Consider the following 130,893-nt stretch of genomic DNA (forward strand, 5'->3'; position numbering starts at 1 on the left):
GCACAAACTGCTACTATATTGAGAGGGCCACATGGAGTAGGCCTGAGGTGAAGAGTTTGTTGTACCCAAGGCAGGAGGAGTGGGGGTTTAGTGACACTGTTTTCCACTTGGACGTGTGCCAGCGTAGATCACACTCCCCTGGGTCTAACCCTGGAGCAGACAAGGCAATCAGCAGCACCTCATCAGAGCGAGACACAAATCAGCAGGTAAAGAGAAAGACTCCTGCACAATTAGTTGAGCAGATTAAGCACAAACATTTAGAAAAAATCAGCCATGTGCTCTTAAAAATAAAGATTCCTTGATCTTGCCTTAGATATATAGGAATGTGGACAAATGTTTGAGATTTCAATCTCTCTATAGCTTCTTTAAGCTATTTTCATTTACAGAAATCATTCCCTACAGAATTCCCAACTGAAAAGGAACCAAAAGAGGCTCTTCTACACCCCTGCACTAAGTGTTTCAGGCATCTGTATTTGTACTGAAATCAAGCTAGTGAAGTTCATTTCATTTAGTACACATTATTAAAAACATTACAAGGCCACAATGTCAAAACACAGCAAGAAGCCATCTATGAACAGGTGTAGACATGAATGAAATGGGAAATTTCTCAACCATGGTGACCCAAAGTAACCTGTCCAATCCCATTCATCCACCCACCTATACACCCACTCTGCTTATAGCTTTCCATTGGACTGGATGAGTTACCACCATGGCAACTAAAAGTAATTAAATTCATATCTTATGACCTTCCTATCCAGATATCCACCCACACACTGGATTTAACCCCTTATCCCAATATCCAAGTTTAAGCCCTGAGAAATGACAGATCATATAAATCTTTTCTCATGAAAATACAGAAAAAAATTCCATGCTCATTATGATGGTTTTAAGATTGTATAATACATTACCACTGGTAATAACTTTTTTATGTAATAATGATTTAATTTATGAATTGATTCTTACCAATCTACTCCAACAAAAACCGAATAAACACCTAGTTAGACATTAGTGCTGACCCATGTCACTTAACACACACTCGGGGAGAATCCCATTTATTCATTTTACCCCTTCCCCTGGTTTGAGTGTTATTTTGCACATAGGAACTGAGTTGCAAGGTGTTGTGTTTAAAATCTTCCCCTACAAAATGGGATTCAAAGGGCCTGATACGTCATCAGAACACAAAAAGCAGCACTTCAGCGACACTCTGCAGCGATAGCAGCCTTTTGCACTTTAACGCAGATATATTTAGGGCTTGATGCCTTCGAAAGCATTCCACAATCACTATCACCCACCCTAACTCCAATATGAAGTCAGCTGCTTATACGCTGTCTATTTGTTGGAAACTTCCAGTTCCAACTTCAATTTTGCTGTAGCCATCAGTGCTAGAAATTAATCACTTTGGCATTTAAGGTGGAACTGAAAATTCTGAGGCATACAGGGATGGGCGGTATCTACATATTTCGTACCTTCATAATATATCAAAATATTATCGTGGTATACGGTATTACTGTGGGGAGGTAGTGCTCTGTCAGGCTGCATTGTCTGTGAACACAAAGCCGAGTGAGTTTAGCTAAACACGGCCCAACAGTGAACACAGACAAGTGTTGACGATAAAACACTGTTTCTGAGAGAGAGCAAATTTTAGTCTGGTGCTGAAAAAACAAGAAAGGTCAAAAATAAGCTAAATGAGATGGTTCTACACCGTTTTGAAGCACAGCTGGTGCTAATAAGCGCTTGTGTTTTAGCACACCACAGCAGATTTTTCAGCAAAGTGAGGCTCAAAACACACATATTTTAGAGGGTAAAGCCATATACCTGTAAGCAACAATGAAGTCAAGTGAAGGATTTTCTGAGAATTTTGTCTGTTTATTGCTTTCTTCCTCTCTTTTAACCCAAATTCAGCGCTAAACTTACAGCTGCAGTGGGCTACGGGGCTTGTGTTTTTCTCCACCTGTTTTCATACCTTGACATTAGCAGTTATTGAGCTCTCACTGCGCCCCCTCCCTATGACTCTCTTGAAAATTTTAGTCGACTTTTAAAGACACAGAACAGAAATTTGACACACCACACACGTCATAAATACTGCCCTCATTTTGAGATACTGTCCAACGTGGTGATATACGGCATTATCGTTATACCGCCCAAACCTAGAGACATCAGTAAAATATTAGCACATTTTTATGTTTGTTATGAAGAAAAGCGGTGGAATGCACAAAACTACATTAAACTAAGATAATATAATGATTATTGTAGTTTTTAAAGGAGAAAATACTGACATTTGTGGCACTCTTTGACTGCATAAGCCACCAGCTTGCCGCTGATTCACAAGGCAATTATAGCCTTTGTTTGCCCCTGATATTTGCCCCTGAAAATTCTCAGTTGTTTGACTGAGGTCTATCCACTGTGCTAATGATCCCCTGTGGTAACACCCTCATTTATCTACTAGTACCAGAGTTCAATAGACATTTCCCCCAATTTCCAGAGCACTTGTCTGAATGCAGACAGACATCACTGGCCAAAACGAAAAGTTAGCCACCAAGTCTGTACTAGGTAAAAGCTGATATAATGAGCATTTTCAAACTTTATCAATAGAATCCAAATGGAAGAAAAACAAAGTGTGCTGTATTGGTGCAAACAACTTCCCAGCCCCCTTCTACAACCCTGCACAATTAACTAATATTATTCCTCTTACATTGCAGGAAAAAGTCAAGCGAAAAACAAATATGAGCATAAAACATAACCTTCGGCCAGCGGAAGCTTATTAGCGTACATCTTGCTTTCCCTCTCTGCATTCATTAACTCCCACCATTTAGTGGGAAGACAGCAAAAGTCATTAAAAATGAATCCATCTCAATTAGGTAATGCATTAACAACATTCCAGATGAGGTATTTCTGAAGCGCACTTTCTATCCTAGCCTCTGACACAGAAAAACCTGGCATAGCAACCTAATGATGCGCTCATTCCACAGATGGCAAATATGTAGGTTCTTTGAACTGATGGAATAATTAAAGAATGAAAACAATGTCGTTTCTCTTCCAATTTCCTCTTTAACAAAGTGCAAGGGGCATGAGCAAAGGCTCGCAGACGAATAACCTTTGGGCCGTTACAGCCGCTGATGTGTTCTCAAAACATTACAGTTGGATATCTAATTGCAAAGGAAACAGACAGAAGGTTATATGCTGAGGCTTGAGCTGAACCACACAGTCCATTTGGGTCATGCTGGCAGCAACATGGGCAAGGCTCATTACCAGCCTGCTGTCTACAGGGTCACTCATCTGGGAAGCCATCAAGCGGGAGAAAAAGCCACACTGTCAGCAGTTACTTTCCCCTCTTCATAAATGAAATTTCTGTGATGCGAGCCACAAGAAATGTGACAGGTCATACAGAGAAAAAAAAATAAAACAGGACCAACTCCTAGCCTGGCGATCTCATACACATTGATTTTGAACTTCATCCACTCCTGTGCATTTTTCAACCACATCTGAAAGCTTGCCCTCTCTCTAGACAGCTGCTCCCCATCTTTTTGTACCTGATAGACCCATCAGTCAAGTCTTCACTGCCATCTCAGAGGCAGAAGACTGATGCCTCTTTTTTGGACAAAGGATGCCCACCCTGTTCCCCCACAATCAAACATCAAAAGGTAGTCGCATTGCAATCAGCTCATGACCACCATCAATTTTCAGCATCCACTATGGTACTGTGTCCCTAATAAGAAATTGTGCTGGGCAAAAACATTACTTGCACAGTATATGGGTATGAAAAACAAGACCTCCATAAAAGGGGAAGGTTTTTTATTTTATGAGCAGATAGCTGTGTGATTGATTTGATTGCTTTTGTTAACCTTGATAAGGACAGACTCATGACTCCAGCAGAGAACTGACTTGTCATATGGTTACACTTCTGCTGCTCAGATGCCAGCTTTTTCACAGAAAACAGAATGCTATTATTAGAGTTCATTACATAAGCAGAACACTTATATCTAGCAATTATTATGTGATTAAATTACCTGCCCCACCCTCCATTATCAAATCTACTGTGAAAGAGCTCATTTATTACTCTTCAGGTATAGACAAATATAGAGCACAATTTTTCTTACCTTATCATATTTCATAATTAGACAGCTCTGTAGACTTTCTCCGTAAGGTGCCAAAATAGTGGCCATCATATATTCAAGTGTGTGACACTAGAAGCACAAGAAAGCTAATAACCTACTGTGCACCCAAAGAATGCCTGAGTTTAGATAACCAGATACCATACCACTTGGTTCATGTAAGCACCTTGATTTTGGCATGGCCTAACATAATTTGGAATAAATAATAATTGAAGTCCATTCCATTCTACCCTTTCCTGGTAGGCTAGCTCAGTCACCTGGTAGGCTAGCTCAGTCTGCAGAGCCTACACAGTCATTTTACACAGGCTATCACAGATTTATTTTGCTGACACATCCCAACGTTAACCATCATCTCACTAACTACAAGATCTCATTGTACCCATTTCAAGTCAGAAAAGGGCTGGCATATTTCTCTGTAAATTGAGCCTATTTGGCCTGTCTAGTAGACCATATTATTTTGACTGCTTTTCCAACAGCTTGGCAGTACAAGCAGCTTCTCAGTGGCAATGTGTTTCCCAATTAAAAATTAAGTGAGCAAAAATGTCTTTCATAAAATGCATGGCCTCCACCATTTAATCCTCTGTGCCTTACTAAATGTCAGCCGAAAGAGATTAGCCAGGGGTCTTTTAAACGAATGAGTAAAATGCTCGATAAAATGTTACTTTGCCCATGAAATCATCTCTTAATTGTCAGTGCAATCAATTTGCCAATGTGTGGTTTATTCCCCACCTAATTATAAATATCATATCAAATACAATTATAAAACAACACTGAATAAAGCAGATAAAGCAACTACTAATAAAGTACACAGTGCTATGGAGAAGCACAGAAACTCTCATGTGATAGTTGCAGTTTTAAAATCATTGTAACCATTGCTCACTACAATAATAATTAAAAGCTGGGACATATTGTAAAATGCACAAAAATATAAATCTGTGATTTATTAAAGGTGCAATCTGTAATAATGGCAGAAAGCGTTTAAAATGGGAACTACAAAAGAGATTCAAAACAGTCGAAAGAATTGTTTGCCCCCTCCTCCACAGGCGTGAAGCTTAACCATGCTGCCAGATTGAGGAAAACCGAAACTACAAACATGTGCAAGGCAAGTTTAAAAACTGTGGGAATCAATAGCTAAAAATGTTTCATAATCAACATATTTACAAAGAATTGTGTATGTCATTTCAGTAAAACATTTACGCTATGCTAACAAAAGACACGTGGATGAGCCGCTGTTTTTTTATATACATTAACAAGCTTTTAATTACAATTTCAAACTTATATGCTTCCTTTAGGCAAGGCTGTTATATTCCACCATAAATGTAATTTGAGGACAGATTTTTGCTTCTTATTTACAATTCAGTCAGTTTAGGAGGCTAACATTGCTGTTATTCACCAGCTTCTGACTTGAACTCTTAAGTAGAAGACTATGTGAGTCTGAAGAAATCTTTTGAAATACAACCATTATTCCTCACATTCTGCCAATAAAACACAAATCAGGGAGTCTACTTTTAACAGTTTTTTTCAGAAAATCACTTGCCATTACCATTTCAAGAGAAAATTAGCCAACTCTGGATCTGTCTTGTTGTCTTGCTCGGCTCTAAGCTGCCTGCATATTTCAAACACACCAACACTTACTCTCGGTTTTACTCTCTCTCTGATCCTGGAGATTTTTAGAGGACAGTGAGGCTTATTTAGATCTGGTAGAACCTAATGTTTGTAATGATAGATGTAATAAGTTAATATATAGGATGTTAAGATAACTGTATTCAACCACCCGTACGAAGCAGCAATGGTAAAACATTGCAGAGAGATAGGATTGAGCAAGTACTAGAACGGGAGAATAAAAGCCATGTGCATCTGTATGTTTATCAAGTTTACAAATAAATAGTTTAGTACGCAACAATCACTCTCTTGTTAATGTAGTAACATTACAATGTTATCTCTGTTAAATTGCTTTCTTCCATGGCTGAAACACGCTGTTTGTGTCTGCCATGGTGTCATACCTTGTAACCAGTATTTGACAATGCAAGATTGTTTTGTTAAAACAAAGGCAGCTACATCACACCATCACATCTGCTTTGGACTTTATCTTCAAACACACCTGTTGAGTTTGGTGTTGGCTACTCTGCCATACAGCAGCTAGTCTATCAAACAATACTTTGCTGCACTACTGTGGTATTTGTGTATTTGGATATAGGAATATGTTGTGCTCTGGATTGGAGTTTGACAAATAGCAAAATATGCTATTTTTTGTACATTTATAACTGCATTGACATTAAATGTGGTGGGTGGGGTGGTTAAGGGCATTTACCATTGACCTTTGAGTGATCAGAAGACATTACATGAGAAAGCATCAAGGTATTGTGATAAATGGCATCAGGAAATTATTACTTAAACACTGTCACTTAACAGGCTGCTTCTTCTAGAAATGCAAAATGAATCTCTTATGCAAGGAGAGGGACATACATCAACCTGCCATGTATGTGACCAAGCTCGTCTGAGATGGTCCAAATGTCAGTAGAAATGTGGGCTGCGGTCACAATGAATTTCAGGTTGTTTTTGTGACAAAATGGACTTTGTGCTGTCTGAGCAATAGACAAAAAGGGACCATCCAGACCATTTCAGCCAGCATCTGTCATGGGTGACCCGATCACATCTTATAAGGTTTCACTGATGTGGAGTAATATAATGGGTTTTTAGAAAGACATACACTGCTGTTAATGTGATGTTTTGCTGAAATAATCATGTACTTCCCAGGAGAAGACAATACCAGGCCTCATTCTATATGGGATAAAAGAGTGTGGCTTTGTAGACAGAGTACATATGTTTAACTGGCCTTCCTGCACTCCAGAGCTCTCCTATGGCACATCATAAAGTAGAGTTAGAGCACTGTTACATGCACTGATGAGTGGTCTAAAAGCAAGAATGGGCAATAAATAAATAAATAAAACTAAAATTCTACTCAGGCGGCACGGTGGCGCAGCAGGTAGTGTCGCAGTCCCACAGCTCCAGGGGCCTGGGGGTTGTGGGTTCGATTCCAGCTCCGGGTGACTGTCTGTGAGGAGTTGGTGTGTTCTCCCCGTGTCCGCGTGGGTTTCCTCCGGGTGCTCCGGTTTCCTCCCACAGTCCAAAAACACACGTTGCAGGTGGATTGGCGACTCGAAAGTGTCCGTAGGTGTGAGTGAATGTGTGTGTGTCTGTGTTGCCCTGTGAAGGACTGGCGTCCCCTCCAGGGTGTATTCCTGCCTTGTGCCCGATGATTCCAGGTAGGCTCTGGACCCCCCGCGACCCTAAATTGGATAAGCGGTTACAGATAATGGATGGATGGATAAAAATTCTACTCATAAAAATGCAACCTTGTAACCTCATTTCCAGTAATTAAAGAGAAAGGTGATGTAACAGTGGTATACATGCCTCTGTCCCAACATTTTTAAACATTAAATGTTTATAAAATATAGCCAAATCAGTCCATAAAAACACTGGAAACCTTTTCTTTAGTTTTGACAGGTAAAAGTTTCACAGGTCACTGATTCCTGTTTTTATTGCATTTGACAAAAAAAAAAAACAAACAAAAAAAACAAAACAAAGAAAAAGTAAAAAAAAAAAAAAAAAAAGAATTTGGAAATGGGGCCGTAATTAACAAAAAAAGAATAAAAAAAAGCTCACGTTAAATGCACTACACTTAATTTTTCAGTTTGACTGCACACTATTCACCATCTAGTAAATCCACACATTCTCTTTATATTTCACTGCTGCAGGAGCAGATGCTAATGTGAAGCCTCCAGAGCTCTGTGGTCTTTAAACGACTGTTAACCCGCTCCTCCAATCTCACTGTGCAGACATCGGGCATAAAAATCCAGACGTGTGCAACCCAGAGAGTAAATCATAAGAGCTATCAATAAATAATTACATTCAAATGTCTCTTAATGACCAAACTTTGCTGACGGAGCTGGAGTTTATGGGCACTGATTAGGGCTTGCGCTGGACGCTTTTACAACATGCCGGTCGTAAAGAGAGGCCTTTGGCTCACTAATGACACATTGGTTTAAAGATAAAAGCCCTCTCCAATGCGAAAAAGCACAATAACAGCACAACAGCTACTGTAGTGTGGTGTAATATTACAGCTGGGCCTCCATTAGACAATGCCTATATCAACTAAGCTGTGATGCCTATTTCACCAAAGGAGGAGGAGAAGCTACATATCATTCAAAACATGAAAAAACATTCGACTCCAATATTTCATTTTAGAAAATGACGCATTATTCGTTTTTACCAGAAAAGCAGCATGGCAGCAGGGATTATGTGGTTTGTGCCACCAATATAGGTACTTAATTATTAATTATGGACTTCACTTACAACAGCCCTATAACTTTGAGGTTAAGTCTTCACTGGCTCTGTGGTGAATGCTTTAAGACACCTGAACCTACTGAATTTGACACTTAAAACAAGTTACACACAATTAGGTTTTATAACATTAGCATACATTTACAAGATCAAGTTGGGAACAAAAAAAAAACAAATAGTATTTTACACATTCTCAAGCATGGGTATTACTAATGAACATCTATCAGATCAGCTTTGCAAAGTCTATCCTGCAATCCTGCAAAGTTGCAGCTTTGCTTTGCCTTGAAACAGTTGCTTTGAGATTGGGATGTTAGCTGGCAGTGTAAATGAAATAAGCCTTTACTGATGAAAATGAATTATTTTCCTGAAAAAAATGGCTTCACCAAATGCATCATCTATCTTGTAGAATTAGCAAAATGACTCTTCAATGTACACCTGCAGAGTGTCAATGACTGCTTCTCCCCTGGGTTTACCTGATATGCAAACCCATATCACAAATAAGTGGGAAAATTTGATTGTCTTCTACATGGCAGACATTTTTTTATTTTTCATTAGAATGGTACCACACAATCAGCCAATGAATATTCACCATTCATCACTGAATATCACATCAATTGTCCACACTCTAGAATTGTTTTAAGCCACTCGAACTTTGATTTCTTCTGTTAAGGTGTAAAAGCTAGTTTTTGGCATCCTAATTCCATTTTATTCCACCAATTTCTTAAAGTTCTGTCACAAATATTGACACCTGTTTCCACTAAATTGTCTTTGCCTTTTTGTTTATATTTGCTCTATATTTTAGACCCAACTGACTGGGATCAACAAAACCATCTAGCCAATTTTCATATAGGATTTCCTTCATAAAAGGTGTTTTTTAACTGTGGAACAAGTTAGCTTTCTCTATAACATACTGGCACAAGTACTTCGTAATTTTCCTTAAGGTTATCTAGAAAAAAAGTGTCATTAATTCAAAGAATTACGGTAAGTGTATGCCCAGCAAAATCTGTTTGCAAGCATATTAAATATATTTTGACCTGATTTATTATGGATCTCTTTAGAAAATACAAGATTAATCGCTCATTTAAAAAATGCATGCATTAGTTCGTGTAACTTTTAGAAAATAACATTTAATGCAATATTTTAGTAATCAAACCCAAAGTTTGACATGGGTTTAATTTGGTATCGTTGCATCATTCAAGCCCATGTGTGCTCCAAATAAGCCCACATTATGATTTATTGACAAAACACAAACATTTTTTCCAAATAAACAATCACAAAAAATATATTAATTCTGTAACATGTTAATTATTCAAAACATTTTTAAAAAAGCAGTCATCATTAATGCATGTTTGCTCTCTCATCACCTGTACCATCAGAAATGTGATTTAATCAAGGTTTTTTTTTTTCTTTTTTTTTTTGCAGAAAAGCTCATAAACATTAATTGCAATTTCTTTTAATGCAGCCATTTTATTAGTTACCCATTTTCATTGCTTTTAGTTTGTTTTTGTAGAGGGTCTATATAAATGTGACCAGATCCCGCCCTTTTTTCTCACCTCTCAATATTTCTCACCTGAAATATGAAAATATTGTCCGGCAAATGACTAGGATTTCTAAATTGCCAAAAATATTTGAAATTTGCTGTCTGCAGGTTTTCTTTCATTCCATTTCTGCCATAAGCCCTAAACTCTTTCTAGAAGTATGCACTTGAGGTACGCTTGATGATGATAATGTAGGTGAGTAAAAGAGGCATGAGGGTGCAAGGGTGGCAGAGAACTTAGAACAGAGACCTCTCAACGCTTTGAAAGTTGTTAAGGTAATTTATGATAGTCTCTCCATGTTTGGAAGAGTTTCTGTGACCCAGGAGAGTTTATCTGCTCTATAATTTATAAAACTGAAAGTCATCTCTGTCCCAATAATGACATAAACACACAGACACATCTGACCATTACTGACTTTGAAGGGTTCATCTGCACAGGATTATATAAACTTTAACTTTACACAAAAACAGGTGAAATTTCTTTTTTAAAAAACCAAAATATGGTCACCCCAACATACTTGCAGTTGTAAATGAGGTCAATAAGCTAAGAAAAAAGGTAAGAAAGAATTGTTGTCAAAGAGAGGAGTGCCGTGAAATTATGAATCCATTTATGAAAATTATGAATCCCAGGCTATAATTAGAGGAACTCCTTACTGAAACAGAGGTGGGCTTTAATGGAGCACTCTGGGCTTAAATGGTTTCATATCGACTAATGTTTATATACACACACACACATATATATATATACACACATACTAAGCATTATAATTATTTTCCCTGCCTACAGAAATATTAAGATTTACTTTCAATTCAAAATGGTCCAGAACAATTTATAATGCTTTTAGTTGTAGGCTAATTTAAAATGAATCTGAAAGCCTTCAGTGTACATATTCGACCAGCTTAATTATTTAGCAGTGTATCTCTAAGCTAATGTTTACCTTCAGATTAGCTTTGTGCGCTACCCCTCATAAAACTCATCCCACAAATCAAAGTATCACTTCTTAATACACAAATCAAAATATTAATCTCATTTTACATAAGGTAAATTTGCTTACCATATAATTGACTGAAAATACCAAATATGTAACTATCTGAGAGGTCCCAAAGTACCAAAACTTTTTTCATTACTTTGTGTGAGGTCACCTGACACTGCCTGCACATAAATGAGGCTAACATTGGCAATTGTCATTGGTGTTTAATAAAATGGGCATGAAAATAAATTTCTGTATTGGTTAAAATAAGGAGTAGCACAAAATGAATCTCTGATAAGACAATTTATTTTATTTATTATTTATATTTGTGCCACATCAGTGGGAAAAACATTCACTAATTAGCTCACAGGGGCTAGTCACAATAAATTTGATGAGTTATGCTCACCAGTTAAGTTAAGTAAAAAAAAAAAAAAAAAAACACCCACAAATTATATTTAAAGCATTTAACAGATGCTCTTATCCAAAGCGACTCACAAAACTGCTTAGTGTTCGGCCAATGTGTATAGTAGCGAGTACATAATAGGACTAAAAATGTACTATTGGCTTTCCACTACATGACATCATCCATTACCAATAACAGATTTCTCCGAAAGATGTATTCAGAAATTGAAAAACATATTATAATGAAGTCTTTAAAATGCACTCTCCTATCTGACCATTTTAATGTGTGTGATACACACATGCATATACACACATTTATATTATATGTGCTTTCCAGAAAAATACGATTTATTTGGCTAACAAACGCAGGACATTCTATAAATATAAAGTTAATGTTTGAGCAACTAGAATAAAAAAAAATGCTTCTGCCAATTGTACAGCAGCATGTCTGTCTGGCTGCTGTACAGAATAGCAGTTTTTCCTGGATGCTATAGCTGTCCTTGTCATTGTAGTGGCTTGAAGCCCCTGTTAGGGTGGTGGATTATTCTCAGCACAGCAGTGACACCAACATGGTAGTGGCAGGTTAGTGTGTGTGGTGCTCATATGAGTGTATCAGGCACAGCAGTGCTGCTGCAGTCTTTACACACCTCACTGCCAGTAATGCTTTAAGAATAGTCCACCAACCAAAAATATCTAGCCAACAGAACCTGACCACTGATAGAGCTAGAGGATGGCTCATTAACTGCACGGAAAATTTCCTATAAAGCTTAAGTGTGATGCATTAACTTTTACAGCAATATTTCTGTATCTGATGCACTTGCACCAACACAAAAAACATCCCACTGCTATGTTACTGCTGTGCTGAGAAAGATTCACCTCCTGAAAGAGGTGATCATCTGCTCAGTAGTGGCTCTGTGGTAAATAGAGAAGAATGTGGATAAATTTTTCATGTAACTAGGCCACGCCTCAAATTTTTTAAACTTCTGGTTTTAGACAACAACGTAATCTTCTACTAATAAAAGGTGCAATTCCATAACAGAAGGGACCAGAGAAATTTGGAGTAGATTTTTAGAGTCTGGGCTATTAATAATAAGTAAATTAATAAAATAATAAAAGTGAACCAAGCTTGTCAAAGAAACATTATCATTAGCTACCACAGCTCCAAATATAATGATTCTTTTCATATCCTTAATTACTCAAACATGGTGATAATTTTAAGTAATTTTTTCTTAGGTGGATTTGTACATACATGGGTTAATGGCATTCCTGCTGCATATTTGACAAATGCTGATGAGCACAAGTGCATCACTTAGTTTGAGCTCAATTTCTTGGTTAAGAAATTACAAACTCAGTTTGAAAATCTTTGTTCCCAATCTCCAAATCACATTTGAGATCAAAATTTCTCATGGATTCTTGAAGATGTCATTAAGCTATCAAACATAGCAGTGAGAGACTATTAGACTGTATACACATGGCCTACATTTATTAACCATGACCTATAAAAGTCAACTATGGGACAAGTACTTCTAATGAAACTTTAAGAGACTGTCAGTAGAAAGTAGTTGTAGAAGAAAGCGAGGCAAAAGCTAATGTCAGTTTAATATTAGTGTTATTTCACATACACAAACATTATTTGTGTTTTGACTGACAGCCCTGTTTGGTTTCTCAAGTTTATTTATTATTATTATTTAGCTTCTTAGACCATTTACCTATTGTTACTAGTCCCTCAGTCTGCTATAATGAGTAAGAGTGTTTGGTGCTAAAACAGCACGCTAAGATCAATGTTATTTTTCTTCTCAATGGCAACCCATTACCTAAAAATCTACAAATCTCAAAATGATAATTGAACACTAGATGAATCATTAGACGGCTTAAGTGAGTTGAGAGGGTGGAATCCTGTCATTCCAGAGAGAGTTATCCACAGAAATACTCTATAAATAAATTCTGTTTTGATTTAATGCAGCAAGGTACTATTGAATAAATCTAAACAAGACACAGCTGTATTTTACAGAATTTTACAAACAAACACAGGGGCAGTACTCATTTATATGCAGAAGTAGGGTATGCATGACAGCTTGAACAAGACCACACTGTTTCTGGATAACACACACACACACACACACACACACACACACCAACATTCATCTGCCAGACGGCTACCTGTGGAGCGTCGCGCTGTTACACCCATCACCTGCCTGGCTGGACCCCCAGAGATCCCTTTTTCTCCAGCAAATCCACACAGACCCCTCCACCTCGTATCTCACCAACTTCAACTGAAAGCAGCCCACACTTACTACTTCTTGTCACCCAAAGAACATAAAGGCCATCTCTCACTCCCCCTGGCCTCCTGTGGCTATAGTATGAATTATGTAAAAGCTGTATGAGAAAGAATAAAGGAAACAGAAGTACATTCTCATATTTTGGCACGACTTCAAAAACAGCAGGCTGTCATCAAATGTTACGCACACCACCACCACAAAAAAAATCCCAGATTGGAGAGAAACCCAGAAAGATTTTGAGCCAGACAAAGACTGAGGGTACTGGGATTGGGGGGGGGGGGGGGGGGGGGGGGGCTGACTGACAAAGAACAACAGCAAGAAATGGCATGAGCCATGCAGGGATAGAGGTGAGAAAAAAATAGACAGAGGGAGAAGAAAGAAAAGAAAGCACGGAAGTTCCATTGCGTTTTCCCGCCCACTCGTTTCTGCCCAGTGTAGCTTAAGGCCGCAGATGAGGCTCAGTCTCCTGATAGTCTCTTCTGATTGCAGATCAGAAATATTCAGAGCGTGAACACTAAAAAGATTAACGTCTCCTATCATCACCAAGGGCTAAGAACTCTAATGTAGATGCAGCAAGAGTTTAAAGACTTGCTTTAAAAATAACTAATTACCACTTGGTGCTACTAAGTGGGTCAGTATTTTCCAGCTCTTACACGTAAGCCATTCAGGTTCCGTCAGCTGTTACGCAATCCATGGGTAACACTGAAAGTTCTTATGTTTTAATGGAGACTATAAGCTATGTATAAACTGCTCTATGATGAGAGAACAAAGAAAACTGAGGCACCATTTATTTTTTCAAACATGTTGCTTAGTGTCAACAAATGCCCTTTGTGTATGAATTGTCAGAAACAGCTCACATCTATCAAAGGAATAAGCTGCCTTCTATCTACTGTCCTCAGTTTTAGAGGACAGCTATTAACTTCTCACACAACACTCCTTAGGCCAAACAAACCAGATCAACAAGTGAGCTTCATTAGTGAAGCCAAGAAACAAAACATAGGAGGACAGCTTTATTTATGTGGACAGAGACTAAACTGCAGCACAATTTGTAGAATACAACAGGAAGATCTGTGTAACCCTGGTGTTCAAGACAGACACCATTTGTTATAGAGGCCCATTTTAAGAACAATTCCTGTCAGAAAAAAAATTTAAAAAATAAATAAATAAATAAACCCTGCATGCATAAGCATCTCAAGGAGGGAATGAAGGTTGCAAGATTGTTGGTTAAATGTGCATCACAAATATTATGCACAGAACAGAATTCAAATGTAAACCTTTCCTTCCCTTCCCCCTTTCACCCTGTTCCTCAAATGGTCAGGACCTCCACAGAGTAGATATGATCAGGGTAGTCCCAGCATTGACACTGACCTGGTTGTGAGTGTGTATTGCTTTGATATGAAAGGGTTTTACAGGGCAGTGCTGCTGGAGTTTTTAAAACACTGTATCCTTCCACTGTCCACTTTCTTAGACAAAGCTACCTCATTGATCCAACTTTCATTCATTCATTATCTGTAACCCTTATCCAGTTCAGGGTCGCGGTGGGTCCAGAGCCTACTTGGAATCATTGGGCGCAAGGCTGGATTACACCCTGGAGGGGGCGCCAGTCCTTCACAGGGCAACACAGACACACACACATTCACACCTACAGACACTTTTGAGTCGCTAATCCACCTACCAACGTGTGTTTTCTGACTGTGGGAGGAAACCGGAGCACCCGGAGGAAACCCACACAGACACGGGGAGAACACACCAACTCCTCACAGACAGTCACCCGGAGCGGGAATCGAACCCGCAATCTCCAGGCCCCTGGAGCTGTGTGACTGCGACACTACCTGCTGCACAACCGTGCTGCCCCGTTGGTCCAACTTGTAGATGTAAAGTCAGAGACAGTAGCTCATCTGTTGCTGCTCAGTTTGTGTGGATCATTCTGCACACAGGACACAGCTGGCTGGATATTTTTGACAGGTGGAATATGCCCAGTGTTATAGTGACACTAGGGGTTTTTAAAACCCCAGCAGCCCTGCTGTGTCTGATCAAGTTGTACCAACACAACACACCATGAGTAAAATCATACTTGACTTGTGGTCCAGTGGGGGCCCTGATAGTTGAACATGGTGAGAAGGTGCTGTATTCCACTTTGAACATAACTCCAAAGAGGCTCTCTCAGTTTCAATTAAACATACTTAAACTTTCTCTCTAACACACATGCAAACACTCAAAGAAATACAAGCTAATAGCTGCTCTTATAGATTAAGTGCATTTTTAAACAAGGCACTACAATCATTTCATACTTCTGCATCAGAGCCACAAAGCCTTAGTACTTAGACTAGAAAAGAGTATGCTTGAGTTTACCATTGAACATGAACAGCTCCACATCTCTAGATTTTTTTCCATTACACACTGACAGATTCATACCTTTTCTCCTCATCACTGTCATAATTGCATCTTTCCCATCATTGGTTGCAGCTCCAGTGATTTAACAAATCTGAAAATATGGCTCTAACAGAAGGCGTTGTTAATTGTTCTAAAGCTAAATAGCTCCATCTGCTGCTCCACCTGCAGCAGTACACAGTCCCTGCATTTTCATTAACGTTGAGTAAATACCACAGCTGTGCCATAGCTTCATGAGTAAAAAAATATAAAAATAGCCCAATATACTGTGTGCCTCTCATAAAAGCATGCGTATATGCATTATGCAGACTGAATTTTTTTAAAGAAATCCCCAGAGGCAACAGTGATTGACAAACAATCCTCTTAGGCAAAGCATCCCATCCAGCTGAAGATAATGAGAATGAAAACAGCATGCTCAGAACTCAACACCTGAACAGTAATATTAATATGGAATGGAGAGAATTCAGCAGAACTCAGCGGGATGTTTACTATCAATCAATCACTTTAACACACTGCACTGCACACACTCCTGCTGACTGGCAGAATGGACAGAAGTAGTGTTATTTCTAGCTCTAACAGTACAGGAAAAGTGGTCCCTTTGGCTTATAATATTATGGTATAAAAAGCTTTTGTTTTCAAAAGGATGATATTTGTTCATTATCTTCAATTAACAACTTCATTCGGTTCCTGATCTCGTTTGGTCCGGAGCCTACCAGGAATCACTGGACGCAAGACAGAAACACACCGCGGACGGGGCGCCACTCCATCACAGGGTATCACACTCTTATATGCACACATCAACAATTTCTAATAACCAACCCACATAAAAACTTGTTTTTCTGGACTGTGCTCCAGGAATCAGGAGCAGTCAGAGAAAAGCCAAGCAAACACTGGGAGAACACACCAAACTGCTCACAGGCACTAACCGGAGGCAGTGACTGAACCCAGGACCTCCGGATCTTGGAGGTGCATGACTGCAACGATGTATATACACACACACACACACTGTCAACGTTCCGTCAACAATGGTGATATAAAAAGTGTCAAGTTCCGATTAAAACTGTGGGTTTATACAGACCCTTATCTTTGCTGTAGAATTAAAGAGAAACATGTATGCATGAAGGGTGGCACGGTGACGCAGCAGGTAGTGTCGCAGTCACACAGCTCCAGGGACCTGGAGGTTGTGGCTTCGATTCCCACTTCAGGTGACTGTCTGTGAGGAGTTGGTGTCCGCGTGGGTTTCTTTTGGGTTCTCCGGGTTCCTCCCACGGTCCAAAAACACACATTGGTAGGTGGATTGGCGACTCAAAAGTGTCCGTAGGTTTGAGTGAATGTGTGAGTGTGTGTCTGTGTTGCCCTGTGAAGGACTGGCACCGCCTCCAGGGTGTATTCCCCCCTTGCGCCCAATGATTCCAGGTAGGCTCTGCATCCACCGTGACCCCCTACTGGATAAGTAGTTACAGATAATGAATGAATGAATGAATGTATGCATGAACGAATACTTAAATAAATCTCATTCATTATTGAGGTTCATACATCATTAGACAATATTGATTATCAAACTTTATAAGTCTGTTAGAAAAAGCTAGCATTCTTATGAATAAAAGTAAATGACTTCCTTAAGCTGTTATAGTGATGAAGCCTATGGTTACAAAACCACTGGGATGAGAAAGCCGCTACAGATTTATGATCTAAAACAACAGATTTTCACACTGGTCCTAAACACAGATGAAAAGTATCCTAATTAAACTAACAAAACAAAAATATTTGCCCATTCCTCTACACAGAACAGCTTCACCTTCGGGATGTTTGAAGGTCTCCTTGGGTGGAACGGAATATTAAAGTAAAAAAGCAGGTGAATAACACCAATAAGACTTGTAAACTGACCCATTTAAGGTGGAAGTAAATGTTTGAATACGAAAATTCAAACAGCGTCTAGATCCATCTCCTAAACATGACATTTATGGTGGAAGTGGGGGAGGGGAAAAAAAATAAAAAAATTCATCGAGTGACACCAGTTGAAATATTTAAGATGGATTTAGACAATAAAGGTAAATACAGGGAGAATGTCCCTCATATGGTACAATGGTAAATTATATTTTCTGTGTAAATATGAGACTATGGCACATACATTTTTGTCCAGTTTCCCTCAAACTGGCCACCTGGTCGAGTTTTGTATCAGGGGAGGTTTTGAGGAAGTAGACTGCTCTCTCTCCACTATTATGAACATGTGTTGCAGTTCCAATTCTAATCGCTTGGTGTCAGTACTACAGGATGCTCCTTTATATATCTTCATAAAAACAGCATTTTTATAGACAGTTTAAAACAGGGCCCTTCTCTAGGGCTAGAGAGGGCTAACTCATATGCTCTATATATCTAGGGGAAAGTCTAAATGGATTTTTTTCTTAAATAACCACTTTTAATAACTTTTAATAATACACCAAAAATAAGATTTCTCATTCTATTTCAACTAATTTTAAAAAACACACAGAATAAGCACTAGAGACTAAAGATTTTATTAACAAAGCAGTGGAACTGGGACAACAAATCTAATATAACAAATCTGTCTCATGATGCATATTTACACAGCCAGTTATAGCTCGTATTTAAGAATCCTCCTGGCTGAAGACATGAACTCCTGCCAAATACACATTCGGCCTCCATGCCGTCACATGCACTCTCTGCCACAGTGACAGAAATGGTACAGGGGAACGGCTCATTTTAATTGTTTCTATATATATATATATATATATATATATATATGATGACGACAATATCATTACTACGACAACTATCATTACTATCATTAATTAGAGATTTCTGGCCCTATATATGATGACAGCTAATTCCATTACATGTGCTTCATGCAGCAGAGAAGTAGCTTGCTGTTTCTGCTAATAAACCAGACATATAACCACATTTTAACCATATATAATCACTATTTCATTCCATTATCAGTGTAGAGTAACTGTGTAGAGCAGTGGCGATTGCTCTAAGACTGCAAGGGAAGCTCAGCTTCCCCTAAAATGTCAAAAAATAAGTGATCAAATATATACTGTTGTGTGTACATGTCATTGAATAAATATGCACTACAACGCGCTCAACTTTTGTTCAGAATCAGCTTCTTATCACTGGTAAAGACGCGGCTTTCCCGCAGATTCACAGTGATTTAAACAGCGAGGACGCTGAGCGTCCACAGAGTTCAATAGTGAAGCAGCGAAATGCAGCGAAACGAGACGAGCCATTGGATAAATGCTGGCCTTTGTCCCGCCCATCGGACGCTCAGCGTCTCTGGGGGTCTATGGGGCAGTGGGCTGTCCTCGGCTGGCCCGGACGCTCGGCTTCTGCATGATGATTGGATGATCTGTCTGAGGCGGAATCCCTTTTTGATTGACAGCGAAATGAGCGAATCAGCGATCCTATGGTGTAAAGATCCGTGGGAGCATTACATTTTCATTCTGTTCTGCCTTGAACCAGAGTTTCTTAAACCTCTTAGCGGCATTTTCTTTGTTAAAAACAACTAGTGACAAATCGAGCTTCTATTTCTGGTGGTTTTTTTGTAGCGGCTTGTGACTGGAGACTGACTTCTATCACTCTTTCTGACTTCTATCGCAGTTTCTAGCGGGTGCTGCTGAGCCCCTCCACTGTCACAAAGCACTCACAGGCGACACACTTCACATGGGCCAAGGCCGTTTAAGCATCCTAGCTCTGCTGGCCATTGAGAGGACACTAGTCAAGTCCCTGGAAAAGACGCCTTGTTGGTACGACAGGGGCACAGATCATTTTCTTGAAAAGGAACGGAGGGTAGAATTTACGTATAAATAAACCCACACATTTTATGACGTAGGCCGAAACTGAGCTTCCCCTCTTTGAAAGACCAGCATCCGCCACTGGTGTAGAGTGTAAGTATATGATGCATTCATTAAACATGCACACTTTGCAGTGTGTAGCCTGCTCCCTTTCTCTCTGTAGGTTGGAACGCACCTAGTTGATGTGTTTGCTGTGTGTCATTTACAAGCCAAAGCCGTTAGCAATAAAGCACTCGAGTCTTTTTTGAGCTCCTACACTCAACAATCGTTATGACAGTCGTTATAACGTCCATTCAGTTTCATGTCCTTATACCAAATTGTGATTATATGTTCATTCATTCATTGTCTGTAACCGTTATCCAGTTCAGAGTCGCGGTGGGTCCAGAGCCTACCTGGAATCATTGGGTGCAAGGTGGGAATACACACTGGAGGGGGCGCCAGTCCTTCACAGGGCAACACACTCACTCACACCTACGAACACTTGAGTCACCAATCCACCTACCAACGTGTGATTTTGGACCATGGGAGGAAAATAGAGCACCCGGAGGAAACCCACGCGGACACGGGGAGAACACACCAACTCCTCACAGACAGTCACCTGGAGCAGGAATCGAACCCACAACCTCCAGGTCCCTGGAGCTGTGTGACTGCGACACTACCTGCTGCACCACCATGCAGCCCTGTGATTATATGTGATTTATTTAAATTTTGTTGTACAAATATGTAAAACAAATAATAACAGAATACAATGCAAAAAATTAAATACATTACTAAGACAATGTCTGCAGCCAGCCCCTTTTCAAAACCTTAAACTGGGCCCTGGGGGGGGGGGGGGGACTTTTTGTTTAAAGGCATTTATTTGAAATAACTCATTAAACAGAGCCCTAACTGCAAATGCACAGTGTTACTTGATGTTCCAGCTTTTGAGTTTTCATATAATTTTCATGCCATTTTTCATTATATGTCAGTTATTACTGTGCATGCTTTTATCAATGGTCTTGCAGTGGAAATGAATGTTTCCTCTCTTATAGGTCTATATATAAGATCTCTCTGGTACAGATAATTCTTAGTTATTTGCTGCAATTTGATAAATGCTGGAATCAAGAGTGCAAGTGCTGAGTGCTAGTAAATGCAGGTGTGTGTGTGTGTGCGTGCCAGCACAATATATTTGTGTGTGGTCACATTTTAATCTGCATACCTAAAGTCAATTAGCTCCAAATCAAGCACGGAGACACTAATGCACAACAGATAAGCTAAAAACAGAAATCCTAATACCAACGGCAGTGCACACACACACACACACACACACACACACATAACAGGAAACATTACACTTGTGCACAAGATTACCTACACCAAAAACAGATTTCCGATCCCTGAATCTTTAAATACAGAAATGTAAACATAGCAAGCGTGAGCATTACATAAAGTTGCAGTAACAATCACTAAAACTTTCATGTGCTACACATTCCTACATGCAATGTACATTTAAATATATCATATTTCTGCTGCTAGGTTAATTGCCAGATTTACCAGTGAAGCCTAAATTATATGCATTTGCATTACTCTCACATAGACACATCATCCCCAAATAAACTGCGAACTGCAGTGATGAAACCTTTTCTAAATAGATCCCACCCAGTAGGTCTTGGAAACATCCCACACCATGTCTTAGGCCCAAAGCATTCAGCAGAGCAGAAATAATTCTGACAAAGAGAGCAAACACAGACTCTCTTCGAGGCCTACACTCGGTACTCACACTTTCAAAACATTGATGCAGGCTGACTGCTGAATGCTTTGTAATGGGATGTCTCAATATAAAAGCTTAGCTGTATTTGGCCTGCTGAACTTGGCAAAGCTACAGAGACAGGATCACAATCCCACAAAATTCTCCAAACACCTGCTCAGCACAGTCTTCAGTCTTCATCACCTGCACATATAGCCCACCAATTATGACCCTCCCATTACAAGCTGAATCAGGCCAAGCTACTGTAAGCCAACATATCTTCGGAAGTTACTTCCATTTCAGACATTTAGGTTTAGAAATAGAGGAGTTAACCCAAGTCTGGGCAAAATTTTACACAATATGGTCACAATCAACAGACCACAATGTGGTAGATAATTAATATGATCAGGACTTAAAGATCACAAATCAAATGCACATCATTACAAATACAGCTTTTGATACATTTAACAGGATTTTATGTAATAAATACTGTGAAATATTGAATATAAATAATTCTGTAATTTTTAGCATTTAACAAATCAGACAGTACTGATACATTTGTGTTTCAAAATACATGCCAAATCTTAACATTTTGCAATAAATCTTTTTCCTTTTGGAGTAATGTCACTGAATTAATTGTGTTCGTCTCTCCAGTCTTCAAGTTTACTGCTCAAACTAAAGGGCACTTTATAGTTGCATAATTAATCATAGTATGTACTGAAGCCAGTCGCTGTGGGTTTATTTGCCGGTTCATCTAGATAAATGGTCATAGGTATTATGAAAATATATCCTGCCCTTTCTAATTGCTGACCACAAATGTCCTTACAGCCGTAAAAAGAAAGAAAAGCCACAGATCCAATTTTAGCCATGCAACAGGCATGGTGGCATGCTGGATTTTAGCAGACCATTTCCAGCTTCCTGTCTAAAACAGCATGCTCCTGAACATGTGGGCAGAGGGCAGGGCAGGGAGTAGGGAAGGGTATGGGGGAATAAAAAAAAATATATAATAATAATAATCCATTCGACAGAATCAACAGCACACCTGCCAAGAATAACCTCTCCAACTCCTGTGCCTATAGCTTTAATCTCCCTCAGAGACCTCTCAATTATACCTTCAAGGGTGACCCCATGTTCCGTGAAAATAATGCCCTGTTTAATACTGAACTGATGTTGTAATAATGTAATGAGGTGGGGACCACACAGCTTAAGACATTAGGAGAAACATTAAACTGCATTTCTGGAATGTGAGGTGCTTTCCCTCAAGTCTGTATTTAAAAAGTAAAACATCTCAAACTGGTGTTGTGTTAACATTCTTGTTTATATAAGAATTGAATTTGCATAGTGTACCAATACGCTTAACTCAGAGTGTTCTAGTGATGCGGAGTCTTATGTTGGTATTTTGGAGAGACATATGCTGCTATCCATTTGTATGCCAAGCCTCATTCTGGCCTGTATGCCAAGTGACTGGCCTGGACCTGCTTGCCATCAAGACATGTCTTCTATTGAAAATGTATGGCACATCATGAGGAGAATCAGATACAGACTGTTGAGCAGATCAAGTCTTGAATTCAGCATAAATGAGCAAAAATTTCATTTGCAGAACTGTAACAATAAGTATCTTTAATTCCCAAACCACTATCATTAACAGAGAAGTTGCTGTGACTTAGCGGTAAATATGCCTCTGTTCCCATGTTCCATGAAATGGTATCCATGATTGTGACAGGTCTAATTGTGTTTTATTGACTAAATATACACAATGTAGAAAGTACATAAGTGTAAGTGTACTTTCTAATTTTAGCTCTCTGATAATGAAACTCATTAACCTTTCTCTTGGAGATGGCACTTCTCACCTGTCGTTCAAAGCGTAAAGCTATTTTTATGCTCCTGATTAGCTGAGAGCACAAGAAAAATGAAAAAAGTAATTTCTAAAATGCTCCATTAGCGTTAAATCCGTAATATATCTGTGACCTAACATAAGACCAGAACTCAATAACTTTCATCAAAGAAATGCTTTCTCATTTGTGTTTGATAAAAATTGTGAAAGCAGAAAATCTGCTTGAAAACAGGCAGCAACTTGATGAAAATGAAAACGACAGCCTTCATTTGATAGCCGACAAAATCCACTGCGTGGAAAACCAGACCCTGATTTAACAGCAATAATCTTTTTGTTTTCTCTCCTGCTTCTGAAATCAAATAACCCTGCCAGAAATCTAGGGTCATAAATCTTGATTTTTTTTCTGTCACTGCACAATCTTCTCGTCACATTTTGTGTTATGAGCTGAAAACAAGGTAGCTCTGCAGTCTCAAGAGTATAAATTATATACTGTGACAGCACAGCTCAAAAACTCATTCCATGTTGAATGGCACATCACAAATGAAGAGCGAGAAGCTCTATGCAGGAGATCTGTGATGAGAAGTAATGTTTGTTTGGCTAGTGTCAATTTTAAAAATTCATGTCTGTGCACTCACATAAAATGTATAAAGTCATACAGCATAGATCTAAACATGCAGGTGTACAGCGAGATTACACAGTTAAAATAATCAGCATCTTCTGTAACCACTTTGTCCTGATCAGGGTTTTGGTGTGTCATGAGCCTACCTAAAATCACTGGGCACAACGCAAGAACACAGGGCACTACACTCACCCAGTCTCACTGTTTTCACATAGCCAATCCATCTACCAACGTGTGATTTTGGACTGTGTGAAGAAACCACAGCAAACCTGAGGAAACCCAAGCAGACACTGAGAGAACACTCTGAACTCTTCTCACACAGAAAACCAAGATAAGGACTGACCCCATGCCCCCAAAATCCTAATCTGTGTGGCAGCATGACTACTTGCAATCCCACCGTGCCCCCCACCAAAGTAACTATTTCATTTTAAAATTACAGGTGATATTTAAACAAAACTAACTCTATAATTATTGGCCCAATTGCACTTTCCAGACACAGGAATCACAGTGTATTGTATACAAGTTAAATATTACCATTTACCTATTAGCATTTTTTTTTAAATTACCATTCACTATGCTGTGAGATGTACAAATGTGAAAGCAAGAGTGAGGATATGTGTGGTTTAAAAAAGGAAAACACATCCTAAATGCACACATTTAGGTCTCTTGTTGTTGTTTTTTTTTAATGCTTCAAGCAGTTTACAGGCCGATATATCTGGTGTCACAAGAGGTGGCAGTGACATAGTGTTTGTCCATGGATCAGAGTGTGTGTATCTTTAGGTTTAATGACAATTCCTATCTTGTTTCTTATCATGACTCCAACTCAAAGTGTTCACCAAAGTGGCTAAGAGAGAAAATCTGGTCCTTTTTATGTTATTTATGTTATTAATGTGTAATTAATTAATGTGTTATTAATATGTAATGTATGTTATTCTTAAGTGCTGGCAGAGAATCAGCTTTGTCTTTACAAAGAACAAAATCATCACCAATCAAAATGAAGTATAGCAATTAAATGTAAAACAAAAACCTGTTGATCGGCTAAAGCATAATACACACTTTTTGTAAATGTCAGCTATGCAAGAAGTCAATTTCACATCCTGTTAACCCTTGAAACACAGCTCAGTCACTGGCAAATACCCTATGAAAACAAATGCAAAAAAAAACCCATATCTTGTCTAGTGTTCCTATAATATCAAGTACACCGTACTACAGTGTGGTCTCTCATTAGAATGAAAAAGTACAGAAACATGGACATTCACAGAAGTAACATTCTGAATAATCATTATCAACATATGATCTTACCTTCATGGGCCAGTAATTAAGCAACATCCCAGAATAAAAGAACTTCTAGTAATGATTCGCCATTTATTTTGGACAGTACTTAGAAAAAAGGAGTTTACACTCATGTAACCATTTCCAAAGCTTTCACAGAACAAATACAGTTCTCCAGTAAGCATCCAACATATAACATATCCACCCAATCTGCTTATGTACTGCTTTAACAACTCCATGCTGGAATACAGTGGGAAAATCAGATCCAGTTCTCTAATCAACAAATTAACAGCTGGAGGTGAGGAAGCAGTTGGAGACATTTATGTATAGGCTTAACACACAAATATTTTCTTGACATTTTTTCCAACATACAACAAGAAAGAACACTGTTTCTTTAAATGTGTCAATGTTTTTTTTTTAAATCTCTCTATCTAAACACTAATGTCGCAAACAACTAGATCCCTCAGGGGTCAACAAGCCACTGTTTATGCACCTGCCTATTTTTCCTGGTGTTGACACAGTTTCAGATCTGAGAACAGTGTCAGACAAGACGACTTACCTCCATTATTCTGTCCTGAATCTGAAGCCCATCCACTCTGTCTGCTGCTCCTCCTACAGTAACATCAGACACAAATATACCTGTGGCTCCTGAGCACGTCTGCAGACAAAACAATCAAAATAAATGTAAAAAGTTAGTTATGGACATTTAAATACAATGGTATGTGGAAAAAATGCCAATGCTCCTTCATGAGTAAATGCTTATAGTTATGGGAAAATGTCTGGATCCAAATATGGCACTCTGCATAATTTGCATAAGGCTACAATATTTTATAATAAAGACATCCCATGAAAATTGTTTTTAACTATCTAGTTTTTTTAAAGACCTTCTCAAACTGAAAAGTTAAATCCTAATAAGCATATTTAGTTATATAATAAATCTAAAAATCCAATTCTATCACCTTACACACACAACTTTCAGGCTGCAGGCCACTGGTGTGGGGTTAAGGAAAATTAGAGAGGACTCATCGCATATTTACACAGGCACATAATGAATGAAGGTAAAAGTGTTGTAACATCAGACTCACTTAAGGCAACAGGGGATTTTTCACAGGAAAATAATTTTTAAATGTGTATATTTGTTGAACAAATTATGAGATTTGTAGGTGTTTAACAGTAATTGTAGAGAATATGCATTTATTTAGGATGATGTTTACTTCCTCTTTTCACTTAGTAAATTAAGTAAACATGTTATTTGACCTGAGGTGTCAACAACATTTTCAGATTATACATAACACACACATCTCATTCCCACATACCTGCTCATACACTCCTCCTATTATTTTAAATCCAAGCAGGTTGCTTTCTCTGTGGAGAGTAACCTTAAAGAGCAGTGGTTCTTCAACCTGCGTGGAAACATGAGAGCTATAACTGCTGCAGTAAAACAGGCCTAAACCTTTATAGTCATCAGAAAACTTAAAGCAATTTATTCACGCCATGTTCCTGTAGTTTCCTGGGGCTGGAGAAGGAGGACCTACCTGACAAGAGTCCAGTAAGCGTTTCCTCGGCGTCTGCTCCTGTGGTTTTTGTTGTTGTTGATGATCAGTGGAGGTAAACTGACCCGCAATAACTCGCTCGTTATAATCTCCATGTTTACGAACTTGGGAGTGAGTTGTGGGCCACATATTCGTCCGGGTGAGCTTGCTCGTTCTTAGTAAGTTGTCTCAGCAACTTAAGTCCGTGTATTTCAGTCCTTTCCCTTCAGCCTCTCCTCTTGCAGTTGGAGGGCGGTGGGAGGAGGATATAAGCTCAGAGTCTACCGTTATGACTGTTAGAAATAACTTTAGTTAGGGTGATTATATATCATCTTTCCCTGGAGATGTTAGAAATGTCTGGATTGTGAGAAATGTCCGTTATTGTGCACCTGTTTTTTGCCAGAACTTACTTATCACTATACAGTCGACACATTCAGTGAGAGAATTTAAACGGCTTTTAAGTCCCGCCTTTTCACCGCAGCTATTGGTCTATACACCTGCATCTACATCAACCATTGGTTAAACGGCCTCCCACCACAGCCGACTAGCTTTATTAGCTATCTATATGGCAACCTTATGTAAAATGTGACAAAATCATTATTATTCATTTTTTTTATTTGGTTTCCACATAAGACATAGTATAAATATAATCGCTCACAAACTGTCATCCAACTTAAGCCTATTTGAAGACTCCAGTCCCCTATATTTATATTAATAGACAACTTAGACATACAGCTCATTTTATCCAGTGCGCAGTCGCAGGAACTAGGCCTTTTCCTCAGTCAGGAGTTCAGTTAAACACATACACCAGGCCTGTACCTGTTACCCAGGTAAATTGTTCTTATACACTTTATTTATATTAAATATGTACTGTAAAACAAAACCTACCGAGTCTAAAGAGTTAAACATTTTATGAAGGTCAGTCTATATTGAGAACGTGTAGTTTACAAATGGTTCTAGTCCCGAGGAACACGTTTTTACGGTATTTTCACCCTGGGGATTAAGTCTTCTGGTCCACGTCGATTTTTTCCTCGAAATACTTTATTCTTTAAATAATTAATCTATAAAAAGTGGCTCTACAACACGAAGCCAATGTTAGCAGTACCACCCATTATCAGACACAACAGTCCAATGGTAGCGCGTCTATTTCAGGTCTTTCCCGCCAGGCGACGTTAACGAGGAGTGCAGCCTGAAGACGGAGTGGAGTATGGACTGGAGTCAGCAGAACAGGAAGACACGGACTGGATTAGAACTTAGGTTTGGGATTGGTTTATAGACTAGAACAATCAGGTATCAATCAAAACAAAAAACAAATACACACAGAGTGGGGCCATGTACCTACTTTGTCTTAATTATTTTAAAATATATAGTGTTTATATAAATTGGGTGAGCTCAATTTGGCATCACTGAATGTTTTTTTTTATACTTTTCATAAATTATTAAGCATTTTTAAAGTAGTTTTAACAGTTTTGGGTGTTCAAGTATATTTGTAGATCTGTTGATTAGATTCTATCTAGATCTCTTGGCTCAGGCTATTATCTCATTTTGCTGGGTAACTGATCTTCCACATTTAACCCATCTGTGGCAATGAGCATACACACACATACACACACACAGTGGAACGCTGCCATCCTCATTGCCCTGGAGGTGGTTGGATTTAAGTGTCTTGCTCAAGGGCATCTCAGCCATGGATTGAGGGAGATATTTGCTGTTCCTTCTCTCCCAACACCCCTAATTCTCCTGCTGGTCATGGGAATCAAACCAGTGATCTTCCATTAGGCCACTACTGCTCACCCGTTTGTGCCCACCTCACAAACTTAAACAAGACAACAGTCTGTTTTTGCCTAAACACTCTAGTTAAATATTCCTTTTAGGGACTCTAAGACCTCCAGAAACATCTAGAAAGCAAAGCATTGCAGCAATCCAAACAACATTTAATTTATCCATATCATGCCATGCTGAACTTGCCTGTAGTTTGTAGGTGGTACAGGGGTGTTCAGGTAACTTTGCCCATATAAGCATTGTCACATGCATTAAACAATGGTAGTAAAATGGTTGATACAAATGTAAAGAAGACACAAACATTTTAATAAGTTGTTTTTAAATGTGTACTCAGCAAGTAGGGGAATATCATTGTTGGTTAATGAATCAATTTATGCTACAGAGTGGCCCCCCTGTATAAAAAATGCCTAGTACAAAATCTCTGATAAATTTAGGCCACTAGGTATGAGTATAATGGCTGATTACATCCATCCATCCATCCATTATCTGTAAGCGTTGTTCCAGTTCAGTGTCACGGTGGGTCCAGAGCCTACCTGGAATCATTGGGCGCAAGGCGGGGAATACACCCTGGAGGGGGCACCAGTCCATCACAGGGCAACACACACTCACACATTCACTCACACAGACGGACACTTTCGAGTCACCAATCCACCTGCAACGTGTGTTTTTGGACTGTGGGAGGAAACCGGAGCACCCGGAGGAAACCCACGCGGACACGGGGAGAACACACCAACTCCTGACAGACAGTCACCCGGAGCGGGACTCAAACCCACAACCTCCAGGTCCCTGGAGCACCTTGCCGCCATGCTGTGTATATCATGAAGGAAAATTTGCTGCAGTAAATGAGATCCAATGATAACACATTCAAGTCAAGTTGGTTTTGTCTCTATAAACTTTAATTGAGAAGAATGGCTTGAATGACTCATGGGTTAGGCTTTATCTACATCGTCTCTGACCAAGAGAGCTTGCCATTCAGGCTGAACAGACATTTTATTGACTGACAGAGGCAGATCAGAAGAAGCTGAGTTACATGAGTCACCTTGATCGCAAATGAGTAGCTATGGTGTGCTAATGCAACTGGAACGAACCATCCATTTCCAGATCATGCATCTCAGGGTGTACCATTTCACTTCCAAGTAATTGTAGATTGCAAAAGTTAAAGGCATTCATGCATTTGGCAATTTTTTTTCCTTTTTTTTTATGTTCGCATTGATGATCCTGTTGCCTGAAGGAGACTGGGAAAGAGAAAGCACTTTGTGGTGGTCGCTGAATATTTCTCACAAAATGTTGAAGCAATGGCTACAATTCACACATATTTAAGGAGGCCGTGACCATCTGAGGGGTCAAAATGCTATAATAGTAATAAAGCAATTAAAAATATAAAATATAAAAATTATACTCTTCATTTAGCTGTTAGAACAGAGATGCACTTTGCTCAATATTGTGCATTCTTACGTACTCCTTAGTAGACATTTTGATCTTCAGATGGGAGGATTCCTTGAATATGCGTGTATAAATATCAAAACGCAGCATTTTTTTAATAAACAAAAATATTGTCAAATAAGTAACATATTAAACAAAATAATAAAACAAGACGTCTGGTCATATCTGTGGACAGATGTGAGAAAAAGGTGAACCTTTGAGATTAGGTGTAGGTTTGCAACAAACAAATATAAGTGTTCCAACAATGATCAGATCTTCATTTAATTTATAACGAATAAAATCAGATTGTTCACATCATCATTCCATATCTTAATGAAGCTGAAACCCTAACACAATATGGGAATTGATGGAATTTTATGAAAACCTCTAGGATTTCATAATGCCCTTCACACCAGAATTTGTTTGGTTTAGTCTGCTCCAGACAGAGCTATAGATAAATGTGGAACGAGATGTCCTGAAAGAGCAGTGAAAGGGTTTGCAATAGACTGACTAATCTGGAAAAAAAGAAAAAAGTCCACTTTGAAAAAACTGCACTGCTGTTGAACACAACTGAATGTCTTAAGTTCCAGTGAAGGAAACCACTGCTTTCAAAATATCACTGCTTCCTGCTTCAGGTTTACTAAAACACATTAAGAGGATAGATTTCTTTTATTCCAGAATATACCTGGCATTATGTCTGTAGAAACAAATCACTGAATATGTGGTTCCTGAGTGGACATACCATCAAAATACTTCACCAGCTTGATTGCTGTTAGTGTGGCTGAGAGGCAAAAAATATCTATGGGCCTTGCTCTCTCTGGGTGGGTAAGATGAACCTCCCTCTCCATGTCTCACTCAGCAAGATGCTAGCTCATGTGAATATCTGTCAGTGAACAGAATTGGGCAGTATGTGTTCTACTCTCCAAGTGCATTGACCAACAATGGTGTTGCATTCACAGCAGGTCAAAAAGAATCATTGGCACTTTCCAAATCTCAGAGGAGGTGTTAGCTGGTGTTCACCTCCCTGATGTTTTATCATTGTCTGCCTGAGGGGGACATAACTAGTTGCTGAACTGAGAGAGTTAACAAAAATATGAGAGAAAATAATCACACTAAAGAAGAAATACTGATCACCAACACCACAGCTACAGCTGTGAAACATGGTGGAGGACGTAGAATGATGTTAGGACACTTTCAATTAAACACTTTATGAATTGTAACTACTGTTTATTAAAGATATGGAACAATAACATTTTGTGCATTTTTTTGTTAAATACAAATGCATTTATTTATTGTTATTATTATTATTTAAATGAAGATCATTTTACGTCTTAGCGTGTTGACTTTAAGTCATGGAGAACCAGCGTCCAGCACAGTCTAATGATCCCCAGGCTCTAGCCAACCACCTGAGCCTGAAATAAAATTGAGGATGGGTCATGAGTGTTAAAGCAATGACACCGACAAACCCTGCTCGCTCCAAGACCAAACTGAACTATTCAAGATGATATCTAGATCATTTCAAAGGGTTCACAAACATTTTCCCACAGCTGTATCTTCCAGCTCTTTGTGGCATCTATAGCAATACATTTGTGAGCTCGTTCTGTATTATCACAATCATACCAGACAACAAAATGCTTCCATTCATGGCTCATAATCTCATTCTTCACTCTTCAACAAACAAGCCATTATAAAAAACCCTTAAGCGTGAAGGACACTGTATAAATAATTCTATCTAGATCTCTTGGCTCAGGCTATTATCTCATTTTGCTGGGTAACTGATCTTCCACATTTAACCCATCTGTGGCAATGAGCATACACACACATACACACACACAGTGGAACGCTGCCATCCTCATTGCCCTGGAGGTGGTTGGATTTAAGTGTCTTGCTCAAGGGCATCTCAGCCATGGATTGAGGGAGATATTTGCTGTTCCTTCTCTCCCAACACCCCTAATTCTCCTGCTGGTCATGGGAATCAAACCAGTGATCTTCCATTAGGCCACTACTGCTCACCCGTTTGTGCCCACCTCACAAACTTAAACAAGACAACAGTCTGTTTTTGCCTAAACACTCTAGTTAAATATTCCTTTTAGGGACTCTAAGACCTCCAGAAACATCTAGAAAGCAAAGCATTGCAGCAATCCAAACAACATTTAATTTATCCATATCATGCCATGCTGAACTTGCCTGTAGTTTGTAGGTGGTACAGGGGTGTTCAGGTAACTTTGCCCATATAAGCATTGTCACATGCATTAAACAATGGTAGTAAAATGGTTGATACAAATGTAAAGAAGACACAAACATTTTAATAAGTTGTTTTTAAATGTGTACTCAGCAAGTAGGGGAATATCATTGTTGGTTAATGAATCAATTTATGCTACAGAGTGGCCCCCCTGTATAAAAAATGCCTAGTACAAAATCTCTGATAAATTTAGGCCACTAGGTATGAGTATAATGGCTGATTACATCCATCCATCCATCCATTATCTGTAAGCGTTGTTCCAGTTCAGTGTCACGGTGGGTCCAGAGCCTACCTGGAATCATTGGGCGCAAGGCGGGGAATACACCCTGGAGGGGGCACCAGTCCATCACAGGGCAACACACACTCACACATTCACTCACACAGACGGACACTTTCGAGTCACCAATCCACCTGCAACGTGTGTTTTTGGACTGTGGGAGGAAACCGGAGCACCCGGAGGAAACCCACGCGGACACGGGGAGAACACACCAACTCCTGACAGACAGTCACCCGGAGCGGGACTCAAACCCACAACCTCCAGGTCCCTGGAGCACCTTGCCGCCATGCTGTGTATATCATGAAGGAAAATTTGCTGCAGTAAATGAGATCCAATGATAACACATTCAAGTCAAGTTGGTTTTGTCTCTATAAACTTTAATTGAGAAGAATGGCTTGAATGACTCATGGGTTAGGCTTTATCTACATCGTCTCTGACCAAGAGAGCTTGCCATTCAGGCTGAACAGACATTTTATTGACTGACAGAGGCAGATCAGAAGAAGCTGAGTTACATGAGTCACCTTGATCGCAAATGAGTAGCTATGGTGTGCTAATGCAACTGGAACGAACCATCCATTTCCAGATCATGCATCTCAGGGTGTACCATTTCACTTCCAAGTAATTGTAGATTGCAAAAGTTAAAGGCATTCATGCATTTGGCAATTTTTTTTCCTTTTTTTTTATGTTCGCATTGATGATCCTGTTGCCTGAAGGAGACTGGGAAAGAGAAAGCACTTTGTGGTGGTCGCTGAATATTTCTCACAAAATGTTGAAGCAATGGCTACAATTCACACATATTTAAGGAGGCCGTGACCATCTGAGGGGTCAAAATGCTATAATAGTAATAAAGCAATTAAAAATATAAAATATAAAAATTATACTCTTCATTTAGCTGTTAGAACAGAGATGCACTTTGCTCAATATTGTGCATTCTTACGTACTCCTTAGTAGACATTTTGATCTTCAGATGGGAGGATTCCTTGAATATGCGTGTATAAATATCAAAACGCAGCATTTTTTTAATAAACAAAAATATTGTCAAATAAGTAACATATTAAACAAAATAATAAAACAAGACGTCTGGTCATATCTGTGGACAGATGTGAGAAAAAGGTGAACCTTTGAGATTAGGTGTAGGTTTGCAACAAACAAATATAAGTGTTCCAACAATGATCAGATCTTCATTTAATTTATAACGAATAAAATCAGATTGTTCACATCATCATTCCATATCTTAATGAAGCTGAAACCCTAACACAATATGGGAATTGATGGAATTTTATGAAAACCTCTAGGATTTCATAATGCCCTTCACACCAGAATTTGTTTGGTTTAGTCTGCTCCAGACAGAGCTATAGATAAATGTGGAACGAGATGTCCTGAAAGAGCAGTGAAAGGGTTTGCAATAGACTGACTAATCTGGAAAAAAAGAAAAAAGTCCACTTTGAAAAAACTGCACTGCTGTTGAACACAACTGAATGTCTTAAGTTCCAGTGAAGGAAACCACTGCTTTCAAAATATCACTGCTTCCTGCTTCAGGTTTACTAAAACACATTAAGAGGATAGATTTCTTTTATTCCAGAATATACCTGGCATTATGTCTGTAGAAACAAATCACTGAATATGTGGTTCCTGAGTGGACATACCATCAAAATACTTCACCAGCTTGATTGCTGTTAGTGTGGCTGAGAGGCAAAAAATATCTATGGGCCTTGCTCTCTCTGGGTGGGTAAGATGAACCTCCCTCTCCATGTCTCACTCAGCAAGATGCTAGCTCATGTGAATATCTGTCAGTGAACAGAATTGGGCAGTATGTGTTCTACTCTCCAAGTGCATTGACCAACAATGGTGTTGCATTCACAGCAGGTCAAAAAGAATCATTGGCACTTTCCAAATCTCAGAGGAGGTGTTAGCTGGTGTTCACCTCCCTGATGTTTTATCATTGTCTGCCTGAGGGGGACATAACTAGTTGCTGAACTGAGAGAGTTAACAAAAATATGAGAGAAAATAATCACACTAAAGAAGAAATACTGATCACCAACACCACAGCTACAGCTGTGAAACATGGTGGAGGACGTAGAATGATGTTAGGACACTTTCAATTAAACACTTTATGAATTGTAACTACTGTTTATTAAAGATATGGAACAATAACATTTTGTGCATTTTTTTGTTAAATACAAATGCATTTATTTATTGTTATTATTATTATTTAAATGAAGATCATTTTACGTCTTAGCGTGTTGACTTTAAGTCATGGAGAACCAGCGTCCAGCACAGTCTAATGATCCCCAGGCTCTAGCCAACCACCTGAGCCTGAAATAAAATTGAGGATGGGTCATGAGTGTTAAAGCAATGACACCGACAAACCCTGCTCGCTCCAAGACCAAACTGAACTATTCAAGATGATATCTAGATCATTTCAAAGGGTTCACAAACATTTTCCCACAGCTGTATCTTCCAGCTCTTTGTGGCATCTATAGCAATACATTTGTGAGCTCGTTCTGTATTATCACAATCATACCAGACAACAAAATGCTTCCATTCATGGCTCATAATCTCATTCTTCACTCTTCAACAAACAAGCCATTATAAAAAACCCTTAAGCGTGAAGGACACTGTATAAATAATTCTATCTAGATCTCTTGGCTCAGGCTATTATCTCATTTTGCTGGGTAACTGATCTTCCACATTTAACCCATCTGTGGCAATGAGCATACACACACATACACACACACAGTGGAACGCTGCCATCCTCATTGCCCTGGAGGTGGTTGGATTTAAGTGTCTTGCTCAAGGGCATCTCAGCCATGGATTGAGGGAGATATTTGCTGTTCCTTCTCTCCCAACACCCCTAATTCTCCTGCTGGTCATGGGAATCAAACCAGTGATCTTCCATTAGGCCACTACTGCTCACCCGTTTGTGCCCACCTCACAAACTTAAACAAGACAACAGTCTGTTTTTGCCTAAACACTCTAGTTAAATATTCCTTTTAGGGACTCTAAGACCTCCAGAAACATCTAGAAAGCAAAGCATTGCAGCAATCCAAACAACATTTAATTTATCCATATCATGCCATGCTGAACTTGCCTGTAGTTTGTAGGTGGTACAGGGGTGTTCAGGTAACTTTGCCCATATAAGCATTGTCACATGCATTAAACAATGGTAGTAAAATGGTTGATACAAATGTAAAGAAGACACAAACATTTTAATAAGTTGTTTTTAAATGTGTACTCAGCAAGTAGGGGAATATCATTGTTGGTTAATGAATCAATTTATGCTACAGAGTGGCCCCCCTGTATAAAAAATGCCTAGTACAAAATCTCTGATAAATTTAGGCCACTAGGTATGAGTATAATGGCTGATTACATCCATCCATCCATCCATTATCTGTAAGCGTTGTTCCAGTTCAGTGTCACGGTGGGTCCAGAGCCTACCTGGAATCATTGGGCGCAAGGCGGGGAATACACCCTGGAGGGGGCACCAGTCCATCACAGGGCAACACACACTCACACATTCACTCACACAGACGGACACTTTCGAGTCACCAATCCACCTGCAACGTGTGTTTTTGGACTGTGGGAGGAAACCGGAGCACCCGGAGGAAACCCACGCGGACACGGGGAGAACACACCAACTCCTGACAGACAGTCACCCGGAGCGGGACTCAAACCCACAACCTCCAGGTCCCTGGAGCACCTTGCCGCCATGCTGTGTATATCATGAAGGAAAATTTGCTGCAGTAAATGAGATCCAATGATAACACATTCAAGTCAAGTTGGTTTTGTCTCTATAAACTTTAATTGAGAAGAATGGCTTGAATGACTCATGGGTTAGGCTTTATCTACATCGTCTCTGACCAAGAGAGCTTGCCATTCAGGCTGAACAGACATTTTATTGACTGACAGAGGCAGATCAGAAGAAGCTGAGTTACATGAGTCACCTTGATCGCAAATGAGTAGCTATGGTGTGCTAATGCAACTGGAACGAACCATCCATTTCCAGATCATGCATCTCAGGGTGTACCATTTCACTTCCAAGTAATTGTAGATTGCAAAAGTTAAAGGCATTCATGCATTTGGCAATTTTTTTTCCTTTTTTTTTATGTTCGCATTGATGATCCTGTTGCCTGAAGGAGACTGGGAAAGAGAAAGCACTTTGTGGTGGTCGCTGAATATTTCTCACAAAATGTTGAAGCAATGGCTACAATTCACACATATTTAAGGAGGCCGTGACCATCTGAGGGGTCAAAATGCTATAATAGTAATAAAGCAATTAAAAATATAAAATATAAAAATTATACTCTTCATTTAGCTGTTAGAACAGAGATGCACTTTGCTCAATATTGTGCATTCTTACGTACTCCTTAGTAGACATTTTGATCTTCAGATGGGAGGATTCCTTGAATATGCGTGTATAAATATCAAAACGCAGCATTTTTTTAATAAACAAAAATATTGTCAAATAAGTAACATATTAAACAAAATAATAAAACAAGACGTCTGGTCATATCTGTGGACAGATGTGAGAAAAAGGTGAACCTTTGAGATTAGGTGTAGGTTTGCAACAAACAAATATAAGTGTTCCAACAATGATCAGATCTTCATTTAATTTATAACGAATAAAATCAGATTGTTCACATCATCATTCCATATCTTAATGAAGCTGAAACCCTAACACAATATGGGAATTGATGGAATTTTATGAAAACCTCTAGGATTTCATAATGCCCTTCACACCAGAATTTGTTTGGTTTAGTCTGCTCCAGACAGAGCTATAGATAAATGTGGAACGAGATGTCCTGAAAGAGCAGTGAAAGGGTTTGCAATAGACTGACTAATCTGGAAAAAAAGAAAAAAGTCCACTTTGAAAAAACTGCACTGCTGTTGAACACAACTGAATGTCTTAAGTTCCAGTGAAGGAAACCACTGCTTTCAAAATATCACTGCTTCCTGCTTCAGGTTTACTAAAACACATTAAGAGGATAGATTTCTTTTATTCCAGAATATACCTGGCATTATGTCTGTAGAAACAAATCACTGAATATGTGGTTCCTGAGTGGACATACCATCAAAATACTTCACCAGCTTGATTGCTGTTAGTGTGGCTGAGAGGCAAAAAATATCTATGGGCCTTGCTCTCTCTGGGTGGGTAAGATGAACCTCCCTCTCCATGTCTCACTCAGCAAGATGCTAGCTCATGTGAATATCTGTCAGTGAACAGAATTGGGCAGTATGTGTTCTACTCTCCAAGTGCATTGACCAACAATGGTGTTGCATTCACAGCAGGTCAAAAAGAATCATTGGCACTTTCCAAATCTCAGAGGAGGTGTTAGCTGGTGTTCACCTCCCTGATGTTTTATCATTGTCTGCCTGAGGGGGACATAACTAGTTGCTGAACTGAGAGAGTTAACAAAAATATGAGAGAAAATAATCACACTAAAGAAGAAATACTGATCACCAACACCACAGCTACAGCTGTGAAACATGGTGGAGGACGTAGAATGATGTTAGGACACTTTCAATTAAACACTTTATGAATTGTAACTACTGTTTATTAAAGATATGGAACAATAACATTTTGTGCATTTTTTTGTTAAATACAAATGCATTTATTTATTGTTATTATTATTATTTAAATGAAGATCATTTTACGTCTTAGCGTGTTGACTTTAAGTCATGGAGAACCAGCGTCCAGCACAGTCTAATGATCCCCAGGCTCTAGCCAACCACCTGAGCCTGAAATAAAATTGAGGATGGGTCATGAGTGTTAAAGCAATGACACCGACAAACCCTGCTCGCTCCAAGACCAAACTGAACTATTCAAGATGATATCTAGATCATTTCAAAGGGTTCACAAACATTTTCCCACAGCTGTATCTTCCAGCTCTTTGTGGCATCTATAGCAATACATTTGTGAGCTCGTTCTGTATTATCACAATCATACCAGACAACAAAATGCTTCCATTCATGGCTCATAATCTCATTCTTCACTCTTCAACAAACAAGCCATTATAAAAAACCCTTAAGCGTGAAGGACACTGTATAAATAAACAAACGGTAAATGACTAATGAAACTATTTTTACATTTTAAAATGTAATGCTTGTATTTCTTTCGTTTTTGCACCTCACTGATGATATTGTTAGGATAAAAGCTCGAAGCAAATGAGGTAAAGAAATGGGTCAGAAAATGAAATGTCAACATTCTTTACAAAGCACCTGTAACAGACAGAGCTTCCAATGATACAGTCAAAACAAAGGCTTTTCCTTTGTGAGCCAATTCAGCCTCGGTTTGGCTCATGGTTAGAGGATGAGTATGAAGGACATTGGTTGAAATTTTAAAGCACTACAGTAACACTGCCTGGACCTGAATTCACAGAGCTTCTCATGACAAGAGTGAAGGTTGAGCTTCAGCTTTCACCAGAACTCCTCACTCTTATTCAGAAATACTTTGAGAATATAGCCCCTGGCCTGCCACAGTGGATATTGCCATAGTCTACACACATACATATACACACATATACACGTGTGTTTGTGTGTGTGTGTGAGTCATGTTTGTGTTCAAAACCATGGATAAGATATGTTTACTACACATATATTACACATACAAACACAATATTACTCCTCGGTACAGAATTTCAGAAATGGTGATGATAAATTTACAAATTTATTTGACCCCGGATGATCCCTCATTTAGATCCCAGAGGCTACATGCACACATCTCATTTCCAGCTGTTCATTTACTCTTGTTTAAGGGCTCTGAAATCTCTTTATGTAAAATAATCTTTTATTAGAGATATGTTAATATAAGCAAAGAAATAATATATTGAAATATATTAAGAGATTATAAATTATTGCATATACATATTCTAGCTTGAAATAAATTGCTATATCATCTGTTATCTGTCACCTTAATTAGAGCATTGAGTCCACGTAGTAGGATAGGAGTTTGCTTTGACTGTATCCATTAAAGGAGGGATGTGCTTTAGTTTGAAATGAAAAAAAAAGAAAAAAAAAAAAAAAACGGGAGTGCCACTGATTTGCAAACTACATATAAAACAATTATCAAATTCTCTTGCACCAATCTTTCATCAAGTCACTTGCAGGAAAGAGATGTAACTTCCAACATCCCACTGATTTATTAGCCTTTATGATTGGTGCCTCAGATTGAGTATCCAATCAGATCCAGACAGAAACTAAACCCACCCTTAAACATTTGTCTCAAACTGTGAAATGCAGACATCACTCTTTCTTCACCACAAGAAGCGCAAGAGTAAAAGATCAGGGTAAGAGATATTGTAAGGCATACTGAACAAGAGAGAACTCCTTTGATGCATTTCCATGTTTATAATCTCAATTCTGAAAGCAGGGTATCCTCCATGTCCTTGTACTTTACTGATTTCTATAGTGTCTTTTCTTCCCACGAAGCTTATTCCTGGCTGGGAATAATCATGGGTGTGCTTCAGCGTTTGTGGAGTAAGAGTCCTGTAAGGCGTCATCCTGTCAGAGTCCTCTTCACTGTAGGAGTGAAGGCAGAGGAAGGATGGCGCTACATTCAGAGTGCTACACTGAGCACTGCAACCAGGAGCAGGACACAGACGCTGAGAGACTGAGCCACCGAAGCACCTCCACCTATACACGTGCACACACACACACACAAACACACACACAAAAGCAAGAGGACAGTAGCGAAGTTAGTACATGCAAGTCATCATTACAGGACTAAGGACCTGATTCAATTAGGAATTATCTCCCACAAACATCAAAATAGCACTGATAGCCTACAGTAATGTGCAAAAGTGGAAAACTGATCTAAATTCAATTAGACTCCTGACTAACACCTCATAGAGCATAAACCTCTTGTCTTAATTAAAATGTGCAGCTTTGAGAAACAAAGACAGGAAACACTCAAGTTCAACTCAATTCTCTCGATACCACTTTGAGAAGACAATATGACACTATGGATCTGAAAGGTTTGTAGCTGTCAAGAAGCCATAACAGAAAAAATGAAACATAAAAAAAGAATAAAATCAAACCAGGTACAATAAACATAAAAAAAATACAAAAGCATGTCTCCATTATTTTACTAAAAGTTTTTATATTTTAATTTTATTTTCTCCTGTTTTTTCCAAAAACTGAAAAAAATAATGACTATTTAGAATTTAAATTAAATTAAATGAAATTAAACAAATGTAAAATGATCCCTAAGTATCGCATGGTTCTGTCTATAACTGTGTGAAACCACATACTACACAAGACTAGCCATAGCACAGATGTCACAGGTTTGCCGTTTCATGTTTTCCTGCTTTGGTTTTGTTTTGTCCTGGTCTCTGTCTTAGTCCCACCTTGTTATCAGTGTCTCCTTTGTGGTCCTGCCCTCTCGTCATTCTTCCCAGTTGTTTCTTGTCTGTGTTCTTGTATTAAGCCCCTTGTTTCAGTGTAGTCTTTGGTGGGCATTTCATATCCTTGCTTTTTGTTCTTCTGGTTGTTCATGTGTTTCAAGTTCCTGGTGTTTTCAGTGTGTATTCTGTTTATCTTTCCTCTCTCTGCTCTTGTTGCTCCTATCCCAGTTCCCAGGTCTTTGTATACATTCTGTGTGTTAGCCTTAGCTCTCTGTTAGCCCTGGCTCTTTATCTTAGTCCTAGCTCTGTGTGTTTAGTGTCCTTTGCTCCTTCTGAGTTTAGTGTCAGTTTTCTGTTTATCCTTGTAGCTCTGTGTAGCTCTGTTTTACTCTTTTGTTCATTCCGGTGTTTGTTTGTTTGTTAGCATTTACCCCTGTCCTAGTTTCGTCCTGCTTGGTCATTCCCTTGTTCGTCTCAGTTATTCTTTGTGTAATTCTACTGTTTCTTCTTGTTTCAGTCTAGTTATTACTCTATATATTTAACGTAGTTATCTTTCTCTAGCTGTGTTAATATCTCTTTCCAGTCTAATCCCTTGTAACTGTTCTTTGCTTTGGTCATTCCTTGTTTTTCTCAGTTTGCATTTGCGTCCGCCTCCATACCATCCACTCATTGTTAGTACGTACGCTATTGTAAAAGGGGAAAAACTGCACTCAAGATGAGGCTCATCTATCATTATAATGTATTCTCTGGCCTTTCTTTCTCCTTTAGCCTGTCTCCACCTGTTCGTGGCCACAGGTTTCTGACACTGACTAATGACTGCACATCCACCTCACTATGGATGTGAGCCACATAAATGCTCACATGAAAGAAAGGGGGGAAAATGCCTCTTTACACATCTAGCCCTGGTCTGGAGTCTTCAGCATTACATTGTATTCAGTTTCATCCTTGTGAAAACATGCAACACCATCAGTGTCATATTTTCATCTTCACCTTAATGGTCAGAAATAATAAAATGTATTGGTGACATCAAAGCCAGACGTTTCAGTCTGATGCACATTGGAGCTCTGGTCATCCCAGGAAGGAAAGAAAAACCTGGAGCTTATTTCTTAAAAAAAACTGCATGTAAAAGAAATTAAAATCGTACCTGAGATGCGCACTTGTGCCACAGCTCCATCTCCACCCTCACTGTGTGCTCTCACCTCCACCAGGTAATCGCCGTCCTTGGGCATGGGCACATCTATAAAGAGCTTGCTTGTGGTGTAAAGTGTCCCAGTACTTTGACCCTCTTGCCTGTAAAGAACCTGAAATTGCATGTAGGAATACACTTAAATGTTTAGTTACATGAAGGCCATGTGGCTTCCACAGTGATCAAAATGTGAATCAGCAAGTTTAGCCGCATGTTGAATTTTAAGATTACAGTAAATAATATAGTGATATATATCATAGCAATGCCTATATAAGGAATTTATAATATTCTTATGCAATACTACATAAGATGAAGTGCTACACAATAATACACTGAGCACTGAGTGTAATATTGTGGTTAAACCACACATTAATTTTGATAATTATTATTGGTGGCAACGGTTACAACAGTGAAATGATGAAAATTGAAAATTTTGCTGTATATAAAATCTCATCAAGATGGGAACAATAGGGCCTCATTATAGATTAAAATATGGCAATGACATATCCAAATGAAAAAACATTTTTTTTGAAAAAACTGTTTTTACAAAAAAGCAATGTGTTAACATACAATATTTAATGTGGAAAGGAATTATCTAATCTCTGTTTTAAATAAGAGGGAATATTTCAGTTCTTTCATCTTTCTCATGATGTTAGGACAACTTTGATTGTGGCTGTTATTTTTTTCACAGCTGGTAAGCATTACTAACTAAAACATGAATAAGAATGATTCTCACATATGTACTAGCTCTCTCAGAATGACTCTCAGCCAAACACATTGTGAATCTGTATTTAACTGTTGTATGATAAATGATAATGGACCACGCTACAAGATTCTCACATCACAGATGCACTTTTTTATTTTAATTTCTCTCTCTCATCACATTAAACATTAAGAGAGTATCATGGTGAAACAGCAGCACTGTTTTGTAGAAAATCTATTTATTTGCAGTAAAGTGCCCTGACTGTGTTGAAACACACCTTATAACACTGCACTTTTGACTCATTGGCTAAAGATTCCACCTGCTCCCAGGCGATGTTGAGTAATGTCCCACTGGTATTCTTCTTGGTGCTGATAATTTTTGGACGCTGACTTGGAGCTGAGTGAAAAGGAAAGTCATAAGAACAAAATGTGAATGTGGTCAGAAAAAGAAACTGAAAGTTGATTTTAGCAAGTGTGGTTATATTCCCAGTTTAATCTCTGATATGTGTGTTGTACGTCACATGTCTGTTGTCTCTATATGCAAATACCAGAAACAACACTGACAGGTTCTGTGAGTTTGTATCACATGTATCATAATAATTGAAACAAAATAATGTCTTATGTATTGAATATTAATGGTTATACACAATTTAATATACAGTGTGACTGCATAAATACATTTTTCAGTGTGTCCTTTAAGCTAACACACAGCTGGCATGGTTTAATAAATGTGTAGTGCTTACGAGACTTCTTTGTGTGGATCTCATGTTGTTTGCTGAATTGTCCATAACCTGCACCATTGAATGCACGCACTTCAATGATGTAATGCGAGTTAGGCTTCATGTTGTCAAGGCGTATGTGGTCCTCTTTGCTGGAGACACGCTGTGCTGATTCCTCAGTCTCCATCGACTTCCTCCAGTACCTTACCTGCCACCAGTCAGATACAAGACACTAAATATTAAACAGTTATTGTGACTTAAAAACATGGGTTATTTTGTGTAATGTGAAGGTTCAATGACATGGCTATTCCCAGCTAATGTCACTAGTAGCTCATCACACACGGAGTATTTTTGCATCAGAAAGCCTGCCATGATAAACCAACACATGACGTAAAAATAAAATATGTTCAGTGCAGGCACCATGAACAAGTTTATGTTATTGATTTATATTTCACAACTACTTCATCATGACCTCACACACACACACACACACACACACACACACACACACACACACACACTCATATTCTAGTGCACTAGAGGCAGTGAACACGCACCCAGAGACAGTGGGCAGCAATCTCCAGAGCCCAGGGAACAGATGGGGTTTGGGTGCCTTGCTCAAGGGCCCCTCAGATGTGGATTAGAGGGAGGAGGACAGTGCTGTTCCTTCACTCCCATCACCCCCAATTTTTTTGAGGAGATCAAAGCAACAACCTTACAGTCCTAGGCCTGCTTCTCTAACCATTAGGCCATGGCTGCCCTGAGATTAAAAACTGACCATATCATCTGATATTATAGAGTTGGTTATTTTCTGTTAAAAATTGTACTAATAATGGACATTTAATCTTGTAAATAAAAAACGCACAGTAATGTTCACGCAATACTCACCTGATAGCCCTCTACTGTCTGCTGTGAGGCTAATTTCCATGATACAAAAGCCTCTGTCGATGATAAAGTTCGAGCCTCTGTAATAGTGGGAGCTTCTGAGGGCACTGAATAAAAACAAACAACAAACATCAAAATGTCCAACATGTTCAAACACTCATCTACTGGTGCTTTAGTAGGATCAGGTGCTGATGCTGGATGATAAATTTGGAATTACAAAAGCAACTCTAAATCATCCTAAAGCCTCTGGATACTGATCCATCACTGACCCATATCCTGCCCTACATCTGCAGTACATGGCCACCTCTCTTCTTGTGCTCACACTTTGGGCTCAGCCCCAAGGAAGTGTCAGTATTCAGCTGCCCTCCCACTAACATCGCAGTGGGTTACCAGGGCGACAGTGCTTTGAGATGCAGGAGAGAATGTCAGGCAGAATGGTGTCCTGGCTGTCTTTCAGTGTATGTTAATAAGTGGGTTAAAAGTCTGGAATATCCGCAGCTGGAATTATCAGCTTAATGTCAGCGTTACAGTGATCTGAGTAAATGCCAAGACTAGACAAGAGGGGAGCCTCCTAATCACAGGGACTTAGGATTTGGGAGAGACGAGAATGTTGAATACAAGGATGAATGATTACACTGCTCTGAGTGCAGCTGTGGTGGAGGTTTAAAAATCAAAGAAGGAATGAACAGAAATTAGCATCCCTTCATACAGAGGCTTTTCAAATACTTCAACTCTCAAATATACTTATTAATGTGACAAGAACTGAAAGGAAATTCAACACACCACCCTATATTCTGGGACCACCAGACAATCCACGCTTTTGATATGTCACGGTGCAAAGACCTGAGTTAGAGTGAAATTATAAACAGTCTTGGAGCTGTAAGGAAAGATTTAAGAACCACTCATCTACACTACTCCATTTAGAGTTGCAAATGTGGCAATCTGGTTTGACTGATAACTCATCATAATTAGTCAGCCGTTAATCCTAAAGCAACACTAGGTAGGATTTTGTATTTTTGCTCCTAGGCCCCCTGCAGCTGCAGAGTGAAATTCACTTTCACAGCAATGTCCTGAAATCAAGGGGGAATGGGATGGAGCAGAGTGGCTTCCTAACCTCCTCCAAATTACACAGTGCATTTTCTGCAGTTCTGAGCCCAGATTAGCAACAACAGGGGCTATTACAGGTTAATGGGGCATCAAAATGATTTTGAAGCTGTATTTTTAAGGCAAAATACTACCTAGGATTCCTTTAACCAACCAGCCTAAGGATGTGCCCCATCAAAATATCAATTCTAAAATGGGCAGTTCTGAAATCTGACTGTAAAATAGTTTATATTCATTCATACGTGTAACACACCCTGGAGGGGGCGCCAGTCCGTCACAGGGTGACACACACTCACATTCAGTCACACACTCGCTCCTATTGACACTTTTGAGTCGCCAATCCACCTACCAACTTGTGTTTTTTGAATGTGGGAGGAAACCGGAGCAACCAGAGTAAAGCCACACGGACACGGGGAGAACACACCAACTCCTCACAGACAGTCACCCGGAGCGGGACTTGAACCCATAACCTCCGGGTCCCTGGAGCTGTGTGACTGCAACACTACCTGCTGCACCACCGTACAGCCTTTTATATAAACAAACATATTTAATTAAAAAAAGACCCTATTATGGACAGTGATTGTGTTTGGCACAAATGTGCAAATACATTACATTTCCTAAAGCTGTATTAAACACACCCTACAATCCATTTTTTTTTGAGGAACTTAAAACTGTTCATGTATACATGACTAAAAACTAAAAAGGGCAACCAAATGAATGAAATATAAAATATGGGCGACTTAAATTTCTACATTCCAAAATTCCAAACTGTGTATCTACTTCTCAGTACAAACCTAGGATAAGAACAAGACAATCCCAAGTCTTGCTCTAGTTTTGACCCAATGTACCTCAGTGGACCTTAACTGTCATTGTCATCCTTTTTGTCCTTTGGTGAAACACCTGTGTGTGCTGCCTTCACACCGCCATGTGGTCAGAGACCACAGCCAAATTAGTTATCATCCTCTTGAAATGTGCATCTGAACACCACTCTTTTTAAATTTGAACTGCATTTATTTTAATTTTCTGTTGTGCCTTCATATAATATAGAGAGTGTTGTTTTATGTGAAAATGAACTGATATATCAAACTGAATTTACACTTTTTTTTGGTAGGGCAATGATATGAGATAATGATATATATTCCCCATTGGTATGCATCATTAATTCAGCTCTGTTAGAAAGTTTGCAGAAAAATCATAACACTGGTTTGAACATATCGTTACATAAGGAATGACAGCCTTTTCCCTTTGAATCACAAAACGAGATACCCACCATCCTGAGCAGAGTATATGGTAGCAACGAGGCTGAAGGGTCCCTCTCCTTTACTGTTGAAGGCTTTTACTTTCACTTCAAACTTCGTGGCAGGAGGGATGGAGGAGTCTTTGTGAACGTATTGTTTGGCCTTGGGGTCAGCCACCGTCACTTTACGCCACTCTGTTCCATTCTCAGGCTTAAATGCAATGATGTAACCAAAGTTGCTGCCATAGAAGTACTGCGGCTGCACAGGCTGAGGACACAGCATAAATCACTTCAAAAATAATATATATTCAACAAAAGCAAAAAAGAAAAGAAAGCAATACCTACCTTCCATGTGATGGTCAGCTCTCTACTCGTTCCCCCACCCCCGCCTACATCTGAGGGTGCCACCACAGGATCTAAAAAAGAGAGGAATGTGAGACTTTGCATTTCTAAAAAGCTTCTATAAACTGCAGGGAACACGAAGAGTGCCAAACAATATAAACCTTTGTCTAGTTTTACAGCAGCAGATACATTTCATCAAGCCAGCATCCAAGCCAGTTCAATCCCTCAGATATTTAAAGTGAAAATATTAACTAAACTCTTTAGGGTTTCTCCAAACAGAATGTTAAATATGGACGTTTCTTATTGTTCTCATTATCAATTTAGCACATCTCGAAATATAAAATAATGTAAGCAAACAAGAAGTACCAATTCAAATCTGAGCTGGATTTAAACCAAAAATGAAGGGAAAAAAATAGTAACACATAATAAACATTCAGCCACCTAAGCTTTTTTAAAACTACAGTACATTCAACCTTAACTTGTACAGTTCTGCCTCCCAAGCTTCTCACAGTCATTTTCTGTCCCACATTAAATGGCACAGCAGTTATGTTCTGGCATTCAAACATCGTATTTTAATGTTCTGAGCTCCCATAATTGGCGCAGCAGTTACATTCAAGTGCATATGCACAAGGATTTAACTGCTGTACCTTTTAATGTTGAGCAGATTTTAAATTTGAATGAAAACAAAAGGAATTACAAAGCCTTGTATTTTCTTAGTTATACTTTGCACTTTTATTTCTGCCTTTGTTTTTCCATGTTCTGGGTATCAATCAGAATATTGATTATCAGGTTATTCTTGATAATCCATATAAGAATTATTCTGAAGGTCTTGGTAAAAACGGTGCAACATGTTGTACATGGCGACTATGCTGCTGCTACCTGCATCTCTGCTGAGTGCCATACGAGGGCGCCAGAAACAAACATTGTTTATTATCACTATTTATTCATTCACCTTCTGTAACCACTTCATCCTTATCAGGGTCCAGAGACAAACAGGAATATTCTGAGCCCATCCAGGAACTAACACTGGACAGGGCACCAGTGAATTAACGTAATCACTATTCAAGCCGGTTACAGAGAATGAATGAATGAATGGATGAATGAATGAACAAATGAATCTGCATAGTTTTTATGGTCAGACTGACCTAAATTGAAAACCTTTGAACATTAATGGTTGTAGAAGTTTCTGCATATTTCTAACAATAAAGGATAACATTGATAAAATGAGATTCAGGAACACACTTGCGTCTTCGGTTCTGGTTTTGGGTGAGGGGTCACTAGGCTCTCCTGTACCCAGAGTGTTTGTGGCAATGACCCGAAACTCGTATTCAGTCCAGGGGATCAGGTTCACTACTGTGGCCTTCTCTGCATTGCCTTCGACATTAGGAGGTGCTGGGAACATAAGAATGAAAGCACTGAGCATACACTTCATACACTTTACACTGAGCTCAAGAACAAATTCCAAACGTTTAGTGGTATTAAGAACTACAGTTAAGATTTTATGACCTCAAAAGTATACAGTATAAGAATTCAGACACACAAACTGACATGTTTGCCAGTGAATTCAGCTACTTTATGCTGTTGTGTAGTTATGCTCAATGCAAGCCAAGGGCTGTGGAGCAGTGGAACTGTGTTCTCTGGATAGGTGTCTTCAGGATGATTTGGAGTAATGTTTGTAATCCGGATATAATAATCCAGCATCAGAACTGACCACATTAAGGCTTTTTGTGGCTGAATTAGGGCTGGACAATAATTCAGTACCAATATATATCGTAATATAAAGTGTTTCAATAACAATAATATGATTTTTAAACACGTTCAATATTATTTACAACATCTGTCACTGACTGACGGATTTTATGCTGTTCGTATCGACCAAAATGAAGCATTCCGACATCTGATGTAAGGCCCGCTCTGGAGAGTGGAGGCTGTTACTGCAGCAATGGCGGAACATAGTCCTTAAACTACCCTTGTTTCCAGAAATGTTGTAAAAGTAGGTGTCTAAAATCCTTTGGACAAACAATGTATAATAAACAGGGCACAAAGTAGATCACAGTGCCCTTCTTTGGCCTTTGCAGAAAAAGTTAGCCAGGTCAGCTTTATTCTTATATTACTACTGGAAAGAAAAATACTTTATCTACATAAAAAACCTTCCTGTAAAAAAAATTTCCAAGGTCTTAAGATTCTCTCAATATACAAAACTAAAAACAGTAAATAAACAGGAAATGGTGAAAAACCAATTGGGATTTTCAAAACTGGTCTCAGTTATAATGCTGTACTCACAGGTAACGGCATCTTTCCAGTCCTCCTCTGGAGATCTGGTCTCTCTGTACTGGATGGTGTATTTGGAGATGGGGCTAAGGTTATCTGACCCCTGACTCCAGAGCAACTTCACAGACTTCGGTCCATACTCCTCCACCCGCACCCCTCCAGGAGGTCCAGGAGGCCCTTAGAATAGTAAGAAAGAGAAACTGCTGACCACATCTGGCTTTCTGCTGCACTGCCTTCACTGATTAGTTAAATGGTCTGGATTTGGGTATTTCCCATTTCACTCAATACCTCTACTTCCTGAAAAAAAATTACAGTTTGAGAATATGTCTGCTCTGTACTCTCCACTTCAAATCCTACTCTTTAGCACAAGCAATTAAATAATGACAGGTAGTGAGGACTTTATGCTTGAGGTTCCAAGTATATTACCCACTTCCTATAAATATTTTCCTTATATTATATCTGAGCAAGCCATTGGTTTTGGCCTCAACCATTCTTAAATCCCTGTAAATCCACCCTGAGCATTTCGTGGAAAGTTTCGCCGTCTATTAGTTCTCTGTTTATTTTCTTTGGTGCAGTTTCAGTCTCTCTATCCACAGAAGTGAAAATAAATAAAATGGTAGAAAAGGTTGACTGTGAGCACTCGCTCAGGAACCTAAACTCAGAGAAAGAAAGAGAGAACAGCCAGCAAGAACAGCAGTGTTAGTCAGGGTCAGTGGATGTAACATAGTCATGGGTTATAACATTTAATGTAAAAAGCAACATTATAATGTTATTTTAATTACAAGTATTAGGTTTTTGGTGAATAAGGCCACCATCTAATATGAAACATATAATTTAGGGAAATGGCATTGTACTAAAATACACTTAGTACCATACTACTTGTTTGGAGAAAGTATATTGAGAGATCTACAAGTCTTTAAGCACAAATAAATCAGCATCTTTCAGCACTGAGACCTGCTGGGAATTAGCTGTTTTATGATATTCTGACAATCTCCCCAGGCTTCAGGAAATAACAGCATGTGCCCCATTGAATTAACAAGGGAATGAGAAGCTGAAATGCCATCATCGATCCTCCATTCAACATAATTTCCTCAGCAAACAAACCGTGCATTTTCATCAGTCGCCACAATCACAGACTCAAACAGAACACACCTCAAATGATTTTTGTCCATTTTCCTCTGTCTTTCCAATAAACATGCACCCTATTCTGAACAGTGAGTGAAAATGTCCTGAGCTGCCTATTATAACAGTGACGGAGATAAAACATGAGGAAAAGGAGGGCTGAGAATAGTTCCTGTCATAAGCAGCGAATCCTGTGAGTCATGCTTTTGCGAGCTAAATCCATCCCAAAATATGCCAAAACCTCCACCCCAAACACATTAACCGTAGCTGTGTTTACTGCAGTTTATTTTGCAAATGGTTTCTAACTCAAAATTACATTACAGTCCTTGGCATGTCCCATTAACAATCACTAACATCCATGGAATACTGCCTGGCAACACCAAACATCTGTAAGCAAAAGTGGTCAAGAAAATGCTTACAATTGTCCTGTAATCATTGGAGAATAAAGAGAAGAACAGAGATCTGGCCCAATTCTATCATTCATTACTGTTCTGACGCCAGAAATAACGTTGGTCACTAGCAGTAATTTGCCATCTCTGTCTCTATAGTCCATATCACTCCCAGAGAAATTTTACATTTCCCACTAAAACCCCTTCCTCTGCTGAAAATGACTGACCATAATTCTGGACCTCTCTGCAGCTGGCCTCCATCCAAACCAGAAGGTTTTCATGCCAGTGTGTGTGTGTGTGTGTGTTTGTGTGTGTGTGTGTGTGTGTGTGTGTGTGTATGTGTTTATGAGTGTTTTGACAGTGGCAGTACGGGGTGTCTAGGCTGGCAAACCTGTCCAAGCTAAAACAGCACAGTCTGCTTACTCTTACTTGATATACACCTCATTATCCAGCTCTCCCCTACAGCCTCACAGCCACTGAGCCTGAGGAAGAACATTACTCTCAGCTCCACTGCGTCCTACAGCAGACAGAATGTCAGCCAGTCCAGTTTATTAGAAAGTTTCCAGTGCTGTTTAATAAAGAAATGGCACTGGCTGTCATAACACTTCTTTAAATTCCACAGATAAAGCTAATTAGTTTATTAGGACTCCACCATGGCCAAGTCTCTTGTCATGCTTATAGTTTCATTTAACTCCTGAGTGCAATCCAGATTAATTTAAACACGAAGAGACAGAAAATAAGTAGCTTCTTTCCTCTAATGTGATATCTCCCTATAGCAACAGATACCATACTATGATACATATATAATACATTTCACCTCCCACTGCCAATAATGAGCTTACATAAAGAGGCCCTATGAAGGCCAAGGGTATTTTTACATGTTAGCCTATTACAAAATACGACTGACATACATTCACTGGCTTCTTTACACTACTGTACACTTACTGCCTGATCTAATGCTGTGTTTATACTAGTAGTAGTGTGGTATATAACTTAATAAAAAAGGATATATGATGCATATCCGAGGTATGCCTGTCATTAAATGGACTACTTATATACTTGCTGGTATTTTCACCAACTGGAAATACAGCAAGAGGTGGTGAAATGGATAGAGAAGCCAAAACAGTGCCAAACATTCCTCTGCTACACAAATCAAAAAAGCTTCTCTACTGTTTTCAACATACATACATGGCGTATTTAGTCCTGTGCTGGGTCTCTTTTGTTGCCTTAGGTTCATATTTGTTTCATACTTGAATACCAGTGTTTGTTTTAATCAAACAAAGTTGAAAAGTATAAACACATCTAACAGACACAGATACTGTTGGCCCACGCTGTTGACATATCATTTATACTGAATCTTTGTATTTGCATTAGTTATACACATTAGTTATACACTGTTTGCCAATAAAAAAAATTTAATATAACCTGTGCACCAGGGGGCAGTGGCCAAACCAGTCATAGGCTTCAGAAACAATGGAAAATAGTTTCCATTACTTTTCATAAATTATGAACCTATCTATTTCTCTTAAAAGGCAAATTAAAGTCTGGTGTGCTAGGCTTTCTCTCAGTGCTCATGGCCTAAAAACTGCCTTTTGGAGGTTTTTAGACAACAAATAGACCTCCAAACTTTGGAGATGAGTAGGTGAGTAATTTTGAGACATTTTTCCTGTAGATGGAACTGGGGAGAGCGCTAACTGTATGAAAGTAGACAATTCAAAAATGCTACAAAACTAAATAATAAATGAGTTTCTGTGGTAATTCATACAGTGAATATAAACATATTCAGCTATCTACAAACACTCTCTTTTTTCCCCCTCAAACACATCATTCTACCTTAAAACACACTGAGCTTCTGAACGTAAACAAACCAGACGATCATAGACGTTGTCTTTAAGTGAGTACTTTTGGAAATGAGCACAATTATGAAAAAAGTAAAAAAAAAAAAAAAAGACAATATATTAAATAATTCTTTTGAAATAGTCGTTAGAGAATTTTCCTTATGTTTCCACCAGAGAAATGCTAACCTGCTGCTGTCTTGTTCAAGACTGCCTGTGTGTTTGTGTGAGTGTGTGTGTTTCTGAGGTGTGTCATACCTCTCACCACCAGGTCAGCAGAGGCGGTGATGTTGTCCACAGGTGTCTGGGCAGTGCAGGTGTAGCGGCCTGCATGCCTTAGCTGAGTGTCTTTAATCAGCAGCTCACAGCTTGACATGCCAGACTGACCATCCTAGACAAACACACACACACACACACAATTGAGTATATTTGAACTTTTATTCATTTAAAATTAAATCATAGTGTCACTGCTAAACTTTTATGACACAAATGTTCACGCACAACACATACTCTTAGTTTCTCATTGGGACACACCCCCCATTCAATCAGACAGAAATTTTATTCCATTTACTCTAATCCAAGTGAGATTTTTACCTAAATATTCACAGTCCAGATTTATTTCTTTTTTAAAAGTTTATTAATGGATTGTTAGACTGTATGTAAACATAATAATTAATAATAAGTGTCACGCCTGCTTCTCAGGACTCCATATCCCAGAATGCACCAGATGATCACATGACTCTACACTGGTCCCATTCACCTGAATTCTAATCGTGCACACCTGTTTGTCCCCTTATATAAACCCCAGTCATTTCCCAGTCTCTGCTGAGTATTGTTGTGGTTCATCCCAGCACACAAAGTGGTCTCTAGATTCCTGTCTATCTTGTTGCCTACTCCTTGTATGTCTTTTCGGTTTACGTCTTTTGCCTCGTCCCTTCAGTATTGTTTATCCTCTCCGGTTCTGGACTCTGCCTGTTTTCGACTGCGCTTATTGTTACATCCCAGAGGTACTGTTTGCTCCCCGTGTTTGACCCTTGTTGTTTTTTCACTTCTCTTTTGGACTCGTGTTAATAAAGTCTTTTTGTGATCCACAAGTGTCGGCTCTCTGTCTGGTCCTGACTATAAGCAGGTTCTCGTCTAAACTGAGGACATGTTACTGTGACAGGTTTCATAACACAGAGTATATTAAAAACTTTCATTAGCTTGACAACCACAGAGTCTGTAACAATAATGAGTGGTGACACAATGTCCAAAATACATCACTTCATTATTTATTCAAATCACATAGTGTTCATCAGTCACATCCTTTACTGAAATTTTGCATCCCTGAGAGGCAATGCTGTTTAGTGAAATAACTCATGGAGAACTGCAACATTAAGGGCATAAAATGAAACATCCACTAAGTGCCTGAGTGCCTAAATGGCAAAAGAAAGAGGCCGTGACGCATGAACACTGCAGCCACAGGCCATCATCCATCATTAGGCTATTACAGGTCCCTCTCTTTCACTGGGAGGAGATGAGAGAGGTGGACTATTTTAGAGTCTATGCCAAGCTGGCTTATTGAGAATGGATGAGTGAGGAAATCACTGCTCACGGCTAAATGGCCAACAGCATCAGTCAAGCCTCTCAGAAGCCTACATTGCCTAGTTTTAAACAGGTTTCAGAAAAATGCCTGTCATTTTTTTACTTGGTTAAACAAGAAATTGTGAGCACCAGTGAAAATGTTATGATTTTCAGACAAAGCCAAATCGTCTGCTGTGAGAATGTATTATGGCCTGCAGTGGACAATTAATACAAGTAAAAATGTCCTTTGCATAACCGTGCTTTTACAAGAAATGGTAATGTTAAAGGGAGAGTGTGAACAAAAGCCTAAGTCAAAATCCCAGTGATACTGCCATTCAGCTTACCTGCATGAGACCAAGCACAATTGCTGTTAAAATACCAAAAGGGCTCTTGTGAGAAGTAGCAGATATATTACAGCAAGAAAACTTCTTGTCTGGACTACACAGGAACATTGTGCTGCTTAAGTAGGTACTGCTGAAATTCCAGATTTATTCATTCATTCATTATCTGTAAGCACTTATCCAGTTCAGGGTCGCAGTGGGTCCAGAGCCTACCTGGAATCATTGGGCGCAAGGCGGGAATACAGCCTGGAGGGGCAACACAGACACACACCTACGGACACTTTTGAGTCACCAATCCACCTACCAATGTGTGTTTTTGGACTGTGGGAGGAAACCCACGCGGACACAGGGAGAACAAACCAACTCCTCACAGACAGTCACCCGGAGCGGGAATCGAACCCACAACCTCCAGGTCCCTGGAGCTGTGTGACTGCGACACTACCTGCTGCACCACCGTGCCGCCTCAATTCCAGATTTCGTGTGTGAAAAATAACATTGTATGGGACTAGAATGGGAAAGGTAAACTCTTTCATCCTGATAAAAGTCATTTTAATCTCCTCTTTTTCAATCATGGGATTTCTCAGAGCTGCTGCTTCATTTAAAAAATGTAAATGAATCATGATGGATGTATAGATAGGTAGCAATTAACAGGACACTACAGCATACAATACACACCAAGCACCAAACACAAAGACATACCCAGTGTGAAGTGACACAACTTAGGATTGAATAAGTTGCAATAATGAACTAATTAAAGTGACTATGATACACTGTAATATAAAATGCTACTGTCGTGTAAGATTTTAAACTGCTACATTAAGTCCACAGCCAAGTACTGTCCGGCTAATCCTATGTGAAAATAAACTGCTTGTGTGTACAACAATCCAAATGTGTGCGTTCTTACCATTACATATTGGTAAGATTCTTCTTCCTTGTCGAGGTCGATCACATGACCATTGAGGGACCAGATGAAGGTGAGGTCAAGGCTCGTGTCATGTGACGCAGCGCACTGCATCCTGGCATTTTCTCCCACACTCACATCTGCATTCGAGGGGGCCAGTGTGATCTTAGTGGCATCTGAGCGACACAGTGGGAAAAATAACATGACTCTTGGACTGCAATCTTCAGAATGTTTTGATCCTATTAAACCACCTACAGACATCTATGAGACATCTGCGTTTTACATTCAGTGAACAAAGTATGTATGTAGGAGCAGCACTGATACAAATACATTTTGATTACCCTTTCTCCAAGATTTCTTATATATTCTTATGGATTTCATTCATTCATTCATTCATTCATTCATTCATTCTGTCACTACTTTGCCCTGATCAGAGTTGCTGTGGGTCCAGAGCCTGGAATCACTGGCAGGAACACACTCTGGAGAGCATGCCATTCCATCACAAGACATCCCACACTCAACCAGTCACTCATACACCAGGGGGTAATTTCACACAGTAAATTCACCTACCAACATGTGTTTTTGGGATGTGTAACGAAAACAGCACCACGTAGACAGGAGGAGGTCATGTAACACTCTTGACTCTAGACAAGAATCGAACCAAGGGCCCTCAAGTTATCTACAGAAGCTGAGGCTACGTAAAGCGCCATCATGGCATGCTCTTGTGTTTAATGTTTGTTTTATTTTCTGTTACTTTATTGCTTTTTATTCCTACTTTGTAAATTATTTTACATATTTTACTAACACTAGTCCCTAATATGTGTAACATACTGGATAAATAAAGTGAATATGATGCTGAGGATTATGTATTGTAAGGTTTTGACCAGCAGAGGGCAGGGCTAAGTCTAATATCAATAACAGTGGGGTGCCTTCACTGAACAGCAAGATTACTCACAGCTAAGATTTAAAATCTGTCTCTCTCTCTCTCTCTGCTGCTACAGGCTGCTATAAACAGATGCAACTCAGGATGGAAACACTTATTTTCTCTCTCTCTCACTCTCTTTCTTTCTCTGTCACACAAATGCATTCACAAACTCAGATTTATCTCTTACTTAAAAATATATACAATTATTCCAAATTAATCTGATGCCTTACCTGCTGCACACACTTCCATTACACTGATAAGAACACAGGAGTCAGATGTATACTAATCTTTCTCTGCAAACATTAATTAAATCCTGAGTCTCTGTTTGAGTCCAGATAGTTAGCAGATATCTTATATTACACATAATCTAATCTAATCTAGCCAGTCTTCAAATCTCAGCATTAACATGTATGTATGTGTACAGCCCTCAATATAAGCATTATGTTTTTAACTGTGCATTTATGACACAAACAGCCTGACACAGCGTTAGTGTTCAGCCCCCTACCTGTCACTGAGAGGGCTCCAGTGCTGTTGGCTTTCCCTCTGTCATTCTCAGCAAAGCAGGTGTATTTTCCCTCATCTGACTTGGTAACGTTGCGGATCTCCAGACTTCCGTCCTCCCAGATGAAAATCCTGCCATAATTCGTTCAACAGGTGAATTTCCAGTTTCTTTTCACTGGCTTAATTTTACCATGCACAGACACTGCAATGCAATTAACACACCAAGCATTCCCTGTATCTCTGATAAAGAAGAAGTTGTCTGACAACATAAAACACAAAATTAATTTAGCTCAAATTAATTAATTTATTGTCTGTAACGGCTTATCCAGTGCAGGGTGTTGGTGGGTCCAGAGCCTACCCGGAATAACTGGGGAAAAGGTGGGAACACACCCTTGAGGGTGTGGCAGTCCTTCGCAGGGTGCCTCACACTTCTGGATCACCAGTCCACCTACCAACACGTGTTTTTGGACTGTGGGAGGAAGCACCCAGAGGAAATCCATGCGGACACAGGGAGAATGCACCAAACTCCTCACAGAGAGCCACCCGGAGCGGGACTTGAACCCACAACCTACAGGTCCCTGGAGCTGTGTGACTGCGATACTAGCTGCTGCACCATCGTGCAGCCCTCAAATGTAATCAATTAAACACGATATGTTCAGTGCTTCCACTTTAATTCTGTACTAAAAAATTACCAAGCAATAGAAGATTATATTTCAGTAATTAAGGAAACTGCATACTTAATCATGCATACTTACACATTTACAGCAAAACCACCTTTAGTATTCTCAAACAAAGCTGGTGTACAAATTTCCATAACTACATGAGCTACATTTTACAGTTACAGTTAGAGTTGTAATTTCACTGCTAAAGAAACTGGACAACAAACCTCTCTTAGCTGATGAATCCCATTTGCCATACCATTCCTTTAAACATGATTTTTAAAAAGTGATTTCTATACCTCTGTAGAGAAAGCTGGGTCAGTAAGCTTTTTATTTATTCATTTATTTATTTTTTATTTACAATTTTACACTTCAAATCACACTGTCTATATCTAAACTTTACACTCTCATAAAACAAACTGCAAACTCTGATCCACTTCGATCAGCACAACACACCACACACACTGCAGTGCTGAAAATGATCCACCACCCAAATCATATCTGATCTCACTTGTCCTTACCATTGAAGAACATTATGACAGGGGATTAACAAAGTATGCAGCACAACAGATTTTAGGACTACTTTCTGTAATTGTAGAACGACAAAGTGTAGATAAATGTTAAGTGCAGCTGATGACAATGAGTGTTGAAACGAGGTCATTTTATTGTTTTGGCAGATCAGTGTTTATGCTTCCATACGGTAATATTACTCATGGCCTTTAACTTGTTTTTTTAACACATACCACAAACTGATTCTAATACGTGTCCCTCTGAATTCTAGGAAATCACCTTTGAGTAATTAAGTCTGCTTCGTGCCCTGACTTCACCTGGGAATTTACTGAGGGTATCAGGATTACCCAGCCTTGTCCAGAGCATATGTTTGGGTAGAGTAAGCATGGGTCACTGGAGGATCATTTTAGGGCTTGTGTTTTCACAGTGAGATGAACTCTCACTCAGCAAGTGTCTGTCCTGCTTCAGGAGCTTAAGACCTTAGCACCAGTGCTCTTAGGGAAGATATCAAACTGGAGAGAGACACTTTCAAACCGGACACTAACTCGCACTTAGTGAATCAACAAGTGACACGGCTTGTGTCAAAGTGCTCACAGGCCCTTATTTTTTTATCACAAAAATAGATCAAAATATGTAGGAAAATTATTTTTAAATATATGTATATACATTTTTTTCTGTAAAGTGCAACTCACAACAAATGAATGAACCAGTTCATGCTCCATATAGTGGGCCATCCCACATGGGAGTGGCCATGTTTAAATTAGGTTTAGTACAGAACCTCTGACACATCCCAGCTGATAGGAGTCCATTTAATTTCTGTATTATAAGGCTGATAGGGATCATGGGATAAATCACTATTGCTCCTTTAACTAAAAAAAAAAAAACATTTTGACATAACCCGAACTTAGCCTGATGTTTTTCTGAATACTTTTCAATACTGTCTCCTACCTGCTGGTGTTGGAGAGCAGTTCTGTGCCTTTGCTCCAAGAGATTGTAGGTTTGGGAGCTGCTCTGGGTTTACACTCAATCACCACACGACCATTCTTTGCTCCCAGTATCATCTGCTTCACTGGGTTCAACTCAAATGTTGGAGCAGACACTAAAAACACAAAAAAACCCTATTATTCACATTTCTTAATCATATATCCATTAGCTAATGTCTAAATCTAGAAATATTTTTATGTATTTAACTTTTGATTTTTATATTTTATAGCATTTAAGTTTTGAGCCGTGTGGAGAATAATCTCACTAACATACTATTTACTTTAAATAATCTGATTTCATTACTTCCCATTGTGCTAAACCAGGATTAACATGAACTTCAACAATTAAATAGAGACAGAAAAAAATTATCACATGAACTAAAGGTAAACACGTCATTACTAAGTTGTGTCTTGATTCTGATTTCCACTTCGCTAGTTATATATCACTGATATATCAATTTAACAATATTACTTCAATAAGCACTGATATTACTGATGTTGCCACATGAAGAGTGAGTAAATATTGTACATGATACTTCAGATCCTATGAACCTGTGACTAAAATTTATACCATGGCTGTAGCTGAAAATAATAAAGTATAGGACAGCAGCAACAAGACATTACAGCAGCAACTAGACATTATCTTTGAATTATTCACCTTGGAAGAGCAAAATCAGGCAATCATGGGTGGTCTTAATACTGAGTAATTTGGAAAGAACACAGTAATTTAGCAAATGGCTCATGTTAACTAACACGGACTGGCTTGCTGCCATATTATATTAATGGTGGGCTAGAAAATGCTGCATGTCATTTTCTCCCTTTCAGAAAGAAGCAAGTACAACAACACACTCTGGTTTTGTACTAGCTCAGTCGTCAGTGGGAAGAAAAATGGCTTGCTAGTAGAAATGAATAGGATAACTAAAGTTTCCCAGGTTTGACTTGTGCAACAGTTACATTCTGTACAGGCAACCCAACCTAACAGCTGCACCATTTAAGGGAGAAAAGTCAAACCTGAATAAGAAGTCTTCTATTTTGTGGAACTAGACTACTGAAGTATTTTTTGAACAAAATAACTATTGGCATGTTAATAACATCCAATTTGACACCAGTTGTTCTATCACAGACAAATTCTATGAACCTGGCTAGACTTCTTTTGCTAAACACTAATGGGTGAACGCAAATCCTACACAGGCAAGAAGAGTGCAGACATATCAGCACTGAAGGAAGGAGATTATCTTGATATTTTGTTTGCTTTGCAAAGTAATGTGTGTCGTCATGTTGATTTCTATCTGAATAAGAGCACTGAATCAGCAGGACTCAAAGATCATGAAGCAGCTCACCAAACACTCGCAGTTCAGCGTTGGCGTAGATCACTCCATGTCGGTTCTCAGCAATGCACTGGTACATCCCAGAGTCATCAAACGTCAGATCTGTGAAGCGTAGCTCGTGCTTGCCGTACTGTCAGGAGGGGGATGAGCAACCAATGTTATGTTTCACTTGAAGGAGAACATTTTTTTGTTCTTTAATGGCTGAGGACACATCACTCCACGTACAACTACACCTACTACCACATACAATTCTTTATGAGAGGTAGCAGCAGACAAGTCCAGAACATGACAAAATGCTGGTTCAGTAAATATTAAAATAGTTCACAAAAGCTTAAACATTTTGAGAACTATATTAGTCTTGGATATAGGAAAATTTGTTTGGTTTAGCTGCAAGGTTGCTAATATTTTAGCAAATCTGAGCCTCGTGTGAAATTGTACTGAGATCTCACCTACAACTCAAGAGATCTGTGAAAATCCTGGGCTTTTTCCCTCAGCAGAAACATCTGAGCACAGGAGATGAAGTTTTCTTCATCTTTTCATCTGATCTCATTACTGTCTAAGAAAGCTTTTCTCAGCCACCAAGGCTTCAACATCCAGTGGGCCATAAACACACACTGATGATCCACAGGGCTACACTAAACAAGCTTTATTATATAGGAGGGATAAGTGAAAAATAACTAGCTTCACAGTAATAACAAGCATATATAAAATGGTTTCAAAATATAAACCCCATTTCCATAAACATTTTTGTTAAATGCAACATTTATTACTCATAATAAATATAAATACATTTATGACCCCATTCCATTTATTTACATGTTAAACTGTTAGGATACAGAGGATACTAACTGCTGAAGTTTTGCAAGTGGAATTTTTGTGCATTTGTGCGTCATACGTGACAGCTGCTCAAAAGTCTATACAGTAAAACCTTGACTTATGAGTGAACCAACTTCCGAATTTTCAGAGATACAAACCATCGCTTGGTGGATTTTTTGCTTTATGATGCGAGCTGAGATCTGAGTTAAGAGTGAGCTTACGCCACCCACCACTAGACAGCCCAGCAAGCGTTCAGTTCACTTGTCGTGCAAGCATCTATGTTGTATCGCTGTTTTTTGTAACATTGTAGTATTAAGTGTGTAGCGAGTAAGTTATAGATAAGCTAAGCAATAGAGCATGAAAAGAAAAACTCCCCCAACCTCCTCCGCAAATCTCCTCCACCTCCGCTAGCATCTTTGTCTGATCTTCAAGGTAAATACACTTAATAAAACTAGTTTATTTCTTTACATTCTCTTTTATTATGTATTTTTTTCATATATACATTATTTGTGGGTGTGGGTGTGTGGGTTAATGTGTGAGTGTGTGTGTGTCGCCCTGTGAAGGACTGGCACCCCCCTCCAGGGTGTATTCCTGCCTTTCGCCCAGTGGGTAGGCTCCGGACCCACCATGACCCTGAATTGGATAAGCTGTTACAGACAATGGATGAATGGATTATTTGTTATTTATAAAGTACATTTAAAGTACATTTGTTGTATTTTTTGGGGAGGGCTGGAATGAATTAATAGCATTTCAATTCATTTCAATGGTAAAAGTAAATTTTATATACGAGCAAATTGGATTAAACTCATAAGTCAAGATTCTCCTCGTCATGGAGCACCATTGCAGAAAGATCTGGCCTGCAGTCAGGTCAGTCAAGCACAGACACTTTGCATCTATGAAGCCATGCTATTGTACAGAATGAGGTCAGACGTGATCTTGCCAAAATAACCATGGGCTTTCCTGCAAAAGACATCACATTGATACGTCTTTCTAAAATCCCTGTATAAGCCTCCACATCAATGGTATTTTCACATATACGCAAGTCACCCATTCTTTGGGCACTGATGCACCACACATAGCATGACAGATGTAGGCCTTTGCAAATTTTACTGATACCAGTCTTTGGCCGTGTCCGTCTTTGGCACAGAGAAATTGACATCCATTTTTTACTGAAAACAAGCTGAATCATATGAACGCAACACACATTTTCTGTGTTTCTGACCATCTGAAATTAGCTTAGGTCCAGAGACCTCAGCAGCATTTCTGCATTCAAATATGATGAATGACATTCTCCATTTCCAGTATGCATTATTTGATGCAGTGGTGGACCGTTTTTAATGACAGCAGTTTTCTAAAGTACCCCAAGGCCATGGGGCTATATTAATCACACTAGCATGACTAATTATCATGCAATGCCATCTGAAGTCTAGAAGGTCATATTCATTCAATAGCGTTTTTTATAGGTTTTTATTGAATTTTGCATAATATCCTCAACTTTTCTGTAAATGTGGTTTCCCAATATGGAAATCCCTCTTTGCAAAGTGAATACCATATGACTGCATTTGTAAAACAAGCAATATTTGTTTAATTTTCTATTAAAACTGCTGTTGAACAATACAGGTATATTGTTCACAATTCAGTGTTAGTAGAAAGAGATAATGAGGATTTGATTTGCATGCAGTGTGCGCTCAGAGGGCTGCCCCCGCTGTGCTGTGCCCTCTGCATACACTCCCAGCCTTCTGGAACACAACTGCCTGTTGCCAGTGCTGTTATGCAATGGTGTCAGTACCCACTCAGAATGGAGATGTAGTCTGGAGTTTGCCTCATAGCTCTCTCAAGAAGGCCATAGAGTCAAAGTGCCAACAAAGTGGCATGCCGAAAGCTGCTATACATAATTCACTTAAAGATGCAAATCAAGTCTGAGAAATTAGGTTTTACACAAATTTCTCCTCAGATTTCAGTCATCAGCATTCCACCTGTGAGCTAGAACTTCCCAAATCACAAAATGCAACCAAAGTTGAAGGGTCAAAGCTAGCACATGCTTAAACTAAGACACATGAAGACTGCCACCAATTCTTTACAAACTACCACTAACATCACAAAAAACATCAGTGGGCAGCTCAACACTCTTGGAGGAGGACACCAACTGCTTAGATCTATTATGTTGGCTTATATATGCCTGTAGTGCAGAGTGATGGGAGGTGGGAGAGCCAGAGAGACTGGTCAGTTGTACTCTCTTGGACTACTGGCAACTTTAGATCACTAAGATGTCAGTGTTGCATTTCTTTTGTGGCCATTTACAAGGCTAGTGATTTAGATTTAGTTATAGGTTTCTGTGATTGTCAGCAAATTTGACTTCTCCACCTTTCTCAACCAACATAAGACCTGTTATGTACTAAGCAAAGTTGGAGAAGCTTTGGTGACCTGTTGTCGTGATTCAACAAGGTCAGTTCCAACACTAAGCCACTCTGAGCTTCAGTAATAACAATCTGAGAATGGAGAGGGGTTTAAGGCATGTACCATTTGGCCATTCTTCAGGAAGCGCACATGTGGTTTTGGTTTTCCACTGGCCAGGCAGGACATGGTGTAGTCACTGCCGATGTCCCTCTCGCTGCTATTAATGTGCTCCACCCACTCTGGAGAAGCTGTAACAGAGAAACTGTAGATCAGCACACATAGTTCTGAAAGAAGAAATAAAAATATCATTAAAGAATAGATATGAACAAAACAAAGACATTTTATCATGAAAAATTCTATTATTATAACCAACAATATGCTCTTCTGAGCTAATTGTTTGTCATTAGTGTGTTAAGATCACACAACAGTAGGATGTTTCATTACAAAGAGAGAATATTTTAGTCTCTTGACAAAGAGAGGGTAATTAGTGCTCTTTAACTGGACTGCAGCACTGTGTGAAATGCTTAATATATTTATAGTTAAACAAAATTTTTAAATGTGGCATTACTACTGGAGTTTGTTTTTATTAAACTATTGTCATAGGTGTTATGTGTCATGAACGTTTCTTTAAATATCATGTATAGTGTATTTTGCCATACTGCCCACCTCTATTAAAATGGTATTGCATTTTAGAGGCTGCTTTAGGAACTTTAGGAACATAATCACAACAAGGACAGCAAACCCACAGTAGGGTCTGGAGCCTACCCAGAATAACTGGGCACAAGGTAGGAACACACCCTGGAGGACGCACCAGTCCTTTACAGGGTGACATACACACTCACACACTCTGGACTCTTTTGAGTCACCAGTCACCCGGAGCGGGAATCGAACCCACAACCTCCAGGTCCCTGGAGCTGTGTGACTGCGACACTACCTGCTGCACCACTTTTATATAAACAAACATATTCAATGAAAAAAAGACCCTATTATGGACAGTGATTGTGTTTGACTACATAACAATCCACTTTTGTTTGAGGAACTTAAAACTATTGATGTATACATGACTAAAAAATAAAAAAAGGCAACAGAATGACTGAAATATAAAATTATGGAGGGAAGAAAACACGGGTAGAAAACACAAACTCCTCACAGACAGTCACCCAGAGCGGGACTTGTGTGAATACGACACTACCTGCTGCGCCACCGTGCCACCCCAAATCAAAAACTTGTATCTCCAAAATAGCAACTTTACAGGATAAAGTAAATACCTTCCTAAATTTCAATGGAAATCAATGTAAAAAGATTTAATCCCAGGTAATTTTGGAGCACTTCATTTGGCCCATTCATCATGAGTTTTTACATAATATGAAAGACAGCTACTGTGAAGTAAAAATTGACCAAAATGGAGATGTATGTTTTTGATTGGACAGCAACAATGTGTACAAATACTGGGTGATTATCAGCTTACTATGCTAAAGAATATGTAGTCAGTGTTAGTAGTAGTAGTAGTGTTAGTAGATATGTAGTCAGTGTTAAAAATATAAAACAAACCCAAAAAGCCTTGATAAGACAGTGACGGTATACTATTTATTTTTCTTCACAAATCTTTATACCATATTGCTTCCACTATCCCTGCTACCAGGAAACCTGATAAAGCGCCACTAAATGTTACCATAAAATGGTCTTGGCTTTGGCATTGCATTTTAACACTGAATCTATACTGGTTCAGGAAACTTTCTCTTAGTAAAAGGCTTACCTTCCACATAAAGTTGTGCTTTGTGCCAGTCCTTGCCTTTGGAGTTTAGTGCCTCACACTCATACATGCCCTCGTCCTCATACTGCACGTTATAGAGATGAAGCAGTCCTCCTGCCATGCTGATCTCATGATGAGCTGGCAGTTCTCCATCCAGTTTCCTCCATCTGATCTGTGGGATGGGACTGGGGATCAAACAGTTACACAGAAGGGATTCATTTAAACAGATACACTGATAACTGATAAACTGATACGTGTGGTCAATACATTTAAAATGAATGACTTCTTGCCTGGACAAAAAAAAAAAAAAAAAAAAACACAAGCAAAAGCACTCACTTTCCCAATGCGAAACACTCCAGGGTGATGTTCTGTCCAAGCAGCGCGTACGTGTCGGGAAACTTGACTTTGATATCAGCTGGGTACTTCCGAATGGGACCTGGCACAGACACAACACAGCATCACTCCACTGCTGCTGAGTCACCTGTTTCCACAAGCCCTCTCCCAGTCTCTCCTCCACCTCCTTGTTACTCACGCTCAATACAAACACACTGGGATGGGCTCTTGCTTTGTGTCAATCTCAAGAACAAGCTTGGTTCAAGGCAATTTGGTGAAGTTGTGTCAGAAGGGTAGACACAAACATGAAAAAGCTAACTTACACACAAAGTCAAGCATGGCTCTGAATATGAGGCAAGAAGGAGCCTAAGGGTTGTGCTGCTCTACAGTAATGTAGTCACAGGCGAGCATATGTACAAGAGAATAGGAGTGAGTGTGTGTGTGTGTGTGTGTGTGTGTGTGTGTGTGTGTGTGTGTGTATGTGTGTGTCTTGAACATCTTAAAGGATTAGAAAAACAAAGGCTGCTCCACTACTGTCTGTATGTCCTCTAGTCATCTTTCCTGCCATAACATCTTTAGAGACTGTAACAAACACACTCTTTTAGCGCAAATGGACCACTACAAGCCTGTACCTGCAAGGCAAGTCAGTCCCACTAGGATCATACTGTACTGTTTAACTGTGCTAAAATGCTTCATTTCCAGCAGCTTTTCTCAACATCATAGATAATATTAACAATGATTACAATATGATTTGTTTAATTTTTGGCTTTGAAGAGTTGGCGAAACTCTGAATGCAGCCTTTTGATTTAAACCAGGGAGAAATTCAGAAGCCCTCACAAAAAAAATTTTAAAACATTTTTATATCTCATCAAATATCCTTTGATGAAATTAGTTGATACAATATAAGCTCCATGTTTCTGATGTTAAATTGAAAAAGATGAAGAGAAATACACATGCTCTTCATTTCATGAAGTAGCCATCAGAAATGGTCACATTGAGCTAGGTTTGAGGGAATAGGAACAGAGATGAAGGTAGGTGCCGGAGATATATTTAATTAATACACAAGACACTAACCAAGACCAGATGCAAGACACTAAGAAACAAAGAAATACAACTGATAAGTACAAGACAGTACAGGCAATATATGATCAGAGGGAAACAAACAACAAGAAACAGAGACAGAGAGAGAGAGAGCACAAATGAAACTAAAACAAACATGAACAGGGAGGCTGAAGTCTAAAACAGGGAGACTGAACACACAGACTGAGATGCTACACACTAAACAGGAAGGCTAAACACTAAACCCAACTATGAAACACCGACATGGGCTATAAAAAGACACCACAGACAAGAAACATCTGGGATCTAATCAAGACATGTGACACTAGGGCAGCATAAACAGGAAACAGAACAGAACACAACAAGACAGAGCATATTACACTAAACTAGGCCTGGGTGACCATTATAAATATTCCACATAGTGTTTGGAACACATAGTGGAACTTGCGAATACAAAGGTCTGACTGTACTGTGGTGCACCTTGTGAAAACAAATGATTTACATGTTTAATGCCACAGTAATACAGAACATGTTACAATGTTGCAAGTCCCTGTGATTTTTGGCCGCAAATTCCTTCAGGGATTGTTAAGTAGGTAAGAATAAACTAAGAACAAATGTGAAGCAATGTATTGTTGTAAACATATCTGATGTGTGATCCATTGTCTAGATCAGCTGAAAACTAGTAGAAATATCCTTTCTAGGCTAAATGTGCCTTAAAATGCAGGCCTTGTTTTAAAACCCAAACACAGAATAATTGATGGACCGACAAAAGGAACTCCAGGGAACAGCAAAAGCCACCTCCTTTCCAAATTTCCTTGCCTTTATTCCTTTGTTCACAACTCCTTCCAGCTTTATACAAACTAGCTCTTGCACACAAAAGACTCTTGACTGCTTCAGCTGTGGTTTCTATTAGAGGCAAAAACAATCAATCACAACTTCCTTCCAGTCAGCTTTCCCTAGAAGAGCCCACAAATGAAATGCAGCTCTGACACATTAGTCATCTAAATAGACCACAGTAACTCTAGACTTTTCAAATATTGCAGCAGATTAAAAAATGTTTGTTGCCAGTGTCCAACAGAGTAAAACTGCCCACTTTGGGTGTTTAAGATGACCCTCCCTTTCTCCCCATCGATTAGCATCATGCTATCCAAGACGGGTAACTGTTAGCTAATATAACAGATATTAGTGGGTAGCATTCTCCTGCAAGTGTGCTGAGCTCCCCATTGGTGTTGTGTTAGCAACAGTTCAAAAAGACTTGGTGGCTGGCTTCAATTTTCTGAATGTCAGATGAAGCTAACCCTCCGAGATTCGTGTCATGTTGTGTGTGTGGAGAGAGTCTTAACTAATGAGTGGAACAGGCAATGACTAAATATATTGGGTAAATATATATAAAAAAAAAAACTGGTGCCTGATGTAGTCCTTTTGTGTCTATGTAATCTATTTGAAGAAACTGATTCATGTTGGATATGAACCTTTATAATAAACCCCTTCCACTCCCTCTCGCTGAAATACTGAGGAAGAAGAGAGTAAATGGCTTACGCTCAACCAGCGGGATCAGGGGGATGAACTTGCTGAAGACACTCTTGGCGATAGAAGCGCTTGAGACGAAGCAAGAGTAGTTCCCACTGTCAGATCCCTCGACTTTAGAGATGTACAGATTCCCTGTGGTCTGAGACACAAAGCGGCGCTTATCCAGAGGAATGAAGACGGGAAACTCATTCAGCATCCAACGAAAGGAAAGATCATCTACACAGAGAAGATAAAAGAAGCAGAAGTTTCAGGGTTTCTGAAACTCAGAAGTATACTTTTATTCTGAGTGGGAAGTGTAAATGTGGTAAAGAAACTCTGAAGAGATTTTAAAAGAGCAATAAATCATTTTCTGCCATGGTTCTTAATGATATGAAAAAACCAATGCACTGACACAGAGAGGCCTGCACTGATCAGTGATTCTACAGTATATTTTAAACCTGTTTGATACCAACTCTGTGAAACTTAAACTGTTTTCATGAGGGAACTACAAAGGAATTTTCCTCTCATGTAAATTTGACTTTAAAGAGAAATTTTAAAATCATTAATAAATACCTAAATAAATAATGTTTGCTCCTTTTTTGTTTCTAAAAGGTGTATTGCTTCATTCAATGATAAATAAAATAAACCTGGGTAATGGGGAGGAGGGGCACACAACAGCACTACTCCTTGGCCCTCTCTCACACGCACAGTTTCTCGTTCTTCTGTGGAAAACATGTCCAGATCTACAGAGAAAAGGTTCAATTAGTTGAGGCTCCTTCTGACGCATAGTCATCATTGTTTCTCTCTCTCTCTCTCTCTCTGATGACCTTTGATAATACCACACAATGTTAACAAACAAAAAGACAAAAAGTTCACCTAATTTGTATCATCATCACTTTTGAGTGAAAGTCATAATTCAGGAAAATGCACACAAGCATTTAGAAACAGTGAAAGCAGAAATTAATTTCAGCCTTTTCTTAAAAAAAACCCTGCCCACGGCTAAAAGACTTAAGCTCAGGGATTTTTGGGAAATGCTACCCAAGCGTTTGCATAACACTCAACAAAAAACAGAAAGTTGGAGCCACCTTCAGCAGAGCAATAGAGGCATTACGCAATGGTGTGGGCCTGGTCATGGTCACTCACATCCAAATTGAACGGACGCCTCTCGGCTGATGACGGTGCCGAACTCGTTGATTGCTAGGCAAGAGTAATTCCCTGCATGCTTGCTCTTATCTGGGTTACTGATGACCAGGTTCCCCCCCACCATACTGTAGTGATCATCACCGCCTTCCTGGATCTCAATCTCCCAGTTATTCAGCCTCCACCTGCACAGAAGGACAGCAACTGTCCATTACACAGGCAAGATGTGATAAAGCAAAGCATTAGCAGTTTTCATTTCATGTGGCGCATAAAAATCCAGACATTCATGACATTACACACACAGAAAAAAGGAGCTGGGAATACATTTAACATTATGTGTGCAGTAATATGCAGGTCATCTGCAGCGCTGAACAGACAAAGCTGTGTAAAAGGTACAACATTAACCAAGGCTATTCATCTGAAAAAGAACTACGACATTTCTCGCCATCTGCTCTGGCTGGCAATGCTCAGCCATTAAGGTGACCTTGAGCAGGTGCCAGCTCAACAGGAAATGAGCTGAAAAGGGTTAATCTCCTTCTTCTCCTTCTTCTCAATGGCCTATGACCTTTAGGGCAGCATGGGACAGAGTGAGGGTAGCAGCGAGGTGATGAAGGGGAAAATTGTGTTAAAGAGGGCGTGTGCTGAGAGCGACAGATTTATAACCGTGGATTTATCTGAGGTGCAGAGAGGGTCAAACCCCAAATGGAAATGGAGTATGGAATAAGGACAGATGATATCTGAGGGTCAAGGCCCAGTGCTGATGAATCAGGTGAAGAGACATGGGGGCAAAAGTGTTACAGTATGTTTTGGAATGGATGTAAATGTTCAAAGCTTATGATGTTTCTTATTTTCCTTTAAGGCCTAGTTTACTGGTAGCATACACAGTCTTAAAAAACACAGTAATGCTGCATTTACATATTCATATAAGGCCTTCAGCGTCAGCAGCATGCAGTTGGGTGAATGTTAACCAGGGTAATAGCAGCCTTCAAAACAATAATAATAATAAAACGAGATTTGGTGGTCACTTGTGGTTATAAAAATGGAAACAAAAAGAAAAGATGCAATAACTCTGTGTAAGATGAATTATACTCTGTCCATTCCTGTCACTTCCAGTAATTAAAAACGGCTTCCAAGAAAGAGGATCATAGTATGTTTTGAAGCTATATATATTTTTTGTTTCTAAGAACTGCATGACTATGATATGAATCTGACAATCAATTACTTAGAAGTGCTGCTGCTGTAAAACTAACCACTGAAGCATTAGGTTTGTTAACTAGAGCAGTAAAGCGCAGCATGGATAGTTAGGAGCATATGTTACTTGTATGTGGCAGGTGGGCTGGCTTGTGTTCTGCAGCTCATGATTATCTTGTCCTCCGGCGACTCCTCGGGGTAGATGGTGTCGACTGGCTGCTCCTCAAACACAGGTCCATAGCCCGCGGAATCATCTGAGAGAGACACATAGAGACAAACAAGTAAACAGCGACACCAAATTAGTGCATAGCACAAACACAGAAGACTTTCAGAGCAGTGCTGCTTCTGTTTTTCTGGAGCGGTTCTGCTTGGTGAAAGAAGTCAGGATCTGGGATCCGAATGCTTTGGCATGTTTAGGATGCTTGCTCTGTTCTGTAGCTAAAGGGGTTTTGTGAAAAGAGGTCATGAAGGGATTGAGGTTTCCACATCTACGATACAAACCTGAAACCTGTCTGAAACCTGCAGAGTTACAAATACACATTTCCCTGCAAAACTCCAAGGAGCATACAAACTAAATTCTCAAAATTTGATATGATATAGGTCCATAATGAGAAATGAGAATTTGCCACCAGCATAGGAAGCAACTATTAATTAAACAGGAAACAAAAGTAGACACAGACTCAACTACAGTCATGGTTTGTATACCACACAAGGGTTACACAAAGTGAGGCATAGAACAACGAGCACCTTGAGTAATGCCTCACAATAGCAACTGATCACTCTCAAGTGCTGGGAAGAGCAAGAGAGTGTAACAAAACAAGACCCATGGGCAAAGCAGCATGGGGACTGGGAAAAAAGGCCTGGGATAGACAATTACATTGGCAACAGAAAATGTCTCTAAAAACATTTAGACACTGCCACTTTACAGCATGCCTATATGTGATGTATAGATATTATATTTCTTAGGCCAAACTAGGACTGTATAATCCTAGTAAAACCCTGTAAAATGTCCCTGATCACGACTTACCATTAATGATTAAATTGACCAAACTGATAAAACTTCTGACACAAAAACTAAAGACCTGAAGCCAGAGAGCCTCCTGCGGTGTCTGAACATTCTCTAGCCCTTTTTAAGCTAGTTTTCTTTTTTAAACAATTTTGGTGCAGAGGATTTTTTTTTGTCCAGACACATGTGGATGAGCCCTGAGTAAAGCACCTGTGGCCTGGTAATTCACACTGGTTTTCCAGAACTGTGCTCAAAGTTCATCATTTAATTTACTGTAGCGTTCTTGCCAATTGAAGAGGCACTGCTTTCACAAAAGCCTAGGTTGTTTTTTTAACTGTTGCTAGCCACAGCCAAGCAATAAACTTGTGGAGGTGATATTCTGTGTTCTCTAACTCTTATTGCTACAGAAAATACTGCCTGTTCAATTTATGATTCAACTAATAGTCTAACTTAGTGTAGCATTTTAACTGTCATGTAGAAATTCAAAAAATAAGCAGCCATTTTCTTTTCAATTTTTTTGTCATTTTTCTTAACAGCAGTATGATCTTCTTAAAATATTTATAAAAAATGTAAAGGCAAAATGAATGGTGTACTTTATTTCTTGCTGGACTTTGCCAACAGAAGCTGTAACATTGCCACTGAAATAACAATAACCTGATTCAACAACCCCAAAAAAAAGCTACAAAAAAGATGAAGAATAATGATGACTACAACATAGACATTTTAGTGTCAAGTGTGGGAAAAAATATCATGTGGATCTAATATGATTCCGAGAATACACTCAACACAAGGATATATTTTACCAGGAGTAACTCATTTATAAAAAAAAACAATACTCAAGAACACAACACAAACCTTTATTATCTGACATTTTCAGTTAAAGCAAGGTTCTGTGTAGATGCAACTAGATTCATTCAATCAGCTCCAATTCTCATGTTCCAAATATATTTTATAGTTTAAATAAAGGGATTGTTTTCTATACATGTCCTGTGTGTGTGGGACACAGTCCTTGCTACACTGAATCACTGGGTACTTGGGGGCTTTTAGCTACATTTAAACTACTGACCTTAAGTTAGCTGACATTACACAAGCCTGCGCCTTAATGTATGCAAAACCCATCAAAAGCATATCCTACCTAATGGCATGAAGAGGACAGATTGGAATGACTTATGCAAACAGCATCATTAAAATGTTCATTACTGTACTAGCTACTGTCATAATAACACACTCAGCCAGAATAAATTCTCAAACATCTCCATGATGATGACTTCAATCAACCTGCCAATTCCATTAGCGACTTGCTAGGCTAATTGGCCATAGTCAGCCACTGGGGAGGCAAACATCAAACGCCAGTGTTCATGAAGTCAGACACAAACACAATCTACGGTTGATGAATAACTAATCAGCAAAAATGTTCCTGTGCAAATTATTCTCTCAGATCCAGACTGTGTATATCATGCTCATGTCCCTGTATTTGAGCGCTCAAAAACCTTGACTCTTTCACTCAAAGAAGCCTTCATTGTCTGGAACAGGTCTTGCGACGTCTCATTTATTCATCTCCGAGAGCATCGCTATTTGCAGAGGATATCGTCAATGTGTCAAAAAGTGACAGCCTTTAGAAACTCGTCATACAATGAATAGACGTACATCCTGGCACCACAGTGAAAGGCTCCTACACTAACAAAGTGGTTCTGAGTCCCTTTTTTCTATGAAATAATAGTGTACGAATGGGAAGATATGTTCCTAAAATGGGCATGGGGGCTCTGTGGTATTAAATCTGACAGGTGGCACCATCCAGCAATTCAATCCTATCCTTCCGCTGAGAGGCAATCTGTGAAAAGGTGCTTCAGGAACACAGCGCAGAAAGCAGAGAAGCTGAAAAGGCACACGGGTGAGAGGAGAACTCGCTTCATATGGAGAAATAATAACCATTTCTCTCATCCAAGAAATGAGTATCAAAAGAGACAGATGGCAGGGAGGTGAGTTTGACAGGGCACAGAGGGCAGAGTAGCTGAATAGCAGGCAATATCTGTACTTTTCCTAGTTCTTTCCTTCATTCTTTCTCCTATCTTTCTGTTTCTCTCCGCTCTCTGTATCCCTGCTATCTCTTTATCTGCTGTTCTGTCTTTATCTGAACCCTTACTCCCCCACTGTTCCTGTCTGACTTGGCATCTCTGTGTGTAGCAGCTAAAAGGGGCCACAGTGCAGCGTAGAAAGAGAATCCTAGTGAACAAAAAAGAGAAAGAAGGGTAAAAAGTAAGAAAGAGTGCTTTCTGGTTGCATTTGAGCTGGCTGAATTCTGTATGCAGCAGCAGGCATTTTCCAGGCAAACACGAAGACTAGACCACAATATGTATCATATGTGGACACTGGCCTGTGACATTTTTTTATACTTTTCAGCTACCCCAGCCACAAAAGGGAGCCTGCCGTTATTAGCAATATATTTCATATTATATATATATATATATATTAATAAATAGTGCTAAACCAGGAAAATTCCACTTCCAGCAGTAACTATTGTATGTATAATCCAGTCCTGCTCATCACTGTTACAGACAACTGATAGAGTAGCAAAGGAAAGCTCACTGTCTGAGGGTTCTGAAAGTGTGTCCTGTATGTGACTGGTTCAATCCACAGACAGGAGGTCTATTCAGCTTCATAATACACAGTTAAAGAAAAAAAAAAACCCAGGCATTTGGGCCTCATTTAAAATTTAAATCGCCAAGCCCCCATTGCTCAAATCCAGCTCAATCTCCTTCGCTCTCTTTTTCTTTCTCTCTCTGTGTCTGCTTTGGTTTAGGACTGTCTAATGGTAGCATCCATTATTCATAAGTTTGGGTAATATTACCAGCATTATATTTCCTAGAATTATCACATAAAGGCATTCAAGCAGCCCATTGCTCATGTAGTATATATCCTTTGTATGTAGCGCACCAAAATACATTGAGGTAAACATTACACTTCAGCTTGACTATAAATAGAGTGAAAGTCAATACCAGTGCATTTCTCCACTGAGGAAAGAGATATTTGTTTATTTCCATGCATGTACACAGCACATTTCCATTGTTCACTGTGTCTGAGAGCAAACAAACTTTCTAAAGTTGGAAGAACTTGACAAGAAGTCGTGCGCTGTTTTTTCCACTGAGAATTGTGCCGATTTTCCACATACTAACTTAAGCTCTGACAAAACAGCAGTCATGACACGAACATCAGCAAATAGCCTTCCTCTGTAAGCTGTGTAAGCATATTCACATTCATATGGGTCACTGGGAATGTTATGTAACGTTCATTCTAAAATTATATACCTCTTACACCCCAGAGGGCCTTCCAGAATAGAGCCAAACAAAAGATACATGTTTAATGTGAAGTAGTAGTTCAGACAGAGACAGAGACAAAGAAAAAGCAAAGGATCTCAGTCAACTGAGGGGTTAAGTTAAATATGTTACTCATTCATTATCTGTAAGCACTTATCCAATTCAGGGTCGCGGTGGGCCCAGAGCGCCAGTCCTTCACAGGGCAACACACACACACACACTTTTGAGTCGCCAATCCACCTACCAACGTGTGTTTTTGGACCGTGGGAGGAAACCCACGCGGACACGGGGAGAACACACCAACTCCTCACACACAGTCACCCGGAGCGGGAATCAAACCCACAACCTCCAGGCCCCTGGAGCTGTGTGACTGCGACACTACCTGCTGTGCCACCGTGCCTGAACCTGATGGGACCTGAATACTCTGGCACACCATTTTCCAAGTGTGAGTTGGGTGTGGGTCAGGTACACAGCCCAATTTCCACTTTTAAATCTATGGATTTTGTAACAGGGCCAAAAAAATCTATACCTGCTACCAGAGGCCTTACATCTATTTCATGCTCTTGCTGTCTGTAGTAGATGTGTTTTATGAATTTCAGTGTGTAGAAGCAGAGCTTTCTGTTTAACAATGGATGAGACACATTTTCTGTGTTATGAGCTAATCCAGAGTACAGCTCAGATTGTTAGTAGCTTGGTATTGGCTGAATGTAGCACGGATATGATCAAACTGGGTATGCTGTCAAGTCGTTTTCACCAGATCAGGCTAGTTTTCGGCTCAAATGTCAGGAAGATATTCAATTGTACAAGTACAACTTGTACATGCCCCATAGGACCGAATGAAATAAAACAGGATGTTCCTGAGCAGTTGCACATGAGCTTATAGCCATAACGATCAATGCCAAGTGTAGAGTATTTGGAAACAATGCCTCCAGTATTGGGCTGCACCTGATCTCAGTAATGTTCTCCTGGAGGACCATGAAATCCTCACAGAACTGTGACCACACTGTCTTTTTAACCTGCATACATTCTAATATTGTATGAGGATATGTCTACACATCTTTGGCCATGTAGCATAGAATGGGCCCAGTCCAGTTTGGACAGAATATTTTTGGGCTGAGGTAGAGTTTGGACTGATGGATTAGATTCGGTGGAACTCAAATCAGAATTTCAGACCCAGTTAGAACTCTACATGTCTCTGACTTATATACTTTTAATCAAACCTTATTTATAACACACCTGACACCATCAATATTCCCTGCAAGTCATTAATCGCACCTCGAGGGCAGTGAATTTGAAATACAGGTGTCAAAGTTAATCATGGATTTCACAGTAATTCCAAGCACAGCCTGCAATAAAGTATGAGCTCCTATCATCTTCGAGCAGACTGTGTGAGTGGAACCCTTTAAAAACATGCTACATGAGTTTTGATTAATGAGCAAAAGGAGTCATCTTTAAGTAGGCACTAAAGCTCAGACACGCACATATACTTACAGCTGAAATGAGACACACTGTGGAAAGTGGAGATAAGACGTCCGGAGTGCGCTCGGATTTAGATTTCAAAATGAACGCATTCTTGCTAATTAACGGCTTATCTGTGTCATATTATTTAAAAACGGCAGATATCTCTGGGTTCATGCTCCTCACACATATATTCTTCACTGGATCCTTGTGAAAGTGCAGATCCACCATATATACATTAATCCTTCATTAGACTGCAATCAGGATAATGAGTCTGTATACATAAGCCCATCAATCATCCCGTCACTGACAAGCCTCTCTTATAATCAGCACAGAAGAATTCACTCATCAAGTTTCCAAGTTGTTATGTCACTATATGAGGACCCCATGGAGTAACTGCTTAAAATCATCCAATAGGAAACCTGTAAAAAAAAAGCAGCTTTTTCCAGTGAAAATATCTGTATTTGTAATAAAGGGATTATTCTGTCTTTTCAGTCTTCCTGTCTACTAAAGCTACCAAAAGCTCCATAAAAGAAGGTTTAAAGGGTACAGGCCAATCTATACCAGTTCCAATCGCTTTTCCACACTCTCTAGAGCCAGGCTTATGCTGGGCCTTTACAGTTCCAGGCCTCCAGGCTCTTTCAGAGTGTTGATTTAAGCCAAAAGTAACTAAGGCACATGGGGCGAGAGGGGAAACATAATTCCAATGGGGCTACACTGCTGTCCTGTAGTTACATCTGTCATCAATGCAATGTTGTATATGAATGTGTATGCTTCATACATTAACACAGATCACTAGAACTATTTTATTACTGGTATGATATAAGTTTCTGTCACAACAAAACACTATCAAAATACTGTCAAAACTATGATAACGGAATGTTATAACAGTGACCTAATTAGACAAATAGTAGTGTGTCTGATATTAGAGCAACTGTGTGCTCCCATAAGGTAGAGATGATGTGTTTTACTCCAAGCGGAATTCCAGCTTCCACTCACAACCTGTTCATTCAATTACCAAGCACACACAGCTCAAAAACAAGTTTACGTTTTTACACTAATGGTGTTGATTTAACAGTGGGGAATTAGCCTGTAAAACTGCTCGAAATGGGATGACATCCCCACTTTATGAAATGTGTCTAAATTGCTGTCTTAACAAAAAATAAGCACCATTTTGGCTAATTAAATATACATATGCTATTGATTTTTAGGAGCACTGAGTACTTTACTAATACATTCACAATCCATTAAAATGAGCTTGAAATTGTAATGTTAGTTCATTTTTATTACGCATGTTGCACACAGAGTTGGGAATGGTGCTTTTGTAAATTTCCATTTCTTATCAAACAGCACATTTTTCTCCACATTTTGCAGACTCATATTTCATGCTGAATTTCCAGTCACATTCTTTCATCCTGCCACTGTGATATGAAAAGTGCATTAATGATATATCTGTCACACTTTCAGAGGAAAGGGCATAGTTTTGACAAATGTAAATGTTCATCAGACTGCATGAAACCTGTGAGTCATCAGAGCTCTTATCACTAACATCAGAGAACAGTCTAAGTGCTCTTGTGGCTCACAGCAGAAATGTCTTACAGGATACTCTTCTTTTGAGTGAATTACATCACAGCCCTTTGTGAGACTGTGCTATGTGTTTTGTGGCTCAATTCACAAACAGCCTGCTATTTTACTCACTGTGGTCACTTTACTACCATAAAGTGTACTGCATGAATGTATGCAGGATAATGCTTGAGTGCTGTGGTGTTGCTATATATTGCATTTACCTCATGCCATTCAGAACGTTTTCTCTACAAAACAGGACTGTAAACCAGAGAAATACCAAAACTTTCAGCAATATGAAATCATCATGCTGAAGAAGAAGACAATCATAACTCAAAAAGTCACAAATCAATAAGTCGCTTTTGAGCACTTATAATTTCCTCTTATTATTACACCACTGAGGGATAATTAAACACAACATAAGATGAAAAAAAGTAAAGGCTAAAACATTGTGGGGAGACACAGTAGGGTTAAAACCACAGAATGAGCTCAATCGCTAGACAAAACTGCTTGTCCTCGGAAGCCACAACACTTCATCCTGCCACAGTAATTCTGAGCCGGACACTGACCCTGAGTGTCAGGCTTCCACAGAGCACTGCTTTGTGAAGCCCTGGAGCAACCTCTTCACCAGCTCTGAGCCCAAATCTCCAAGTCCCTGCCTTTCATTTCCATGGTGTATGCACAGAAGACACTTTTACGCAAGCTCGTCCAGGAGAACACGTGTGTGGATGTTAAAAATAACTAAGCCGAATCGTTCTAGGCCACTTTATATCCGAAATGCAGTGGCAAAAATAAAAGAGAGATACAAGCAATACAACGGCCACAAGAAATCACCTAACAAGCTAGCTCCCTGGGCTTTGAATATTGTGTATAAAAGCAAGAGTCAAACACACAAAGAAGATCAAAGGCCCCATGAGAAATGCTAAATGTCTGCCTGCCAAAGAACACGCGACCCTCACAAGTCTTTGATGGTAAAATAGAGGAGTGGGGAGAGAGGGGGAGGGAAAGTCTGAAAATGGAAATGGCAAACATGAGAGGACAGAACTGCATGCCAAGAAGACGTGTAGCTATCTCTTTAATCCTTCGCCCCCCATATTGCTCTCTTTTTCAGACCCAGGCGGGGCTGTGTGCAAAAGCTCAGAGGAATGCAGATGGCCTCGCCATCAGAAGTGAGTTTGCTGTGAATGAATCACAGATGAAGCACAAGTGCCATTCCCACTGCAATGGCCTTAGATTTTGAAATGAAATGGGTGGACTCGTTTTAGCTTTTCTGGACACAGTTGAGCTTGTTGACTTGGCCTGATCAGCTGAGAATCAGTGTAGTCATGCATTATAAACACTCGCAGTTTCACCATGTTATCGCAGCATATCCATTTTTTATGCTCTCTGAACCTTTTCTCTGCTTGTCGGGACCACATCAGCCGAACTGAAGGGTATTATATGCACAGTGGTTTGGAGCAGAAAGAGACAACAAGAAATATCTAAATATTAAAGATAAATGTTAATATCACTCACCACCAAAGATTCCAGGTGGATCACCGGAGACGACTGTGGTGGGAAAAGAAGAGAATTTAAGACATAAATGTTGCGTTATATAAAAATATTCCATTATTCAAGTACAGACCTGCACACATACACAGACTAAAGAGAAAACAGGATTTGACTTGCTTTTGGTTTTTAAAAGATCTATGGGGGTATTATCTTCTGCTCAAAAGATCTTACAAGTCTTACAAACTAGTTGAATATTCTGTTTCTGTGATTACGAACTCAGGGCTCTTATTTGGTTTGTTTCCTTTTCTCAGTAGTGCTTTAACAGCTGAGCATCCTTTCAGAACAATGGCACCACATTTTCTACTGCAGTACTCCTGGATACAGCTCCAAATACCCGCTTTCTAATGGTTAAGCTTATTGACCAAGCGTAACTACTATACTATACTTATTGCATCCCAGCAGAAGGGCATGGAAAAGCGCTGTTTCTAGATCAGGACTACTATCCCCCCGAAAGAGAAAAACATTAATGTAGGCACATGCCAACAATGGACATTGCCTATAGCCAAGGTTGAGTGTGAGTCATCATATGTATTGAAAATAAAAAAAAAACACCTATTTCCATCACTCAAAATCCCTCTGAAGGTTAGTCATTCACGATAAATGCCAAGTGATGCATTCTAAACACGCACACCCACGCATACTCCAACAGTGTCCTTTTGTTAAATTAGACCCAGGAAAAAAGGCCTTGTTCCATCTTAATACAAGATAGTGGCTAATAGGCTGGAGCTGTATCTGATGAACCTGGGCAGTGTCCTCTGTCCAGTTTGTTTCTCTGATGTCCTAGCCGTGACCCAGTGAGTGTATCTATCTGCCGGCCAGACATGAAATTGCTGCTGTTAATCAGCTGGACCGTCTCTTGGTGGAGTAATATGAAGAGACAGCAATATTCTAATCTGGACGTAATTAGCCAGAGCTAGCATGCTAGTCACGCAGTGCTGTGGTAAACAGAGCGGGGGAGGGAGCAGGGAAAGAGGGAGAGACTGTATAAGGAATACTCACTGCTGGAGGAGAGAGAGAGGGAGAAAGCTAGCAGGAGTGAAGCGAGGTGACACATGGTTGTGGGGTGAAGGAGCTCCAGGAGAATGGCTTACACTGGACGCTGCAGTGGCATCAGCAGGTGTGGCTGGATTACCTGAAAGAAATAAAAACCTGAATTCACATCATGAGCAAAACAACTCCATATTTTTTTTTTCTGCAAAGCATTAATACACCTGACATTAAGGAATGACAAAGAGAATGTAATTCTACGGTGTCTGTACTGCATTAGAAAGCAGCATCAGACCAAAAGGGCTTGTTTTGTCCCATGTTCATTGACTTACGCAGACCACAAAAACTGTGTGGTCTTATTTCACAGTTTGTGTGTTGGTAGGAGCTCGAATGAATAAGCTAATGCACTGGAAAGTGATTTCCGGAAAGCAGAACTCAACTGTCCTTCACCTGTCATGTCACTGTCTTAGGAAGGAATGTCAAGAAAGTTAATTTTGACCACTGCGTGACCATTGATATATTTTATCATGTTGAATATTTATCCGTGGTAAAAATCACCGTAACCAGGGCCACTCTTGGCTTACAGCGTGAACACTGCTTGACAGGAAACAACTCTTCCCCACACACTGAACTGCATCCACCAACCAAGTAACTCAGAGCACCTCCGGCACAACAGGGTTTCAGAAAACAAATCTGACATGTTGATTGGCATGCAGAGGCCGTCGAGAAAAAGTCACTGCAATCTCAACAGCGTGGGCGGCGAGGAAAGATAATTGCTCGTGGAGCACCAGCCGAGACTGACATCCTCAGTGAGAGTGGATGGAAGTGGGGATGACAAGCAACAGCTGTGTTATAAGAGATGGGAGCAAAGCAGCACTAACACAGCAGCACCCTGCCGCACCAAGAGACAAATGGTCAGGAAACAGTCACAGGCGGGAGGCCATAAACAGTGTAGCTGATTCATGCTATCTCAAAGCCTTGAGGCCAAACCTGTCCGAAGTAGTGTTGGACAAAATAGAATACAGTAACAAAATTCACTCCACGACCCACAGGAAGGACTGCGATCTGGTGGAACTCAGAACAATATAAATCCCACTGCAATCCCACTGTAATGGTAATGAATATTTATGACCAATTCCAATTCCGATTTCCTGATGACTATTTCCTGTTGGACTTGTTAATTTATTTACTTTAACATTTTTTTAAAACTAAAATCATATGCTGGGACCTGAGGGAACACCGGAACCAGACATATCCAGTATATTCAATTTGTCATTTATAATATATTACTACATCGATTGCACCTTAAACAATTAAATAGCAAGTTAATGTGTTCAATTAAGTGTGTAGCTTTAAATTTGATTTTAAATATAATATAATATAGGGTGGCACGGTGGCGCAGCAGGTAGTGTCGCAGTCACACAGCTCCAGGGACCTGGAGGTTGTGGGTTCGATTCCCACTCCGGGTGACTGTCTGTGAGGAGTCCGTGTCCACGTGGGTTTCCTCTGGGTGCTCCGGTTTCCTCACACGGTCCAAAAACACACGTTGGTAGGTGGATTGGTGACTCAAATGTGTCCGTAGGTGTGAGTGTGTGAGTGAATGTGTGTGTGGTGGCATGTGTGAAGGACTGGCGCCCCCTCCAGGGTGTATTCCCGCCTTGCACCCAATGATTCCAGGTAGGCTCTGGACCCACCGCGACCCTGAATTGGATAAGCGCTTACAGATAATGAATGAATGAAAGATAATATAGGGTGGCACGGTGGTGCAGCAGGTAGTGTCGCAGTCACACAGCTCCAGGGACCTGGAGGTTGTGGGTTCAATCCCGCTCCGGGTGACTGTCTGTGAGGAGTTGGTGTGTTCTCCCTGTGTCCGCATGGGTTTCCTCCGGGTGCTCCGGTTTCCTCCCACGGTCCAAAAAAAATTTCGGTAGGTGGATTGGTGACTCAATAGTGTCCATATGTGTGAGTGTGTGCCCCACCCCAGGGTGTCTTCCTACCTTGTGCCCAATTATTCCAGGTAGGCTCCGCGACCCTGAACTAGATAAGCAGTTACAGACAATGATGAATAATATAATATAATATTTTGATGCAGCGTAAATGAACAGCATGAATGAACTTTCTCATATTTATCTCAGACCTCCAGGACACAAGTGGCCAAAATCAAATTAATAAACTGACCAGTTGATGACTGTATGTTTGGAGAAATCATGTGTTATTGTCAAGCCGATGACTTTCCTCTGCAGGGGAACAGTCCATTCTTGCAGATCACAGCTATGTTATGTTATGAATTTTTTAATCAAAGTGGTGAAACTAGCATAATTTCTCTTGGCACTACATGTATAATAAATATCTTGGATTAGGATGTGTCCTTCAAATTTTTGAAGGAAATTGCATTCATGAATAATCTCAAAGAAGTGCCTTTGGTGATGGTTTTGTTACTCAGGACTATGGCTTGAATTTAAATGGAGTTTACTCTGGAAAGCTGTGCAGAAAAGTAATTGGTTTCTGGCCGTTCAGCGAGAATAGATGCATTTGTTTACTGCTGCTGTATTGGAGAAGGCATGTGTCCTGGTAGCGCACACACATGCGCGCACACACACACACACTTTCACTCACTTTTTCCTATGTCTTTGTGTCTTCCTCACACACACACAAACAGACACACACTGTAACGTCTGAGCTTTGCAGCTGGAGTACGACACACAGTGGGGATTTCATCTGCACACTGATGGTATCCTAGCAACACCTTTCAAAAGGGGCAGTTGTATTTTGCTAGGGCCCTTTTCAGTGACCGTGAATTAAACTATACAAATACAAATTTGAGTCTGGCCCCCCACTGTGGTCAGACAGGATGATCCACAGGGCGCTACGGTCATCTGGTCACCAGTTTCATCACCAAACCAAAACAAAACACCAGCATGAGGTCAGGGGGAAAGAGAGAGAGAGAAAAAAACTGACACCCAACCCCCACGCTCACTCACGGATACCCGATAAAAGTGCATTAAAATTCAAATCTCTCCAATCGTACAATGTGACCAGTGAGCCCTCTGTATTCATGGATTTCCTTCACTAAAGATCCAAGGGTTCTGCCTAAGCTGAGAAAGAGAGAATCCTCATATTGCTTACATAGCAGGAGAGAACTCCACGACTCCATGGAGAGTACACTCTCGTCAAAATGAGTATTTTAGAGACAAAATGGCCATTTTAATCACATTTAATCAGTAGACAGATAATGCAGTAGTCTCGCAGCTCTCTTGTTTCCTCCACAGTAAATCACTCAATACCACATCAGCTTCTTCCATCAGGGTAAACGACAGCTTGGATCTATCCTCTGTAAAATCCTTGTCCAAATCATAATCACATGTAATGAGAATGCAATAACGCAGCAAATGGAGTTTGCCAATGCTGATATTATCTTGATACTACACTGTTTTTTTCTCTGTGCAGCAGTTCAGCTCTGGGTTTAATTCTGTCTGAATCACTTCACCACAAAGCACTCAGAATTTTCTGCAAGGCCCAAATCCACAGGAAATTCAGTGTGTGGAGAAACGATTGCAGTGTTTTTCAGTTTGGGAATTGCCGGCAGTAAAGGGACATGTGCAAAACCACGGAATGTCAAAACAGCTACAACCCCAAGCTGCATGTGAAGCAAAGACAGAGGATGTTTACAAGGCTAGGGTAATTATTAATGTGCTCCTAAAACTGAAAGGCCAATACAACACTGGTCAAAGCTCTCAAATTTAAGTCATAAATTGTCAATGCAGTGTTCCTTCCTCTATCTCTGAGGTCTTCAGCCTGCAGGAGTTGACAAAACCAACACTGATGTGATGTATCCAGACTTGTAAAGTGTGGTGTATTTGAGAGCAGAAATGTAATGTGCATTGCTACAGCAGACTCTACAGAGATGTTCTGGTTTACACCCAGAAAAACTCTTTTTGAAGGCAGCAGGACCCTTAAAAATACAACTATAATCACTTTGAAATGTATTTCCACTGGCTGCCAATTGCAGAAAGAACCCATCTTTAAACTGTTTATTTGGAGTTACAATATTGAAATTACCACAGCACTGAAAGATAATGGATTACACAGTTATTGAAATGTCTCGTCAGATGAGGAGGGTAACCAGCTAACAGCTATAGAACGTTATCTGGTATTTCAGATATTTGACCTCAGTCTGCCATATTTTCAAGAAGTGAAAGCATACAGAATTTACCTCTGGTGTTCATCAACACTAAATAAACTCAAAATCTCACAAGTGAAGATTCACACTACTGCTGTTGTAGGTCTATGTTTTAGCTTATAGATCACTAAAATGCCTGCTCTCAGGATCGTCTAACAACACAGGGACTCCCAGCAACTGTACAACATACCTCTGAAATGCATTGTGGGTATTGCAGTACAGTAACTCCAAACAAAGTAAACTGTGAACTGGGTGGAGCTGAAGCTAAGAGATATAAGACTGAGCTACAGAACACCGCAGTCAAATGATGACAACCTTTTTAGGGAAGTCTGCTACCTTTAGCTGATATAAATTTGGGGCTTTTATAAAAGAGAAAAGCCCAAAACTCTAGTACTGTGATGTGAATGTTGAGAGTAGTTTGTTAGTGTTTCCACTGATGAGCTCACGGAACCTACTTTCTGTTACCTTTTGGTATAATGTTCCAATCTCTAAATGTTGTGGCCCCTGCCCTATAAATTATTAATCAATATTATTGATCAACAGCACAACAGGCAGTGCCACTTAGTACAAACACACCCACAAGATTTCCCTGATTATTCGTTTAGAGGAAACTCCATCCCACAGTGAAGGATGTGCTGATCTGCTGTATCTTCTCCTGTATAATTGGATCTCCATAGAGTCAGGGTAGGCTTCTCCCCCACCGGAGCCAGTAAATGATTCCATTACAGAGGAGAGGAGACCTTCTCTCTTGCTCTATTAGTGTAGAGACAACCCGAAGGGGTACATAACACCTGTAAGGCAAAAATGCAGACTCAACACATTGCCACGAAGCCGCTGTACTTGAGAGGACCCTCAGCTCCATACACGGAGGGAAGGGCAGGACGAGTCGACAGCAGCAACCACAGGTAATTCTCAAACAGCTTTTCAGTTCAAACTGTGCAAACCCGAGAACTGCTCTTTTAAGAGCTTCTCTAATAGCACCTGTTACCTCAGGTTTGTTGTGTGAGCAGTAGTAGGAACATTTCAGACACACTGCCATGTGCTTCATTAGAGATGGAACATCTGATTCTTTTATCAAACCACGTCTATACAACTGTTCCTTTCAACGAACAGAACCTCAGTTTCAACACTCAGTTCTTAATGAACGCAAGTGATGGTGTAAATTAAAGGCAATGTACAAACTATACATAAAAATGTTATTCATGTATTGACTTCTAAAATCTAAACAAGAACAGTCTGTTCTACATATTATATATAACTAAAATGTTGGTTACAGAGAAGACGGTGCAGCTCCAGAGTTTTGGGGTTGTGTTTTTCAAGTCCTGCCCCAGGCGACTGAGCAAATGTTTGAGGGCACAATGCCCTGCGATGGACTGGCACACTGTCCAGGGCATGTTCCTGTCTTGTGCCCAGCAATTCCAGGTAGACTCTGAACCCACTGCCACCCTAAAATGGATAAGCGTTTACAGATAATGAATGAATGATCGTTATTTTCTCTTTAACCAACGTTTGGCAAAAGTACATTGACCAAATCAATAGTAAACAAACAAGACAAAGCTTCAAATCAATCAACAAGTTCCAGTCAGACAGGAATTACTGTAACGGTCAAAAATGAGTTCTCTCAGCTCAGTGAGTCAGACTCGACTTAAACCACAATCACGTCAGGCTTTGGTGTGGCTTGAAAAGGTAATGTACAGTTAAGAGGAAGGCTAAAGTGGGTCTGTTTTTTTTTTTTTGTTGTTGTTTTTTGTCATGAGCAACATGTGACGTTACACTGACCGAAAGGCAAGTCCTAAGATTATTTCTTTCCTCTGAATTTAGAAATTGCTGCTTACCATCTCTTTTTTTTATTCCATCCTCTTCTGACCATGTGGTCAAAACAAAAGTAAAGTAAATGAGGTAGTTCCTAACATGTGATGATACATGTGACATCTGTGTGAATTTCAATAGAGAGAGATGACACCATAGCTCCAAGGAAGCTACAGAAAAATTGATTTCAGCTGGACTTTAGAACTGCTTCTAATGATTAACTGAAAATTGACTTTGATTCATTCATGATGGGTTGCTGATAATTTGTCACTAACCAAAACATCTGAACCTGGACAGAGGTTAAAGGTTATTTAACCTTAAAAAAATTATATTTTGATACATATTATGCATTTTGTGTTTGCCATATTCCCCTCTTCTACATACAACCAACTGCATGTCCTCTTTCTCTGAGTTCTGTGTTTTTCTTGCTCATCTGTTTCTCCTAAAAATAACTCACTAATAAGAACAGGTGGCCTACAGAGTCAGGGAACACTGGTTTATTCAAATATAAAATATACAATTAACACGCAATCTTATTTTTCACTGAGTCATAATTTTATGGGACAATTGACTCAGCACTGACTTAGCATTTCACAGCTAAAAAAGTGGCTTCAGTTTAACCAGCAGTGCTGTTTAACTGCAAGATATGCAGTCCTTAGTAAGTAAAGCATAACTGAAAAATGCTGGCAGCTGTATATTGAATGGGCTCAAAGCTGAGGCACTGATGACCTCTCGACACAGCATGCAGCATAAAGCCACAGAGAAATCTATAAATCCACCAGCATATCGACTACCATTATTTATCTGTAAACAATCAACGCTGGACATGATGGCATTGGTCGGTAAAATACATCACAGATCGGTACAGAGGAGAACAGGCAGCACATAAAGGCACGCATTCATGAAGTAATGGCCTCCCAGACAGACGAGACATGCCCTATTCTCCAGGACCATGGGCAGCACAGCAGGAGTATTTATATTACACAGGCCTCCAGCCAAGTCTGTGGCAACAGGGTCACAAGGCCATGACTGGCACCAACGCACACTCCATATGCACACAAACTGTTAGTGATCTTTAAAAATGTGACGGCACATATTCAGCAAGCAAAATTCACAATATGCTCAAGCTGCTAAATGGATCTCTATTTATTTCAGCACAGAATCGCAGTATCGCCTTAACATTCGGCTCTTACTGAGAAGAATACATGCATCAAATTTCAATTTAAAGTAATGGTCATTTAAACATCTCTCAGATAGAAGCTATTATCTATCAATGTGCATTCCCACTTCATTCATTCAGTAAACTCAAACAGCTGGAGACATACGCTTTACCAAATGGAAACAAGATTCATGACCATGCACAGTATGCATATATATATATATATATATATATATATATATATATATATATATATATATATATATATATATATATATATATATATATATATATATATATATTGATCTTACATATGATTTGACTGGTAGGAAAAAAATCATGTACATTTACCCATACAAAATCTAATCATTTAGAGTTTGTGGTAATTAAACTACTAAATACATAATATATTTGCATATCTTTATATATGGCTGAAATATATCATCGCTGTCCAAAGAAAAACATGTATCCTCAAAACTCCTGCTCTCACTGGATACAATACACAGATATTTCAAATATTTCTAGTAGTGATAGAGTGAGAAGGTAGCACAGAACACACTACATTTGGTCAAATCCAGCTGTAAACAGTACACAGCCTCCACATACATACATCTAACGCAGACATATGACCACATTTAGACAGAATTATAACTACTGTTTTTAAGAGGATTATATTCTACTAAACCCCTTATAGCTGTAATTGCCCCCTAAACCCCTCAGAGCATAGAAGCCATCCACTGTACATAAAACCTCAATCTATAAAATAATGAGCCTGGGATGAAGATGTTTGGAGATAAGTCCAGGATGTGTGAAAATGAAAGCAGAGTAACTAAACTGTGACACAGTGTAGATTTAATCTCCGTCTCCATATTTCCTAGAAGAATGTTGCAATGTCGGCACCAGAGGATGAACTGCCTCAATAGCTGGCCTGTGTTCTCTGGACTATAAAGATAAGCATTGTGTGTGACCCTTTTACTCAATTGGATGGTGAAAGCCCTTCCCCCATATCTTTATATCTCAGTCACCCAACCCCCCAGCCATCACTGTGGCAGATCTATTTCCATAAATCTTCCCCCCACAAATCAGACGAAGGGCATTCGGTCTGTTGCGTAGCGCAATAAATGAAAAAATTGGTTTTGTGTTATCATCACAGTGCTCTGATACAATTTTCAGCATATTACCGGGACATCTGATTACCACGCTTCTCCATCTGTATGTCTTGGGCTAAAATTGATTCCCGGATGTCCAGAATTCATTGATATTCTATGGCGCACTGCAACACTAACTCGATACATAAACAGTGACATAAAATTAACAAGAGGTCCACATATTGCAGTGATACACTCTTCAGATCCAGATTTGGTTCACTGCTTCTCAAGATTGGTCATGAGCTGTTGCTGTTCATTGACCATAGTGCCATGGAGAAGCCTAAACACACACACACACACACACACACACGTACCACTGGCTAGACATTTAAACACATTATGGGATTAAGTGAACGAATCCAACATTAGTCCACAGATTAACTCAACATCAAACAGCACTTTAATGTGATCATAAACCATGGCAGAGGGATCACCTTTAATTGCCTTCATTGCTAGTTCTTAAAGAGAGTCCTGTGTTTTGTTGTGCTGCTCACAATAGGTCATTAAACGCTAATACAGGTAGGCTCCAAAGACGAGGATGATCATGCTCAAGCTCATATCCATGTAGCGTACACTGAGGAGAGTATCGTGCTTCGTGTTTGTTCTGTGCTGCAAAATGAGCTACTTAGCAGGCTTTCCCCTTCCCTCCTAAAAACAAGAGCGCTGCCAAATGTCCTCAATCCTCCGAGTCCATTGTGTCCTACACAAACAGGCAACACAGGATGGAAATACAGTCCAAGTTAGAGAGAAGGAAGATTAACTCCTCTGACAGGAAGACGGCTACGCTAACGCTAGCTAGCTTTTTAAGCAGCAACCCTGCTGGGAGCACTCTGACAACGGGGTCGACCCTTCCACGGCGGAATGGGGAGTTTCTAATCTCTTAAGCTATCCTTCACCTCCCGTCTCCTTCACTCCCCAGCCCTTTCAGCCCAGTCTAGTCATCATTCCGGCACCGCGCCAGACTTTGAGAGGCTGCGTCTGAGGAGTCAACACAGCATTAGCATTCCGTTTGATGAAGCTCTCACTCCACCATTAGTGCTTTATATGCCAAAGGTATTTGTAGTTCAAGGGGATGCAATTTAGATGCTGGAAGGTTCCAGTACTGATTGGAAAATTGAGAATTTTCTTCCTACGCATGTCACGTATGTTAGCTCTGATCCGCATCAAGCACAAAACCCAGCACAGAGGCAATTGGGCAACTGTCGGCAGTTAAGTTGAACTGAAAGAAGCATTAAACTGTGGTTAATTAATAAGTATGTAGTAAGTTTGCCATGTCTTCATGTTGTCAGAGCAAGGAGACAAACAAGAGGGAAACGTATCTCAGATGTGGAGCTACAGTAAACACATCCATGAAAGTTTTGCACTTGTTTTAACACACTCACCTTTATTATAGTCATAAAAAAATAATTATCAAATCATTGGGCAGCTCCACACGCTGGGAGGGGAACAAAAAATGTCCGGATCTGTTATGTTCACTAAGAGACACATACATTGGCTGGTATCCTGCTGAGACACGAGGGAAGAACCTACACACCCAATGACAGTGAGGCTAATTGTGCTCTCGCAATCTGCTGGCCTCAGTGGGTTAAGGCAGCTGTACATGGACAAGGCTCCTAACCCCTAGTGTTCACTGCTCCTAACGTGTGTGAAGAACTACTCACTAGTGTGTGTTTGTGTGTTCTCTACCACAGAGTTACTGCAGATGGCTGAAATGCAGAGATAAAGAGAATTAATAAAGTGACACCTCTTCTTTAGTGACCAAACCTGCAATCTCCCGATGATTGTGCCATTCACGAGCCCTGCTCTGACGGCAAAGCAGCCTGAATTCTTAGTGTCATGAACTCCACCAAGGGCCTAAACATATTGCTGGTCCACAAAGACGTGATTGCATCATTAACTGCGGCAAAAATGTCAGCTGCACATTCATTCTGCAAATCTCAAACCCTGCAGCATGCAAAAAGGTGCTGCATTGGATTCAGATCTGGTGACTGGGGAGGCCACTGACATCCGAACTCACTGTAATGCTCACAGAGCCACAAAACACATACCGCCAAAGATATTTCAATCACATTATACCCATTCTGATACGGGATAGGAACATTACCTGAAGTTAATGGAAGTTTAACAAAAAGTAAAAGGAAAGAGGAAAGCCCCAGAGGACTGCTCAAATATATTTGAAGAACATGCCGAATAGGTCTAGGGCATTACTTACAGTTTTGATTGTCACACCAACCTCTGCTATTAGCTTCGCTGAAACTGTAAACGTCAAAACACTGAAAACGTAACTTTGGATTAAATCTGATTATATGAACTAGACCATGACTAATGAACTGTTTTAAATGAGGCTACCGGTATTTAGTATATATGTGTTATAAAAAGTCTTCAGTCTTACTGAGCTCATATATATATATATATAGTATCAGTAGTGTGAGGTCAGCTGGACTGCTTCAGTACATCTCTATCGTCAGACTCCTTTTCTCTTTTCTTTCTCTTGGTTTTTGAGGCAAGACTTGGTTTCTTTGACAGGGTGATGAATAGGGTAATCATAGCAGAGAGAGAGAGAGAGAAAGGGAGAATGAGGAAAAAAAGTACAGAGAGAGAGGGAAACAGAAAGTGAGAGAGAGAGAGTGAGAGAGAGAGAAAAGGGGTAAATGAGAAAAAAATTACAGAGGGAAGGGGCAAAGAAGGTGAGACAGAGTAAAAGAGAAAAAGACTGATAGACAGAGGGAGAGTGAGAGAGCGAGAGAGAGAGCAAGAGAGCGAGAGAGCGAGAGAGAGAGAGAGAGAGAGAGAAAGAGAGAGAGATTGGGAGAGAAAGAGGTGAGACCTGCCACTGCTCTGAGCTGAAATGGTAGGAGAAAATAAACAGGGGCCAGGGATTGATTAGGATTATTGGATTTCAGTGGCTGTAATCATGTTCTGTTCACTGACTATCCACCACACTGCAGCGACTCAGCGGCTCATTTCCATCCATCTTACTGAGCTAATTCAGATGTTAGGAGGGAGGAAACCGATTTTCATTTGGAACATATTCACTATGCCTGGACCATAATGTGGGCCAGCATCGATAAAGACCATCATCTGCTGTTGGATAAAATTCCTGAAGGAAAACTAGGAAGAGCTGAATCTATCTGATAGAAAGACGTCAAGGGTGTTCTTCAGTGCTCTGGGTAAAGTGGTTAGATTTCAGGCAGCAGATTAAGCCCATGTCAGGTGGGTGTATTAAATCTCTACACTGGTGTGACAGAAACATTATATTAGATACACAGGCCTCTGACGAAGCAGAATTCCTCTGTCAGAATCATAGCCTCTTTTCCCTTTCTGTTCATTTAAGTGGAGATAGAAACAGAGCATCCATTGTGAGGCTGATAAATTTGTCACTTTCTTTTAAAATGACAAATACAAAAGGAATTTAATGAATGCTTTTGCTCTAATGGGCAGAAGTGGAAAGAAAACTGTCAAATATTTTACCGATGCATCAACAGAGATACCATTGCGATGAACATTGGGATGCATCAGTAAGAGCTTAGTTGTGGTGCATATGAACTTTATCTCTCTACAGCTGAGCCATGCCGTGAAAAGCATCAGTAGGTATGCACATGATAAACCGACATACACAAACCTTTAAACCGTCACATCCGAGAGAAATCAGCTTGCTTCACTTGAGAACTCCAGTTCCCAGAATCCTCAGCAGTGTCACATGACCACTTCCACCTATCCGAGACCTCGTCGCTGTGTCAAATCAGCTGAATATTAAACACACCTGTTTCTTCTTCCTGTTCATGAGAGTATAAAATAACTCAGTGTTATTTAGGGTTGTTGCTTAGTATTGTCCTAGTCATGAATACAAAGTGTTTCTCTTGTTTATAGCCATTTGCTCTTTGGATCTGCTTGTGTTCACCATGCTTTTGGCTTTCAGACTGCTCTCTGGTTTATGCTTTTGGATTGCCCCTCTATTAAATATTAAACTGTTTCTATCTTTTATCTGCAAGCATAATTTGAGTATTATTTTTAACATTATGATATTAATATCCTACTCAACGGGTGGGACTGTGGTGCAGCAGGTAGTGTCGCTCTGGGTGACTGTCTGTGTGGGTTTCCTCCGGGTGCTCTGGTTTCCTCCCATGGTCCAAAAACACACGTTTGTAGGTGGATTGGCGACTCAAAAGTGTCCGTTGGTGTGAATGTGTGAGTGAATGTGTGAGGGTGTGTCACCCTGTGAAGGACTGGCGCCCCCTCCAGGGTGTAGTCCTGCCTTGCGCCCAGTGATTCCAGGTAGGCTCCGGACCCACCGCGACCCTGAACTGGATAAGGGTTACAGACAATATATGAATGATTCTACTCAATCCTATTTATTGACTTTGTGTTAGGGCTTGATTTATATTGGCAGATATTAGTGACGTACCATTATCCGAATTGGCTGTTAATATAACGAATGATGTTACTGGGGTCAGATAACTCTGACTTTAAAGTGTCTTAATGATAGTGCCCCCCAAGGCTTTTGTGCCACCAAAAGCTCAATATGAGGAAATATGTATTACAGCAATACAGGCCGAACTGGGGAATATAAACACAGAAATATGAGACCAAACTCATATAATATCACCATCATCATAATATTCTTTTCCGCTTTTCCATTTCAGGGTTGCGGTGTCATATAATATCCAGTGTATTTATCTGACACACATATACCCAGTGTTGTTGATGTCGCTAAGGGGTCTATGCACCTTTGTTCAACCTATAAAGCATCAGTAGGTATGCACAAGACATAAAACCCTGCCATGAAGAGAGCTATTGTGTTTCTGTTGTTTAATTATATGTATGATATAGATATGGATATGATGTATGACATCTTATGACCACTTCTTTGTATCTACACTCACTGTCCATTCAGCTCCACTGACCATACAGGAGCACTTTGCAGTTCAAATATAGACTACAGTTCATACTTTCTTATCCCCATTGTTCTTCAATGCTCCCCTACACGACCACCACAGAGCAGGTATGATTTGAGTGGGGGATCATTCTCAGTGCTGCTGTGTGTTGGGTTGGTACTAGTAGATCAGACACAGCAGTGCTGATGGAGATTCTAAGCCCCTTAGGGTCACTGCTGGACTGAGAATAGTGGACAGTGGATAAAATGAACAGTGAGTGTAGAAAGGAGGTGGTCATAATGATATGGTTAGTGTGTGAGTGTATTTATATATATATATATATATATATATATATATATATATATATATATATATATATATATATATATATATATATATATATATATATATATGAGAGAGAGAGAGAGAGAGAGAGAGAGAGAGAGAGAGAGAGAGAGAGAGAGAGAGAGAGAAAGAGAGCTCCATCACAAAACCGCATTGAGTATTCTCTATTTTAAAAATGCTTCCATTTAAACCAAGCTCATTATTGGGTTTTGGCTTTTTAAAGGCCCTACTTTTAAAGGCTCTGACCAGACATGTCAAAGACCCTCAACTGGAAGAAGAAAACCCATTTTAACTACATCTAACCAGATGAGGCTGTTCTGGGAAGCAGAGTTTTAGAATTAGAGGTGGGGGCACAGCTTTCCAGTCAGCAGAGGCTGATGTGTTTATTTAGAAGAAGACACCCCTTCTACATGTTATTAAATATGGAGTCTGGTGCAATGCAAAAGAATATGCTTTAATCGGATTAGGAGCTCTAGAGAAAGTCAGCGTTTCCATAAAACACTGGGAGATGTGAATCCAAACAGCTTACAAAAACAAATCCTGACTCCAAGTTCAAAGCCCAAAGAAACAACACTCTCATCAGACCCTTACACTAATGAATAAACATACAACACATGTCAGTTTTCAGGAACAGACCTTTGGTCTTTTTGGGAATACTGGCTTGAAAGGGTAATCCGGTCTGAATAAACTGGAGCAGGCCAATTTTTTTTTCCCCTGAATGCTTCCTTAACATCTGTGCTTTATAACCCTCCATTCATCACTAATGCAAGACCTACATTAGCCATGCATGCAGGGATAATAGAAAAAAGGTCATCAGCAGATGCTGAATCGTGATGCCCTGGCATTTCTTCTGAGATGAGACATGTTTAGCACATCGGCATCTTCTATTTACACATGCTGCTCAGATGAGGGGTTTTATTTGAAGAAGTGGAGTGCTGCAAGAGTGAGGTTTATACTCTGCTCCTGAGGCAATCAGCACAGAGAGAGAGAGAGAGAGAGAGAGAGAGTGTAAATATATAGCATTAACACATACATGTATTAATGCACTGCAGACACCCTTATATTTGTTTTTACACAGCTTCAGGATATGGGACATACAGGCCCTGTTTGAATCAGGGGTACATGACCAGACGTGGTTGTATGCAAAGGTCGTACTTCAAAAATAAAATTTTTAACCAAATAAATGCATGAAAATATTAGCAACAAATTGAAATAATATATAATGGACTTGCATGAATACCAATACCGTGTTCATTTACTCGTAAACATAATTGAAAACAAGGCTCCGATACCAACATCTGATACCTTGCGTCTAGTGCACGTTGCTGCGCTAATGAGCAGACAACTCAGAATGTCGGCAATCTGAAATTAGATCACAAGCTGTGATGGTGACTAGGTGTGATATGGCCCTAAAATAATATCATAATATTTCAGGGTGTTTAGATGATAACGATGTCCTTGGCGATATGAACAAAACACTGAAAAATACTTTTATTAATTGCAAGAAATCATTAACGCAGCAAAATAAATGTATTTAATTTATGAAATATATTTAAGTATTAAGTGGTTTCATTTATAAAAAGATTTATTTTACTATACATGTAACAGTTTCAAATATTCAAATATAAATAAGTGACAAAAGATGTCGGTAAATATTTGTTTATTTTGTAACTAACAGTAATATACAAAGATTCTGAAATAATGTCGCATAAAATTCTACCACACAACCAAAGTGCAGAACATGTAGTGTGTGCGTATAAATAGCAAAAGGATACAATTATACCTCCTCCTTGGATCACCACCTTAACGTGGTGGAGGGGTTTGCGTGCCTGCGTGAGCCTAGGAGCTATGTTGTCGGGGGCAATAGCCCCTGGTAGGGTCTCCCAAGGCAAATTGGTCCTAGGTGATGGGCCAGACAAAGAGTGATCCATAAAGACACAGATGAAAAAGACAACGAGGACACAGCCTCCCTTGCCCGGAGCAGGGTTACCGGGGCCTCACCCTGGAGCCAGGCCTGGGGGAGGGGCTCCTTGGCGAGCGCCTGGTGGCCAGACTTTCACCTATGGAGTCCGGCCGGGCTTAGCCCGAAGGGGATACATGGGTCCACTCTCCCATGGGCCACCACCTGTGGGAGAGGTAGTAATCCGGGTCTGGTGCATTGTGGATCGGGGTCGGGGGCCCTGGCGTTCCGATCCTCGGTTACTGAAACTGGCTTTTGGAACATGGAACGTAACCTCTCTGGTGGGAAAAGAGCCTGAGCTGGTGCGCGAGGTTGAGAGGTACCGACTAGATATAGTTGGGCTCACCTCGACACACAGTATGGGCTCTGGAACCAATCTCCTCGAGAGGGGCTGGATGCTCTTTCACTCTGGAGTTGCCCAGGGTGAGAGGCGTAAGGCAGGTGTGGGCTTACTCATAGCCCCCCGGCTTAGCGCCTGTACGTTGGGGTTTACCCCAGTGGACGAGAGGGTAATTTCCCTGCGCCTTCGGGTTGGGGAAAGGGCTCTGACTGTTGTTTGTGCTTATGCACCGAACAGCAGTTCAGAGTACCATGCCTTCTTGGGGACCCTGGAGGGAGTGCTGGAGAACACTCATTCTGGGGACTCCATTGTTCTGCTGGGGGACTTCAATGCTCACGTGGGTAATGACAGTGAGACCTGGAGGGGCGTGATTGGGAGGAACGGCCCCGCTGATCTGAACCCGAGTGGTGTTCAGTTATTGGATTTCTGTGCTCGTCACAGTTTGTCCATTACGAACACCATGTTCGAACATAAGGGTGTCCACAAGTACACCTGGCATCAGGACACCCTAGGCCGCATTTCGATGATCGATTTTATAGTCGTATCATCTGACCTGCGGCCATATGTTCTGGACACTCGGGTGAAGAGAGGCGCTGAGCTGTCAACTGATCACTACCTTGTGGTGTGTTGGATCAGATGGCGAGGGAGGATGCCGGACAGACCTGGCAGGCCCAAACGTGTGTTGAGGGTTTGCTGGGAACGTTTGGCAGAGGAACCTGTCAGAAAGATCTTCAACTCCCACATCCGGCAGAGCTTCGACTGCATCCCGGGGGAGGCTGGTAACATTGAGTCCGAGTGGGCCATGTTCCGGACCTCCATTGTTGAGGCGGCTGAACGGAGCTGTGGCTGCAAGGTTGTCGGTGCCTGTCGGGGTGGCAATCCCCGCACTCGGTGGTGGACACCCCGGGTGAGGGGGGCTGTCAAGCTGAAGAAAGAGTCCTATCGAGCCTGGTTGGCTCAGGGGACTCCGGAGGCAGCCGACAGATACCGAGGAGCCAAGCGGCTCGCAGCCTCGGCGGTCGCTGAGGCAAAAACTCGGGTGTGGGAGGAGTTCGGTGAGAACATGGAAAACGACTTTCGGTCGGCTCCGAGAAGTTTCTGGCAAACCGTCAGGCGACTCAGGAGGGGAAAGCAGTTTTCCACCAACACTGTATATGGTGGGGGTGGGGAACTGTTGACCTCGACTGGGGACGTCACCAGACGGTGGAAGGAATACTTCGAGGATCTTCTCAATCCCACCGGCACGTCTTCCGCAGAGGAAGCAGAGCTTGGGGACCCCGGGGGGGGCTCGTCTATCACTGGGGCTGAAGTGGCCAAGGTGGTAGGGAAACTCCTTGGCGGTAGGGCCCCGGGGGTGGATGAGGTTCACCCCGGGTTCCTCAAGGCTCTGGATGTTGTGGGGCTGTCCTGGTTGACACGTCTTTGCAACATCGCGTGGACATCGGGGGCAGTGCCTCTGGACTGGCAGACTGGGGTGGTGGTTCCCCTTTTTAAAAAGGGGGATCGGAGGGTGTGTTCCAACTATAGGGGGATCACACTCCTCAGCCTCCCCGGTAAGGTCTATGCGGGGGTACTGGAGAAGAGAGTCCGACCGATAGTTGAACCTCGGATCCAGGAGGAACAATGCGGATTCCGCCCCGGTCGTGGAACACAGGACCAGCTCTTTACCCTCGCTAGGATCCTGGAGGGTGCATGGGAGTTTGCTCAACCAGTCTACATGTGTTTTGTGGATCTGGAGAAGGCATTCGACCGTGTCCCTCGGGGTATTCTGTGGGGGGTGCTCAGGGAGTATGGGGTACTGGGCTCTTTGTTACGAGCTATCCAGTCCCTGTACAAACAGAGCAGGAGTCTGGTTCGTATGGCTGGCAGTAAGTCCGACTGGTTTTCAGTCGGAGTTGGACTCCGTCAGGGCTGCCCGTTGTCACCGGTTCTGTTCACAATTTTTATGGACAGAATTTCTCGGCGTAGCCAAGTGGCGGAGGGTGTCCGGTTTGGTGGTCTCAGGATCCCATGTCTGCTTTTTGCAGATGATGTGGTCTTGTTGGCTTCATCGAGCCAGGACCTCCAGCTCTTGCTGGACCAGTTTGCAGCCGAGTGTGAAGCGGTAGGGATGAGGATCAGTACCTCCAAGTCCGAGTCCATGGTACTCAGTCGGAAAAGGGTGGAGTGCTCTCTCCAGGTTGGAAGTGAGATCCTGCCTCAAGTGGAGGAGTTTAAATACCTCGGGGTCTTGTTCACGAGTGAGGGAAAGATGGAGCGTGAGATAGACAGGCGGATCGGTGCAGCGTCAGCAGTAATGCGGGCTCTGTACCGGTCCGTTGTGGTGAAGAAAGAGCTGAGCAGAAAAGCAAAGCTCTCGATTTACCGGTCAATCTACGTCCCAACCCTCACCTATGGTCACGAGCTTTGGGTAGTGACCGAAAGAACGAGATCGCGGGTACAAGCGGCTGAAATGAGTTTTCTCCGCAGGATGTCTGGACTCTCCCTTAGAGACAGGGTTAGGAGCTCGGACATCCGGGAGAGACTCGGAGTGGAGCCGCTGCTCCTCCACGTCGAGAGGAGCCAGTTGAGATGGTTCGGGCATCTGGTTCGGATGCCTCCTGGACGCCTTCCTGGAGAGGTGTTCCGGGCATGTCCAACGGGGAGGAGGCCCCGGGGCAGACCAAGAACACGCTGGAGAGACTATATGTCTCGACTGGCCTGGGAACGCCTCGGTATACCCCCGGAGGAGCTGGCGTCGGTGGCTGGGGAGAGGGAGGTCTGGGTTTCTTTGCTCCGACTGCTTCCCCCGCGACCCGGACCCGGATAAGCGGTGGATAATGGATGGATGGATGGATACAATTATACAAAAAGTAACCTTAAAGCTTCACAGTATATAACAGAAACACAGAATAGTTGCTGTGCTGAGTCATTATGCAAACAAGTCCGAATATCATGATTATAATGATTCTGATTTTTTTATCATTTAAATAAATATGACAATATTATCACGAACTATATGATATGGCACAGCACTGATGGCAACTTGAACAAGGGGATTTTTTTGAATTTTGAATTGGATCCAACACAGCCAGTAAACAAACACTCCCAAGTGCAGAACACAATGCTTCATTCATTCATTCATTATCTGTAAGCGCTTATCTAGTTCAGGGTCGCGGTGGGTCCAGAGCCTACCTGGAATCATTGGGCGCAAGGCAGGAACACACCCTGGAGGGGGCGCCAGTCCTTCACAGGGCAACACACACATTCACTCACACCTACGAACACTTTGGAGTCGCCAATCCACCTACCAACGTGTGTTTTTGGAGCACCCGGAGGAAACCCACATGGAGAACACACCAACTCCTCCCAGACAGTCACCCGGAGCAGGAATCGAACCCACAACCTCCAGGTCCCTGGAGCTGTGTGACTGCAACACTGCTTCTGATTGCTTAATTCTAAAAGTAAGCACCGGTGTCGGCAAGTACAAATATACACATATTTGTACCCATACTCGGCTGGAAAAAAATGGTATTTATGCATCCCTTACATATAATATAATGCAATTATAAGTTAATGCCCTGCAAATGACTGGCGCACCCTCCAGGGTGTGTTCCCACCTTGCGCCCAGTGATTCCCTCTAGGCTCCGGACCCACCACTACGCTTAATTGGATAAGCAGTTCAAGTGAATGAATGAATAACATGTAAACACTCAGAACATTCAGTCTATTGCAATTTTATAATATAAATAACAAAGAATGTAAGTGCCCTTGCTTTATGTTTGAACGCCATTGCTGTTGCTACATCTACATCAAAATATCAGCATTAATATTCAGTAATTTTACACTTAACAATTTAAGCCCCGGTGACAGAGCGAAAACTATCATGTAATCAGCCAAATGATGTTCCATTTTAAAATCCATGCTTGGCATTAAAAATAAATCTGATTATTGATATTGTATCTTGGGCTAATAGATATGTGCTAGTGGGCTTATTGTATCCATTTAAAAATCAACCCCTAACTTTTGAATGGCTATGTACATGTTATAACAGAACCCCAAATGTACAGCTTCCCTTAACTTCAGTAAACAAAACTTCAGTTTCGTTAAAAAAAAGGTCTCTGTTTTGAAATCATGATCATTTTAGTTTTCAGTCCAAACACAACCCCATAAAAACACAAGCTACAAATACAATCTCAGAGGCTAAGGAAATCCACCACCACACACCGGCATGCTAGGATGCATTTATCCAAAAGTGCTTTCGATTGTACTGGTCTCACAAGCCTCAGGCTCCACTGCAGAAGTGCCACCTGAGTGCACAGTGTCAGAGACACATATATACAGCACACAGATGACACTCCCACACCTCTACCCACCACCACTGCACACATACACACAGAAAAATAGCTCGGAACATCAAAAATACACACAGATACAAAGCCCACATTTCATGCCAAAAAAATCCAAACTGTACCTCCACCATGAGACTCCCAGGTAGAAACAGTGGTCCTGCACCTATAGAAGCACATATAGAACAAATGTTTCGCTGTCTCTCATAGCGCAGCCAATCAGAGAGGTTCAAAGGTGTGACTTCACAAGAGCGACTGCATTAATGAGACAAAAGGCAATACCAGAAATGAATGAAACGATGAGCAAGTATTGAAGAAAGGTGGAGGAAATTTTCAACATGCAAGCTTTCATCTTCCCTTCACTGACACTTTTCCTTGCCACACACACACAAAAGACAACAAACTACCATTCCATGGTTTGGGTGTCAGCTCTATTTCCCCAATGTCTTGTCACTGATTGTGCACCAAGCTTCTGCCCTTACGCGTTTCACTGAAAGGATCTTGAATTGTAGCACTGTCCCTGAAGCCATTCTGGTGTAATCTGAAGGTTGGTCCCTAGTGCTTGTGTGAGTGTGTACTGACCGGATCGACTTCAAAATGAAGCAGTCACAATACCAGCCACAAGGCGAGAGAGAAAATGAAATGAAGAATAACTGAGTGAATTGTGAAAGAAATAAACAGACATGAGCACTGAACTATTGTGTCGCTGAACTGTTCTAGGACAAACACATAAAACATATTATACATTATGTGTCTGATCACTCCCTTTCCCTCAGATTCAGGCTTGACCCTTTCTTTTACAAAGCATCCACATCGGCCTTGGCAATACTGACCTTGTGTTAGCAACCGCCATGATTCAGACTAATCTACACAGACACAGCTGTCTTCTCTTGTGGCGTGGCCCATATTCCTCCAACAATGACCCATTAGGCTGCTTCTTCAACCATTGCTGCTGCTTTTTGACTGCACTGATAAATCTGTATTGTAATTCCCTTTAATAAAGAGCTCCAAATGTAGGTCAATATTTGAATCAGTCTGATTGGTAGATGTCAGTGTGGATGGATAGATGCAAGTGTATAACGTGATCTGACACATAAGGAAACACAAGAAATTCATTAATTTATTCATTGTCTGTAACTGATTATCTGCTCATCCACTGGCTGCAAGGCAGGAACACACCCAGGAAGGCATGTCACACACATCTATGGACACCTTCTGAATCACCAATTCACCTACCAACATGTGTTTTTGCATTGCGAGTGGAAACTGGAGCACCCAGAGGAAACCCACACAGATAAACTCCTCACAGACAGTCACCCAGAGCGGGACTCGAACCCACAACCTCTAGGTCCATGGAGCTGAGGCACCAGTCCTTCACAGGTCAACACGCATTCACACCTACGGACACTTTTGAGTCGCCAATCCACCTACCAACGTATGTTTTGGATTGTGGGAGGAAACCGGAGCACCTGGAGGAAACCCACGCGGACACAGGGAGAACACAACAACTCCTCACAGACAGTCACCTGGTGCGGGAATGGAACCCACAACCTCCAGGTCCCTGGAGCTGTGTGACTGCGACACTACCTTCTGCACCACTGTGCCGCCCTATTGGGTTTTCATTGTTTGTTTCTTCAAACAAGCGTGAAGCCCAGCTGCTTGTACACAGATATAATCACTCCACAAAACTAATCTCTCCTGTTCATTTTAACAGGCAGACTCCACCGTGACAAATGTTATTTCCATCTAACGCCATATCCTAAATGTGTCTGTTATCCAAGTATGTGACAGTACCATTTAAAAGCGAAACACACCACTGATTTCATAGCAAAGTCCATTGCCACACCCACTGCCAAATTGTGGACCTAACCCAGGCCTTGGGTTTTTGAAAATGTGCCAAAAGCCAAAGGCACACCAAAAACACAGCTCATTTACATCTTTCAAAGGTTGTTCATTCCAACAACAGCCATAGCCAACAAAGCCATAACAGCATATTTTCATTGTTTTGTCCAAGCATAATTTAATCTGACAGAATATTACCACAGGAAAACAAGCTTGGGAAAACACTCACAGCTCACTGTGGCTCACCTCTGAATCTTACGAAGCATGCAGGCTAGAAGGCACATTATATGGGGCAATTTTCATGCTATGTGAACCAAACCCACATTTCCAATATGGACAGAAACGCTGAAAGAGACATTTCACTTCTTGCTAAGGAGCATTCAGATGAAGAACCATGTTTCCGTACAAACACCTTTCCTAACATAAGGTGTAAATCCTTTGGCCAGTTGACACGTAGCGTGTTCTTTTTCCAGTGTAAGTTAGCATTTTGTGAGCTACGCAGGAATGTTTCATTGTACAATCAGTATAACGCAGTTCAAAGAATCTGTTCTATTTCCTTAATTTTTATGTCTTTTTTTGAGTATAAATTGAACACCTAAATTTGCATAATCCACCAAACTACGCAAGAGGAATTTACATTCTGAATGTGTGAATAGATTTCTGCAGCTCTGAGACATGCTTTTTTGTCTCAAATGGAAAAGCAGATCTGACGCTTAATTAGCTAACAGGGTCAAGCAGTAATCCACAGTCCATTGGTTCTGGGTTATGCTATCCCATATGACACCATACACACTCCATCTAGGGCATGTGTCACAAAAAGGTAATCAACCAAACAGACACCATTTAACATTTCTACATCTTTTATTAAAAGCTTTTACAATCATACAGATGTCATCCTGAAAATAGCTACTTATCCATAACCACATACAAACACGGCCTCCATATAAATCATTTTCCAGTGGCCTTCATGCATTATTAGACAGAACGATGGAAGAGCTCTCCACATGTCTGTTCTGTGTTGTATCTGCATTGTTTCAGGGCACACTGGGACTGCCACTTATCGCCCACAAACTCCCCATAATTCCCCAATTGTCTCTTGTGCTTTGTCCCCATGTGAGACACTTTCCCCGAGTGCTTGTCAACTGCAGACATCTCCTCTCTTCTCGATAGAGTGGGGTCTTTTCAGCAGGCACTCAGAGGCCTACAGGAGAAATATACTGCCTAAAACCAGAATAATGGTCTGCTTTACATCTGGCAGGCTTCATGGTGACTGGTACTGACCTCTCAGAAGCAGCACAGAGCAAGCTTTGTAATGCTACTGTATTGCTGGATAAAATCCAGTATTAAAATACAATCGCTTCATGGATTATTAACAACTATTGTGACTTTGAAGTCTTTCTGTTGTGTTGTCACTTTCATATTGAAATGGTGGCTAGATGAATGCTAAAGATCAGTTGTCAAAAATGTGGCAAAGTGACAATAAGAGAAGAATACGTACTATTCAGAAATATGCTCAACTGCTTAAGTGTTTCTAGTTTACTAGTGTTAGTACTAAGAGCATGAAGAGCAATGGTCTTCAATTACATAGCTAGCCATTCCCAGAGGAACGCTGTGTTTTGGCTTTACTTTTCATGGGAATCTCAGTGCCGCACATGGTCTACCGTCTGTTGCCAGATTGCTAGTCTCCAGGGAGGCCAACGAGCACCAGCCCTTAGTCACACCTGCCTGCCGGAGTTCTAGAAACACGCTGACTCTATAGAAATCCTTCGCAAAAATGAGCACAGGGAAAAAACACCAAAGCTGAATGCTTGTATGAGGAGTGCCAAAGTGTCAGAAATAATTCAACTTATGATTGCTATTGCGACCATTAGTGCACACCATGGCCCCAGCACCTGAGGGACATTGAGACACTGCGCTGAAATGTGTCAAACCAACTGCTGAGGTTTCCTATAGCATGAGTAGGCAGAAATCACTAAAACCTCTCAACACTCAAAACTTTAGAACACCCAGGTGTTATCTGACCACCGAGAATTCTAGCTAAATAAAGGGTAAACAAGCAATATTTAGTCCATTAGGGAATCATGGTTCTCTCAGACTTGCGATATTCTGAGTCTGCAGCTGGAGCATATGCCTGTCTGAGAGTTACATATTCTCCAGGGCATTATCCAACTGTACCACAGCACACAGTCATGTTGGGTTGTTTACTTAATTTCTAAAAGGACCCCCTCCCCACCGCAAGCCTCGGCTCTCTGGATCCTTTGAATCATTAATTAAACGATATCCAGCCTCCGAGTTTCTGTGGTTGACAAATCATTTTTGTAAATACTTTAGGTAATGTGGCTCTGACGTTCTAGCTTTAAATACTAACTCTAGATCAAGATATTATACAAGACAGTAAAACTGTTCCAACATATGAGAACACTATTCCTAGCATCTCTAACACACACCCACACTCACAGGAAGTCAGCCTCGCGTAAGCACAATATACCTAGAGGGCAAAGTTTAGCATATGTTAAATAGGAACATTACATCAGGCTTAAACAGTTTAAGCCAAAACGTGTATCATGAAGACTGAAATAAAATGGTGAGGGGGAGGCCTCTTCCGTTTTCAGATGACTGATTTATATAATAATGTAATCTTCACATTCTACACAGGAAAACGTTCTATAAAGCTCACTCTAATATTCATTGGCAACCCACTCAGCGGCCCTGGTAAAGAAGTCTGTTCTAAATTGACTTTTAAAGCTTCCTCACATTGGATCTACACGTGACTGAAAGGTGAAGTGCCTTTGCACATTGTGCTCTGTGAGGATCTGGAAAAAACAGGTCAGCAGGCTTTTTCGTGTATCCATCCTCTGATGGGAATACTTATAAGCTAATCTCAAAGTATGTGTGTCAGACCTGTGGAGAATCAAGAGGAAAACTGTACTTATGTTTCATTTCAAACATGCCACCTTACAAAACCTAAACATATAATAACACACTTTTGAAAATAAAGTGAATATGTAAACACCTCCTTCTTATTTTCCTTTTAAAATATGAGAACTGTCATAACTTTTTAGCAATATGTCATATAAATAAGCATAGATACTGTACAATTGTGACTATGAAACATATGCTAACTATTTGTGGGCGATATGACAGCAAATAAATATCACAATTATTTGAATATTTTACCTCAATTACAATTAATGAATGATTATTTTGTTTATGGTTTTTGCCTTCATAGTTCACTGAAAAGGCTAGTACTGTAAATATGCTATATATATATATATATATATATATATATGATAGACACAGTATTTTTCTTTAGTACAAGTTGTTCAAGTTGGACTCGGATGGACTCTGTGTTTAGGTTCTCCTCCATGTTGCTTCCATGCAGAGATTGGATGAGGCAGAATCATGTACCTACATGTGTTGTGCACAGTGAGGGATATATTAATCAAATTAACAAAAAGTATGAATATTTTACATTTTTTGAAATTGATATAGACAAGATTAGGTCGATTAGAAGTTCTGAATATTGATTTTCGATTAACACCCAGTAACACTAACATTGTCCTGTTTAGCTGAATGGCTATCGGGGTGTTTCTGAGAAATACTAATTCAGTAGTTCTTCGGTCACCTCAATAATGTGTAGAAAGTCTACACATGAGCTCTTTAACGACCTTGTTTCCTACTCAGCACAACTGTTAATATACATAACACATAACAGCTCTCTGTTATGAAGTTTCACATGCTAATATCTCCACACTTCACTTTTTGGCAGAAGAGGCCAAAAACGTCATGTGTGTCTGAGTTGTAGAATTTCCCCCTTTAGCAAATGCAATGCATGCTCTTACTGCAAATGCTGTGTAAATGGACAAGAAGACTAGAATGAAAAAAAAAAATCATAGAGTACTGCTTCATTAAAGTGACTGTCCATTTTTTTAAGACTAATGATATTGATTTTCTAAAAGGCAAGGAATGGAATCCTCTGATGGACAGAAAGAATTAATATCTTGAGTACCTTAAGAGGAAACGATTTCTCTATGCTTCCTTAATATTTTACACCAGGGTTGGTCATCCTGGTCATGATGACATACACTACACAACAATAATGCTGAAAGCCTGCATTATATATATCACAAATATATCACAAACGTTAAAGTTTTGTCCACGTAGATCATTTTAAAATGTGCAAGATACTGATACTGAGCATGTTTAATATTGCAGTATACTGAATTACTGAAGGGCAGCGTGGTGGAGCTCCAGGCAGTATAAATGCCACACAGCCCCAGGGTTCTGAGGTTGTGGGTTAAATTCCAGCCTCTGGTTACTGTCCACTGGTTATCTCCACAGCACAAGTTCTGGCCTTACACACCTGATGTATTTATTTGAGCTGTTTTATTCTGTTGTATTGCCACGGGTTTAAAACCAAGAACACAACCCTGCAGTCTGCCTCTACAAAGATTTGTGATAGAATGGTCATTTCAAAATTTTAAGTGTGAATTAGAGTGTGGACCTCTAAATAGAATGCCACCGTTGCTACATGAACCATACAATGCCAAACATAGGATGGAGAGGTGTAAAGCATGTTGCCACTGGACTCTGTCCCAGTATTTTTGTCCATATAGTGTATCATTCACTGCAACTGAGCCAAAATTCTGCAGTTTAACTGGACACTTTTTAGATCTGCAGAACAGCTCTACTGTGGCACACTTGATCATGTGATACAGGCACTCCTCTGAACAGAGCTGGTAAACAATTACAACATGACAAGCCACAGCACTGCAGAGAGTAGGAGCCTTCAAGAAGAAGAGATTTATATCCCTCCGAGCTTGGAAAAAGATAACAATGCCTGATTTTACAAATACATATATGAGCAGACTACAACCGTTAGGATTGAACCATGGATGGATGGGTGGGTGGATGGATGGATGAATGGATGGATGGATGGATGGATGGATAGATGGATAGATAGACAGATACTACAATGTAGGGTGGTAGATCATTCGCCCCAGTGGACTAGAAATCTCTCTTTGTATGAAGTTAAATTTTCAAAGACACACATTCAATCAGAGTCAAGAAAGATCAAAATAATTTTTTGTGGTTTTTCCAAGCGCATAGCATTTGCCATATCAGAATTCCCATTTTTTTTTATTTTAATACATTTCTCCATTTGAGGATGCCATTAGAAGATTCTGTAAATATAATCATGACAAATGGACTAAGAGATATGGCCCAAAATGACTTTGTAATGAAATCATCAAATTACATGAAAATGTGTCAAAGTTAACAAGGTTTTGTTCCCACTCCTGATATAAGACTCATTAGAATTCATTTCAACCACAATCTCCCTCTTTCACTGATTCTGTTCTATAGTGTGAGATTATCTAAAAATACACTATTTTAGTCACGGTGTATCAAACTCTCAAACAGCTTGATATCTCCTGAGCTCTGCTGCGTTGTGTAGTTGAGGCTGTCTGTGAGAGATAAGGATTTCCACTCTCACTCAGCCCGTGCCGTCTGCTTCACCTCCTACTGCCTTCCTCCTCATGCAGCCATTAGACCCTACATAAATAATACATCATGTGAAATTGTCCTGTTCTCCTTGTGTCCTCAGTCCGAAGGCAATGATGGGTGCACCTCTCTTCACCAATGTAACAATCAGGAAACAGTTCATTATGTATGATCTGTAAAAGGGCAAGTAGAAAGTGTGCATGGATCATGGTTCTTTAATAGGGATGTTTTAAATTTACATTTGTTTTATGCTTAATAAACAGTCTCACACTTAATAAAATGCAAACACGAAGGTGTGAGACTATCAGTTGGCAGCAGCTTGGGGTAATGCAAGTTGCATTTTCTGTATCATCAAGCTGCATCATCGTTTTTCATGCTTTCTCAGTTTTTATTGCCAGAAAGTCTACATTGTATGGTCTGACTTCAGCATGTGTCACAAACTTCAACCAAGATTTCAGCTTTATATATATATATATATCATAAAAGCCGTAACTGATAATCCACTTATTAGTGTGAACCCTGAAGAGTGGAGCATCCATATTTACAAATAGTGTTCCACAGCATGATAATGCTCACAAGAGTCAGACAAACATTTCTCAAGTACACAGTAAACACAATTAGCCTCTCAATTCCTGATGATTATCTAATACACATGCTTAAACACATCTCCTAGGAAATGACAAAGTGCTGAAATGTAAATCTGTTAGACTCAATTGAATCATCACTGTGCTAAATCTAAAATGTCTATATTGGCTTGTTTACGAAAAGTGCTAATGTAATTTCCCAGAGGAAACCCTGTGGAAAATAATCCTCACTTATCTGCCTATGACGGCTGAACTCTTAAAACTGGCATGAAGGCATGACAGTCTGTTGCGCTAGACGTTAAATTCCAGCCATGAAATCCGTTCATTTCAAAGAATATTAGGAAGCAAAAGCCAAGTCCCCATTATTGTGTAAAAACTAGATCAATGCGAGGGTTTTGTAATGGTGTAATTTTAGTTTAATTTTTATTGTGCCTTCAGCATAGCTAAGTGCATTTGCATGTGTAATGAAGCCAGTATAAATAAGCTACAAACGCTTTTCTAGGTGCCTTGGGGAAGTTTCTAAACTGATAACCCTGTCAGAGAAAAGTTTCCTTTATGCCAATGTGAACTCCATGGTAATGAGCAGAGTAGAGAGTGACTAAGGCCTGATAAAGCAGAGTCACTGGAAGTTTCAACAATCTAAAAGCATGAACAGTGCTGAAAAATGTTACAGGTGTTTTCCTGTAGGTTGCTGTGGAAGTCTGCACTACAAAAGGTGTTTATTGAAGCAGGTTAAAGGAGGAGGATCAAGTTAAATTGTGCATGAATTTGTGTTTGAGAGAGAGTTTGTTTAGTGCGGGCAGTGAGACACAGGTTTCTTAGGCTCCTTTATCTTCTTTCATTCAGTATTCAGCAGCGTGGAGAGAGAGCGTGGAGGACCTTTGAGATGCTCCTGAGGATGCAGAGCGACATGGTGTGGAACAGCAAAGCGACCTGTTTGTCGTGCTCACCCACCGCGAATGCTAATGCCCTGACATCAATGAGCTCTTCAAAGGGAAATTCTGTCAAGGCTGCTGCCTTAGCCAAGAACACAGAGGCCAGCCAGCTGAGGACCAAGCTGAAAGCTACACACACACATACATACACACACATTTAATCCCACTTTGCCCATTCACGCCCAAAGATGCTTAAAATTACGGTCACATTCATGCAGGAGCAAAAAATGGCTCTGGTTATACACACTGTCAAAGCATTATAAACGCTGTTTTTTTATTTGTTTGTCTTTTTCCTTTTTTATACATAGTGCATCAGCAATCCCTTAGACTAACTTTTCCAGGGCCTCAGCCACAGGAAATAATCAGCATCAGGTCCATCGTTAAAAATGACATGAATAAACAGCAGCACACCCATTCTAAATCAAATAACACAGCCTAGGAGTAAACACAGGATAGAAATGACCCTCACAGTGCAACCCTGGATATTTATGGCTCTGAATAAATTGTGGCGGTGAAAACACATTGCATTTTCATACTGAGGCCCAATTGTAGAAACAACACCAGAAAATGAGGATGGATTGAATAAGAGCAAGTGCTTGGGGATAGAATGGCTCCCTGAGTGCTGTATTATTAGTGTGTCCCCCCCTCCTGCACCAGTAATGGGATTTCTGAGCTTAAATACTCCTGCGTTCAACGCTGGAGCCACTCACAGAAGACTATTGATCCACAACTGTAGCCATCCAAGGTTAGGCAGAGTAGGACAGGATGCTCTAAATGTATAATGAGGCCTTTGTGGGAGAATTATGGCACTGGGGAATGTATCGCTATGCTAAGCAAGGCCTTTGTTTTTTACGTGCCAAAGTTATTACCACACAACATTCTCTACTAGGAGATCCACGGGCAGAAAAATTGGCTTGGGCTTCAAGGATATCCACATACGCCTACAACAAACTCGAAAACTCATCTAACAGTCGGAACTGCTTCAGCACGGTTTAATTTCCCTATATTATGGAAACAAGGTACAAGGCTTTTGTTGCTGAGTTTGTGTGAAGAAAAGCACCCTTAACTATAGACGGTGATGGATGCGTTCAAATAATAGGCACATACAGCACTATTTCGGTGCCTGGAACACTAAATCAGCTAATGAGGTGTGATTGTGATTTCTGATTACGAGCAATCAAGAATGATTTATAGTTTGGCAGTGGAACCTTCACTGGGTTAAATTAGCCATGCACATGTCCACTCTAACAAATGCTTTGTGCCACTGTAACTAGGCCCTAGAGCTCTGCACCATGGCAATGAACCAAGGTGGCATACAGACTAATTGGCAGCACAGTGCAGCACAGATGTATAGCTTTTAAACTTTTTCGTAGTGGGCAACTTTCTTATACAGAATTTTACTCCTATAATCTCCAGTTTCAAATATTAAATTAAAATCATCACTAAAGTTTCACTAAACTTCTAAATTGTTTGAGAAAGTACTTTGTATGCCACATTATATCTGAAGTAGTTTTTAAAAATATGTGTTTTTTAAATACTCTAATAATAATAATAAAAGCCTTATCCATGGCAGCTGCAGGACTGTAACAACTCTTACTCTTTAAACACCTACCTTATGACCTCAACCTGGTATCATGGCTGAACCAGCTGCAGTCAGGCAGTGTCTGTTCATGTTTTGGGGAAGTAACTGTAGGTAAGAAGCAGGTTTTCTTTAGTTAATACTAGTCCAGGCTTGCTGGATTCTGTAAAATGACCTAGTCCAGCTGTAACTGTGGAAGCAGAGTCTGAAATATAGAAAAATTGACCAATGTAGGAACAGTACACAAAGAGATAATAGAGCTGAGCATGCTGGAAAACGGCTCAAAAATTTTAACGCATGTAAATAAAATAATGGCAAATACTCTTTGATTATCTCTAGTCCTCCATGCAAAACCAAACAGTAGCTTATAACAAAAAATGATAACAATTAGATTCAGTAAATCCATGCCATTTTATTTTATAGATAAATGGTCTATCTATTTTTCAGAGATTAACAAGTTGTCTTTTAACTTCATTTAGATAAAGCCAACCCAGTTCAGCAAGTTTGAAGCTAATTATCTATAAGGAAATGAGCACTTATGATTTAAATGAACTGAACACATTCTCACTCAGGTGAATCCTCTAAAGACAGGGTCCCATATCACTCAGTCATACAGTAGAGCTGCTAGCAACATTAAAATCATCGGAAAGATCTGACTGAAATTAGCGCTGGAAAGGGCAAATCCTTTGTAATCGACTTCTAAATCAGTCCCCCACTTCCCTTAAGACCTACATTGTATCACACGAGCTAAAAATACTAATTCTCCTCCAGCATCAAGGATGAACTCCCTGGCACTTCAATATCAAAGCTAAGTTTGGATATATGTGTATTTTTCACAGTTATGTTTTATGGCCGATGGTTAATGAAGAGCTTTTTATTCAGTAATTAGTCTTTATGTAAAGTCACACATATAATGTTGAAAACATAATAGCAAAAAGGGCTAAGCAAGTGCATCATGTGTTCCATAATTGATGTCCATCAATGAACCAATGACTCGGGCACTTAGCCTTAAACCTATTATCCTAATAGAGGGATAGTAATCCAATTGTATCACAACACAAGACAACAGTGATGGACAAGCCAGGTTTTCTGAAGACCATCTGTGGGTTTATCAAAGAGAAACATCACATAGATAATGATCATCCAGACAGCACCTCAAATGCTCTTAAGCTCTCATGCCAACATGAATTTATTTAGTCTGACTTTAAACAAAGACTCTCAGCAATATCATAATGGCTTCAGGATTGTAATCTTATCTCATGCATAACAAAGACTGCACTGAGATCTTGAACCAGGACTAAGATTAGACTTTCTCAAAAAGGAAGGGAAGCATCGTAGCTTATTAACCTAATGAGATATTTACAAGTCTATACATAGAAGATGCTGCAGCTTCCACCCAGAAGATACAGATGTGATAGCATTATAATCTGGAGAGTTTAATGAGTCACATGACACAAAATAATGTCCACCCCTTAAAAATAGGTTCTTCAGTGTTTCAGTGTAATTGTTCTATATAAAGCTATGACAACTCAACCAATTATAATCTGGTTATTTATATGAATCTTAAAGAACCTTCATTACAGATTTTGTGGCCTCAGAATCAGTTCTGCTATTGTTACAAGTCACTGAACCTAAGCTGAACTGTAAGCACACACTTTGCCTGACATCTCATTGCACCCTGAGCCTGGTAAAGCTTGTGCACACTCTAGCATGAAACATGACATAGTTAACGTTTAAATCAGGCACCTGCACTAAACTGGGAGTGGAGGGGAGATGAGAGGAAAAGCAGAACAGAAGGACTTTATAGCATTAGTCTCAGGTACTCCCAGAGACGGTGCCGAATCAGAGTGAAAGGCATGACAGTGTGGGAAAATCACATGGTCACGATGTGGAAACCCTACATAGGTAAATCATGGGAGATTTCCAGAATGTACTCCCTCTTCCATACACACAAACAGAAGCATATATGGTTTTCCCAGAATCACACACCCCCGACATACACAGTGTAGCCAAGGTTTCATCCCCCACGAATATCCAGGACAGACACACACATACACAGACCACACTCTTATTGCAAAGAGTTTGACATATCGACAGTGTAGTTTAGTCCAAAAAGGTTCAATTTCACAAAAGGTTTTTAATCAAATCCTGCCAAGTGTAAACACACCCACACAGAACAGTTCTGTTTTAACAAGGTCCCACCACACTGTCACGCTGTAATCCCACGTAGAGCTTGATTTGATGTTTGTATAACTCTATACAGTTCATTATACAGAAAGCAGTGCTATCATTATCTACAGTACCAAGGTAGACAGAGAAAGGCAAACAATTATAACTCAAATAACTCCAATTTTAATCCAGTCGTCAAGGACACCGGGCTCTTCTGCTATCATAATTGTATTAGTCTTACTGCATTCATGTACATGAAAAACTATGCCTGAATGGAGACAGAGAATCAGCTCTTGCCCACTCTTTACTCTGTACTTAGTCATTTTCAGTTCTACTATATGTTCCCAGCATCTGCCAATATTCTTCTACGGAGATTCTAAAAGATTTAAAAAAAACATACATGAGGATAACAGTGTAAAAGAGTCAGAGAGAAAAATGTGTAACAAAAGTCTACAACGAAGAGACAATATGCTGCAATACTGCTGGTGTGCATCATTAATTCTGTATATTTAAATACTATTTCCCAGTGCTCACAACTGTGGCTCTTCTTGGGTAAAACATGTGGAACATTGCCAAGTACGTCAAGCAGGAGGTACTAAAAATTAAAGCACCACAGCGGTGCAGGAAACTGCAATCAGAAGTCAAAATAATAAATAGAATGACTGTATTACTGTATAAAAATCATTATTAAAAGACCAATTACACCACAATCATTTTTGACTGAATTCACAGTAAGAGTGTAATAATGGGTCATTTTCATCTTACTCTCTGTAATGCTAATGCTAACCCAAGTGGACCTCTTCTCAATTTCCACATTATTCACATGTTTATGTTCAGCAGATAAGTACGCAATTTTGCCTATTGGCCCCAGCCAAGTATTCACACAGATGTATCCCTACTGATGCCCACTGATATTCCAAAAAAGCCTGGTGTGCCAGGAAGCACAGAGCCTTTAGTTTTTAAAAAACAGAAACTACCAAATCAATAACAAAACGAATTGTATGATCACAGCTATTTAACCTGTGTTATCTTAAACGTATGGCGTATGGTGCAATTAGAGGTCATTTAGATAAAGCACATATGCACCTAAAACAATGCCTCACACTTAAACCAAAATACCTCACTCTTAAAGCAGTGAGGGAAGATGTGGGTCTGTGTGGAGTTTGTTCACAATTCCATTAGTGAAAGTATTGACCGGCCTTAGAGAAATCGCTGACTAATCTACAGGCAATCTAGAACACAGGCTCACGTGTTTATGTGTCTCCTCACACGCCTGCACCTCTTCACGCAAAGCTTCAGAAAGGTTTTATTCTTAATGAGTGCACGTTTTGTATTTAGGTGCTTAAGGAGAATAGACATGCTCATGAGCTACACAAGCTTCAAGGAGGAACACTAATTTCATTGTGAGGGGGGTATGAGAGAGGGTATGTGTGTGTCATCCCTTTTGTTATGGATGACATTGGCCAGCAGACAGATAAATGAGCATTGCCACAGTCAATCCCTCGCTGCCTGCCAAATGCCAAAGCTGTCTGTCAAACCCGGGTGGCTTCTTCCTCAGATGCAATTAGTTATCTTTATCCAGCAGCAGTTACTCTGAAATCATGTGGGACTAACCATAAATACTGGTTTCAAAGCAAACAACAAAAAAAAAGATGCACACCAACCCTACAGTTTTAAATGCCATCCATCAAAATATAAAACAAGAACCAATTAAATTAGCACCCTAATTGTTTAATATTAATCAGTAACTCCTGCTTGGGTTTATGTTTATGAGTATAGTTTAATGAGACTGCAATAAGCCAGTAACCCAGACCCAGATATAACTTAATCCTAGACTAAAAAGCATTTCCAAAGGCAAATCACTATTGGCACTGAAATTTGGTATAAAACTGGGCTTCCAGCCACATATGAGCCATATTTGGATCCTATCTCTCCAGCCTAGTACTGCAGGGCCTGCTCTACACTGTAAATAACAAATCTGATATATTCATCAAGTAGTCCACGATACAGTACTTTGAAACAGTGCTGCAGTGGACAGACGAATGTGACACTTACGGCATCAGCTTTAATAACGGCCATCTCAGAAATAAAGTTGTAAAAGCCATCACCATTCATTGCCTCAAGAGACAGGAAAGTTCCACCAGCCTAGTCAGGAGGAAAATGACTTTTGCTAAGTAATTAGCCAAGAAATGTTTTAAAAAACTGAACCAGAACAAACATCAAAAGCAAAAGCTTTGTGCTTGTGATGTCTTTATACGCCATGACCTCAGTATACACAGCTTTAAAGGCAACGTTCACCATGTCAATCAAAAACACTTTTTATACAATTCCAAGGTTGTATCCTCACCATTTGCTAGCTCTTCAATGTGTTTGCGAACTCAAACCCAGTGTAACCTGTTTACAAAGGCCCAGTGTCTGTAAATGAGAGGAAAAATAAAAAGTGTCTAGGTTCAGTTTGTTAGGCTTTCTCTCTCTCTGCTCACAGCAGAGAAATTGCATTTGGACTTTTTAGACAGCAAAGAGACCTCCAAATGTTGAAAAGCAGGAACTGTGATTCCTGCTCCATAGATGGGTAATATTGTCTTATTTTTGTGCTGTAAATGCAACTGACTCAAAAGTAGGGAGAGTGCTACATGAAAGTAAACATAGATCAAAACTCTACAAAACTTAACTCGAGTTACAAACGAGTTCCTGTGGTAATTCAAACAGTGAATACACTTACAAACAAGTTCAACTTCAGCCACGTACAAACAGAAGTTGTTTATATTCCCCTTAAGCATATAGTTCCACATTAAAAGATGTGGCCCTTCTGAATGTAAACAAATCAGAGACAACAGTGTTTCCCCACAATCGTAGACATTGCCTTTAAATGCACTGCTTTAATTTTGAATGCCTTTAAGTCCACCATCCATCCACTCCATCAACCACTAAATATGATTTTCTCCACTAAATAGTAATAACTTAAAAATCAGGACATTTACAGGCATACACTGGGGACTTGGTGCAGCAAAACAGGCATCACTCTTTTATTTGTCATGTCAACATGCTCGCTCCCAAGGGAATAAACATCCAAAATAAAGCTGTCTCTCTCTGTAATGCTGTGGTAAATAATATCAGTCACGTTAAAATCCCTGAAACCCCAGAAAAATATGGTTCTGAACATAACCTAGCACTGGATTTCAAGGATGAAGATGTGCACATTGACATCAGCGTGTGATTGACATTTTATAACTCAGACTGAAAAACACATCATATAAAATGACTGTGCTGAAAACCCTCAACTAAGTCTTCAGTCTTTATATGAAATGTAGACACAGACACAGTTCCTAGTTCAAAATTTTAAAAAAATACCAGGGTTTTTAAAAAGGCTTAAGAACACAGGGGTCATGGTGACCACTGGATTGCAGATGACAGCAGAGAGCAAGGACATGCTGCTGGTGACATTTACCTATTACAGAAGCCTGCTGTTTCAGAGCACCAAGGGCAACAAGTCGCAAATAATGTCACAATTCCTCTGCACAGCATGGCATCCAAGAAACCAATGATAGTACAGTAAAGCAAATATACAGAGACATAAATGTTAAAAGCTTGTCTATAAAACCATAGTCTTCCAAAGTGCTTGTCTTCCATATGGTCCCCTCTCTGAATGTGCTTACCATAATGTAATGAGTGCAAACCCACTGTCCATTATAATCGTTTTCCCCCTTGGAGAAAAAGCAGAGGCATAAGCTTAGCCCCAGCAGGACTCACAGAAAGAGCTTTCTTCTATCCTCCATGTCTTTAGAGTGTGGACTACCCTCAGGGCACTGGGGGAGGCAAGATGGCAGCCTAAGAAGGGTCTTAAGCTATCTCAAGAGGACAGAGTCTACACTACAGAGATAAGCAATTAATTCAAGCTAACTGATCATTCATTTCCAATGTGGGTATTTTTTCCTGATGTATTCTTCCACAGCACAGAAAACAAATTGAAATTTGCAAGAACATTAAGCAGCACTCTCTACTAATACATACTCCTAAGCTGATTGATAGGAATATTGCCTGTAGATCAGTCCAGTTCTACATGAGTCAGAAGCCTTTTCAAGGACAAACTCCTTTTTTGGTATTAGACAGGAGGACAAATATGCAAATCCTACAATGCAGGAAACTCAGATTTGTTATGGCACGACAGTTACAGTTACCACACCTGCCAGGTATGAGCTTGAGAAGATGGATAAATCTATCTCCATGTCATCAATGGTGGGACTGGGGGAGAGCACTCCTGGTACACTAGAGGGGCTGCTGTGACGTGACATATTAATTACACCTAATGTCCACAGTCTGGGGAATCAAACATGTACCTACACAGAGTCTCCCTACAGCAACACCTTAGGAAGGTGATATCTTAGATATATTTATATCAATGTTACCATTCTAACCCAAATTCTCTATGTACATTGGTAAGAGGTGTAATGCACACACACACACACACATATATATATATATATATATATATATATATATATATATATATATATATATATAGAGAGAGAGAGAGAGAGAGAGAGAGAGAGAGAGAGAGAGAGAGAGAGAGAAGGAGAGAGAGAGAGAGAGAGAGGTACATAATGTTTAACTGCTCTGTTGCCCAGATAACCACTGTCTGCCAAGATCACTGTCAACTGGCCCAGAAAATACTGAAGCTAGAACCAAGCCATCCCAGACAGGAGGGTACTTGCAGGAGCAAATCTAATAAAGATGTCTAGCGCAATGTCCGACACACTGCCGTCAGCGTGACCCTCAAACCAGCCCCTCAGAACATAGCAAACATCCGAAATACTTAAGTTCCAGCAGCGCTATCGCTCAAAACAACCCCCGCTGTTCTGCATTGCGGTACCGAGCGCCATGCCCATAACTACGGTGAGCACTGCTCGGCTCTCTACCTAGAGGGCCCTCCCCGCGGCCGCGGTCTCTGTCTCACACAGCTCGGCCCGGTAAGGCGGTTTTACCTGCGAGTGACGGACGCTCCGTCCAGCGCTCCCTTCCACAGCCCCACCTGCACAGCTCAGCTCAGCTCAGCTCCGCTCCCACACCGCCGCGCAGCGCGGGCTGCTCGCTGCCACTGCGCCCTGATTGGAGGACACTTAGCGACCGTCTCCGCAGCTCTCTGATTGGAGGATGCTTAGAGACGGTCTCCACTACCTGCTTTGATTGGAGGATGTACAGAGACTGTTTCTAAAATGTACTGTGATTGTAGGACGCTTAGAGACGATGTCCCGCGTGCACTCTGATTGGAGGACGTTTTGAGACAGTTTCTGTAGGGTGCTCCGTCTGAAGGGTAATTAGAGGGTCTCTCCAGTGCACTCTGATTGGAGGACGCTTAACAATGATCTCCCTAGCGCAGGCTGATTGGAGGACAGTGTCTTGAGGAGCATTGCTAACACATGCAGATATGTTGATAAAACTAAGAAAAAGTATTAGTATGTTAGTGTATTAATATAAAAACACAAAGATTTATCCCTGTCCAAAGAAAGACATGCACCTCCAGTTTTGTCAATTTTTAGTTCACTACACAGTTTGAACACAGAAGCTGTCGTTTACATTGTGTGAAAACTTCATGAACGAACCAAAAGAAATGCTCCAAGATTATTTGGAATAAATCTATTTACATTGATTCCATTAACATTTTAAAGTTTTGCAGACAAAATGGCCCTGAATAACACCGCTGGCAAAACAAGGCCAGTGGCTTTGTTGGGAGAATCTAGAAAAGCAGAAGATGATTTGGCAAGAGTTGTGAGCAATGGAGGCAAGCTGTATAAAGTTTTTGCTAGGAGCAACTTACAGTTTCTTTCCAAACCCGCAAATTCTAGAACAGTGTGTAAGTGAAGACCCTAGTTGTTGATTATGTACAGGGGTTACTAGCTTGTAATCAGGTGCTACGGGTTTTAGCATGTTGGTTGGACAGCAAACACTTAGAGGTTAATGCATCGCTGAGGGGTTGTATGTAGTACTAAAGTGGTTAGGTTTGAGCATGAGGGGGAACATGTTTAGGCTATAAATATTGGTAGATGGGGTAAAGATAAGATTGGAAATTGTGTTAACTACACTGAGGCCATACATAGTGTTGTACACTGGAAGTAATCATATAGTTCATTTCATAGAGATAACAGTTCCATTTGAGGATGAAGTAGATGAAGCACTCAAAAGGACAAAGCTGAAGATTTAGAATCACTGTAGAGGTGGAGTGGCTGAAGTTTGTTTTAAGTACTTGGAAGACAGGGCAGGTGAGTGGGGTGCTGTGTGTGTTACTGCGGTTGTTGGTGATGTATCACCTAGAGCTCACGTAGAACTGGTGCCACTGAGCTTGAATTAACAGTGCCAGTGGGACTAGGTACAGCCTTAGTCACCAGGGAGTCCAATGTGGGTTTAAGGTTGTTGATGGTTAAGGGGATGTAGGACTATAGTGGGTCTGGGTTGCCAGACTTCATTGTTGAGCCTTCTGGAGGTGCTTAATTTAGCAAAACACAGATGAGGGGCGGTGCCTACTTTATGACCTTGTGAAGAGCTAGTGATGCAGTGGCTGGTTTGGGCACTCATGGGCTGGGCTCAATGATTAATCATAGTTATTAAGGATAGATGGTTGCTGATCAGAACTTAAATGGCCACAGCAACCTTAGTGTTAAGGTGATAGCATAAAGTTTGTGGTTGCAGGTCTGAAGAGAGTAGGATGAGCCCTGTGTAAAACATTAATGGATTGGCAAAGGATATTTTACAGTTATTCACCCTAAGTTTGATTTTTGTGAACATTTCACTGTGATAAAATCTGACCAATCACGTTTGTCTCTGGTGTTAGCATAGCAACATCTGAGATGGAGAGGCAGTCATGGATCCCACTGAAAATACAGGAGCTGCTTCATGAGCTGCAGCTTATGAGCCTCATTACTCAAAGCCTAAGAGCCATAAAATGTTCAGACTGGGAATGATGTTAATAAAAGGGTTAGTAATATCATATACAAGTCATGAAAAAAAAAACATATTTGGATAGACCTTACACATCTAATGATGGTATTCGCACTAAGTAGTAATGAACAAAAAATAAATAGTTATAATACTTTGTACAAACAAAATTATCTTGACACTAAGCTAACATAAGCAGTTGTCAGGGTTGGACGTTGGAGACAAGGATGCGGAAGCAAGTGCCTGATGAAAATTTACAGAGACACAAAGCATGCATAGAGAAAAACAGGAGCACATCCACACAGTAGAACCATGATAAAGAAATAAAGGGGTGTTTTCCCAGACTGTGATTAAGCCTAGCCCCAGACTGCACCGCACTGTCACGTAACAAACTGAAATGCCACAGGTGCAGGGTCTGGCTAGGGGGCAGGATGGGGAAAAAGGCACATAACAGGAAAGACAAACTAAACATGTTATCAAAGCATAAAAACAGGGCAGAGCAAACACGGAACATGACAGCACCCTCTTATAACACATAGTTTAATTGTGCTTTTATTATACATGAACAGAATCAAGGAACACAATAAAGCAGAACACAATTAAAGGCAAAAGAAAGAATTTACTGACTGTTAGAAACAGCGACTGTGGAGCCCCTGCTCATACTGAAACAGAGCTTGTATAGCAGGTGAGACAGTATAATGTCGTAAACATCACCCAACATCAAAGCATCAACCGATGTTGTTTGTCTTCCCATTTTCAGTGTCATAAGGAGCAATAACTTGAATTAAAATGTTGGGCTGATTGGCATATGTTCACAGAGAAAGAATGGTGTGTTGTCAAAGGAGGTTCTGATAAACATTAGCATTCATTAGCCATGAAGTTATACAAGAGATCCAGCTCCTGCTGAAGAAAACTAAAGTCCCTAAACCATGACGTTTCACTCCTACACATCACAAATTTTGAGTTCAATGTTTAATCAAGTTTTACAATTAACGTGTCCCATCAGACCCAACTAAATTAAATAAGCTGTCATTACATAAGTCACTTTGGACCAGTTCACCTCCAGCCACACATCACGCTCCTCAGAGAAGATTAGTCCTACCTTCTGATTCTTTCTATTGATAAGAGGTGTGGTGTTTTCAGTCTGAATTCTCTCAGAGTGCAAGACAGTACATACAAAAATGAACATAGTCCCATCAAGAGTCTGTGTATCACCCTGTGCTCTAGTGAATTTATAATTTTACATAAAGACCAACAATCATTTAGAGACTTGCATGAATCTGTGAATCCTCTGTGTTCTAGAAATCACACTCTTGGAACATCAACCTTCTTTGCATTTGCTAAAAGTGTGTTCCATTTGGCTTTTATCTGAATAATCTGATTTCACAGGGGTTTAATTACCTTGGAGCAGCTCGACATCTTGCAGAATTAGTAAGAGTGTTGGCAGATAAATAGGGTTTGACAGATAATTAAGGAAATTAACACCAGGGCCAGATTAGCACCAATGTCTCTGTGACGTATCCCACAGTGTTCTCTAATGTTCATTTTTTTCACATATCACATTTAAGTTTGTGTAAGGTAAAATTTAATATTTTTTATTTCTGAAATGTACCTGAACTAAGTCTTAACTTTAGGTAAGCACTGAAAATATGTCATCCTCTAATTTAAACCTCTACTGTGTGTCAGTGCTCATTATAAATTTTTAGCTTGTGTATTAGATGATGGACTCGTGTTATGTTCTGTGGGTAATAATCTTTAGACAGGGTGCCCAAATGGCGAATCTACATGGCCAAATCCAGTGTATCTATATATTCAGACCTTAGTTCCATTGGTTGTCATAGCAACGCGGCAGGGGTTGGGGTATGAATATGGCAGTACAGGACAAAGTGAGCATATAATAAACATGGATAACGGGGAATTGTGTTTTATTTAATGGAATTAATGTTTCTAAAATATTTTTGCACATCGTGCTAGATATATCTCCTTGAATGAATTTATTTCTGTTTGTGCCTTCTTCCTCCTTGTCCTGTGTTGCTCCAGGCCTATGAGCTCTCCTCTCCTGTCCTCTCTGTTATAATGTGTTTTTCTTCATACAGTCTTACACCAAGAAGTAGCTCCTAGTAAATGACAAACAAATAATCAACTGAAACACAAATTATATCAGATTTTAAACCACCTACGTATGTGGATAAAAAACAAAAAAAAAAAAAGTAACCCTTCAGACTGTCTCAAACCGGATATGCTGTTGTGTTGTATGATCAAAGCTTACAGCTGTTTTCCTCAGAACTGGAGTGATGATTGATTTGATTTGCAAAGCTGTGGCTCATTATTAGTCAATGAGTGCTGCACAGATTCCTTGATGTTCAAAACATTTTCCCAAATAGTGACTCTAGACATGTTTTAACTTTAAAAACGTTTTAAATTTACATTTACATTGGGGGTGAACAGGTGTGTGTTCTTCCTGTGTCCGCAAGGGTTTGCTCCTATTTCCTTCCGAGGTCCAGCATGTTAGTAGGTTAGTGTGTGTGTGTTGCCCTATGAAGTACTGGCGCCCCCTTCAGGGTGTATTCAGCCATTGCGCCCAGTGATTTCGCGTAGGCTCTGGACCCACCGTGACCCTGAACTGTATAAGCGCTTACAGACAATGAATGAATTTGCATTGGAATAATTCTTCATTGCAGATTTAATAAATATTTATCACTTTTTTAAGTAGCAGTATAATACTTTACTTCGTTAAATATCTTATGTTATCTTCCAGATACTGATCTAAGCATTAAATATGCAAGCATCATTCAAATAATATATTACCTGTAGAATAAAGAACTCCTCTCCACTGTTTTATATATGTACCAATTTTTTTAAACTAACATTTGTTTGTTGCTGGTTATTAAGACATATATGTGAGATTGATATGGTACAGTCTGTGGTTCACAGCAGACACATAGCATAAATACTGTGTGGTATGTGTATATTACTAAAGGAGGGGTGATATTTTATGTGAATAGAAAGCTTGAGCAGTTAATCAAGTGTGCATGCTGTTGCCCCTCTGAGGTGAACAAGCTTTTGTGAGGGGGTAAAAATAGGGGGAGTGGTTTGGAGGAGAATAAGGGCTATGATCTTTGGTTAAATCTCCACATATCAGTGGGAGGGCTTCTATCAAGGGAACATCCCCTCCTCTCCCCACCACACACACACACACACACACACACACATTACACCTCCATTTCCCCCACCTCTTTCTCACTAAAAATCCATGGGGGATGTGATTTTGGGGGCAGTAATCCCATCCCTGTCATCAGTGAGGGGGTTAAATATGAGAAGGGAAGATGGGTGGGGGGATGGAAAGATGGAAAGATGGAAAGAGGAGAGAGGCTTGGAGGGCATTAGTGTCAGATCACTAGAACAAAGTGCTCACACTTCATGTATCACCCACCCACTGATGCAGATCATCCTGGGAGGGGGAGAGTGAGGACCCAAAAGGATTTATCCACAGTTTCACCTCTGCCTCTATGTGTTAGAAACGTGTCTGCCACCTCCAACACAATAGCAATAAATACAAACTGTCCTCTCTCAGCCCAAGTGAATAATGAATCTTCTTAAACTGTCACAAGGTCAGCTGCCGCTTTTACCTCGCTGCCTGGAAGTGATTTATAGCGAAATATTAATTTCTCTCAAACACCAGATTTAAAGAATGCTGTTTTGTCAAACGCCGCCATGTTGCCATGCCATTCATCTGCCATATGGAAATGTCAGTGAGCAATCATAAGCAATTAGGCAGTTCATCTTTCAAAGGCACCAAAGCAAAGGGCTGAATTTGCATAAAGATACAAAAGGACAGACTTACATTTGACCAATGGTCTGTACAACAATACAGTGGGGGGTTTTGGGTTGTTTTTTATTTATTTTTTTTTGCATTTGTGCAAAAGAGAGTGTCTAGTTTTAAAGCCATAAATAGGCTTTTTAACTTCCAGTGCATTAGTATGATTTAGCTCCTATTTATTATCACGAATGGATTCTGTGTAGTGTTTGAGAAACACCAGTGTGTATTTTAGGCTGAAACTAATATCAGTTGTTTACAAAAGCCAGTACTGATTCACCCGAATTAGTATCACAGAGAAATAAAACACTATTACACATAATTGAAATACTAATTATGCAGTAAATGAATAAAGTGAGATATATTACCCCAGTGTGGCCAAAACATACGGCTCCAGAATACTGTATCTCAAATACACAGTAATCTAACATTCAGTCAAAAGAACTAAATCTAAACATCTGTCAGAATATTGATTATTTTTTTTATTTTTTTTTCTTTTGCATTTTAAAAATGCTGATACCAAGATGAGTTCAAGATTACTGTGTGTCCCTAATAATATTTCTGGTTACACCCTTCACACCGCTCAGAAGGATTTATTTATGTACATAGCTACAATTTGAGACAATGAACAAACCAGACACAGATTGACACACACTACCATACACACACACACACACACACACACACACACAGCAATGTTCTAGCACATATACAATCCCTGGGGAGGGAGTAGGGGTAACTGAGCCATGGGAGGGCTGACTGGTATTTGGATTCAGTGATGGGCCTATGTTGGAATAGTGACAATTTTCTTTTTTTTCCTGGGTACAATATACATTTATTTATGTGCAGACAATGTCACTGAATGTCTACACAAAGCCTTGACCTCAGAACATACCAGTTAATGTGTTTATAATATAATAGAATTTAAAATTGTACCTAGGATCGTTTTATATCACATCATGGTGATGTCATTGGCTACACGCAGTAAGAACCTCTTCAGTTTGAAGGCTTTATGTATTACTTAAAGTAAGCTCCAGTCATTCAGCTGGTGCAGACAATGACCCAGATATTTTCTTTCAGTTATTGAAAGAAAAACAGGAAAATGAAGGACACTTCTGGTGCCTTGGTTGCGTTTACAGAACGTGTGATTAATGTATGACAGATCTGCTGGAGAAGAAGAAATTGAAAGAATATATTGAAAGAAATCAGAATGGGATTTGCTCATAGCTTTTACAGGACACTTCCACTTTCTAAATGTCTGCAGTTTCTTTAAACATTTAAGAATAAAGAGTTAAAACATTAAAGAGTGAACTATATCTATATTCATATATAAAGTATGTACAGGATATTTACAAGAGCAGCAGCAGTGTGTACTTCACTAATGAAGGTATGAGGTAAAACAGTCAATATATACATCTACAGTCTAGAGAGCAGAAATAGAGTGAGAATATTAGAGCAGTAGCGGTGGAAGTAAAAAACAACACAGTGCAAATAAGAGCAAATTAAGGTAATATAGACATGGAGCTGTAAAGTCTAGCTCAGAACAGGTTGGGCAGCAGATCAGTACTGAACCCAGCAGTAGGGAGACTCATTGTAAAGTCTTATTGCAGTGGGAATTTCACGCAGTGTTCTTTAGCACAGACAAGCCGTATCTATCTTCTGCTGAATGTGCGTCTCAGTTTTTCCACTGTTGTGTGCAGAGGGTGTGACGCATTGTCCATAATGTTCCGCGGCTTACTGAGAGTCTGTTTTTCTGCTGTGACCTCCAGTCTGTCCGGTCCGACTCCTAAAACAGAGCCAGATTTTCTGATGTTTGTCCAGAGCTTGTTTGTTGATGCTGTGGCCCCAGTGCACAACAGCACAGAATACAGCACTAGCAACAACAGACTGGTAGGATGTCCAAAGAAGTATAGTGCACAACCCAATGGACCCCAGTCTAATCAGAAAGTGCAGATGGCTCTGTCTCTATCTTGAACACTGCACAGGCACTAGAACTCTAGTTCAGTTTGATGTCCAAGTGCATGCCCAGGTACTTGTAAGCACTAAGCACCTCCATGTCCACTCCATCGATAGTGAGTGTTAACAGGGACAGTCAGAGCTGGCTAAAGTTCACCACTGTCTCCTTAGGCTTACAGATGTTAAGCTGCAATTGGTTCAGTCGACAAACTGACACCAGCTTCCTGCATTCAGCCTCCTGTCCATTCCTGATACACTCCATGATGGCCATGTCATCCAAAAATATGTGCAGACGGCATGTACCAGAGTTGTATCTGAAGTCAGAGGTGTCGATGTTTTGTGCTAATACAGTCCCCTGAGGAGCCCCACTGCTACCACACATGGCTGTGCCTAAAACAAAATGGGGTCGAGCAGTCAGGTAAACTATTCTCCAAGAGATGATGGATTCATCCACTTTATCTGCTGACGTTTCTCCTCAAGTAGAACAGACTGTAAGGTGTTGAATGCATTGGAGAAGAAAAACATGATCCCCACAGTGCTGCCTATTGTATCCAAGTGGGAATACACTTTGTCCAGCCAGTATATAACCACTTCACCCTCTCCAATGCCATCTTGTTTTGCAAACTTCAGGGGGTCCAGGGCCACTCCAATCAGTGGTCTCATGTGTGCCACCATCAGTCTTTCCAGTGACAGTAGTCATAGACTTCACCTGCAGCTTCATGGTCGCTGTTAGCAAACTGACCCTGGACTCTGCACAGGAAGTGAGGCATACAGCTGTCCTCTGTTTTACGACTCCCAGGTCAGCACTGCAGCCCATCAACATGTTTCATTCACTGACCAGCACTGAAAACCCTTTTATCATTCTTTCTCCCCCTGGCTATATGTCTGAGTGTCTCCTTTTTCATATACAGATAAAATACACCGAAGGAAATCCTCAGAAACCAATGGTAAATAAAAGTACAGGTAACATGAAGGCTTTAAATCTATTCAATGTATTTTTGTGAATCTTTTTGCCAGACCCTTATGCAGGCCAGCCTAGAAGAGTCATCTGCCAATTGAGACTGACTGGCTATACACATTCCAGACAGAGCTGCCGTCCTGAAGAAAGCTGGTTTAATACCACTTTAAACACATATTGGATGCACACTACATATGCTGTGTTTTGCAGCTCAGCTGTTGAACGGTTCCTTCCCCAACTCCAAAAAGAGCTGCTATATCGTGTACGAATGAGTCTGAAACACATCTCCAGAGTTTCTACAAACAGTGCATCAGAATGACTCCCAAATTTAGCTTCTGTTTATGCTGCTTACAGTATAATGATTCAAGATGATTTTTTTTTTCAGATTTTCTAAGTGTTTGCTCTATATATACACTTTAATTGCTGTTTTTCTGTTTATTTACTGAACTAAAAATACAGCTAATACATCATTTTTTCCCAATAACTTGAAGGCAGAAAATAAATAAAATGTCTGTGCTGAAATATAGATACCGTACCAGTCAAAAGTTTGGACAGGAAACCCTCACTCAGGGAGGGTTTCCTTTGTTTTGGGCTGTTTTCCACATGTTGTGAATGTGCAGTACGAGTCAAAAGTTTGGACGTCTTCTCACTGAATGGTTTTTCTTTGTCTTTTTATTTTTTTTCTATGTCATAAATGAATATGGAAGACATTAAAACTATGAAGGAACACATATGGAATTATGTAGTAAACAAAAAAATGTTAAACAAACCAGAATATGTTTTATACTTTAGATACTTCAACATAGTCTTCTTTTGCTTTGATGACAGCTTTGCACGCTCTTGGCATTCTCTCGATCAGCTTCATGAGGTTATCACCTGGTTTTCAGTGAACAGCTGTGGCCCCGTCAAGAGTTCATTTGTGGTACCGCTTGCCGCCTTAATGTATCTGAAACCATAACTTGGGTTGTACAGTGGTAGGGGCTGGTACACAGTTCTGTACAGTGAATAGCCCGGCTCCACCAATCACTAATGAGATGTGTCCAAACTTTTGACTGGTACTGTACATATCTTTTTAACTTATTTTTGTTTATTTTTATCAGAGGTGTGCAGACTTATGTGGACAACTGTACAAGGTTCAGAGAAAAAGTAGTGTGTAGACAGTGCTCTTAAGGAACAGCTGTGTTTCATCAAGGGCCATTACAATCACTGTTCCAGATGAGAAGATGAGTATGTGTAAGTTCTCATAACAGCAAGATTTTAAATAAATAAATAAATAAATAAATAAATAATGAGAAAGAAAACAATGCAATTTAAAATTCTACAATCAGAACAGAACGTGGAACAATTACGTTCTTTAATTAAAGGTACTGTAGACGTACCTCTTAGGCAACCACCACGGTGACAGTTTTTCTGGGAGTGTATAGGAACTATGCAGCGTTAGCACTTTAGAAGTGATCATGGTAGAGCCATTAGTTCTCAAGCATTATTAGTGTTGGTGGTATTAGTGGATTCTGTTCATGCCTCTGAGAGTAATGGAGACAGCTGAATTCAGTTTTACATAGAGTATTTTCAACAACATCAAGCTAATTTAATAAACATTATTTAGCTATTTATGGACTGATGGATGGATGGATTGATTGAAGAACAATTGTGGAAGAATCTCTGGAATAAACCTGTCAAGTACAATTTTTCCAATCTCGTGTTTACACACCCCTACACTAGATGGCACTAAAGGAATGGCTCCAGTGGAGCTACTTCAGGGGTATAATATTCTCACATCCATTATTTGTCTTGTTAGATCATTAAAATTTAAATCTCGGTCTATAGTGAATAACTGAGAAGTACTGACGGCCATTTGCTGATGATAGTGTAACTAATCCAGCTGGTAATGGAATAGATTTGGGAAATTCATATGGGAATTTAATGTTAACAGAGCTGTAAGGCTCTGTGAGTGGGTCAAGACATTACTTTCTCACTCTCATAACTACACCTTAAGTATAAACTACAAAGAGTAAAGGAATGATCGTATCTATAATTCTCTCTTTTCCCTCAAAGGTCTGTCTTAGTACTTTTAATTAGACAAAGTAGCTGCACCATGGTCATTTTAATCATAGAATCTTTTGTGCTGCATTAATCCAGGCTTTTCGTTTGTTTTTAAAGCTATTGTGTTATGAAAACCTGAAAATATTTCATTTTGGAGTAAAACGTAGTGCAATCTTAAGGACCACAGGTGGTCTTTAAGGCCACTGCTGTACCTTTGAGGGGACATTTACACTGCTTGTAAATTCTGCTGTAATTCAGCAGTTCTGCTGAAGTTGACTGATTCGCAAACTCCTACTCATCCCCAAAGAACACAGTTCATTTGTTCCATATCTTTATACCTCTCTATCCAACTCTTGGCATTGGACATGGGCATGTTGACCTCACGCTCATATGTAGCTGCTCTAGAGCGACGTGTTTTGTGCTATTCTCTACTTTTCTATTCAGAATATACGAGCTGTGTACAGTTTATCCCCTGTGTCAGCAAAGGGTTTTTCTTAGTCACTGATTAGTCCAAACATTTCAGACGTATTGTGTAGTAGAAGGTTGTTGCTCCAGTAGAAGGTTGTAGGTGGCTGAAAGGTCATAAACTGTTGTCTTATTAAAGACCCTACTGATTTTTCCGGATGTTTCTTTAATTAGTATTTATTGTTTATTCTGAGACCATGATTTGTCCACACCCACAGCCCCCCTCAGAGCGCTGCTGTATAATTTCCACTGCTGTGTGCAGCGTGTCCCAGGGTGTCCTCCATACTGCAATCATATTTTGAAGGCTTGGCCCTATTTGTTCAGGAAATTTAATGTTTGGGAGCAGAAGGCGTAGAACTCACGCCAACTAGTTAAAGAGGGTCCAAGAGACACCCACCGGACGTCTGTGCTTCCTGACACAGTCGCTCTGTAATCAGCCGACAGATGGCCCAAGGTTTGCTCTCTCTGCTTCAATTACTGCACAAACATAACAATGACAGAAATAAACACATCTTTAAAGTTCACTGGCCACAAGAGTGTTTTTCTCTCTTTTGCCGATGCTTTGATCTCATTGCTGGAATGTCTCTTGTGATCTCTGGGGTAGCTCTGTGTCGTTATGAACACCACAGTTCATCAGCAGTGATTTTCTGTATTTTATTTTTCTACCAAAATTGCACAGTTCCTAAAATAGCCCTGATTTGAACAGCAGGGGAGAATCTCACCTAACACACAAACACCGCCTATCTCACAGTCTCCCCCCATCACCACTCCATCTCTCTCACACACATACACTCACACACCTCAGTGTTTATGTTCAAGGCCAGGAAATATATCAGGAGGGCTGAGTGTTGGCAGATATATTATCATCACAATTACAACTGCAGAGCAAGTTATATGCTCACGCAAAGCATTATTATACTTGGCAAACGTAAGAGAGAATCCTGCCTGTGTGAAATTTCCAGTCATTACGTGCAGAGGGGTGTTGTGGGCAAATTTTTATTCCTGAAAATGGATACACGCCAGGCTGGTCTTTTTATCTTTCAACAATAATGTAGTGTCCAGACCTCAGCATCAACAGATGTGTTTGGGATAAGGATTATGAGAATCAGAAAATGCAACCAATGTACAAGACTGAATTTTTGAATCCACCAAAATTATTGATAATTATTGGATTATTATTCAAGGATTAAATATTATATTAAGTTGCTGTGCAGTATGACACTGGAAAAAAACGGTACATAAAATTGATACGTATTCTAACATTCAACCTGCCCCATAATTGTCATCAAGGGCAATGTGCGAATTAACGATGATTGGAACATAATGAAGACACCATGAGAAAAGTAATATAGTAATATTTATTTATTCAATATTAAATTTAGAGTTGTTCATTCTTGAACTCTCAAGTGGGAAAACTTAAATATAAATGAAATGTAAAACTGTTAGTAAAATCTTGAAACTAATATCTTTGCAATTTTTAGAATACAAAACACTTTA

General features: G+C 40.1%; 1 protein-coding gene across 3 annotated transcripts; it reads right to left on the bottom strand.

The window, feature by feature from the left end:
• Positions 1 to 36,013: 36,013 nt before the first annotated feature.
• cntn1a (contactin 1a) lies at positions 36,014 to 118,315 on the bottom strand. Of its 3 annotated transcripts, XM_066667307.1 has the most exons (26): positions 118,210 to 118,257; positions 100,742 to 100,782; positions 92,392 to 92,545; positions 80,486 to 80,618; positions 79,451 to 79,483; positions 70,722 to 70,848; positions 69,407 to 69,588; positions 68,911 to 69,006; positions 68,294 to 68,500; positions 65,699 to 65,798; positions 65,366 to 65,547; positions 63,733 to 63,857; positions 60,409 to 60,526; positions 59,034 to 59,184; positions 56,921 to 57,048; positions 55,494 to 55,666; positions 52,944 to 53,076; positions 49,352 to 49,516; positions 48,311 to 48,460; positions 47,072 to 47,142; positions 46,760 to 46,994; positions 44,389 to 44,492; positions 43,525 to 43,708; positions 43,060 to 43,178; positions 42,038 to 42,194; positions 36,014 to 40,183 (listed from the first exon to the last, which is right to left on the bottom strand). In XM_066667307.1, exons 4-26 carry the CDS (start codon positions 80,538 to 80,540, stop codon positions 40,107 to 40,109), a joined length of 3,072 nt encoding a protein of 1,023 aa, XP_066523404.1. In that variant the 5' UTR covers positions 80,541 to 80,618; positions 92,392 to 92,545; positions 100,742 to 100,782; positions 118,210 to 118,257; the 3' UTR covers positions 36,014 to 40,106. The 3 variants fall into 3 exon arrangements, with proteins under 3 accessions (XP_066523404.1, XP_066523402.1, XP_066523401.1); XM_066667305.1 differs by lacking the exon at positions 100,742 to 100,782 and having other exon boundaries at positions 118,210 to 118,260; XM_066667304.1 differs by lacking the exons at positions 92,392 to 92,545; positions 100,742 to 100,782 and having other exon boundaries at positions 118,210 to 118,315.
• Between the last annotated feature and the right edge of the window lie 12,578 nt (positions 118,316 to 130,893).

Source organism: Hoplias malabaricus, chromosome 4, assembly GCF_029633855.1.
Source record: "Hoplias malabaricus isolate fHopMal1 chromosome 4, fHopMal1.hap1, whole genome shotgun sequence".
In the NCBI taxonomy this organism is placed as follows: domain Eukaryota; kingdom Metazoa; phylum Chordata; class Actinopteri; order Characiformes; family Erythrinidae; genus Hoplias; species Hoplias malabaricus.

Excerpts from the sequence above, each read along its gene's own strand:
- cntn1a (XM_066667304.1), bottom strand. The coding sequence starts at position 80,540 with ATGTGTCACCTCGCTTCACTCCTGCTAGCTTTCTCCCTCTCTCTCTCC. Across the intron at positions 59,185-60,408 it reads CGCTGAACTGCGAGTGTTTG|TGTCTGCTCCAACATTTGAG; the intron begins GTGAGCTGCTTC and ends TTGTGTTTTTAG. Across the intron at positions 42,195-43,059 it reads CAAAAGTGCAGTGTTATAAG|GTTCTTTACAGGCAAGAGGG; the intron begins GTGTGTTTCAAC and ends ATGCAATTTCAG.